The sequence below is a fragment of the Lissotriton helveticus genome, chromosome 4_2 (assembly GCF_964261635.1).
Source record: "Lissotriton helveticus chromosome 4_2, aLisHel1.1, whole genome shotgun sequence".
NCBI lineage: Eukaryota > Metazoa > Chordata > Amphibia > Caudata > Salamandridae > Lissotriton > Lissotriton helveticus.
Window position 1 is genome coordinate 149,811,038 of NC_136064.1, and position 144,179 is coordinate 149,955,216.

Here is a 144,179-nt window from a genome sequence, read left to right on the forward strand (position 1 = left end):
ACGGGCTTCTCGATGGTGGCGTCAAAGACCAAAGGTTTATTACTGCAGGGACACAGAAGTCACAGAAACTACACATGGGCAGTGTCTAGGAGCCTGTTCGATTTGTACAAAGAGGGTTGCTCCTTATATACTAAATATTGGGCTTCAGGCAAATTCTTTACATGTTACCACAGTTCTAAACATTCGTGTCTTAAACAATAAATATTTGGCGTTGCACAGGGATCGTCAACAGTATCTGATGTCAAAACATTACAAATGAGGGGTTCCCACTAGTCCATCATAATCCCATGTCAATTCTTCATTCAAGACCCGGACCGCCTCATCGTAAATTTCGTTACCTCCCCCTAATAAAGGCCCAGAAGGAAAGGAGCAGAGCCAGGTGCAGAAGATAGAAAGACAGGATAAGAAATGTTTGTGGGTCGTAAATGGGCACGGTTACCAGCTTCGGCCGCCTAATCATGATCAGGCCAACGAACACAAGAACCAGTATAGCAGGACTGGCCTCAGGCTGGGGAGGCAGTTCCTGCCGAGTCATGCTGCTACAGCGTTGCTGGCCTAAGGTGCACGTGTCACTAGCAAGGTGAATTGCCGGTTAAAGCCTACGTGTCCTTTAATGAAAAAGAAGTCATTGCGTGTCCATTGACTATGTGAGGGCAAGGAATACAAAATGGCTTCCGTGTTCTAAGATGGATGCCACGGGTAGAACAGAAATGTGTTTGTAACTGGAGTGCTCTTGCTCGTAGCATAGCGAAAACACCAGGATATACTGAATGGATCATTTGCGGTTCACTGATACCAAAATTATGTATTTACGACAATGTTACAAACACGAGTAAAATCGTCACGGAACCTCAGACCCTCCTTTTGCCCTTACATAGGCAATTACTCAGTCTATATCTGAGTCAGAGTCTAATTCTATGCTCATTAGGTTAGTGACATGTTGTTGTATCATCATCCTGTCTCGTGCCTTTTCTCCTAATGCAGGTGGTTTTCTGAAACAGGTTGCAGCACAGAGGCTACACAGAGCGGGACCACATTGGATAATAAGACAGCACGAGAACAGAAATACTAGGATGACACCAATGACCATCAGAACCTTCCATCCCCACGCTGATACCAGAGTCCAAAACCACTCCATGAAGGACCAGTTTCCCTTATCTACGTGTATAGAGTCGGAAATCTTATGTAGCTTAGAGATTGCTTCATAGACTGTTGGAGCATTATTTGGAATAAAGACACAGCAGCTCGATTGGATCATTCTGCATACCCCACCTCGATCTGCAAGTATTACGTCTAGAACCATACGGTTCTGCAACGTCATGAGACGATCCGCCTGAAGCTCAGCTGTTAAGTTACTCAGGGCACCAGCAGTTTCTGTAATAGTAGATTCAACTACCCGTGTTAGTTGACGAAGATTTCTACTATTGGCCATAGGCCCCCAAAACGGAAGAAAACCCTTGAAGAAGTCTCCAGCTTCTTGACCAGCGGTATCTTCCTTGCTGAAGACACCTCTTGCTACTCTGGTTTTGTGATAATCTGAAGAAGCAGTGTATGTCGGGGGTAACAATCGAGCAATATAACATGAACCTGAAAAGTCAGCAGGCAGCCATGTATATGCTCTGTCCTGACAGATGAAGTAGGTACCCCTAGCAGTCAGAAAGGCAGGGGAGGAGTTAGACGGAAATACGTAAGTCTCAACGCACTCACTCCTCCCTCGCTGAGCTCTCGGATTTCTCCCATTTCCTTGCAAACAGACCTGACCTCGGTGAGGCACGACCCAAACTGAAGTGGAGCTTTTACGCTTGCTTTCTCCCAAACTAAGGCGATACTCTGTAGAGTTCCAACTCAAATACACCAGTAATTCATCTCTAGGATAAGATGGAGTATTATTGACGTCTTTAATCATATCAATAATTCCCTGGACTAAAGCTTTGTTGGCTGAGTTGTATTTAGTGGACCGTGGTGGACGCGGAGGATAGGTCTCAAGGGCATATGAAAAAATGGTCTGAAAAGCCTGAAATGATCCATTATAGCTGAAAGGCAAGACTAGATAGGGAATGCCTTTATCCATAGTGTGAGGTATCAAGCCACACACCCAGCAGTCTGTAGTATTAACTATCAGTTGGTGTTGATGCAAGAGCTGTACAAATGTATTGTTAATAAATTCTGAGCGTCGAGCTTGTTCGTGTTCAGGAAATGAGTGAAAAGAATGCATAGAAGAAACCGTAGAAGTAGTAGGATCAAGGGAAGGTACTGTAGTTACTGGCATAAAAATCAAATGTACACCAAAGACGATTCCACCCACCAACGTTATTAAAACAATTAAAAATGTGACTGCACATTGCATTAGAAAGCATTTCCTGTGTAGTATTCTGTTCAGTCTATTTCTGCGAACATAAATTACATTTTCTCGTTGTAGCTCAGGAAGCTCCATCTTCTACGACCGTTCGCGACCACTGATGATGTGTACGTAGATGAAAATGCCTCTATCAGCCCTGGGAGTTCCCAGAACTAACAGAAAGATCGACCTTGTGTCGGACCCCCGCAGATTCAACTAGGCACACAGCCACGACCCTACGGCTACCCAGACGGCAAGGCAATTTTAAAACAAAAAGAAATAATACAAAGTATTAGCAAACTTCCTGGCTGGAGGCAATGTATAGCAAATTCAAATCTGAAAATAGGCAGTTTCCTGCTTTATTTGTCCATATTGCGAGAACGTAAGTTGTATCTCAGTTTTGCAGGAGCTGTCTGATCTGGAAACAATGTATTTTCAGCTAACGTTGCAATGTTCACGTTCGCAGATGGCAAATGTTCTTTTGGTGCAGAGGGCAAATGTTCATTGGGTGTGGATGGCAAATGTTCAGGGTTCAAAAGAGCAGTTTCAGGAGGAGAGTCAGAATTTGGTGAATCCGTGATCAGTTCTGCATCGCTAAAAAGGTATGAACCTGGGGACTTGTTCCGTTTCAGAGGCACCGATTCCTTTCTTTACCCAGTTGTCGTAAGGAAGTGGCAGAGGCACACGTTTAGCATGTGTCGTATGGATCCAATTTTTCCTTCCGGCCACACGAATAGCAGTTCTCGTTGCTAGCAGGACTTGGAATGGGCCAATGAATCTGGGCTGAAGATTTTTGGTTCTTGCAAAGTTTCTGATGACCACCTGATCACCCGGTTTCAGCTGATGGCCTGGACTCTCCGGTGGCTTTGGCAATGCATCGAAAACCTGTTGGTGAATAAGACTCAATTTAGCAGTCAAGTCGAAAAGGTAATCAATTAACATTGGGTATTCCAGCTGCTTAAATTCTTTCGGTCTAGGTAACCCCCAAACATTTGCAGGACGGCCAAAAACTATTTCGTAAGGACTAAGCCCTACTCTAGAATGTACAGTTGCTCTTGTTGATAGCAAAGCCAGAGGCAATGCGTCTGGCCAGGACAAACCCGTGGATGCTTGTATCTTAGCGAGTTTCAGTTTAAGGGTGCCATTGTAACCCTCGACTAAACCCGCGGACTGGGGATGATTCGCACTATGAAATTTCTGTCTAATCCCTAGGCCGGCACACACACTCTGCATAACTTTCCCTACGAACTCACTTCCGTTGTCTGACCATACAATCCGTGGCATTCCGTATCTGGGGAAGTATTCTTTAAGAAGAATTTTGGCAGTGGATAAGGCAGTATTGTCCTTCAGTGGGTATGCTTCGATCCATCTGGAGAAAGCACAAACTACCACTAGGACGTATTTCAGATTATTGCAACGATCCATGTGAATGAAGTCTAGCTGGATCACCTCAAAGGGGCAGGAAGGAGGAGCGAAGTGACCTGCAGGTGTGGGGATTCCCTTGCCAGGATTATGCATCAAGCATACCATACAATTTCTCACCACTCTCTCTGCACACTTACTAATCCCGTCATTCTTCCAGACCGGGGCCAACATTTTACAAATCCCTTTTGAACTGATGTGCGCTGTTCCATGTGCCATCGTTACTACTGCAAGCACATACGCATCAGGCAACATCCAACGCTGTTGTTCCGACAAGTCAATCCAACACCCACTCGAGTCCAATTTACCCGTGCTCTCTCTCCATGCAAGTTTTTCCTCCTCAGTCGCCTCTTTCTGAATTTCCTTCACGCTTTCCACTGTGTTCTCACACATTCCAGACTCAGAAATCCATCTTGCAGACGTTGCAACATACATTCTACTCATCATATTTCTAGCTGTCTGTTTTGCGATCTCATCAGCAAAAGCATTTCCACGACCAACATCATCCGTGATTGCTTTATGAGCACTGCATTTCACAATCGCAACTTCAGTCGGCAAGGTTAGAGATTCCAACAAGTCATTAACTAGCTGACCATGTTGAATCTTAGTCCCATGGGACGTAATGAAACCTCTTTCTTTCCACAAACGGCCAAAACTATGGGCCACGCCGAACGCGTACTGACTATCTGTGAACACATTCACTCTCTTTCCCTTAGCTAAAACGCACGCTCTTGTTAGCGCGATCAATTCTGCAGCCTGGGCAGAATTCTGACTCACTCTTGCAGTCTCCACAATCGTACTCAAAGTTGTTACTGCATAAGCAGCAGTCACATCACCATTCTCCAATTTGAAGCAAGACCCGTCAACATACAACGTGCCATCTGGTTCTGACAACGGAGTGTCTTTTAGGTCGATTCGTCCTTTTGTTTCTTCCTCAGTTCTGAAACAACAGTCGTGTGGTTCGGAATCACTCGACTCTTCGCTAGTCGGCAACAATGTTGCTGGATTCAATACATTGCATCTTTTGATCTGAATATGACTAGCTAACAGTGTCAGTTCATAACCTGATAATCTAGCACTGGTAAGGTGTTGCGTCTTGGTTCGGTTCATGAGTGTATCCACAGCATGAGGAACCATGACTACTAGCATGTTGTTCATTACTAAACCAGCAGATTGTCGAATGGAAGCTGCAGCTGCGGCTGTAGCTCTCAAGCAACTAGGCAACGCTCTAGCTACTGGATCTAATGTTGATGAAAAATACGCACAAGGGCGTTGTTTATCACCAAATTTCTGCGTCAAAACACTCAATGCACAACCTTCTCTCTCGTGGACGTAGAGCGTGAATGGCTTACTGTAGTCGGGTGTACCCAATACAGGTGCTGAACACAGTGCATTTCGTAACTCAGAAAAACTCTGCTGACATTCAGCAGACCATGGTACCGGACTCGGAACACCTTTCCCAGTCAAGGCTACCAATGGTTTTGCTAGAAGAGAAAAATTTGGGATCCATTGCCTACAATATGAGGTAATACCCAAAAAGGCACGTACTTCTCTCTGCGTGGTAGGAACGTTCATCTGTGTAATTGCTTTTATTCTCTCTGGGGTCAACTTCCTTCCCTCCTTTGACAAGAGATGACCTAGGTAGGTCACTTCTTGGCAGCAGTATTGCATTTTTGAAGGTGACACCTTGTGATTCAAATCTGACAAGTGATGCAATAAAGAAATCGTAGCTGTTTTGCAAGTTTCCTTGTCATCGGCAGCCACTAGAAGATCATCGACATACTGTACTAAAGCAGAACCACTAGGAAGTACGAAGGAATCTAACTGGCTTTTTAATGCTTGACTGTAAATGGATGGGCTTTCACAATAACCTTGTGGAGCGCGTTTAAATCTAAAACTTCGTCCTCCTAGAGAGAAACCGAAAATATCTCTGCTTTCCTCGGCTATCGGAATGCTGAAAAAGGCATTTTTCAAGTCGACAACCGAAAACCATGCTGCTGTAGCAGGAATCAACGTTAACAATGCAGTAATGTCTGGAACCACAGGAAACTGTGGGATCACAATTTTATTAACCTCTCTGAGATCAATTACGAACCTATATACTGGAGGCTTTGTAGGGTCAGTTCGTTTCAAAATAGGCAGTACAGGACTATTACAGACATTACCTCTAGTCTCTTCTACAACATCTTTCTTGATCAGGTCTTGTACTATCAGTAGGAGCGCATGCTCACCTTCACTAGAGATTCTGTATTGTGGAATTCGTGGAAGTTTGACATTTGCTTTCAAAGTTACTACATAGGGTGGAATTTCCAATGGACCTACATCATTAGGACCATTCGCCCAAAGAGTATCAGGGAGTGAACGCAGCTCTGGTGGGAGCGCATCCATCGACAAGTACATCGGGGAGATTATTCTTTTACCCAACGTAAGCTGTACTCCTGCTGGAGAACAGTACAATGTCGCGTACAGGCGTTTTAACAAGTCTAAACCAAGCAGATTTTCGTTACAACCTGTCGTCAAAATCAGGGGTGCTTTCAATTGACGGGGTCCAACAGAAATCAACAAAGGACCAGAAACAGGGTTATGAACAGGGGCGCCCGAAAAACCTACTGAAACGTTTGTTGAGCCAGACAAAGGTGCGCCAGGGAGTTTCGCATGAATGATAGAACTTTTTGCTGCACCAGTATCCAACAGAAACGGTTCGACTATACCTGATGTTGCTACTGCGACATAAGGACCACTCTGATCTACTGGAACTGATACTACTCCCTCTCTTTGTCCATGGCTGTCCTAGTATTCACCTTGCTGAACTTCCTCACTAGCTTCATAGTAGTCTTCGACATGATACTGTGGAGACCTATTCTGTTGGGCAGATTGTCCATTTCGCTGGTCGAAATAATTAGAGGGGCGATCACTCGTCTGCGGAGGCATAGCACCTCGCCCTCGACCTCTAGAGTTTTGCATAGAACTACCATGACCTCTCTGAGCTGCCGCAGCATTATTTTGCGTTCGAACTGGACATTCACTTTTGTAATGACCTTCCTTTTTGCAATAAGCACATTGATTCCATTGGTATTGTGGCCTTTGAAAATTATAATCCGTTCTTTGATATGACCCTTGCTGCATATTCGTCTGATTCATGCGAGGCGGATAAGCTTGCTGTAAAAGTACTTTAGTTTTTAAATCTTTCGTCTTTTTATCTGATTTTTCCTTTTCTTCTTTATCCCTATTTTCATAGTACTGAGCAGTCGCAAGTATTTGCGCAGTCGTAGAGACAGCCCACGCACTTTCAGAATTCTTTAATTTACCACTAAGTTCTGGCAACAGATTGTGCACAAATTTATCAACAAATAATCTCTGGCCTCCTTCTGTGCTCATATCCTGACCACTATGATCCACGAAAGTCTCCTCGAATCTTGTGAAAAAGTCGGAGACGCTTTCGTCTTTCTTTTGTTTGCACGCGGACAATTTGTCCCAGTTAACGCGTAATGCTGGCATCAAGGTTTTCATTAAATCGATTATTCTACCAGGCAAATTAGCAATTAAAGGTTCAGGTTGGAACCACCTATTTGTTGACCATCCGCTGCAATTATAGCTGCCCAGTCACCACCTAGGGCAACTGGATGATTCTCTTTACGAATTTTAGCCCAAATTGGTTGCGGTACTACATTACCAAATAGCAGATCTATGTCAGCAAGATTCAATACACAAGCGTCAACTGTTTGAGCCAACTCTTTGTAGTACCCTGCAGGATTTTTACGCGGATCTGGCAAGGCCTGTTTCACTGCTAATACTTCAGCTCGCTTCCATGGAATATGTATCCAGACTCTCTGGAATTGGGCCGGAGCGGCTGCAATACCAAGGTTTGCATTAGCTTGCACAGCTTCACGCCAAATTGGTGGAACCTCTCTCATTGGATATTGACGATTTCGTTTCGTACTACGTTTCTCTAATTCTCTCGGTGAACGAAGGGATGAGTCATTCCTATAACTTAGAATCAGTTCCATCGCTTCTTTTATATTTTGTCCAACTATCATACCTGCAGCAAACTCTTTCTGAACATTAATTAATTCTCCTAGATTTGATTCAGGGTCATCCTCTTCCAATTCCTCACGTAGAAGGAAACACATTTCATCGAACACATATCGTTGTGTCGGTTCGTTCCATTGCATAAATGTATCTAATACATTTTGTACATTATATCTTCCAACTTTCGAAACCCATCTAAGAGCAGTGGAATCTAATATTCCTTTTTCTTCAGTACTGGGAAGCTGACTACGTCTCTGCACAGAGTCAGAGGTAGGAGTCTTAATCAGAGTTTTATAGAAGGGAGATAGAATATTGGAGACAGAATCAGTGATTCTTCGACGAACAGAAAGCGGAGTCATAATATTAACAGAGGCAGTGAATAGAGTAGCAGTTGGAACAGATAGATCAGGAACAGTAGGGGTAGCAGGAAAAATAGCTTGTGAAGTAGCAGGTGTGAGCGACACAGGCATAGGTAAAGAAGCCGGCAACCCTAGAAGAGGGGTTGTCGAAGGAACATTAATATTGACCACAGGAGGTACAGGAACTTGATTCAGGGGAGCGGGAACAGGGACACCAGGTTGTCCAGCAACCGGTAATTGAACATTCGGTATAGGTGGAGCCGTAGCACCCTGTGCATACGGTGGGGGTGATCGTAACAAGTAAGACAACAGGGGATCCTTTTCAGGGTCCTCTACTATCTTAGCCGTACTCGATGGCAAAACAGGATAGCACTTGTCTATCGCTAAATTACGCTCTCTATCGGCCACCTCCATCGCTTTCTCAGACTCGTTGAGTTGCAGCTGTCTAGCAGACTGTTCTAAAGTCAACTCTTGCTCTTTCTGTTCTTTCTTCAACTTTTTAATTTCTCTCTGTTTAGATTCTTTTCGCCAATAACGGAAAGAATCAAACATTGCCGGCCGGGCTTTCTTCTTAAACAACCTTCTTTCTAGATTATCGAGAACTTCAGGTTCAAAACTACCATGTAGTGGCCAACTAAGGACACCATCTTTCTCTGTGTAGCGGATCCATACCTCGTTATAAGAGATAGGGCCCACACCAAATTTGCAATATAGATCATAAAGGGGAGTTCCAATCGGAGGAACCAAACACGAGTCCTCCAACTGGGAATCACTGTTGCAACTAAAACAAGACAACATACAATTTTTCCGACTTACCATTTTATAATCCGGAACACAAAACAAACAAGACACAAACAGAAAAGATGCGCACTCGAACCAAGAACTTAGGCCTACCAGAACTGACAAATGTATCGATACCTGAACTGAACAGAATGATTATCGTAACCAGAATAACCAGTGATAACCTTACAGAACTGAACTGAACTGAGAACTAAAAGGATTATCCAAATAGGAGCAACCCTTACAAAATAACCAACTAGCAACCACTAAATACTTAACTGAGGCACTGAAGACGTCACCAAGGAGAAACCCGTCACGTTTCGCCGTACTGAGGACTGCACCTCGGGTCCAAGACAGGGCGACGGTCAAGGCAACGGACCACTGCAGCCGTCTGAACGGGAACCCTCGTGGAAGAGAACGTCGGGGCCACTTTTGCGATATGCCGGGATCGATGAAGTGGGGCGCCTCCCTCTGAAATCTTCACACGAAGCTCCTCGAACTCTTCAGGCTTTTGGACCGGTACCGAATGACGTCGCCCCACGTTGGGCGCCAATTGGAGTTCTGGACTTTTTGGTTCCGTCCAGAGGTGTCAGGGATAACACCCGAAGACCCCGGAGTTCCACCTGTCTTGGTGCACAAACAAACAGAAACACGGGCTTCTCGATGGTGGCGTCAAAGACCAAAGGTTTATTACTGCAGGGACACAGAAGTCACAGAAACTACACATGGGCAGTGTCTAGGAGCCTGTTCGATTTGTACAAAGAGGGTTGCTCCTTATATACTAAATATTGGGCTTCAGGCAAATTCTTTACATGTTACCACAGTTCTAAACATTCGTGTCTTAAACAATAAATATTTGCCGTGGCACAGGGATCGTCAACAGTATCTGATGTCAAAACATTACAAATGAGGGGTTCCCACTAGTCCATCATAATCCCATGTCAATTCTTCATTCAAGACCCGGACCGCCTCATCGTAAATTTCGTTACCTCCCCCTAATAAAGGCCCAGAAGGAAAGGAGCAGAGCCAGGTGCAGAAGATAGAAAGACAGGATAAGAAATGTTTGTGGGTCGTAAATGGGCACGGTTACCAGCTTCGGCCGCCTAATCATGATCAGGCCAACGAACACAAGAACCAGTATAGCAGGACTGGCCTCAGGCTGGGGAGGCAGTTCCTGCCGAGTCATGCTGCTACAGCGTTGCTGGCCTAAGGTGCACGTGTCACTAGCAAGGTGAATTGCCGGTTAAAGCCTACGTGTCCTTTAATGAAAAAGAAGTCATTGCGTGTCCATTGACTATGTGAGGGCAAGGAATACAAAATGGCTTCCGTGTTCTAAGATGGATGCCACGGGTAGAACAGAAATGTGTTTGTAACTGGAGTGCTCTTGCTCGTAGCATAGCGAAAACACCAGGATATACTGAATGGATCATTTGCGGTTCACTGATACCAAAATTATGTATTTACGACAATGTTACAAACACGAGTAAAATCGTCACGGAACCTCAGGCAAGCGTAAGATATTGAAGCATTTGCATCCTGGAAGTGGTGCAGTGAAATCTTATAGATTTCACTGCGTCACTTCTACGACCTATTCTTGCATCGGTACTCCCCTCGGCATACATTATACCTGGTGCAGGTATAATGTAGCGCAGGGGTTTACAAAGTGACGCATCTACCTAGATGCGTCACTTTGTAAATATAGAAACAAGGCACATTTTTTACACTGCTCGAACGTCACAAAAAGTGACGCACCGGCGGCGTAAAAGTGAGGCACAGCCTCATAAATGAGGCCCTGGAGATTTTATGGCATATTGTAATTTATTCAGTACCCTGCTCTGAAGTCCCCTTTCATTTGTTGATATTTAGAAACTATCCCCCGCCCCTGACACATACACCACCACCTTGTACCGCAGACAACACCAATCTCGATTAGCAGAATGAAGGATTAATAGCCCAGGTAGTAGCATGGCTGGTGGTAAGGCTGGCCGGCACCGTTCTGTACTAGCATCTCACAGGATAGGACACGTCTGTATCTGGAAGTAGGGGTGCTGTATATATCTCTGATGCCCCCAGGTCAGAGGCCTACACACGGTGTCCTGACATGCAGGTTCGTGTGACAAAGGGCTGCTAGAAATTTTAGCATTGCTCTTTAAGTTTACTATTTCTTTCTGGTAATTTGTAATTTTCACAAGTTTGACATTGCTGAGCAGAGGAGGTCACATGTTCCAGGGATTTGCTAGTACATACAAATAAAGTAATGCTTGATGTCCAAAGCACGGCAGGTGACGTCATGGCCAGCCCCCTCCCTCCGAGGATGGTTCCAGCAGCCTCTCTGCACTGAACACATCCCTGACAAAGAGTGCAAGCTTCACCTCTGCTGGTCTGGGGGGGTCATGGACGCCCCACGCTTTGATGCCAGGCCTTAGGGTCTCACTCCAAGCCCAAGAGGGATTCATTCATAAGTAAAGTAAAGTAAAGTAAAGTCTACATTTGTAAAGCGCACAATCACCCGTAAGGGTCTCTAGGCGCTGGGGGGCCGTCGGGAAGATTAAGCGAGCTATTGCCCAGAGTCACATGGTGCTGGGCTGACCTGCCGCCGGAGCCGGGGATCGAACCGTGGTCCCCAGATTCCAGCGTCAGTCGCCCTGGCCGCGGCGCTACACCTCTTCCACGACCGCGGAGAGACAGCAGGGGGCAGATTTACAATAAGTGGCACATCACTGCATATCAGCAGGGATGCGGAAGTTATTGTGCGCCGTGGATCCGCCACCATGGATGCGCCGCGTTTACAATGCAGCGCACCAAGGGGCAAAAATGGAGAGATGCGTGACGCATCTGTGCCGTAAAGGCGGCGCATTGCTGGAGTCTCGTCGGAGCTCGTTGTAAATACCCCTCAGCATGTCGCATCTTTTGCGCCGCCGCTGTGTTACGAAAGTGATGCAACGGCGGTGTTAAAGAGACGCAATGGGCTTGTAAATCTGCCCCCATGAGTCCTTCTTCTGGGGAACCTGGCCTCCCTTCAGCTGGCATCTTCTCCTGTCGCCTCTTCTTTCTATCACTCTCAGAGGCCCTGGGATGCTTTCCTGAGAGATACCACCACTGCCTCTAGATGTTTAGTCCTAAGACCCTACTGGAAGTGGACACATTTCGCTGCCTCACACAGCCCAAGTTGTTTGTTTAGATTATTCCCTACACCTCGTGTGCTATAGGTATTTGTAGTGCTTACTACCACAGACGAAGTGCTTCATCCATTGGAGAGGGTTCACTTTCTACTCCACGGCAGGCCTGGGGTGGTGATTGAGCCCTGCTTGGTGGTCATTATTTGCGATGGTTTGTTTTAGTATTTTACACAATTTCGTGCATTATTTACTCATGGAATTTTTACAGAGAGGTATTTGGGCAATACTGAATTCAACTTCATGTTCAACTTTGTTTTGCTCTTAAAATGTCCAATTAAGCAACAATATTTGAAAACCTTGTGAGTATTTGAATAGCAAAATGTATCTGCACAGCCAGACCTACTGGCTTTACCGCAGAGTGGCATACCCCATCCAGAGTCATACACAGTGACAGTCTGTTTGGCTGTGCCTGTGGAGGGAGCAGACTGGTTGGGGTGTCCCCTGGGGGGTTTGAGCATTGGCCAGGCATGGCGGTGCAGGTGTGAGAGGACTTCAAACTGTAACAAACATACCCGATGAAGTTTGGTGTGCAGTTATTAACCCCCCATTGTAGAAATGTACCTTGGTAACATGCTGGATTTAAAATGGAGGCCATGGCTGTGCGTTGTGCCACCTGACTGCAGTAGGTTAGCAGTCGAGATGTTCGTTACCGAGCCATCCCTACTTTTGGAGGGAAAGCCTGGCACCCAGGGTGCTCTACTCCTCCCCATGAGCCAGTTAGAACTAGTTCTCTTTAGAATTCCAGAAGCTTCTGGCACTGCCTGGAAGGTGGGGTGAGGGGCGTATAAATAAGGGGGTTGTGCCACCATGTGCTGAGACAGAGCAGGGACACGAACGTGAGGGTACCTGCTACCAGGGGATACCGCCACTTGGGCCTGTGTTCTGGACTCTGCACCAATCTAGAACACCTCTACTGTCCTCAGGGCTAGTGGAGCCCCACTGCAGGAGTTCAGGCTGCTGGATAGGAGGAGGGCCATGCTGCAGTGGGGATGGTGAAAGCCTACCACCCTGTTTTGATGAATTCCCACTAACTGCTGACCTGGCCCAGTAGTGCCTGCTGCTCTGGTCCCTGGCCCCTGAGGAAGAAAGGAGTGCCAGCCTAGGTCCCTGACTGCTCCCTAGTGCCTGGAAGGGGGGAGCGCTGGACGTGTCTGTTAAGGAGCACCTTGGATTGGGCCCTCCAGGGGGTGAGGAGCGCTAGGAACTGAGGGCGAGGGAAGAAGAACGCTACCTCCTGCCCCAAGCTTGCCTACTGTCTAGCGCTTGGTGCGTGCAGCACTACACCTCAAGCACCAGAGAAGAGGAGCTGAGGCCTACCTGTTTAATCACTACTGGGAGGGACTGCTGTGCCCTGAGAACTGCTGCTGTCCTAAGCGCTGTGAGCGCTGTTGTGAACCCTGAGCGCTACATCCCCTGAAGCACCGCATACCTGCTTCACCGCTGCAGCCCGGGAGCCCAAGTAACTAGGTTGCCGCTATCACCGCTGTAGCCTGGTGCTTGATTGGGGAGGTCCCCGCTGTGAAGTGCATTGTTGCGGCGACCCCTGGAGCCAGGAGAGGGCCGCCGGGGTGAAGAGTGGGCAGCGCTAGGCCCTGAAGCCGCACTTGCGCCTAATTAAAAGTTGCGGTTGCCTACCCCGCACTGGTGCCAAAGCAAAACTCACTGCTGCGGCCCCTAGGGCCGTCTGAAGGAGCGCCGTGCCTGGGATCACCGCCGCTACCTCGGGGACACTGACCAGGGGAGTTCCGCTAGTGCCTGGTCCCTCGCAGCGGCCACCCGGAGACAGGAGAAGGCCACTGTGGCATTGTGGAGGCCCGCGCAGGGCCTGGCGAAGCCGGGAAGGGTGGCATCACGTAGCTGGGGTGCCGGGTACGTTACCTGCTGTGCCCCCAGCCCCGCCGCACACAGATTGGTTGCTTCTGACTCGCCCCCTGGGAGGTGCTCCCCGATTGGCAGCAGGCGCTGCATCTCCCGAGGATGGGCCCTGATTGGCCCTGAGGCCCAGGAACTGTCTGGAGCCTTGCGCAGCTGACGGAAGCCCCGGGTCCCAGTAGAAGGGCCCGCGTAAAGACCAGAGGAGGCCACATTGTGCACCCCCTCCCCAGTCTGTGTGTGGGCCCTAGCTGCAGGAGGGCAGGGTGAGATGGCTGGGGAGCCCCGCAGATCCAGCGGCTGACTGGAGGACACGGAGGGGGACCTCGAGGCACATTGTCGGTGCCTGCTCCCCTCCTACTGCACAGGACACCCAAGAGAGGAGCCCAGTGAGTGGGGGCTCAGCTGCAAGGTGGTTAGGGGCTGGAGTTTGGGCACAGGGTCGGTGCCCGCCCCCCTGTGACTTCGGTTCCGCTTGCCACCAAAGCTGCCGCTGCCAAGTGGGTATCTGCCCCCAGAATTGTGCCGGTAATTTATTGTGCTGTTTTATCCTCTGTTGTGCCCCTGCCCCTGCTGTAGCTTGCTTTGCCCCCTGCATTGTGCCCGTTATTGTCTCTTGGACCCTGTTTGTTTCTGCCCCCTGCATTGTGCCTGTGCTCTGTTTATTTATTTTTTCATCGTTGTGCCCCTGCTCGCCCTGCGCCCCCACCGCCGTCTCTATTGCTGACCCACCCCGCTCTCTGCCGCTGCTCCCCCGTGGCCCCACCCCCGTTCCCTCCAGCATCTACGTTCCCCTCCCCACTCGCCACCCCGCTTCCGCCTCCCAGCTGCTCCTCCCTCGCTCCGCCCCCTCCACTCTCCACTTATGGCAGAGTGGCAAACGCGCAGCGGGTGCGCCCCATGCACACCGAAGGTGCGCCAAAGGCAAGCCCGTCTACGCCAGACCCACTGGCCCCCGCCGAGGCCATCCCACCCGCCGGACGTACGATGCCGCCACCCTCACCGCACTCAATACCGGCCGACTCCCCGACTGCCACCGAGCCGCCCCAGGACAAACCCACGGACCCTTCACCTGCCAATCCTGCAAGTTCTGCTGCATCAGGACCTACACTGCACCCGCAGACGCCAAGCAGAGCACCAACTTCAACCACCTGAAGTGCATCCTGCTCAACACCCACTCCGTCCACAGACACGCCGTGGAACTATGGAACCTACTCGACACCACAACTCCAGACGTCTCCTTCCTCACGGAAACCTGGATGAACGCCTCATCAGCGCCCGACATCGCCATAGCCATCCCGGACGGATACAAGATCATCCGAAGGGACCGCTCCAACCAAATAGGAGGAGGCATCGCCATCGTTAACAAGAACACCATTCGCATCACGACCAGCTCCGACGACACCCTCACAGCCGCCGAACATCTTCACTTCCAGATATACACCGACCCCAAGACCACACTCAGAGGCACACTCATTTACAGACCCCCAGGACCCCGCACACAATTCAGCGAAGACATCGCTGACTTTGTCAGCCCACACGCTATCCCCTCCGATGACTATATCCTCCTAGGGGACCTCAACTTCCACCTGGAGAACAACAATGACAACAACACCACCACCCTGCTGGACAACCTCTCCAATCTCAGACTCAAACAACTGGTAAACACCCCCACCCACTATGCCAGACACACGCTTGACCCAATCTTCTCCTCCAGCAAGCACATCTCCTTCAACCACTCCACGGGACTCCACTGGACAGACCACAGATGCGTCCACTTCAGCTTCAAAAAGGCCACGACCCACCACCACCCGCAACAAGTTCCCCGCAGAAGTTGGAACAAGATTACCACCGACCAGATCACCTCATCACTGAACCAGAACCCTCCTGCCAGATCAACGGACCCCAATCAAGCAGCCAACAACCTCGCACAGTGGATCTCCAACTGCGCTGATGACCTCGCACCCCTGAAAAACAATGCCAGCAAGCCAGGAAGCAAAAAACCTCTTGGTTCAACGACGACCTCAAGATCTCCAAGAAGAACTGCCGCACCCTCGAGAAAGCCTGGCGAAAAAACCCGACCACAGACAACATGACCACCCTCAAGCACGCCACCCGCAAACACCACCAGCTGATTCGCACCACCAAGAAATCTGCATTCAAGGATCGACTAGACAACAATGCCCACAACAGCAAGGAACTCTTCAGCATCATCAAAGAGATCACCAACCCCAGAGCCGGCAACAACGACATCACTCCCTCACAAGAACTCTGCGACTCTCTCGCCTCGTTCTTCCACAGCAAGATCGCAGACATACACAACAGCTTCGGCGACCCGACCACACCCCCAACCACAGATCCGAAGCCCCCGACCACCACCCTCCGTGCCTGGACCCCGGTCAGCACCGAAGACACCATACGCACGATGAACACCATCCACTCCGGATCGCCAACCGACCCATGCCCCCTCCACATCTTCAACATGGCCGACTCCGTCATCGCACACCAACTCCGGGACATCATCAACTGCTCCTTCAACACCGCTACCTTCCCAGAAAGCTGGAAGCATGCAGAGCTCAGCGCCCTCCTGAAGAAACCGTCAGCAGACCCCACCGAACTCAAGAACTACCGCCCCATCTCGCTCCTCCCGTTCCCCGCCAAAGTCATCGAAAAGACCGTCAACAGTCAGCTTGCCGCCTTCCTCGAATCCAACGGTTCCCTAGACCCCTCACAGTCCGGCTTCCGAGCCAACCACAGCACCGAGACCGCCCTCATCGCAGCCACAGACGACATCCGGACCCTGCTCGACAACGGGGAAACAAAAGCCCTCATCCTCCTGGACCTCTCCGCAGCGTCCGACACTGTCTGCCACCGCACCCTAGTACAACGCCTTAGCAACATCGGAATACAAGATGAGGCATTGGAGTGGATCACCTCATTCCTCGCCGGAAGAACCCAGAGAGTCCGCCTCCCCCCGTTCAGATCAGAGGCCACCGAAGTCATCTGCGGCGTACCACAAGGTTCATCACTCAGCCCCACCCTCTTCAACGTCTACATGAGCCCCCTCGCAGCCATCGCGCGCCAACACAACCTCAATATCATATCCTACGCCGACGACACCCAGCTGATCCTCTCCCTCACCAGAGACCCTAACACCGCCAGAACCTGCCTACACGAAGGGATGAAAGACGTCGCCGAGTGGATGAAGGACAGCTGCCTAAAACTTAACTCAGACAAGACAGAAGTCCTCATCCTGGGATCATCCCCCTCTGCCTGGGACGACTCCTGGTGGCCTCCGGCCCTAGGCAGCTCACCCAAACCAACGGATCATGCACGCAACCTGGGCTTCATCTTTGACACCTCCCTCTCGATGACCAGACAAGTCAACGCCGCCTCATCATCATGTTTTAATATCCTACGCATGCTCCGAAAGATTTTTTGATGGATCCCCACCGAAACCAGGAAAACGGTCACCCAGGCACTCGTCACCAGCCCTGCTAGACTACGGAAACACCCTCTACACCGGAACCACAGCCAAACTGCAAAAAAGACTCCAACGCATTCAGAACGCCTCCGCATGACTCATCCTGGACATACCTCGACACAACCATATTTCCGGACACCTGAGAGACCTGCACTGGCTCCCCGTCAGCAAGAGAATCACGTTCCGTCTCCTCACCCACGCACACAAGGCCCTCCACGACCAAGGACCCAGCTACCTTAACAACCGCCTGACCTTCTACACCCCCACCCGCCAACTGCGATCATCCAACCAAGCCCTCTCCGCGATTCCCCGCATCCAAAAAGCCACCATGGGAGGAAGATCCTTCTCCTACCTGGCGGCCAAAACCTGGAATTCCATCCTCACCCACCTCCGTCGTACCCAGGACCACCTCTCCTTCAGGAAGAAACTCAAGACCTTGTTGTTCGATTAATAGCGGACCCCCCTCCCCCAAGCGCCTTGAGACCCTCTGGGTGAGTAGCGCTATATACACATTTCTGATTGGATTGGATTGGATTGGATTGGCATGTAGGGTCGAGACTTTCCCCATGCTGAAGGCCCCGGGAGAGGGGATTCCACTTCGCCAAAATTGACTGGGCTTTGCATCCCTGCCCCGCTGGACAGTGGGCAGTGGGAACGGATAGGGCCTACTATATACTCACTACTGGGAGTGTTTTAGGCCCTCCCACGGGTTATGTTAATGCTGGGTGCCTAGGTTGCTGCACCCCCTGCGCATGGTTGGTTGTGCCGATGCGGATGCTGAACCCGAATGTCCTGCCGAAGGTATAGGCCCCCATGTGATATATTTTAGGCGTACCTCCTGTTGCTAATGCTGTAGATGTCATTTATATTTGCCCAGTGTTACCGGCCTAATGAGTTCATGCATGATGTGCTTTCACGCCTAATGTTGTGGGCCTGAGGTTCTATCCCATACTCCCTTTATAATGACAGGTGCCCAGCTACCAAGGGGGTGAGCAGGGGTTATTTTAGGAGTGTATCCCCTTACTCTGACTATAGGCAAGGGTCCCTATTTGGTCAAAGGTACCTACCTTTGTCAACTAGAGACCCCTAAATCTTACAGTATTCAATATTACAGTTCTTTTAACTTTTTGTAGTTTGTTGTGACGTGTGGTATCCTCTCTTATATTCTGACTTGGTGTGGAATGTTGTGAGTCATGAGGAATGTGAGATGTCATTAGTGCAAGTGTTCTATACTTGTCAGGTGGAGTTCTTGCCTGCAAATGATGGCTGAGCTGGTTACATCCCAGCTCCTGATGAAGTTCCCATACTTGTTCCTTAATAAAGTACTTGATCCTGTACCTACCCGCTTCCTGGGTTTTCCTACAAGCATGCATCTGCACAACGCAACACACAGGACGCACATTCTCTGTCTGCCCAGCCTATCCCTAGGCAGAGGTTTGGACTCCTGTTTACTCCTGTGCAAATAGAAACCCGCACACCTCCACAACTTAGAATAGAACAAGTAACTGTTAACTATAAATATTGGTATACCTGCACTCATTACCAGCACATGTTCTCTATACCAAATTGTGCCTTTCCTCAATACAAAGTGCACAAATTTGAGCATACAAATTAGATTCACAATATAAATTGAATCAGATATATGTGTTTTCCCTTGGCATGCTTGATTCATATTACAAACAACAAAATATCTGCATGATATGTTCTAGTAGCAGATACAAATTCATTCAATATTAGTTGTGGCATTTATAATTAGAGAGTAAGGTGCACAGCTATACGAATGTGCTCCTCTTTTCAGGTGGAGACCCTCTCGTGTTCCCAAGCACCGTATTCTACATGAAAGGCCACATCCATCTTAAGAAGGAGTCGTCATCTGTGCTGCACATTCGTTTCTTTAAAAATCCTTGTACAGGTTGCTAAAGACGACAATCCTATAGAAAGGCAATCATTCATGATTTACATGCAAATGCTTTATTTATTCTTGCTGACGCTGGTTGTTTGCATTAGGTATTGCTTAGTATTCATATCCGGCCGCCAAAGGAGGATATAACACTTGGGAAAGAAGATACACCCAAGAAGTCCTGCAGCAGAAGACAAGATGGCAAAGATCTCCACGGCCACCAAATACTTCCCCTCTGTGCTCAGGTAAGCCGGAATGAATGAGATCCAGACGGCCAGAAACACGAGCATACTGAAGGTGAGGAACTTGGCCTCGTTAAAACTCTGGGGCAAATTACGGGCATGAAATGCAACCACAAAGCTTACAGTGGCCAACAAGCCCAGATATCCCAACATCAGATAGAAGAAGAGAACAGAGCCCTCGTCACACTGGATGATGGTGGTGTCTTGTATCTGTATCTTAACGGGGAACGGAGGATCAAGAAGCAGCCATACTGTGCAAGTTAGGACTGGAGGAAAAGAACACAAAAGGACCACTCCAACTGGCATTCTGGTCCCAAGCCACCTTGAAGAGTGGCTGGTGGGATCACGAGCATTGAACGCTATAATCACAGTGATGGTCTTGGCCAGAATGGTGGAAATGCTGATGGCAAATATGATTCCAAACATGTTTTGGCGGATCATGCAGGTGGCCCTAACGGGATGGCCAATGAAGGTGAAGGAAGAAAGGAAGCAGAGCATGAGGGTGATGAGAAGAACGTAGCTGAGCTCTCGATTGTTCGCCTTGATGATGGGTGTGTCTTGGTACCTCTTGAAGATGCAGAGAACAAACACATTGCCTGTAAGAAAGAAGCACGTCAAGCATGAAAGTGCGATCCCCAAAGGCTCCTCAAGGGACAGGAACTGCACAGTTGTTGAGTCACATTGCGTTTGTCCTTCGTTTGGCCAGTGGTCTTCAGGGCAAGGCCAGCAGTCAATGGCATCTGGAAGGGGAAAAGATTATTGGTTTCTGATTTGAATCTCTGAACAACTGAAATAATTATTGGTATCACCTCCATTTTGAATTTAGAAAACATGATTAGGAAAAAAGAGGCAACGAAAATAGAAATCCCATTAACATTTAAAGTACATATAATTTGATCTTTAGATCCAATTCTGGAAGAAATTTGGTTAGAAATTTGAGGAGAAGGTTGTTTCTGGTGGAATTAAGTATTGAATGAGGTGTACTCTAATTAAGTGAGTGTTAAATATGAACGTACGTGGGTCATTACGTGAGGTGTGTTCAAGTGGAGTTAAATGGGGGAGTAAAAGAGGTGACAGAGGAGATGGAGATAGGTGGGGATCTGGGGCCAGATGTAGGTAGAACTTATTTACCGATTCTTAATTACCGAATTTTACCGATTCGGTAATTAAGAATCGGTAAATAAGAAGGGGGGGTATGTAGGAACATCCAGATGTTCCATTTACCGAATCGGTAAATATCTGTATTTACCGATTCGGTAAATACCGACCGGTAATGCTCCATTCATTCCTATGGGCTTTGAAGCCCATAGGAATGAATGGAGCATTACCGGTCGGTATTTACCGAATCGGTAAATACCGATTTTGACAAGGGTGCAGGGGGTGTCACTTTGACACCCTCTAGCACCCCCAAAAAAGGTTCGGGGGCCAGGTGGCAGGCATACCTGCCCTAAGGGCAGGTCTGCCTGTCATATGTCACAGGTGTGCATGCACACATGTGCATGCACACCTGAATCGGTATTTTACCATCAAATTGAATTTGATGGTAAAATACAGATTCGGTAAGGGTTGTGGGACTCAGAAGAGTCCCACCTACATCTCAATTTTACAGATTCTGTAAAAATACCGGTCGGTAAATTTACCGACCGGTATATTTACTGAATCGGTAAAATTACCGAAATGCCCTGTTGCAATCCCCCTACATGTCGAAAGCCAAATACCGGTCGGTAACGGCCGAATTCGGCCGTTACCGACCGGTATTTGGCTACCTACATCTGGCCTCTGGTGTCTAGTGGAGGAAGCAGAAGGGATGTGGTACAGTGTAGGATTTAAGATACATCGACACACATGATTTCCACAGTGAAGAGCTCATCACTCCGCTTAAAGAGGTGTGCTCATGAAGATGAGGTTTGTTATTGTGATCAAAGGGGATTAGTGTGCACACTACCAGGTTGTATGTAGTTGTACAGTTGTGCCGTGCTCCAAGGCATCACTCACTGAACTGGAGTGTGGAACGTATCAATAAGGTTGCATCCCCCATGTAAGTGGGATATGTCCCCCGGGCACTGGTTGTTGAGTCCTTCAGAAAAAAGGTTTCTCAGATTGTTGTATAAAAGACGTTAAGTCCTTTATGTAAATATTTACATCCTTTAACGGAATTTTGCATCACAATTCATGTAGAAATATTGTAATTATTCAAACACTTCAATTCCCAGAATTCATTTCAATTGTTGAACTGTTTTACATGATCCCCATGCATTTCGGCATCATTGCCTTCATCTGGGGATAATCTGCAAACAGTAATACATGTATTTCAGGCATATATACATGAGGAAAAGTAGTGGGTGATTAACCTTCACCAAATATTATCCTGTGATTTGTAAATGAAATGGGTAGTTTTAATAAAAAAGCTCTTTGCTTCTCTCTGAATACGTCGGGCAGTGATGTTAATAAAGTTATGAGCTATGTGCTCAAACACGATGTTAAACTGAGTCTAAACAAGTCATATTGCTGATTATCTCAAATACATGTCTACGGTGTTTGGCACACTGAACAGAAAAAAGTTTAAAAGTTTAAAGAAGTTCAAACGATACGACACCCACTCAAGGTGTCAGTGCTATTTAGGCGGAATACATGCAACATGCACATTTAGTAAAAAGCTATTTAGTTAATACTGCTTACCGGGTGTTAGAAGTGAAAAATCACTGGGCGTCTTCCGAACGAAGTTTGCTCTATCGCGATGCATTCGAGTGCAGTGTTACTGACGCTCGGATGGTGGGCGGTTCTTATGGCGTGTAGGGGGTGCATTAGTGAACACAAAAAACGGTTTGTGTGAAGAAAGGGTCTGATAAAGATTCCAAAGGTGCACAATAAAAACAAAAACAAACATTGTATCCGGAGAAAAAGTGAAGGTGAATGTTACGCGTGTGATAAATGTATGATGCTCGAACTTTAAACGACCACAACTGCTAATGAAACCTCTGAGGAAAAAAATCTAAGAAATCGATCAACAGTAAACTACGGATCTAAAAAGATCTGAGAAAAATGATGATCTGAGGAAATGGAAATCCACATAGTCCCATTATAGTTTGTTGTTATTAAAGGTAACATAAATATTCCATACGATCATTCATGCCGAAGGGCCTCATGGAATTCAAAAGGGTAATCCAATCATTTTCATGGTGCAGCAAAAAATTATGATTGTCTCTACCCTCTAGCCTGTTGATGATTTCCAGTACACAATACTTTAATAGACTGATGTTATGTCCGGCTTCTAGGAAGTGTTGAGCAACTGTTGATTTAATTTGTTTTGTTCTAATATTAGATTTGTGCTCATTCAACCGTATTTTTATTTTCCTTTCGGTTTGTCCAATATAAACCTTTCCACAAGGGCACTTTACCAAATACACCACATTCGATGTGTCGCATGTTGCTGTTACCTTCATTTTGATTTTATATCCCTTCATGGAATTGGTGATGTAAGTTCCTTTAATGATGATGTTGCAATTATTACAATTCCAACAAGGAATTGTGCCTTGAATGAAGCTTCCGTTGGTGTTTGACTCGGGTATTTTAATCTTTCACCGATATTTTTGCTTCTGGTGTAAGTGAAGATTGGTTTGTGTTCAAAAATATGGTTGAAGTCCTGGTCCAGCCTGAATATTTGCCAGTGTTTCTTGATTATTCGTTTGTACGAAGCACTCATCGTGGAAAATTTAGAGACTATGGTGATGTGGTCCTTGATGTTTTTTTCTCTTAATTCTGAGAAGTTCCACTGTTTTTTTTGGGTTAGATACTATCTTCTTTACTCTTAGTAATTAGGAGTTTGGTAAGTGTTATTTGAGCGGTTGTGGGTGGAAACTTTGATAGTGAAGGGTATTGTTCCTGTCTGTGTCCTTCCTGTTTAGATCAGTTTCAAAGCCAGATGGTGTTTTGACGATTCTTACAACCAAAAACGTGATGGATTGTTGCTGTATTTCAAAGGTAAATTGTATCCGATTGTCAATTAGGTTGAGTTTGTATAATTGTTCTAATAAGATGGTAGTTGGACCTTTCCAGAGGATGAAGATATCTACTATAAATCGTAGATATAATTTTAGAAGAGATGTCCATGGATGTACTGTTAAGATGTTATCTTCTTCGAAGTGTTTCATGAAGATGTTGGCGTATGCCGGAGCGGTACAGTTTCCCATGGAAGTACCAGTTTTTAGTTGGAACCAATCCTCTTTCCACTTAAAATAACTATGAAGTAGAGTAAATTCCATGAGCTCCATGAGAAAAACCTTTAGATCTTGTTTGTAATCTGTGCGTAACAAAGCATATTCAACTGCTTCTATTCCTGATTGATGAGGGATGAATATGTAAAGTGAATTCACATCAACAGAACACAATAGGATTTCTTCTCCTTCTTGTTTTGTGAAAGTGACTTGATTGAGCTTGTTTAAAAAAGCAGTGGTGTCTTTGATTAATGATCTCATAGCCATAACACATGGTTATAGATGCTGATGTAGAAACTTTCCCACTGGTTCATGTAGGATTCCCTGAGTGGTGACTATCGGCCGGCACGGAGGAGTGTCCGTATTTTTGTGCATTTTTGGTACCATGAATAATGAATGACTCTTGGGATAAGGGTTTAATACGGATTTCTTTACCTTGTCGTTGATGACTCCTTTGCAAACGGCTCTTTTTGACACATATTTAGTGGAGTAGCTTTCTTCAAGTTGTCCTGTTGTAGTCTGCTAGAGGAGGTGTGTTCCAATAGACTTTATGGTTTATTGTAGAAGTCCCTATGTACTCCTATGTTTTCTAATGTAACAAGTATGGTATATTGAAGGAGACACCATTATGTTGTATGTTAAGTGTGGTTTCATGCTATGCCTCATCCAATGATATGTCAGTCAATGGTGTAGGTGGTGTTGTGTACTGGTTAAGGTTTGATTTACTGTAAGAGGTATAGAAACCATTAAGGCATCGTGCATGTGTGGGCTGGTCATTGATCCAATTGTATCTCTCCTACAATGTCCAAAGAACCATCTGCCTACCCTTCAACGACTATTTATGTTACACAAGGTATATAAGACACATAATATATGTTTTTTTTAACAAATCATTAAAAAGTTATAAATGTACCATTAATTATATTAATCTTTTTAAGATGCGAAGATCATTTTGTCTAGTTTGATGGAATATTATTTTGTGAAGGGTCAAATATCTTTGATCAATGAACCCTACTAGTGAAGGATAGTTCCAAGGATTTGATTGACTTCTCCAGCAATGCCCTTAAGTTATCAGAATTTTAGAATTTTTTTTTATATGTTTAATGTATAATTTCTATCTTTCTTCCTACTTCTTCAGTTTTCTTTTACATTGTAGAAAAAATGTCTTCTATTAATGACGGGGTCATCATTATAGCAGATCTAATCTAGGTTGGATATTGACTGAGCTGTGAATTAGTGGCATAGGTTAATGTTCTTGTTAATGTAGAACAGAGCTCAGTGAGTAATGACAATAGTGGAAAATGGAAATGGGATTTCAGCATTGCTTTGCGCACATAGCCTATTAAAGGAGAAAGATATTCTGGTGTTGCCCGGGCAATGCAACCTGGTGGATGAGGTACAAACAATACAACATGTGCTGGGTGTTGGCAAAATATGGATATAAATAGAAATCATGGTTTAAAAAGATGGGGATGCACAGATGATGAGTTGTGGTGAACTGATGAAATGTTAATGTTAATGAGATTTTTAGAGCGCACTGCTACCCTGAGGTGTCCTGGCGCTATGCACTACCTACTAAAGAAACTGTGGCAAACCCCGTGGGCAGGAGTCAGTTAACTGAAAAGCCAGGTTTTTAGTCCTTTCCGAAACGACAGCAAATCTGTTGAATTCCTTAAGGAAAAAGGAAGTCCGTCCCAAGCTTTAGCGGCGCAGTGCCGGAAGCTCCTACCGCCCCAATTATGTTTGTTGAAGCGGGGAAACGAGACTTGTTTAGCCTGCATGGAGCACAGGGCTCTTCCCGGGACATACCACTGAATAGATTGCTTAAGAAAGTCAGGGCCAAGACCATTAAGAGCCTTAAAGACTAGACACATGGCCTTAAACTGGATCCGGGATTTAACAGGGAGCCAGTGGAGGGCTTTAAGACCGGCCCTGACCGAAGCAAACTAGGGAGTCCCCAATAGCAGTCTGGCTGCCGCATTCTGCACAATCTAGAGCCTAGCCAACTGCCTTTTCTGGATGTTGATGAAGAGGCCGTTGCAATAGTCCAGATGTGATAGAATGAGCGCCGTGACAGCTATTTTCACACTTTCAGCTGGAAGAAGACATTGTATTTTGCGTAGAATACGCAAGATGAGAAAGCAGGAGGAGACAACCTTGCTGACCTGATCACAGTATGCCAGTTTATAGTCAACAATCACTCCAAGATTTTTCGCCCCGCCAACCAGCGTTGGAAGTGCACCCATTGAATCAGGCCACCAGTCAGAGGTCCACAGATGTGCTGTGTTCCCAAAGAGGATAACTACCGTTTTCCCTGCATTAAGTTTCAGGCAATTTGACGCCATCCAAGCAGCAATTGCCTGCATGCAGTTATGGCATTTTAAGCTGGTCTGTGCCTCATCGCCTTTTTGAATAGATAAGACAATTTGTGTATCATCGGCGTATGAGGTTAGCTGAAAGCCAAAAGACCTAATCAGAAGAGCCAGCGGGACAACATACACATTAAATAGGGTAGGGCTAAGCGAGGAGCCCTGTGGAACACCACAGGGAAGAGAGAAAGGCTTGGAGCTGTCATTACCAAGATCCACTGTTTGTATCCTGTTAGCCAAGAAAGATTCCAAAAGGTCCATGCTTTGCCACCGACTCCTACCGCCGATACCCGGTCCATCAAAACCTTATGAAGGACCGTATCAAATGCGGCCGAAAGGTCCAGCATGATGAGTATGGCCGCCCCACCTTGCTCAAGAGCCTCTCTGATTTCATCAGTAGATTTGATTAACGCCGTCTCGGTGCTGTGTTCCGGCCGAAAGCCAAACTGCGTGGAGTCTAACAGGGCATGGGACTGCATGAACCGACTGAGTTGACTATTCATGGCCTTCTCAATCATCTTACCAAGAAAGGGAAGATGAGAGGGCAGTGAAGAGACAGTGGAAGAGGTGACATCTAACTATTGTTTGACAAGTACCAAGCAACATTATTGAAAATAATCTGGGCCTGATTCACAAAGGGAAACTACAATTTTCAGTATCTTTACTCTTTTTAGTAATTTTACTACTTTTGTTACTCACAAGTTCTGAGCGTAAACTTACTAAAAAAGTGTAGGGTACATTTTTCAACATCGAGAGGGAGGCAACTACCTTACTCTTCTGTGGGTAAGTGAGGTCCCTTCTTAAACCCCTCTCTAACCTACTCTTACTCCTCCCTAATCCCATCCCTCTCAGTAGTAAATCAGCCACTTTTCCCTTCTATTTCCGTACGTCCCTCCCATTCACTCCTAAAATATACCTTTCTATGTGCAGACACTCTGAAGTGGGGGCGGATAACTCAATGTTCATTTAGTAATGTGTTCAGTAGTACATTTTGTGTGATTGCAAAATGTTTACAAAGTGCACTTTGAGAATCAGGCCCTTTACTTGTAAGTTGGAACTGAAGAAGGTGTGTATATGTATTGAGGCAGAGTATTTTATGTACATGGTTTAATGTCATAAAAAGGATATGGTTTAATCATCCTGACATCATAGGATTCATCTCTGCCAGTAATGCTTCATTCATTTACACCTTTCCCTGCTGACGCCCCTTGGGCATCCTTACAAGTGATTCTTATATGTAATTATCACAGGTGTCATCTCTTTTTCTGATGCAATTCGTTAAATACATGAACCTGTCAAAAGTATGAAGTTCCCCACTAGTCTTCCCGAACCTCCTCTCCGACCCTTCTAAAGTGGATTGCCAGTAGCGGCCACATCATGCTGCTGCTCCCAGCTGAGAGTGGCGAGGAGTTGCATTCTGCTTCTGGATATGTTTCTGGATCTCGGAATCTGACAATTAATCACTGAGATTCACTATCTCACATTGTACATTTCTTACCAACTTGAGCTCAAATCAAAACACCTGTGAGGAATTCCTTTTGGAATCTCTAAAATAGCCTTGTATTGTTCTGAGACTAGCCACGTTCTCAAGTGAGATACTTTAATCAGTTCATATATTTTATGATCCCTTTTTATATTTAGTATTCTTACTTCTGCTGCAGATTTATCAGTATCAGCCTAGAGTATGCACCGTGATTCCAAACTCCTAATCATTGTCTCTTACTTCCATGTTAGTGTCAGCTGTAAATGTGCTGCCTGTGTTGTTACAGCCGGTCCCAAAGAAGAAGTGTGTTGTACTTACATATGTTTGTTTGAAGTTCCACACGGAACCTTCTTGTGTTGTCATGGTATACTTTGCTGCCTGTTCTAAGTAGAGTCAGTTGGGGCCTCTCATCTGGACTGAGAGGAGCGGTGGCTCATTGTACCCACAAATAAAGGTTTGAAACCACACTACTGAGTCCTGTGGTGGAAATCTATCCGTTCGGATCACAACACTATTTTTGGCGACGACCAGGCGAGCCCCCGCAACATTACGCTATTTAATTGGCATCTTATATATACAGCAAAGAAGGTGAAACCTGTCTACAAATCACTTTGTAGAGAAGTGTGGCTCAATGGTTAGAGCTGCAGACCCTGATGCAGAGTTCTGGTTGGGACCAGGGTTGAATTCCCGCCTCGGCAGGTCTCGGGCTCAATTTCCTCGAACTTGATAATTCTCGCCTCGGTGCCTACTCTAACCAGGGGTCCCCCTCTGCAACTCTGGGCAATAGCTTGCTTAACTTCACAATGGCCCCCACAACGCTGAGGATGCCTGGCTTCACCAGGAGTGGGCTCCTCACAGGGAAAGCTCAGGAAGGGTTCCTCGGCGGTATTCGTACAAGTGGCGAGATGCCTACGGGTAGTTGTGCGCTATACAAGTGCGTAATCATTTCATTTTATCACTTCAAGAAAGATTATCAGCATCTGCAAGAAAACGCACTCCTACCTCCTCCAGCAGCTGTATGCTCCAAAAGAGAAGCTGACTTCTCCAGCGGCTGACTGACTTTCATCGAATTGGCATTTAATTGTGGTAAGGAGGTCAACGGGAGGGGCTGGTGTCTGTTTGCTCGCAAGAGTGTGTTTGCTTGCTGGGAAAATCATTCCTGTGTGGCTGTGTCCTTATCTGGAGCTTTACACCGTCACCTCTAGGCTAATTGGCGTTGATTGTCATTCCCTTGCGAGTTTCTTCCAGGATCAGAAGCGCATTTCCTGTAAGAAGGCGCAACTGAGTGGTACTTTGTCTGCAAATGCTTTGCCAATGACAGTTGCAGCGTTTTGATATTTCAGCTCACAGTTGTTTTGAATTGGTGGGGTATTCTGTCTTCCAATACGTTTTTTTAATAAATAATTTTATGGTGGGGTTTTCTTTTCTCCTTCCGGAAATGGAATGATGCATTTCTGTTGTTTTCTCCACTGTAATACACTGTTAATTAAGAACTCGTGTTTTAATACATTTTGTTTATTCTCTGCCCTGTGCTATGCTACCATCTAGTGGGCAAATTTCAGTTTTTTCACATTTTCAGTCCACTACTGTTTGTACTGCTTGTTTCTTATTCTACATAGAGTAAGATGTTTGATAAATGTAGTTTCATGCTCCATGTTAAAAGGGATACTTTGGATTAGCATTCATTGACTTGGCAGTTGTTAACTGTAAGTTACTGTTTTTCTAATATTAACTAAGTTTATTGCTAGTTATTTTATTTTCAATTATGCAATCTGTTAACCCTCCATCTCCATTTCTGGAGAACCCAGGTCCACCTCAGATACAATGGAAGCCATGGTTTGATGCATTTGAAATGTATATAGGGGCAATTGGTGCTTCACGATATACGGTGGAAAGGAACACATTTCTTCTAAATACTTTAGGGTTTGAAGGAAGTGAGGTCTTTAAACACCTTCCTGACATTGTGTTGGCGGAGGGAGAAGTAGTCGACGAATACCAAGAAGCAGTTAAGAAACTAGTGATCAAATTTGATGTACAACCCAGTTTAGTAGTTTTAAGGCACAACGTTTTTTAATCGTGCGCAACTTCAGAGTGAGAATGTTGAAACATATTTGCGTGCGCTGCGTAAACTGTGTGCAGAGTGCCAATTGGGGGAGTACCATGACCAATTAGTAAGAGATCAGTTCATTGCACACTGCTATTATATTAAAATCCAACTAAAGTTGCTTACTATGGATAACCCCAGTCTTGAAGAGACCATTAAAGTGGCGAAAAGTGTAGAATTGGGACAAAACTTGATTAAGGAGTTAAGGATTCGAAGGAATCAGTGAATGCCGTTGCTTCTACCAATGCTACTAACAGCACTGTACGAAAAGTCAAATCTAATGAGAAAGGCATGTTTTTAAAGAAAAAAAATTGTTACAGGTGTGGTTACCCTCCACATGGCGCAGACACCAGATTCTGTCCTGGTAAGAATGCCAAATGTCAAAAGTGTGGAAGGATTGGACAATTGGCCAAAGTCAATCTAGTTTAAACAAGGGTGAGAAAGTAAACTGAATAGTGAAGAATGAACAGTTGTGTGATAGTAACATTGTTCAAGATTTTCAAGACATAATTGTCACTGTCACAGATGATGGTATTGTTACTGGTGACCCCTCTGAATGCATTGATCCCTATGTTGATGTGTTGGTGGGCGATGTGTGTTTGAAGTTGTTGGTGCAAAAGAATACTTTTTCCCACAGATAGAGCACCTGTATCACATGAGAGACGCAAACTACACTTATAAGGCTATATTGAGGATGTGTTGGCGTTTAAAGGACAAAGGTTTCAGGGTCAAATCTACATTGCTGTTCACGGCTTGAACATCCTTGGGTGGTATCACCAAGGCCTTTCTGGCATGGTGCTGAAGCCTGGTACAAGTGAACAAGACTTAGATGTACAAGACATGCCCGAGTCCCTTTCTTTAGAACCCGAATTTCCAAAAGTGTTTTCTGACACACTTGGGAAAATTGCAGGTTTCAAGCATAGGATCAAAATTTTAAAAAAATGCTGTGCCTGTGATGCACAAGGTCAGGTCAGTCCCATTTAGTCTCAGGGGTGATCTCGAGCTGGAATTAGGCAGATTGGAGAAGTCTGGGATCATTGAGCCAGTGGAATCCAATTTATGGTTAAATCCATTGGTGGTCATACGAAACAGAATGGGTAGATCTGTTTGTGCATTGACCTGAGAAGCCTTAACAAAGAAATCTGGGTTGATGCCCATCCTTTACTCAAAATTGGTGATCTGTTGCAGGATGAATCACGTCATTATACTGCTTTCAATTCTCCTTTTGGATCCTTCCAATTTTGCAGAATGCCATTTGGTCTCGCGTCTGCGGCCTCGGTTTTACAAAGAGTCATGAAGTCAGTGCTATGAGATTTAAAGGGTGTTGTAATATTCCAAGATGATGTCCTCATTTTTGCAAAACATTTAGAGGAACATGATAAGACTTTGAGAACTGTGCTTGGCACTTTTGAGGAAAAAGGTATTGTTGTAAAAAAAATAAGTGTGCGTTTTGAAAAAGAGAGATAGAAATTCTCGGACATCTAGTTTCTGCGGATGGTGTGAGTCCCAGACCTGGTTTGGTAAGAGCGGTGGTTAAGTGCCCTTGTCCAAAAAATAAGGATGAGCTACATTCTTTTTTGGGATTGTGTAAGTTTTACTCACACTTTATTCCTGACTACGCTAGCAAGATGAAGGTAGTATCCAATATGTTGATGATGAATGTCTCATTTGTGTGGGATAGTAACTGTCAGGAAACTTTTGAGCTGGTCAAATCCGAAATGGTAAATACCAAAACACTCAGAGCATATGATCCGGCAGTTGCTTGTACCGTTACTGTTGACACTAGCAATTATGGTCTAGGGGCAGTGCTTACACAATATGCAGGTGTGAATGAGTTTACAATTAGCTATGCATCTAGAGTTCTGAGAGATGCTGAGCTGAACTCTGAATGTACATTTGGGGCAGGAAGCTTGTCATTGAAACTGATCATGAACCCCTGCTATACATATTGGGGGGAGAGCATCTCAGGTATACTACGCCTCATATTGCACGTTTAACCACCAAACTCCTGCAGTATGATTTTATGGTTAAGCATATTCCAGGAAAGCAGAATGTGAAGGCTGATAACTTGTCAAGACTTTCCTTAAGTGAAGATGACACTATAGATGTGGAGGTAGACAAGGAGGATTGTTTTATTGCTGTCGTGGATGCTGTTGAAAGCAAAGCTCGCAGTGAGATAGAATGGAAGGAGCGGTTGAGTCAAGATTCCTGTCTGGATAGAGTCAAAGATTACATTGTGAAAGGTTGGCCCAGGGAGAGGTGTGTGTCCCCGACTATTCAGCATTTTTGGAAAGTGGCTGTAGAATTGTCTATTGCGGACGTAGTAGTCATGAGAGATGGTAGATGCGTTCCACCCATGAATGTTCGGATTAAGTTGGTTGACTGTGCACATGATGGCCATCTGGGGGCACCATGGCTAAGAGGTGGGGCAAACAACATTATTGGTAGCCCTCCATGGACAAGAATATAGAGGAGAGGGTCAAGGAATGTGTTGTTTGTAGTGGCGCAGAAAAGGGGATGAAAGTTGTAACTCCTCCCCTTCAGCCCATCCCTTTTCCCATCAAGCCATGGCTTAAGGTGGGCATCGATATGGTTGGCCCTTTCAATTTTCTCCCTCACAACTTACGCTTTGCGTTTGATCTTATGGATTTCCATAGCAAGTGGCCTGAAGTTAAGTTCTGCTCCTCTCCCACAGCCGCTAATGCCATTCTTTTTCTCAAAGAGATTTTCATGAGGGAAGGATTCCCAGGGGCCCTTGTCTCTGAGAACGGGGTGCAGTTTGTCAATGAGGAAATGAGTGTGTTTTTGAGTGAATCTGGCGTGAAGCATCTTCAAAGCTCTGTTGGACACCCTCAAACTAACTGTTTAGTAGAGAAGATGAACAGAGTTGTAGTAGAATGATTCAAGTGGGCAAAGAGTCATTGTTATGATTTTCAAGGTGCGGTTAGATCCATGCTGTGGTTTTATCGCACTACACCACATTCACTTACTAAAGTGGTGCCTTTCATATCACTCAGAAGTAAAGTACCCACTTCTGGACTTTATCCTGCTTGGCTCTTAAGAACTGTTAGTGATAAAGTGTCATGTTGGGTTGACAATGATGCACTGGAAACTCAAGGTAAAACTGCACAAAAGAAGATGTCTGATAGGTACAATCAAAAGATGATGGTTAAGACAGTCCCTGTGTCTCCTGGGGACTGGGTTTGTATTAAAAGCACCCGTTTTGATAAAAAAAGGTAGTAGGTCCTTTGATGAACCAGTCTGTGTAGAGAAGGTTTGTGGGGGTGCTGTTATGGTTTGTAGCAGACATTGGTGGAACCTAGCAAAGGTTGTGAAAGTTCAATCTACAGGTGATAATTGCAACGGCACCAGAAGTGATGAGATTGCAGGGATTCTCCTTCTGGTCTAGCCGTTGTATCCTCAGATACTGTCTATTAAACCAATGCAACATGCCAAGTACCAAGGAAGTCTATTCTTGTTAAACGTATTCCTTGGAAATTACGCAGAAGTTGCAGTTGTGCCATTGATGGAGCGAGATAGAAAACAAAATTTTGTTTAAACTCGCAAAGTCACATTTCCATAACATGAATAATAATATGAATAATTCGTGATGTATCGTGTTAATACAACCTAGATTAAACTTTACACATGGGGGGACTAACATGTGTGCTCATAAACGTGCATAAATGTTGCATCTTTTTGTTCGTGCAAAATAATAAAATAATTTGTCGTTTTCGTTTTTGTCATTACTAACTGCTGCAAATCTAAAAGAGGCATGTGCTTATTTTGCTTTTCCTTGTCCATGTGATGTCATTTCCACTATTCTAGGTGCACATAAGTTTTATGGATTAATGAAGACTGGTAGATATAAACGCTGCTTTATTTGTTTGCATTTTGCTAGGTAACATTAGACTAATTGGGAGGGTTAATTAATTAGTAAACCTAGGGTGGATACAGAATCAACATTATTTCTTACATTAATACTTTTCTTGTTTTTGTTTATTACTAGAAAACATAAGTTGTCTACTTTTGGGCCTAGTTTGCTCGAGTATGCTAAAGCTGAATTTTACTTCTGCACAAGTCACGAGAAGCCCATTCTGAAAAAAGTGTTCGTCAAAGCTGCATTCAATAAGCAAATCTGACATGCTGTCAACATTTTGTCGGACGTGGCCAAGGTCGGAAGTCAGTGATAAAAGACAATTTTGTCAGCTCTAACTTGGCACCCGCGGAAATGAGATGAACACTGTGAGAACATTAATTTACAAATGTTGCAAACCAAGGAAGCTCTTGGTTGCATTCGGAAAAGACAATGGTCTTTAAGAAACGTGACCTAATGGAACTTTTGAAATATGGGTGACATGTCACTTGTCACTCTCAACCAATGGGACTTCGAGGATCTTTGAAAACTTTCCTTCGCTTAGTTTAGCTAGCATAGAAAGGTATAAAAAGTCATGCCCTTAGGGATGGGCTGGCTGCTGCTTTCTGACTTTCCGATGAGGGTGAAGTGCTGCTGGACTTTGCGTGGAGCACGTAAGAATCCTCAAAGAACTTTACTTTATTTTCCATTTATTTAGCTTAGCTAGGGACTTAGGCTTTAGAAATGCTAAACTGTTAAAATCTTACTTAAACTTTGAATTTCTTACTTAAAATGTGTTTTTCTCATGAAGCTTTTCAAACATGCTTACTTTAATGCTAATAAAATTACAATAATAAATTTACATTTTGAAATACCATAATTTAGTAAATAAAATCTTACTTTTGACAAACAAGCTGGTCTTGGTTATTCAGAAGTGCAGGTTACTATTAGCTAGATCCTATCGCCAATGGTGGTCGTTTAAATGGTTAGGATTTATTCTAATGACAATATTCCTTCCGCAGATGTATAAAATTGTATATAGTTTGTAAATAATGTGTATATAGTTTTAATCTGACCACCTGATTCAGTAGGCCCAAAATATGTCATGTTTATAAATGGGTCCATAAGTTAGTGTAGAATTTCGTTTATAGGTTATGAAGTTGGGTAGCGTTGTTTATGATATATTTTCTATAGGCCGCTGGATCAATTCTCTGGTAGCAGAAATTGATGGTTGCTAAGGGTAACCAAGGTAATATGTTGGTTGCTAAGGGTTACTAAAGTGTTATGGTATAGAAATAGGATCGATGTTTTAACACATGTTGAGTTTGTTTTTCGTGCTATCCGTAAGCTATACTGGTATAGATTGTGTGGCGAGAAATTAGTCACGCAAGTCATCTGTTCTGTTTGCAGTGATATCGTCGAGTATCACAAGAGGTACCGTCGTGTACCATAGTGTTGTCGCCGAGCAGCACAGTGTTAGGGCTAGGTGTGAATCTTGTAAAGTGAGGGTTTTCTAAGAAATTAGAGCAGCATGAGAATAGGGACAAAGCGCCTTCCATAAAACTCACTGTGATAAGAGTATTAGTTATATCCGAGCTTGAGTGAAGGGCAGAGTAGCGTCGGTGCATGATTATCTATAAACAGGTTAGAGTCCTGTAGGGGTACATGTTTTATATCTATAAACAGGTTAGAGTCCTGTACGGATAACGTCGTTATTTTGCTAACGGTGCATGATTTCTATAAACAGGTGAGAGTCCTGTACGGATTTCATGTGTGTTTGAAATTAGGGAATTTTCCGTGTGAAAGTGCGAATTTGATTTGTAATTTATGTTCAAGTGGAACTCTTAGAACTGTCACTTCGCGGTGCGTTCAGAGGAAAACGAGTTCATAATGTTACGTGTTAGAAGGGTGGGGTAAGAGTTACTCTACCGACGATTGAAAATTATCCTTAGTGTGAATAGCGCCGACTATTCCGAAGTGTGGATACTTGAATGTATGTAAACTATCCTAAATAGTGAAACGAACAGATGAGTCCTTATTGTCATTGTTAAAGATTTAATTTACACTGAAAAGTGTCCTTAAAATGGCGCCGTGAAAAGATTTTGTGAAGGAGGGGTAAGCGCTAGGAGTGAGAAGCGAGAAACCGCAGCTGCTGTATACGTCACAGAGCCGCGCTAGGATTGGGTGACCTACGTCACAAGCTATACTCTGATTAGCTCTTGAGTCTCTGACGACCTGTAAGCTGATTGGTCCTTCAGAAAAACTCCATTTTTATTCGTTGAGCAAGAAACTGACGTAGCTCAACTGTCATTGGCTTGTTGGTGTGTTTCGCGCACGGATTGGTTGCTTTGCGGAACATCCCGGAAATATTTTACGAACGATTTTACGAATTAAATTTAACTTTTAAAAATGAGTTATCATTTTAAACACGTCGAGAAAAAGCCAACATTATTTCAGAAACTTAAAAATTTATTTTCACCCGACAAGAAAATCGAAACGCGAGGTGGTAAATTACTTCATAAGTATAAAACGCCTGCAGCGTACATGGAAGGTGAATATGGATATCATACTGTTTTATGGTTTGATAGCTGGAAACGTTATACTAAGAACGACGGTATTTTAACTTGGCCTGATGATGGTTCATTTAATGTAAAAGTCTTGAGAAATTTACGAGAGAAAATGAACGCTCTTATTCCAAAACCGAGACCAACTCAATTCGAAGCTTTAGTTGAGTGGGAAGATGAGATGTATCAGTTACAAAGAGAAGCTAGTGGAATCAAAAGACCTACTAAAACTCCACCTTGGAGAAGAGAAACTCATGAAGACAGATTGCGAATGTGGAGGCAGGGAAACATGAGTGAAGGATTGTATTTAATTCAGGAAATGGTCATGGGTACTCCTGCTGGGAAATCTATAGAAAGCGAATCTGAAGATGCAGTTATGGAAGAAATATACACTACAGCTAGAAAGAATCAACCTTTGAGACCTCCTAGATCATGGTCTACTCCGGTGGTTTCTACTGAAACTTCACCGAGTGCACCTCCAATTAATGAAACTCCAAAACTTTATCCAAATAATTGTGAAATTATTGAAACTCCAAGAAGACCAGAATTTGATAATGTTCGAAATGAAGGTAGACATTTTGCAATGACTCCAAGAGCAAGGGAAGCTCCAAAAGACTATGCAAGGGAAACAAGAAACGTTGAGGCTGTTGATTCTGCTGAATATTTTAAATCTAAAGAAGAATTAATTAAACGTATGACAAAAAGCATGGAAGCTGTGACAGTTCCAGTAACGATTGGTCCTGTTCAGCCTGTATTTGACCAAAGAGAATCAAACAAAACAGGGTTAACTATTCCTTTAAATGCAGAAATTCAAAAAGCTGCTGAAAAATTTTACTCAGACATATCCGAAATAAACTCTTCGAGATCGAGAATGCCAGATTTAACCTTTAATGAGGATTTATCTCCAAAAACACCAATGGGTGCTATTTCAGATGTAGGGAGTCCTGAAGTTAGGGTGACTACTCCGAAACTTGATGTGGCTAAATTAAAAGCAAATATCGAAGAATTGAAAATTGGAACAATTGGTCCAGATAGTTTAAATTATTATCGAGATGATGAACTATTGTTCATTTGTAAAAGTATACAGTGGAAAACTAAAAATAAATATGATCAATTAGAAGATCTAGCAGCGGAACTTGAAATCGATGTGAGTAAACAAAAGAATTTTGCAAAACATTACAGACTAGACTTTTCAGAAAGTGACATTGAGAGTTTGAACTCAATGGGAAGAATAGTGCATATAAAAGATTTAATTGTTTATATCAAAAAGCTGGGAGAACTCAATAAATGGAGAGTAAAATGGACGAAAAAGAAGGAAGATGAAAAATTGGAAAAATTGTCAAAACGATTTCCAATGAGAGAGATTGCAGGTGGAGGATATGTTCATGTCCCTTGGTCAAGACAGGACATACTGCTATTTACAAATGATTTTCCAAAATTGAGGGAGAAACCGGTAGAGTGGTATAGACAAGTGGACAGATTTATCAAAGTGTCAAAAGTTCTGTGGATCGATTTAGATGGATTTTTCGACATTGTCGTACCATCAGATCTTTGGACAGAATGTAAAATATCAATAAGTTGGCCAAAAACAGAACCTGAACGAATCAAAGAAACAGGTGCCCCAAATCCTCTTGTAATGGATTTTTACGAAAAAGTTATAGTTTGGATGAAAAACAAAATTCCACCCAAAGAAGTTGATTGGGTTAAAATAGAAAGGACATATCAGGAAACAAAAGAATCAGTTCATTCCTTTTATGAGAGGTTACTGTTAATTTTTAAACAATACAGTGGCTATGAAAAATTAGATGAAAAGGACATGAGTCATTTTATCTATAGATTCGTTTATGGACTAAAACCTGAAATTGCAGACATGATCAGGAATAGCATTGTAGGATGGCAATCACTTTCTGTGGACGATATTCTGAGAAAAGCAAAGTATTGCAGCGATGAATTAGAGGTGAGACAAAAGAAGCTCAAGGAGAAAGCCATGTGGGCTCAGGTAAAAGTAGCTGAGCAACAAATTGCCAGCATGGGTAATAAGAACACAAATTTTGTTCAAACTGGAAATACGAACCAGATACAAGGAAAGCTTAAAGGTAATATTTTTCCAAGAAAATTTAGCCCAAAGATTGAGGAATTGAAACAAAGATTACCTTGTTTTAATTGTGGCGAAATTGGACATTGGAGAGACGAGTGTCCTAAACCTCCTAGAAACTTAAAGAATCCCTTATTAAATCCACAGATGCAGAATGGTGTTGACCTGCAGCAACAGCTACAGATGCAACAGGGGTTAAACAAGTTAAACATTCAGCGACAGCAACAGCAACAGGTGAATAACTGTCAGGATCAATTGCCACAACCACCATTTCCGAATTGTGGGGGAGTTCAAAAATATAATCCAAATGTGGGATTTCAGGGAAATGAACAAGTAATAAGACCGCAAAAACAGCAAAAGCAACAAAGGGTGCAAATGCAAAATGCTTCACAACAATTTTTGTTAACAGAAAGCCAAGACAGTGATTCTGATGATTATTGCTGACGGTGCCCGAGAGAGGAGGAAGAGTGTGTTGTTGGAGCCACTCTTGAGGTTGACCAGTCTGGTCCATTTGTAAACGGGAAAGTTAACGATGTAGACATCACTTTTCTAGTGGACACTGGTGCTACCCGTTCTACTGTTAGATCAGTGGAAATTGAAAACCTACCTCTCTCTGGGGATACCATCCAAGTTGTTGGAGTAAGCAATCAACAAATTAAAACTGATTTAACTGATCCAGTTCCAGTTGAAATTGGAAGTTATAGAGACAAACACAGATTTGTGGTTTGTAATAGTAGTCCAGTAAATTTATTAGGCAGAGATATTCTGTGTAAAATGAATTGCAGAATATATTGTTCTCCTGATGGAGTTGAGTTACAAACAATGGAGGAAGATGGTTTATATAGAATGACAATGATGATGATGGAAGCAGAAGAAACAAAATTGTTTCCTGCATTTGAAGAGAAAGATTTGTCTGAAGAGCTCAAAGAAACAGTGAAAACTGATATATGGGATTTTACTGGGAACGAGATGGGTCTGATGAAAAACGTAGATCCAGTAAAAATTACATTGAAACAGGGAATAGAATTTCCTAACATTCCACAGTATAAAATGAAAGCAGAAACAATTGAAGGTATTACACCTATAATTGAAAAATTAATCAAACAAGGTGTATTAAAAGAAATGGAAAGTAGTCCTTGTAATTCACCAATTATGGGAGTTAAAAAGTCAAATGGAGCATTTAGAATCGTACAAGATTTGAGAAAGGTTAATCAAATCGTTGTTCCATGTTGTCCTGTGGTTCCAAATCCAGCAGTAATTCTGTACCAGATTCCACATGATGCTGAATGGTACACTGTCATTGATCTTTGCAATGCATTCTTTACTGTTCCCTTACATCCAGACAGTTATGAAATCTTTGCTTTCAGATTCCAAGGTAAGACCCTCGGATGGTCAAGAATCCCACAGGGCTATACAGAAAGTCCTTCAATCTTTAATGAGTTGTTAAAAAGATCTTTGGAAAACTTGGATTTACCAGGTAGGTCTACGTTAGTGCAGTATATTGACGATTTGTTGATAGCTGCAAAGACAAGAGAAAATTGTGTGACAGACACAATAATACTGTTAAATCGCCTTGCAGAAGAGGGACATAAAGTGTCTCCAGCAAAATTACAATTTTGCAAACAAGAAGTAAAATATCTTGGTCACAGAATTGCAAAGGGAAAAAGACAAGTAACAATTGAGAGAATTAAAATGATTCAAGCAATGCAACCTCCAAGGACACAAAGACAGGTCAGAATGTTCTTAGGAATGGTTGGTTACTGTCGACAATGGATAAGTGGATTTTCAGTAATTGCAAAACCACTACAGAGACTGACAAAGTCTGATGTAAAAGATCCAATTATTCTCAATGAAATTGAGATGGAATCCTTTGAGAATTTGAAAAAGAGCTTATGCCAAGCTCCTGCTTTAGGTATGCCGAATTATGAGAAAGATTTTGAACTATATTGCAGCGAGAGAGAAGGATGTGCATTGTCAGTGTTAATTCAGAGACATGGGAATTTAAAGAAACCTATTGCATACTTCTCTGCAGTTCTTGATCCCATTGCAAAAGCATTACCAGGTTGCTTAAAAGCAGTTGCAGCTACAAGTGTTAGTCTTGAACAGAGTGAAGGAATCATCATGGGATTTCCTGTAAAAGTTTTTGTGCCTCATTCAGTTGAAATATTGCTGACAAGAGGTAAAACTCAGCATCTGACAAGCAGCAGATTGACAAAGTATGAGAAAATCATACTAGGAGCAGATAATGTTTCGATTTCAAGATGTTTAAATCTGAATCCTTCTACATTACTACCTGATTCTGAAATCATTGATAACATCGAAACAGAACATGAATGTTTAGATGTTATGGAATTCTGCACGAAACCAAGACATGATATCAAAGATAGACCTCTATCTGAATCAGATGTTGTCTCCTTTGTAGATGGCTCATGTTTGAGATCAGAAGGAGGTGTCTTGAAAGCCTCATACTCAGTCTGTACAGTTAAAGAAGTTGAAGAAGCATCATGTCTTGAAGGAGTTCGATCAGCACAAGTGGCTGAATTGATTGCTTTAATTCGTGCTTGTGAAGTATCAAAGGATATAAGAGTTACCATCATTACTGATAGTCAGTGTGGGTATGGAGTTGTACATGATTATGGACAACTCTGGTCTCAGCGAGGCTATATGACATCAGCAGGATCTCCAATTAAAAATGCAATTTTCATAAGGAGATTAATTGAAGCAATACAATTGCCGAAAGAAATCGCAATTGTCAAGTGTGCAGCGCACACTAAAGGAGTTGATTATATCTCAAAAGGCAATGCATTTGCAGATGAAACGGCAAAATACTGCGCAAGAAAAGGTTATTCATACAATCGGGAAAGGAGTAAAGAAACTGATTCAAATTCATTAATGCTAACAACAGTTGTAGAAACATGGAATGAGATTAGAGAATTACAAAATGAAGCAGATGATGAGGAAAAAGATCTGTGGTTAAGATCAGATTGTAGACCACGTGATGAAGATGGAGTGTGGGTTTACAAAGATGGCAGAGTGGTCTTACCAAATTGTTTAATTGCAGATATGGCCAGATTATATCATGGTCCAGCACATCTTGGAAGAGATTCTATGATTAGACTTTTCAGAGAAACTTGGTTCAATACTAAATTCAGAACAATTGCAGAATCTTTTTGTCAAAGGTGTTTATCATGCCAACAAATGAATCCAAACAGAAAGTCATTGGTGGGGACAGGAATAATTGGTCGAGAGGGTGGTCCTTTTACCAGGTTACAGATGGATTTCATTGAAATGCCCTTACACAATTGCTTAAAATACGTTCTTGTAATCGTTTGTTTATTTTCAAGATGGGTAGAAGCATTTCCTACAAGACATTGTGATTCAATTACAGTAGCAAAACTACTGCTCAGAGAAATTATCCCAAGGTACGGTTTTCCAGTCACTATTGAGAGTGATGGAGGAAGCCATTTTGATAACAAACTAATGAAATTAAATTGTGAAGCTTTGAGCATTGAGCAGAAAATACACTGTGCATACAGACCAGAGGCATCTGGGGTAGTTGAACAGATTAATGGAACAATTAAAAACAGAATTGGAAAAATGTGTCTTGAAACAGGTGTAAAGTGGACAGATGCTCTTCCACTTGTTTTGATGTCATTAAGAAGTACACCAGATAAAAAGACAGGTTTGAGTCCTCATGAAATTTTAATGGGAAGAGTTATGAGGCAAGCTTTTGTACCTGTAGGTAAACTGTTAAGCATAAATGACAGTGCTATTTTGGATTACTGTAAAAGGTTATCTGATATAGTGACTTCTGTGTCTAATCAGGTGGGAACTGAAGCACAATCAAATGAGAAAGTTTTGACACATGACCTGAGACCTGGTGACTGGGTCAGAACGAAAGTACATCGGAGAAGAAATTGTCTGGCTCCTAGATGGCAGAAGCCTAGGCAAATAATTTTGATAACTACTAATGCTGTAAAATGGAAAGGATTGAAACGTTGGATTCATCCTAGTCATACTATTCCAGTACCAACTCCTGAGAGTTCTGATGTTGAAAGTGATACTACAGATGATTCTGATTCTGAAGCAGAAGATGAAATAAATCCAGATCCTGAAGATCGACAAGAAGGTCGACATCTGGAACCTGTATCTGTGAATGAAAATTCAACAAGAAAAGACTTGGAAATTATTGAAATAGATTCTGAAGATGAAGAGAATCTGTTAAAAGGAAAGATAACTGAAGATTCAGTTATTTCTATTGAAGACAGAGAAGCGAAACAAAAAGAAGTTTCAGACCAGGAGAGTATCGAAAAGCAAAAAACAAGCTCTGAAGTAAGGAACAGAAATCCAAAATCTGGGAAGTTGGAGGTAATTGAAGAAGAAGAAGAAGACAAATTACCAAGTACCAGTATCGGAAATCAGAGAAGTGTTCCTGAAGGAGTAAAACTGCCGAATAGAGAAGTTCCTGAGTCAATTGAAATTTCAGACTACGAAACAGAAGAAAGTGACGTGGATGGTGCAAGTGAAAACAGAAAGAAAAGGGCTTGGAAGTCAGAATCAAATGCTTCTGAACCAAAGAAGAAATACGTGAGAAAAGCAGACTACTGGCCTAGTGGAAGATTGAGAGTAAGGTTGATCAAGAAACCTAAAGAGCAAGTTGAAGAAATCAGTAGTCAAAAGAGTCCTGGAAAGGAAGTGGGAGTTGGAAGGAAAATTGAAGTGATATCAAGAAAAGGAAAAAGAATAGTGAGACCAAACCAGAAATACAAGTCTCCTGAGTGGACTTATTTAGTAATTCCACCCGTTATTGACATTTATGGTAGTAGTGAAGAAGAAAACGAAATAGAGGAAATTAGTGACAATGATTGAAGTACAGAAATTTTAATTTGGCAAAAGGCTGAAGAAATTTTGTTAGTTGACATAAGGTCGAAGAAAAACTGTTTAGTTGAAGAAATCTTATGTATGACATAAGGTCGAAGAAAACTTGTTTAGGGTTTTAAAAATAAAATTATTTTAAAAGGGGGGTATAAATAGTTTAAGTCTTAGAAATTTTAAAATTAATTTTGTTTTTAATTTTGTGGCAAAACTAAAACTAACCAAAAATGCCTTATGTTAAGGAGAGCACTTCAAAGTGTTCTGTTTTTAAGAGATGCTGTAAGATGACTCTGGTGTGTCTGCTCATTTTAATTCTGCTCTGGTTAGTTTTAGCTGTGATCATCCCATTAGAGATGAATAGAGAATTACACAAAGTTAACATGACAAGCAAAGCTTTAGTTAGTCAAACTAAACATAGTGCATCTGCTAAAGTTATTGATCATCAACCTAACTTTCATCAAAATAAATCTATTAGTGATTTTTCAAGTAATACATTCACAAAGCTTTTGAGTGAATATGTCAAGGTAATGGATGCAAAAGACTGCTATGTCTGCGTCAAGTTACCTGCTTCTGTTTCTGAGGGAGTGACATACAATATGCTTCCTCTCACATATGGTGTAACATGTAGTGTGTTAACTAGCTTATTTTATCAAACTGGACGCTTAGAATATTACTATTCAGATTTTGACGAGATTTTTGCGAATATAAAGATTGATGGTGCTTTAAATAAGCACAAGAAAGCAAAACAAATGAGAGAATTTTTCCTTGTTACTAACGAACTTACTTACGAGTATGCTTACAAGAATAATCTAACCTGCAAATTGAGTGCTGAGGGAAAGAAATTTTTGAATATGGTTGAAGAGAGAAGAGCAATTTACAAAAGAAATGAATTAGTCAAGCAGACTAAGTCAAAATTCTGGCAAAAAGAGGATGAGAAATTAAATGGCAAAATGCTTGAAAATGTTGCAATTCACATAGATAAACCAATTAGTGGAAAGCTTTGTATTAGAAGAGATAATACACTTTTTGATAATTATTTTGTAGGTGCAAGTAACTGTGAAGATACTTATCAGATTTTGGGAGGTTGGGGATTCAAAGGTGGAAAAGATCCAATCTTCCCTGGGATTTATTTTGTTTGTGGTGACAAAGCCTACTACAACCTTCCAGACCATTGGTATGGAACTTGTTATGTGGGAATTGTTTTTCCTAAAGTGTTTCATGTTGATAGAGATTCAGAAGGATTGTTCAAAATTCATAATTATGTAAATAGAGTCAAAAGAGAAACTTTTACAGAAGTTCTGGGAGATATTTTTCAAGCAGTAATACCTTTTGTTGGTATAACCCTAAATGCAGGGAGAATTAGAAAATTGTCCACAATTGTTGACAGATTGTCAACAGACACAGCTGATGGATTCCAATTAGTGAATGTCGAAGTGGTTGCAATCAGATCTATGGTGATTCAAGATCGTCTTGCTTTAGACATACTCCTAGCAAAAGAGGGAGGAGTCTGTGGCATTTTACATGTACAACATTGTTGCACATATATACCTGATGAAAGTAAGAATATTGAGATGTACATTAAAAACATTACACAAATGCATTCTGAGATAATTCCTTTAGAAGAAGATGATTTTACAGGGAAACTTTCAAAAAGATTCCAAGCTATTAAAAATTGGTTTCATGATATTGGTAGTTCAATTCTTGGTAAGATTTTGGCACCTTTGATTATAATAGTATTCATTTTTATTTTGACAAAAAGAGGTTGTTTGTTGCATAAGAGAAAGAAGCAGTTGAAAGAAAAGAAAAGAATCTATAAACTTAGAAAAGAAGAAGAAAGGGAGATTGAATTACAGGAGTTACATAGAGAGCGTTATGCTAATTCCAAAGATTATGCAGAAACAGATTTTTAGGATTACTGATACAAATGAATTTGAATCAAATTCTCTGGAATCTAAATTACCAAAATTGTGGGTGTTGGTGTGGTGATTTGTTAATCACCAGATGAGGGAGTTGATGGAGCGAGATAGAAAACAAAATTTTGTTTAAACTCGCAAAGTCACATTTCCATAACATGAATAATAATATTAATAATTCGTGATGTATCGTGTTAATACAACCTAGATTAAACTTTACACATGGGGGGACTAACATGTGTGCTCATAAACGTGCAAAATGTTGCATCTTTTTGTTCGTGCAAAATAATAAAATAATTTGTCGTTTTCGTTTTTGTCATTACTAACTGCTGCAAATCTAAAAGAGGCATGTGCTTATTTTGCTTTTCCTTGTCCATGTGATGTCATTTCCACTATTCTAGGTGCACATAAGTTTTATGGATTAATGAAGACTGGTAGATATAAACGCTGCTTTATTTGTTTGCATTTTGCTAGGTAACATTAGACTAATTGGGAGGGTTAATTAATTAGTAAACCTAGGGTGGATACAGAATCAACATTATTTCTTACATTAATACTTTTCTTGTTTTTGTTTATTACTAGAAAACATAAGTTGTCTACTTTTGGGCCTAGTTTGCTCGAGTATGCTAAAGCTGAATTTTACTTCTGCACAAGTCACGAGAAGCCCATTCTGAAAAAAGTGTTCGTCAAAGCTGCATTCAATAAGCAAATCTGACATGCTGTCAACATTTTGTCGGACGTGGCCAAGGTCGGAAGTCAGTGATAAAAGACAATTTTGTCAGCTCTAACTTGGCACCCGCGGAAATGAGATGAACACTGTGAGAACATTAATTTACAAATGTTGCAAACCAAGGAAGCTCCTGGTTGCATTCGGAAAAGACAATGGTCTTTAAGAAACGTGACCTAATGGAACTTTTGAAATATGGGTGACATGTCACTTGTCACTCTCAACCAATGGGACTTCGAGGATCTTTGAAAACTTTCCTTCGCTTAGTTTAGCTAGCATAGAAAGGTATAAAAAGTCATGCCCTTAGGGATGGGCTGGCTGCTGCTTTCTGACTTTCCGATGAGGGTGAAGTGCTGCTGGACTTTGCGTGGAGCACGTAAGAATCCTCAAAGAACTTTACTTTATTTTCCATTTATTTAGCTTAGCTAGGGACTTAGGCTTTAGAAATGCTAAACTGTTAAAATCTTACTTAAACTTTGAATTTCTTACTTAAAATGTGTTTTTCTCATGAAGCTTTTCAAACATGCTTACTTTAATGCTAATAAAATTACAATAATAAATTTACATTTTGAAATACCATAATTTAGTAAATAAAATCTTACTTTTGACAAACAAGCTGGTCTTGGTTATTCAGAAGTGCAGGTTACTATTAGCTAGATCCTATCGCCAATGGTGGTCGTTTAAATGGTTAGGATTTATTCTAATGACAATATTTCTTCCGCAGATGTATAAAATTGTATATAGTTTGTAAATAATGTGTATATAGTTTTAATCTGACCACCTGATTCAGTAGGCCCAAAATATGTCATTTTTATAAATGGGTCCATAAGTTAGTGTAGAATTTCGTTTATAGGTTATGAAGTTGGATAGCGTTGTTTATGATATATTTTCTATAGGCCGCTGGATCACCATATTCTGCATAATGTTTATTTTGTTCTGATTGTAATATATAAATATCTCAGTTTATGGTTTTTTTTGTTTTCTTTTGGCTTTTCATTTTTGTTCATTTGTACACTTTTGTATTTAACCTCGCTTGTATTTCTGTAAAAAAAGAGGTAATATGTTGTACTTACATATGCTTCTTTGAAGTTCCACACGGAACCTTCTTGTGTTGTCATGGTGCACTTTGCTGCCTGTAGAGTCAGTTGGTGCCTCTCATCTGGACTGAGAGGAGCGGTGGCTCGTTGTACCAACGAATAAAGGCTTAAAACCACACTATGGAGTCCTGTGGTGAAAATCTATCCTTTTGGATCACAACAAAGTGATCTAGAAGAAGTTTTCCACAAAGAAGGGTTTGGGTCTTAGCACGCAATCATCGTAATAGGTGGGAGTGAATTCCCTTATAAAGCAGAATAAACAATGGTCAAACCAGGAATTGAAGAGACTCTCAAAGGGGGTGAATCTAGGGTCTCCTCAAAACATAGGGGCATATTACCAACCAATAGAGATGATTTTTGTCTCTAACTTGTTTAGAGACAAAAATTATCGCCGCAAATCGGCGATTTTTATCGCAGATAAACCTTGCTATTAGCAAGGTTTATCGCAAATGCGATAAAAAACGGCCGCAATGCATGAATATCGCTGAAAAGTCAGCGATATTCATGCATTATCGAGCAAATGCTCTTAGCCATGTTATCCACCTCCCATTGGATAACATGACTAAGAACTGCTCCTGGGCAAGTGTTAGCTTTTGGAGATATTCGCGCTTAGCGCGAATATCTCCAAAAGTTGGTAATAGGAGATAGCGATGTTAGCGACTGTTTTCAGTCGCTAACATCTTGGCACGCCCACTTTGCATGTCATTAGTGATAAATATCACTGACATGCAAAGCGGGGCCCAAGATGGTCGCTATCTCCTACTAGCGGTCGCTAACTGGTGTTAGCGACAGCTAGGTAATAGGGAGATAATTTTATCTCCGCTTTCTTGGCTTTTAAAGCCAAAAAAGCGGAGATAAAGCCCCTTGATAATATGCCCCATAATCTCTATCTGTGCTTTGGAGTTCTAGGAGCAGCGACCAACTGGAGGAATCTCAAAAAGTCAAGATTTCATCTGGGGCTCTGACGGATGGTAAAATATTTATTAGATCCTGGTCCATGAGAAGATCATGTGGAGCCAACAGAAAGAGGGAATAGCAGGAAATGAAGATGGAAAGAGAAAATGAATGAAAATCTTGATGACCAGAGATCCAGAACGTCATAAAACAGGAGGCTGCAGAATTGCTAATCAGCAATACCAACTCACAACCTGCTAAAGACTTTTGATGTCAGTCTTCACAGTAGCAAGAGGAAGAGAGACTAAGAGTGGGTTGCTAGAAGTGCAAGAATGAATGGGCAAATTGGTGATTAGAATTTCATTTATGACGGTATTGGCAAATGCCAGCTCACTTGTGGCCAGAAGAACCGGTAATACCTGTGTTTCATTTTTTGTTTTTCTCATTTTTATTGAAAACATTTTTTAATTACAAAGAGCACCCCTGCACCCGCCCAACACAAGAGGAAAACAATAAATAAATAAATATCTCCTCAAAACATAAATATAATTCATTTCTATAGTCAGTTCACATAATTTATGGAATCATGCCTTTGTAAAGCTAGAAAGAGTTAAAAAGAAAGACTACTCAATACAATAAATTAATTCAGACGCCTCTCCCCAAAGTATATTACAGGTTGAAACCAGCAGTCCTAAAATATAAAATCACTGTGACCACTCGTTTTATTACCAGGGGCCCTCCCCCTACACCTCCATTAACTAGTTCTTTGACCCTTCAGCAGGCATTGGTTCCATTCAAGGTTGTGTATGGCCCATATCAGGCACAGTAATTGCCAAAAAACAAGGAGCTTAAAATCAAGCCTGGCTGAGGCATTGCACAACCAAAATACCACCGAAACCATAAACAAAAATGAATGTACACATTTACGGGCCCCTATTTCCTGTATACTAAGTAAAATCAACCTGGGGGATAGGGATATTTTCAACTTAAGCTTCTTATTACAAACATCTGAAATTTCATCATGATCACAGCTAAAGTGGGACACCCAGTGAACATATGAATTCAATCTGTCCCATGAAGCTGTCATCTTTTGCACTGAGTCCACAAGATGGAGGGACTCTGAAAGAATAGGATTTGATGTAGACAATTTCTCCTCCCACTTCTTAGAATATTTATCTAGATCATCCTTCCTAAGTAAACAGTAGACAACCATATATTTTTCCAATTGGGCACAGCCTTTCACGTAATAACAAAACCACCAGATCCATTCTATAAAACCTGGAATTACTACACCCCTGATGAAGGTATTTAAGCAACTCCTTATGACCAGCATTATATTCCCTTCTAAGTTCTTCAAAGGAGACAATGCCGATATATGTGTAAAAGTCCTCGAACCTGGTAAGACCAAGCTCCTTCCATCGAGAGATACAGGTATCCTGAAAAAACTTTCAGGTAGTAATTAATATTCATACCAAGGTATTTAAAAATTCAGTCCACCAATGACCACATTTTTACACACCATAGACTAAAAATTTAAAACACATTGCACGGGCTTAAATCAAACTTTTTTTAAGTAGCTAAATTCAACTCGCCTCTGCAGACACCCCCGAGCCGCTTCTCCCAGAAGTACTTCAAGGGGAGAAGAAATACTTTCGCCAGCCCCCAGTACTTCATCTTTGTTTAGAAGTAAAATTAGGCTTTGTTGAAGTGTGGTGGGACAGTATTACACATTTAGTACTGCCTAACCACCCCTCTCTCAGGGGAATGTGAGAAATCTCATGGCTCTCCCAGTCTTGGCATAAGCCCACAAGAATCTTGTCATTATGCCCTGAGATATTTTAAACCATTGATTCTCAACATCTAAGGGCATGACTCAGACAAAATGAAGAACTCTTGGAAGAAATGTTCAAACATTTTGTATCAGCCTACCAGGGAGAGATGAAAATTATTTAGCCTACAAAAATCATTTTATACTTTTCTCTATTAAGGGGTCAGAAATCTTCCTGACTATTTTATCAACAGCTGCAGAGATACTGACCCCTAAGTAAACTGCACCATCCACCACCCAGGAGTCACTCAACAAAATGTTGCTAATAATAACAAAGTCTTCTCAGGGTTCAGCGAATTTCCCGAATTGATCTCTTTTAAAGCTGCCGTAGGGTCTGGTGTAATCACTGCCACATCATCAGCATATCTTTGTATCCCACCCATTAATATGAGTTGGAGGGATTACAGGATTATTATAAAATCTCAGAATATAGGGATCAATATAGAAGGAGAAAAGAAAAGAAGAGCATGGGAACCCCTGCCTTGTTACCCTTGAATAGTATTTGGATCCGTGTAACCACCCATTGCAACAACTCTACCCACCTGACCTTGATACCATGGACTAATTGCTTTAATAAATCCAGACCCAAGACCAACTCGATGCATAGCATCCGATAAGTATCAGAAGGAGACCCTTTCAAATGATTTTTTGAAGTCTAGTAAAATCAACCCCACCGGGTCATCAGCGGTGGCAGAAGCATCAAAGATATGTATCACACAACAGATATGGTCCGCCGTCCCTCTTCTGGGAATAAACCCATGCTGTCTAGAAGACAAGATTTTACTTATCAATCTAGGGTAGATTTTAGTATCCCCATTAATCATGGTGATGGGGCAAAAGGAAGCAAGTTCCTGTACAGGCTCTTTTTTGGGGGGGAAACCTTCAGTATTAGCCAGATACCATGATTTGTGGGCCGAGTAGCCTCACCATAAATTTGTGTGAAAATATCAATGAAGTATATCTTTAAAGTGGCAGAAAAAATCCAATAAAACTCGGACGGAATATTGTCAGTACCGACAGCTTTACCCAAAGAACGATTGGAGATATCAAGGAGGATTTCATCCCAAGAACAGGGGCACTCCAATGACTCATGGTCTTCCATATTAACAACTTTAGGTGAACTTTGTTCCCAAAATGTTTATACAAAATTGTCTTTCCAGATTGTATTTTAGGTAACCCTGGGCGTAGTCTGCGAAGTAGCGCTACGCAAAGCTACGCGAAGTGCACTTCGCACTACGCGAACTTCACATAGCACTACGCAAGCTGCATAGTAGCATGTTCGCACTGTGCAAGATGCGTTTTCAATGATTGCACAGTGCGGACAAGCATCCGGCACTGTGCAAGCATTGAAAACGGCATCTTGCACAGTGCGAGCTGTAATTTTCTGCTGCTCGAGTAGATTATTACTCGAGCAGCAGCTTTCTCAACGCGTACAGGTAGTTTCTCATTGAGAGCGGTCGCGAGCATGCACAACCACTCACAATGAGAAACCTGACCTCCCCGCGTTGAGAATCTCACCGGGATGTCATTTTGCTTGCTCGCGGCCGCGAACATAACGTTCAGGACCGCGAACAAGCAAAAAATGACCTCTGCACTACGCTACGCTGCACTACGCATGCTCGCACTTTGCTGCGTGCAGCTCGCGTAGTGCGAAGTTGCGCAAACTTGGCAAACTCCGCGAGCGTAGCGTAGTGCTTCGATCGGGGTTAATTTTAGGTATAAAGGTTTGTATAGAGCCTCTGATAAGTAACCTAGATATCCTCTAAATCCAAGACTAACTCAAGTACCGGGTCTTTCACTCCTTTAATTTCTTATTGTACCAGTTTTTGTCGGTTGTGAATAGCAAATAAAAGACCCATCCGCTCACTGAACTTATAAGATTTTTCTTTCAAAGCCATTTATCAGCTGACTTTTTTGTCATAATTTCCTATATTGCTGCTTTTACAACTGCCACCACCTGATGGGCCTCTTGAATATAGTCCCCCTCTATGGTTGCAGATACTAACTTAGGGGCATATTAACAACGGCCAGCAATAATTATCGCTAGCCGTGCTTAGCGATAATTATATTATAGCAGGCTATCTCCGGAATTTATCGCCTTGGTAGCGCGTGATTAACAACGCGTTACTCCAGGGCGATAATAATTCCAGAGACCTTTTGCAGGGAACATAAGCTGGTTTTCCAGCGATGCTCCCAGCAAAACGGTATACCTCTGAGTTTTTCATGGTCTCTATCTTGATCTTTCTTTAGCATAAAAGGAAAACGACAAATCCGCTGAACCTCAGAGTTCCAGCTCCATTGTGAGATCGCCTGGAATGCTTCTCTCAGAAGAGACACCATAAAAGATCAATTATCCTCAACCTCCAACTCTTCAGCAATACAGACAAATCATTGATTGTTCCTGCGTTGTCGGTTTTCAAAGTCTTCAAGTTTCCACATTACATCTATTATTTGCATATCTTCAGATTCCTGCTGGGACTTCAAAGACCCACATCAGTCTCAAAGACTTTGATGCATTCTTCAACCACTGAGATCCGATCAGTTATATCAAAACAAGTTTTTTTAACTTTCCTGATGGCACATTGTATTGTTTAGAAGCAAGGCTGGCACGGCAACCATTGTTCCAAACTTCTTCTTGAAGCTGTTTTATAGATTGAAGAATATGCTAAACTGAAGGTTTCCTCTGCTTTAGGGGAGCCAGTTGCAGTAGTATTCAGAGATGGACCTGTCAATAGTAAATTCAACCTGTTTTTTCTCTCAGGATACACCTGCTGGGTAGCTGAGTACTCCCATCTTAATGTACAGGCAACATTCTCCTCAGAATTCCAACAAAGGTTATCATGTGCTCCATGCTTCTTCCCCCATCTATGAGTTTGCAATCATTTAATATTAATAGCAGAGTCCCCAGGAGCACTGCTGATGTTATAATCTGAAAGTATATCCGCAACAGTACTGAGATAAGAGAGATCGGAGTCATCAGTCAAGGAAACATAATTTTCCCCTGTATTAGGGGGGACCCAGTGACAGCTTATAGCTCTCCTTTACCCTTTTCAGGCAGAGCTAAATCCAAATGTAGGGATTTCCACAGATCACTTAAGGGATTGTTAGAAAATCTCTCATATAGAGCTTACCTATTTCACACCACTATTTACGCCTTTTTTTTTGGCCCCAGGGGCCGTCCGGGACACCCGTTTTAGCTGCCCAATTACACCAGATCCCTGTGCCTCCAGGGTCTCATAATAGGTATGACCGGAGTATGTGAGATTGTCGACAGGGTGCAGCATGTTCAGTTAGTTTGTTTGTATGTCCCATGGTTGAAGTAACTGCACATTGTGAGCTCTCTTGCAGGAGCCTAACTCCAAGTCCTCCCAGTGCTCTTTACTCAACATTCCTCTTTTCTCATAAAATCACTACTCAGTTGTTTTGCCCTTCATCTAACCAATCTACTGACGGAAAGCATCAAAGTGCTGTGCCTTCTCAAGAGTGGCGAGAACACTGGGAGGTTCTGATGGGTGAGGATGGAACCTGACACCTGCTAATGACTTTTTTTTTATTTTTATTATTTATTATTATTATTTTTTTTTTTTGTATTTACACTGCCACAGTGAAAGTTCCAAGGGGAATGAGAGACAAGCAAACATACAGGTTGCACGGGCTCTCCAAGTCTCTCAGGACACTGGACTGCCTTGGCTGAAGGGTGATTTGCTTGACAAATTATGGTAATGCACAATTGTTGAGCAAAAACAGGTATTGAGTAATTTCTTTTTTTCTTGTGCTAACTGGATAATTGATCACCCTTTCAAAACAGTCCATGGGGAGATCACTGCCAAATGTGAAGCATGGTTCTATTTGCTGATTTAGCATAAGGTTCAGCCTTGCTCTAAAACATACTTGGGTCTTGTTGAATCCGGAGTTATTTATATTTACAAGGAAACTGTCTTAACAAATCCTTAGATGGCGTTTTGCTTATGGAGCATAAAGATGTCTTTTTCAAAATGAATCGGAGAGATAAGTGCTTCCAGGAGTGTACGCACGCTCAACATACTTGTATCCATTTATCTATCTGCTTCTCACAATATAATTACGATTCCCAAAACTCATGAACTGTCCTTTTGCGCCTTTTGTTTCAATGTTTCAAACTCTTGTGCTGTTCTTCTTGTGTCTGCCTTTAGGAAAGGAACTGGTTTACCTGAACACTGGTTGAGTTCTGATCATCAGGTGGTGGTTCCATGGTGAGTTATACTTGTCTTTTCTTTCCTCCCTTGTCTTTGTCTGTATGAAGACTTATTGAATCAATGGGGTAAACCCAATTAATCACAGGACCTGGGTAACAATGTATATATAGAAACAAGGTAGTCCCGGATACAACTCAAGACACAATTCATGTAACTCTTGTTGTTAATATAAACAAGTTCCAATTAAACAGAATAAATCTGTACCTGAGGAGATGTATGATTTGTAAATAACAATATTAATTTGCAATGAACCCAACACACATAAATCTGAAACCAAAGTTACTTAATATCACAAATTTATTTACATAATCCTAAAAATGATTGATCCAGAAAAGCTGCAAAAATGCAGGGAACAGGAAAAAGGAGGTAAAGGGGGCGCTCAAGTGAAGTGAAAAGAATTAAGCTCAATGGACAGAATTAAAATAATTCAGTACAACTCAAAAACCCAATTTTTCAGTAGAACAAACAAAGGCCTACCCACTCATTTGTATATACATCAATAGAAACAATAAGGGAATGGGACAAGGGAAAATTTGGGTGTAGGCCTTAGGTTAGGGGGATAGCTATCGACGTTTCGACCCAGGCGCATAAATGGGCGATTGCGGGGCCTCTGCTGCGGGTCTTCTTCAGGACAAGGGTGGGAAGGGCGGGGACTGGACCAATGGACCAAGGGTAAAGCAATATGGTCACGTCAACACAATTGGAACAGGCCACCAATTCTAGATGTATCAAGAAATCCGAGGGATGGGAGGATGTCTACTCAAGATGTAATCGGTATGTATCAACGCCTGGCACTACAGACGTCTCAGTGTAGGATCGATTCACTACAGATAATCGAGTTGAGAGCGGGGTGGAGGGAGGACGAACCCACATGAGGTATCAAAGTCGATTGTTATGGCAATCCTCGAACAATTGTTCTTTAGCAAAAGGGTAGAGGGGGGTTTCTTTAAGTTAAGGTTACTCCATACAGATGATTTCTTTTGATCAGGGATAGCGTAAATGGAGTTCTTCTCTTAGTCGACGTAAAACGTGAAGGAAAAATCCAACCGCGTTCTGCCAGTAAACCCGAGCCGCGTCTCAGCCGAGTTTGCAAAAAAAGGTAGTCAGCGTGAGGATGAGGAGTGCAGTTGGAAGAAGATCCGAGCTGTCAGTGGTTGCCGTGGGGGCCTGGAACACGCCAAGCTGGGCCGGTTGACAAGCAAGACAAAAGGAGTTGCTGCAATGAGAAGAGCTGGAGCTGCTGCGAGAAGGTGAGCAGGATTCGAAACAGGAGAAGTCTGAAGCTCCGGTGAGGGGGTTGGAGTGACGAGGCCATTGAACCAGAGCCTGGGGGGTTTAAATAGATAGTAGGTGCAAGTGCAGTGCCAACATTGCAATTAGATTGGGGCTGGCAGGAACCAATCAGGGAGTCATCAGTAATTACCAATCAGTGAGTCATCATCAGTTATCCGCAAGAAAAAAAATCAGTGAGTCATCATTAATTACCAGAAGGAAAATAATCAGCGAGTCATCAGCAATAAATAAGAACTTGTTCTTTTTTCGCAGGTCAAGAGCCATGGCAGTGGCAATTAAAGCACTAGTAAAAACACAGACCTACTTGCGTGCTATTAGAGAATTCCTACTCCAATTAATGTCTTAATAGGGGTGGGGACCACACCAGGGACATTGACAGGAACGAGAGATGGGACAGGACAACTGGGTCATGACAGATATCTTTATTTCTCATAATGTTGTCCTGCAATGTGCAGCACACATAGAAAGAAGAACAAGTCTCAGAGGATAGTTTTTGTGCAGGAAGGTGTTCCTTGCTGCACTAAAACAATCCGGACTGCAACACAGGCACCTTTGCTCCATGGTGCAAGGGTGTCTGCTTTTGGGCTGGGCAGTCACAAGTGCTCCCCCACAAGGAGATGACAGGAATGCACCATATAATGTTTAATTTGGCACATTATTGCCCTGTTACACAATGCGGTACAAAAGGGGGTGGTGATGGACGGAGCATCTGAATCAATCAAACACTCACACCCAGTCAAAAGATCTGGGTTTAATCCATCACCGTTCTTTAGCCCACTCTGCCACCCCAGTTCAGACATGGCCATATGCAAATCAGTCTGACCCTGTGCCTCATGGGCACAGTCCAGCCCGAACTGCCAAGCCATGCCTTTCCTGGACAGGAAACAAGCTTCCGAGGACCGGTTTCTGGCATTACAGCCATCTTCAGCCCGGCTTGCATGAATCCAGTGGCAAAGTGAGCAAGGGACTCACGTCTCAGCATACCCTACCACACTTATGGCGGCCAAAAGCAGTACAAAAGGGGGTGGTGATGGACGGAGCATCTGAACCTATCAAACACTCACACCCAGTCAAAAGATCTGGGTTTAATCCATCACCGTTCATTAGCCCACTCTGCCACCCCAGTTCAGACCTGGCCATATGCAAATCAGTCTGACCCTGTGCCTCATGGGAACAGTCCAGCCCGAACTGACAAACCATGCCTTCCCAGGTCCAGAAACAAGCTTCCGAGGACCGGTTTCTGGCATTACAGACGTCTTCAGCCCGGCATGCTTGAATCCAGTGGCAAAGTGAGCAAGGGACTCACGTCTGAGCATACCCTGCCACACTTATGGTGGCCAAAAGCGGTACAAAAGGGGGTGGCGATGGATGGAGCATCTGAACCAATCAAACACTCACACCCAGTCAAAAGATCTGGGTTTAATCCATCACCGTTCTTTAGCCCACTCTGCCACCCCAGTTCAGACATGGCCATATGCAAATCAGTCTGACCCTGTGCCTCATGGGAACAGTCCAGCCCGAACTGCCAAGCCACACCTTTCCTGGACCGGAAACAAGCTTCCGAGGACCGGTTTCTGGCATTACAGCCGTCTTCCGCCCGGCTTGCCTGAATCCAGTGGCAAAGTGAGCAAGGGACTCATGTCTGAGCATACCCTGCCACACTTATGGCGGCCAAAAGCGGTACAAAAGGGGGTGGTGATGGACGGAGCATCTGAACCAATCAAACACTCACACCCAGTCAAAAGATCTGGGTTTAATCCATCACTGTGCTTTAGCCCACTCTGTCACCCCAGTTCAGACATGGCCATATGCAAATCAGTCTGACCCTGTGCCTATTGGGAACAGTGCAGCCTGAACTGCCAAGCCATGCCTTCCCTGGACCGGAAACAAGCTTCCGAGGACCGGTTTCTGGCATTACACCATCTTCAGTCCGGCTTGCTTGAATCCAGTGGCAAAGTGAGCAAGGGACTCACGCCTGAGCATACCCTGCCACACTTATGGCGGCCAAAAGCGGTACAAAAGGGGGTGGTGATGGACGGAGCATCTGAACCAATCAAACACTCACACCCAGTCAAAAGATCTGGGTTTAATCCATCACCGTTCTTTAGCCCACTCTGCCACCCCAGTTCAGACATGGCCATATGCAAATCAGTTTGACCCTGTGCCTCATAGGAACAGTCCAGCCCGAACTGCCAAGCCATGCCTTCCCTGGACCGGAAACAAGCTTCCGAGGACCGGTTTCTGGCATTCCAGCCGTCTTCAGCCCGGCTTGCTTGATTCCAGTGGCAAAGTGAGCAAGGGACTCACGTCTGAGCATACCCTGCTACATTTCAGCCCGGATTGCTTGAATCCAGTGGCAAAGTGAGCAAGGGACTCAAGTCTGAGCATACCCTGCCACACTTATGGCGGCCAAAAGCGGTACAAAAGGGGGTGGTGATGGACGGAGCATCTGAACCAATCAAACACTCACACCCAGTCAAAAGATCTGGGTTTAATCCATCACCGTTCTTTAGCCCACTCTGCCACCCCAGTTCAGACATGGCTATATGCAAATCAGTTTGACCCTGTGCCTCATAGGAACAGTCCAGCCCGAACTGCCAAGCCATGCCTTCCCTGGACCGGAAACAAGCTTCCGAGGACCGGTTTCTGGCATTACAGACGTCTTCAGCCCGGCTTGCTTGAATCCAGTGGCAAAGTGATCAAGGGACTCACGTCTGAGCATACCCTTCCACACTTATGGTGCCCAAAAGCGGATTCAAGCAAGCCGGGCTGAAGATGGCTGTAATGCCAGAAACCGGTCCTTGGAAGCTTGTTTCCGGTCCAGGGAAGGCATGGCTTGGCAGTTCGGTATATAAAATAGATATAATATAGAAAATACATAGCATGGATCCGTCCTATATGGCCCTATATTGACATTTTGGTGTTCTGGGGGCTTTAATGTGAGGAAAATTTTGTTTTGTTAGCTAAATTTGATGTTTGTAGGGGATTCTGAGTAAGAAAACTTTAGATTCCTGTGGGTATCTGACTTTGAAACCTGTAAAAATTTGCTAGGATTTCCTAGGTGCCGGCTGAACTTTCAGTGGAAAAATGTGGTGTGTCCACTTTGCATTTTGGGCAATTTCCTGTCACGTGTGTGGCCCCATTTTTATCTGAAGACTTGGGTAAATGCTGTGAGGAGAGAAGTTTGTGGCTGCCTTCAGATTTCAGGGCTTTCGTTTAAAGAAATGTTAGGAAAAAATTTTTAAACAAATATTGAGGTTTGCAAGAGTTTCTTGGTAACAGAACCTGGTGAGAGCCAGTCAAGTCACCCAATACTGGATTCCCCTGGGTGTCTAGTTTTTAAAAATGTTTACATTTGCTGGGTTTCCCTAGGTGTTAGCTGACCCAGAACCTAAAATCCACAATTAGGCACATTGCAAGAAAATGGTCAGATTTCATTGGAAAAATGTGCTGTTTTCATGTTGCATTTTGGGCTGTTTCCTGTCACAGGCCCTAGGCCTACCCACACAAGCGGGGTACCATTTTCATCAGGAGACTTAAGGGAACACAGGGCTATTATCAATTGTTTTTCTATGCATTTATGCCTTCCAAATATAAGACAATGTGGAAGAAAGACGTCATTTTGAGTAAATGCTCTTTAATTCACATGCTAATATGGGTACCCACAAATTCAGAGATGTGCAAATAACGACTCCTTCTAAACTCTATACTTTGTTCCCATTTTGGAAATACATAGGTTTCCGTGATATCTTTTTTTCACTCTTTATATCTCACCAAAATAATTGCGGTGTACTTGGTACACATTGGAAAACCATTGCAAGGTGCATTTAGTTTTTGGCTCTGGGTACCTTGATTTCTTCGTGAACCGACACGGGCTCTACATCCCCACAACCAGAAGCATCCAGCGGACGCAAGGCCTGATTTAGGTTGTGGCGGACAAGTTACTTCATCACAATAGTGATGGAAATCTCATCTACCGACATATGAATCCCATCATTACCATGGGATTTATATTTCAGTAGACAGGATATCCGTCACACTCTAAAGCAGGCCCGTAGTCTTTTAATTCTACTAACAGTGAAAGCTGACCTAAACCTATGTACATTCATATAGGATTAAGATACAGCAGTATGCTCACCTGTCATATTAGATATTTCTCCAGCAGAGCAGGGAGTACAGTCAAAGCAGCAGTTAGGCTGGCCTGTCCTCGGAGACTGTCTGAAGCCCGGGAGGCAGCTCTCACTGCAGAAGGAACTGGGAAACTTTGATTAAAACAGAAACAGTCAGAGACAAAGGATGATGAATGAAAGACAACACACACAAACACGCTCACAACCAAGCACAAAGACGCATACACAGACACATTCACAACAAAGCACATGGACACATACACAGACACATTTGCATGCACATAGAACCACACTGTGGATGATGCCCCATAAGGATTTATGCTCTTAACAGGTACACATTGCATGAATTGCCTCTGAAAATCAGATAGATTGGACGCCCCTGCAATGGCTGTTGTAATGTGTTTTGGTGGGTTTTATTCAGCTCATCAGTAATAGACCTGCATCTTGGTGCTAATCAAACAAGCAGTGCATTTTCTGGCATTAATAGATTTTGTACCATTAACAAAATTGTCAATAGCTGTACATCTTTAAGCATTTACAACAAAAGGTGCAAACACTTAGCAGAGCTAAACGTGTGAATACCAACAACATTGAGGGAAATGCATGCCACATACTGTACACACATCTCCACAGACAGCTTTTGCACATGACTTCTCTCAAAGTGATGTCTCTCACCACTTTATGCATTTAAATAACTCTTTGAGTTATGCAAATATAATAATTTCATCCAAAATCAACATGCTACAGAGGTTTTGTTAGTAGTTTCATAGAGTGCTAACTTTGTTCCAAAGTGGGCAGCTCTTACCATTATGCCGGCAAGAGCATCTAAGACCCATTTCACCATTGGAGCACTTTCAGGACCCAAGAGCCTTTCATCCTCATCTCTGCTCTACATTAGTTTGGAGGCTTTAGCTGGTTATTAGAATGTTAGGACTCGCATATGATTCAATCTTCAAACTATTGCCAATGCTTATGTCAGACTGCATGAAGGAATCCCTCATAGATTGTTACCTGTGAGCTCCCTGTGCTCCAGAGCATTTCACCAGACTTCATCTTGATCTGATTCACATCGGGTGCAGTAGAGTCACAGGTCCCCACTTTCACCAGCTTCACAGCACCGTCAGGGGAGATCTGGATGTTCACAAAATCAAATACAGCCGGCACATCCCCATTCTGATCAAAGAATATATCCTCTCCAGAACTGGTGCTAAAGTGCACATTCCTCACATAGTGCAGCATCTGAAATGAGAAATCATAGGACTGTCGGGAAACATTCATGTAATCTGCAGCACAAAGATATTGTACCTAGGTTTGTTGCTCCCATCACATCCAGGGCTGCTCAGCACCTAATAGTAATGGTCAAAACCAAGCATAAGTGTGTGAATCTTTCCATACTCAGTACAAGCACCTGCAGTGTGACCGCACCAACTACAGCGGAACCCCCTAAATCCAAACCTAACCCTACCTTAACTCTAATTATATTACTAAATCTAACCCTACCTTAACCCTAATCATATTACTAAATCTAACCCTACCTTAACCCTAATTATACCTTAACCCTAATCATATTACTAAATCTAACCCTACCTTAACCCTAATTATACCTTAACCCTAATTATATTGCTAAACCTTACCCTACCGTAAACCTAAAGCATGTAAACTGTAAAATTGAATGATAAATTGAGTATTGTATGAATAAGAAAATACTTAATTGAATTTATATTAATCATACAATGAAGAATAAATTGCAGTAATGAATAAGAATTAAGCATGGGCATAAAATCCGTTCCGTTTGCGGAATTTGCGGATTTTCTGCAATTTCGCGCTCCGCAAATCTCGCGAAATTGCAGAAAAATATGCGAAATCGCATTCGGGAAGGATTTTCAAAAACTGAAGTACATGAAGCACTTACAGGGTTACAGCAAGTGCCCAAGTTGAAGCTAATTTCTTTGTAACCATTTACAAAATGGTTACAAAGAAATTAACTTCAACTTGGGCACCTGCAAAGAAATTAAATTCAACTTGGGCACCTGCTGTAACCCTGTAAGTGCTTCCTGAGGCGCCTCGTTGCCTACTTGCAACCATTCTCTGACCCTGCTCTGACCCTCGAAGCAGGGTCAGAGAATAGTTACAAGTATGGCACAATGCTCCAGGCTGTCACAAAATTTAAACCACAACAGGAAGCCCTTAATGATAAGGAAGCAGGTGCCGGACTTGAAGCTCAAATTCAGTAACGCATTAACCAGCCCCCGGTTGATCCTGGGCAGGTATGCTTTCTCCCCATAATCTACAGTGGTGAACCAGAGGGTGCTGTGATAAACCAGAAGGTGCAGTTGTGAACCAGAGGGTGCTGTGATGAACCAGAGGGTGACCGTGGTGAACCAGAGGGTGGCAGTGGTGAACCAGAGGGTGCTGTGATGAACCAGAGGGTGGCAGTGATGAACCAGAGGGTGACAGTGGTGAACCAGACGGTATCAGTGATGAACCAGACGGTGGCAGTGATGAACCAGAGGGTACTGTGATGAACCAGAGGGTGGCAGTGATGAACCAGAGGGTGACAGTGATGAACCAGTGGGTGTTACTGATGAGCCAGAGGGTGGCAGTGGTGATCCATAGGGTGGCAGTGATGAACCAGAGGGTGGCAGTAGTGAACCAGAGGGTGTCAATGGTGAACCGGAGGGTGGCAGTGGTGAACCAGAGGGTGCTGTGATGAACCAGATGTTGGCAGGGGTAAACCAGAGGGTAGAAGTGGTGAACCAGAGGGTGGCAGTGGTGAACCAGAGGGTGGCAGTGGTGAACCAGAGGGTGATGTGATGAACCAGAGGGTGGCAGTGGTGAACCAGAGGGTGGCAGAGATGAACCAGAGGGTGACAGTGATGATCCAGAGGGTGGCAGTGGTGAACCAGAGGGTGGCAGTGATGAACCAGAGGGTGACAGTGATGATCCAGAGGGTGGCAGTGGTGAACCAGAGGGTGGCAGTGGTGAACCAGAGGCTGGCAGTGATGAACTAGAGGGTGGCAGTGGTGAACCAGAGGGTGGCAGTGGTGAACCAGAGTGTGGGGCTGCTAAACTGGCCGGAAGCCCTTTGGGTGTGCGCCCCTGCTCTGCTGAGCTGCCATGGGGTTGTGAGCCAATGCGCTACTGAACTGCCTCGGGGCCCGGTGGGTGTGATCCCCCGTGCTGCTGAACTGCCCCGGAGCCCTCTCAGTGTGAAAATCATTTGTGCTCAATTGCCTTGGAGCCATCTGGGTGTGAGCACACATTGTGCTAAGTGTCCCCCAGCCCCCAGTACATATACCCGTACCGCACAGCACCATTATGCTCTTGCACCATGAAGTCTGGTGCCTGGATGCTCCTGATCCGTGTAGGTGGTACCACCGTCTGGTGCAGTCAAAATGTAAAGTCATAACTTGCTACACAGCACCAATAAACACATGTCCCCCCTGGCACCGGTATGCGCATGTAACAGGCGTGGAGCACCCGAACAATCAAATATCAGACATGATTTTATATCAAAATGTATACAGTTGATTTATTATACATATTGCAATATAAAATATACATGTTTCTATATACATCAACGTACATAAATGTGACTAAAATTCATAAAAGGTAAAGTGCCCCTACATATACAAAAATACCCCACTAATACGCAAATGAATATGCCCCAAATCTCCATACATTCATACAAACCGAACTCTACACTAGGTCTCCCGGACTGTAGCAGCTACTTCAAGCAGCGCTGTCTCTGTGCTGCACCCTGACCTAAAGCCTGATTGGGAGTCGTGGAGAAGTTTGTTGGACTCCAGGAATTCGGAAATTGTTTCTGCACTCCCTTCTTGAGGATCTTAGCTGGTGCCGGCAGGAGGGAGATGGGCCTAAAGTTTTTCAATTCTGCCAGGTCTGCATCCTCTTTCTTGAGGATGGGTTGAAAAATTACAGTTTTCCAGACAGAAGGATCGATGCCTGCTTTCAGAGATTAATTCCAAAGTAGGTTTAAATAGGGGTTGAGTAGTGGGGCCAATAGTTTTTAAAAACCTAGCTGGACAGGGATCAATTGGAGATCCAGATTTAGTTTTTTCCAACTGGGTGAGCGATGCCTCAAGGCTGAATGGTCTAAATTCCAACCTAGTACTTAGTAGGCGAGAAGAGGGCAAAGGTGTGGCTGGTGTTTCCCTCAGAGATTGAGGAGTAGATGGTTTGAATATTCTCTTGAAAGAAGTTATTGAGGCCTTCTCAGAGGGTGGCAGAGGGTACTATGTTTCTATTAATCATCTTAAAAACTTATTTGCAGAGTTATTCGAAGATTTAATTTGGTTTGCAACATAGTCCCTTATAGAGTGCTATTTCTATCTGTTTATCTGTTAGATTGTATTCGGAAAACAGAGACGTGCTGTTGATAAAACGCCACGGCAAATAGCCTGCACGCAAAGATTGCAGCATCCAGCTTAATAACATAATAGAACGTGATTGAGATATCCCATGTTGTAATATGGCCAAATCTTGTTCTAGTATGTCGCAGAAGATACAATGTTGTCTAAGGAATATATCCTGGAGGTTAATGTTGTTAACCCATTGTCTACCAGTGCTAGAGATTTTTCTAGATTAATACGGTCTATATCCCGTAATCCCTCTGCGGCCTCTTGTTGGGATATTTTCCTAAATTCCATTGTAGGCAGCATAAATATCACCATAAATGAAACATTTTTAACGTGGCTTCGTGGGATCTAGTAAAGACTCTGCGAGATCCACATCCTGTGACAGTAAGGATAAGTGTTATTTCACCTGTGTCAGTGTTGAGATTTTTAGCAAATCAAGGCACAACTTCCCAACACTGTAGGATGTCACTACCCCTGGATGTTCTCTCCGTACATAGCTTGGATCTGGTCTATGGATAGCGAACCCTTCGATCTTACCCATGAATCTCGCCTGACAACTATTGGTGTCTGTGGTCCAAATCAACCTTTTCCTCTATTTGGGGTCTGATCTATTGTATTGTATGGTGTCATCAATTGCACTCCCTTTCTGTGATGTTTTGTTACCCTTGGTGTGTGATGGAGTTGGCAGCAGAGGTGTGTTCAAGTCTTTTTTCTTGGCTAGTCCAAGGCTAGACGTCTGTTTCACTGTCTTGTTCAAAAACATGATCTGTTGAGGGATGACGCATGCTCTAAACAAAGCTACCATTCCCTGAAATTCCCATTCTCTAGTATCCATTACTGATTTCTAGGATTAGCAGATTTTTGCAAAAAGTGATGACCATAATGTTGAAAACAATACATTGTTTCAAAATCTGGTGTGCTTTCTAATGTTTTACTATTAGAAAATGCAGCAACTTTTTCAAAGTCAGACATGTTATTCACTGTTTCAAAGTCCCAATCATCTGAAAATGTACTTGAGGTAATGATATCACTCAACGATATTTTAAATAAATGAGTATCTTTTAAAAGTTTGTTCGCACCAAAGATACAAACTATACCATCCGGTATAGGTACTGCTGTAATGTTCACTGATGACAAGTCTCTTTGTTCTCGATGAGATGATTGATGTGGTTTTAAAATTAAATTCACCCAATGTACAAGTGGTGCTGCACTGCAGCAGCATGTTTTCAGGCTCTTTCTATGATCCAAAGCATGCCAGCACCATGGCACCACCCCCGCTACACCACCATCTCAGTGGTAAGATCGTAATGCAGTGGTCAGGATGCCACCGGCTTTGTGGCTTTCTCCCGACCGTCACAAATGCAGGCCAGGGCTCAGACAACCAAACTGCTAATCATGCCCTAAGACCCTTGAAAGTCTGAGAAATAAACTGTCTGAAATCAGGACATTATGGATAATTCAGGCTACATTTTAAACTAATCTTTATTCTGAAATTGGTAATTTTATAATAAGGATTGTTAGCTTACAGGAGATATTATAGTACACAGAGCTATGCATCTCATCTTCTCTTACCTGCCATGGTTTCAGATGTTCCACATCAGCACAGCTGCCGTTCAGGAATGGTCCCATCCCATGTGTGCATAACATCAGGTCCTGCAGAGACTGTGCCATGGCATGGACTGACAGGTAGGTGTGGTAAGTATAACTTATGTCAGACAATACAAACATTGATTCCAAGTCATTCAGCACCTCTGTGCCTGTGCACTGCAGCTTTTCAACCTCAAATTCCCTTGGCGCTGGTAATAAAGAACTGGCATTGCTCGTCCACTTGCAATCAAAGGCAATCTCCCAGAAGGAATGGATAAAAATGTCTTCAAGATACATAGAGGGATGAAGCCTCTCTAAGAATGTCTTGAACTTGGGCATCTCTGGGGAATGTAAGACCATTACCAGAGACCCGTTCAGTATTCTCAAGGAAGGCCTTGGAAAATAACCTGGAGTTATTGTTAGAGCAGTAGAGCAAATCCAGATTTTATCAATTACGTTCAAGTCATTCAGCTCCTGCAGAAGGGGTTTAAAGTCCATCTCAAAACAGTCACAGATGAGCACCCTGGCGCTCGATCTCTTTATTCTCTCAGCGATGCTCCTCATCTTTTCTTTGGTGTAGGTGTCAAGAATTTTCTCCCAGAATGACACACAGATTCCCATCATTTCTACATCTTCCCTCATTACCTTCATCGCCATGTAGTTGACGTCATAATCCGAGTAGACAATTCCAATCCAGGTCCAACCAAAGTGCTTCACTGCCATAGCAAGTGCCTTGGATTGTGGGCCCATTGGTGGGACTGTGCGTAGAAAGGATGGGAACTGCATCTTGTCACTCAGCACATCATGCTGTGCAGCGTAACTCACCTAAAGGGATACAACTATGTACATGTTACTACGCCTGAAGGGAAACACTCAATAACCACATTGCTTCTATACAGAGGGAGGCATCAGAATTACATACACAGGAAGTGAACTGAGGGTAATGGTTCTAATGTGTGAATAATCAAGACTCTGGGTACTCTATTATTCAGAGCTGAAGGCATTGGTGGCAAGTTTGTTGAAGGGGAAGATAGAGTGATGTTTCCCAATGTCGCATGCTGTGCTGTGCTCAGTGTCCTGCCACTGGGGTAATTTGCTTTATTATAACTATGAATGTGTGTGGTGAAGGTTTCCAGGGTCGAATGAAGAATCCTGGCTCAGTATAGTTGTCCAGTGCTGAAAGGATTGAGAAGGGAATTCCCTCATTTGGAGTTGGGAAGAGTTAGGAGTGCAGGAGAAGTGAATGTAAAGGTGAATAGACAGAGTAGTATCTCACAGGAGCCCACAAACTGCTGCAAGAATATCCATCATGTTACGGACAGTAATGATGATGAGTAAGTGAGTAAAAGAAGAGCACATTTCCAAACAGAGCACAATTCAAACTCCTCATCCACACTTTCTAGGGAGTGACTCAGCATACCTTAACAATTGCATCTGCTTTCACAAACCTTCCAGGTACATCCACTCATCCTGACTTCTACTTGAACACATCTCGCACATATGAAAAACCAGATCTGGTGAGCTAGCCTTCTCCTATATCCCTCTTAAAGCAAGATACCACCTGCCACTACACAGAAGAGCTTCCCTCTCACTTTTGGAATTCAAAAAACAGTGAAAGACCTGGCTTTACAAAAAGTCCCACCCGGGCATAGATTTGGGTAGGCTAACACCTGCTTAGTCCCATGATACCCATCTGTTATTGTGTAGTTCCCACTAATCCATAGTATATTTACGTTTGTTCGACAACATATACTCTGGGTGAGGTTCCTAGACTGATTCCGGTCACCCGCAGGATATGTTGACCTAGAGACCGGCTATCTCACAGTGCCACCATAAGCAACCCTAACCCAACCAGGGAGCAAATGGTTTCTGACAACCACTGAACATGACAACCCTGATCCCTCAGCGATCTTGAAACAGAACAGAACCTTTCGCTCAGTTACTTGTGCTTGCCCGGTCTCAGAGAAATATACCTAATATACAGTGGGATGTTTTTAATATATTTATTGAACCAACATTGATCTTCCATAGAATACATGTTCTAAGATATTCAAAAGAGAGAAGCAGATGAAAGTGATTATAAGCACAAAACACGTAAATAGAAGATATAGTTCTATCGGGATGCTAAAACAGTGTACACATACAGACGTATAACCAAGGCAGTAATCAGGTGTACTCCTAATATGCAAACCCTACTTTTAGTGTACATAGAGTTTGTGTAGATATAGAGCCAAGAATTTGCCCAAGGGTTGATCCAACCCCATTACCTGGTGGGAGAGAATGAAGGACCCGGTGTTGGTCACGAACTGGACACCCTTCTCGGGGATGTCTGACTACTGCATGGTGATATCTTACATGCAGGGACCCAGGGTGTCAGCAGAAGTGCCTTCTCTGCTAATCTAGCAGGATGCTCATGATTTATAATAGAAAGCAGCTTTCGGAAGTACGTGTAGATTAGTGATGTTATGGATATCTATATATCCCTGCCGCACCATGGATGAAAATAGAACAACATTTGTACTTAGTGTGTAAAGAGGTCTTGTACATGATGTTCGAGGCATCATGATAATGTTGTGCGGAGTTAGATGTGTAAACAAAATAGCCTCAGAGAAACAAATCCAACATTGTTCTGTACACAAAAATTGTGCAAAAGGTCACAGCAGAAATTTAATAGTGAAAAATAGGACAATGCAGGAAATGAAGAGATGTTCTACGTTGGCCTAGCCCGGGAACATAGCACCCACTCCTCATACTAAGGGTCAAAATATAAAAAGCCCTCTGAAAGCCAAAATGCCTTAACAAAATTGTCCTGAACAGGCTCAAAACTACTCATATTCATTAAAAAGCATTAAAGCTCATTATACTATTTAAAATTCCAAACACTCAGAAGGCCATGATGCAATAAAAAATGAGGTAAAAGCTGTTTAGCTCCAATTTGTTTGAAAAATAGGCCAAATGATTCCCACCACACAGAAAGATCAATTGGTTATGCTGTTGCCAAAAACTGCAGACCATCCCAGAGGCACACCTTATACCATTGTAAACCTCAACAAAATCCATTTCTAAATTAACCCTGTCAATTTTGCACAATCCCTCATCAGCGTTTTGTTGATACATTAACCACAACTGGTTGTATATTCCGTACAAGAATCACTTTTGATGTGAGTTTGGGGGGGGGGGGGGCAAATAAAAATCCCTGAGATCCATATCATCAGAAAGAAGTGACAAGTGTTCCTTCAGCTGAGAATGTGTTGAGGTTTTTAGCCAATTGAGGCCTCACTTCCCAACACTATATGATGTTACCGCCCCAGAATGATGTGATTGTACGTATCGTACATATCATGGTATCTAGCGTATCCTCTCCAAAGTCTGTTAGATGCTCCAAGTTCTCAAAGCATGGAAATGCGGTTATACAAGGAGTGTTCAAATCCTTCATTTTTTGCATGCCTAGACAGGAAGTTTGTTGCACTGTTTTAATTAGGAAAATGAGTGGATGTGGTCTCAGGCATGTTCTAACTACGGCTTTGTTTCACATACCTGTGTCAAGACCTGTTTGGCAACCTTTGTTTATAAAGGGAAAATGATGCCCAAAACAGGAATAGGCAGAAGGCGTCACCATAGGAACAAACTTTTGATGACCAAACTGTTTGTAAGGCAATGTATCATAACGTTACAGAAATCCAGTATGGCCGCAGCTGACACAACCCAAGAACTAGGTCAGCAGTCTAGTCTCTCTCGGCTCGCGACGAGCCAGCTGCATATCGCTGGAATTCTAGAAGCGAATGGTGCACTTCATCCCTCAGCTTGACGAAGACGGTTGTCTTCCTCTTTACGCAGGCTGTTATCTCTTGTATTTTTAATTCTAGCATCCAATTCCTAGTTTAATTGTTATCCGTTAGTTACCAGGTACGGAACTATTTTTGGTTCGAGTTATTTTTTACGCATGCACAACGTGGGACCTTTTGACACTTCACTTCTAGAACGACGGAGGACCTACAACTCAGAGTGAATAGAAAATTCTGCAAATTCAGTCAGCTGATGTGTTCCGGTTGTGGCGGTGGTAAGAGGTGCCTGTCACCGTTCAACTGCCCCAACAAATTCTACTTTTATTTGGTGATGCTTACTTCCTAAATTTGGTTATACAAGTATTTTAGAGACATTACGGCGAACTTCCAAATTCCCTCAAGACTCAATTCAGGTTATTTAATCAACGAGCAGTTCATCTGCACATAGATAAAGGTTAATGGGAGTATAGAAAACAATAGTAAAATTGCTTGGGTGAAGTTAGACTTGTTTCATGTTGTGTCTTCAATTACAGGTACAGAAGATACTCCATACCCAACATCTAATAACAGAGAGGAGCTATAGCCTGGGGGTTAATTGGTAAATGAAGTGTAATTATTCAAACTGCTAAAGAACAAGTGAAATTGAGTTGTATTTAATAAGGTGTATTCACTCACTACAGGTACAGCACATTACAGCAGTAGCAGGCTCGGCTGGTTCAACGGCATGCTCAGCTGGTTCAACGGTGTGCTCAGTGGAACCACCAACTTCAGGCTGTCTCTCTTTGTCTTCCACTTCCCCCCTATCAGTGCGCTGCCTAGAGAAATATTGTTTTTGGGTGCCGTGCTGGTGGTGGGGCGTTGGGAGCATCTTCGACTCCTGTGGTGCAGGTCTTGGCTTCTGACAGTTTTCTGACAACCTGCCAAAATGTTGTCCCCCCCAGACACATTTTGTGTCTATGGTGTCTTTCCAAAAGCCAAAGACCTGTAAAGGCAGTTGGAAAATAAAGGAAGCAGAGTATATCAGCTTGATTTTTGTTATCATCATTTTCATTGCAGGTGTAGGTGCGAGCCTATAAAAATAACAGGCTGGGACTGATTTGTTGAAACCAGAAAAATAAGCAATCTTTTGTGCAAATGTTTTTGAGCTACTCTTTGGCTGTGTTTGACAGTGTTCCCATTGAGTATAATTATACATAGCATGTGAAATACTAGCTTATTGTAAGAAGTAGTGACCATAATATTGATAACAAAACATATCTCCAAAACAAGATATCATCATTAGAAAATTCAGCTGATTGCTCTAGGTCTTCAAACAAATTATGCAGTTTCAATGTTCAATCAGCAGAGAAAGTACTAGAGGTGATGATCTTATTTAAAGAAAGGTTAAACAAATATAGAATTTTTAAAAGTTCAGTAGGACCAAACACATCATACGATACCCTGTCCCAAACTATTCCTTCTGGAACCGTAACTAATGTAATGGTAACCGGGGACAGGTCTTTTAGTTCACCATGTGATGATGCATGTGGGTTTAGAAACAAGTTCACAAGTTGTACTGCAGAGCTTTCTGGGAGATAGTGTCCATTCAGAAGTAGGAAAAAGACAGTTACCAAAACAATCCAGAGGACCATGAAAAGTAAACCAACTGTAATCCAGATGTAGCCATGATACAACAAAGTATGCTTTTTTCAGCCAAAGATAGAGAGCATGCATTCGTAGCTTGAAAGGAAGAGGCATTGGTGGCAGCTCTGGTTCACTTGAATCTGATGAGAAGTCTTCATAATGCACAAAGTAGCCAGATGCCATCTTGTCTATTCTTGGCATCTCAGCAGGTTTTATAGAACTGGAAGATTACTCTATATGTGGCATATTCACATAGAGGTTGTCAATTTTTTTTTTTTTATAGAGATTTCTGTACTTGTTGACTGTGCAGTAGTAGTTGTAACCAAAGGGAAGACATTCACTTCATTGTTGTTTACAGCTTCTCTTTGGAGAGGGGAATCTTCTGTAGTTATTAACACTTCATCTGAACTTCCTGAACGGAAGCAAGAGGAAAGCAGCAGCTACCCAGGAGCCCTTGCGGCCTACTTTTGATAATCAGTCCACATAGTGTGGTTTGATGAGATCAATAGAAACAAACCTTTTGTGTCTGTGATTGGCATGGGAAGGAATACGTATAGTTCTAATACCTACAAAAGCCAGGACAGGTACTAGTGCTCTGTAAGATGGTCCAAATTATTTATTGTCCACAATTTGTTCTCTGACCAGGTCCCCAATCTTTAGGACCCAAGCAAGTTTTGCCAGCACAATCTTTATTTCTCCAGTGGTGGTGCATTTTATTTGGATGTGTCTTTGTGAGGCCCGGAATTCATTGAGTTCTTGTAAAACAGCCAAACATTTATTGATGTCAAACGGTGTTTCTGCCATCACTGGGCTGACACTATCGAGGTCTGGAACCCACATTCTCACACTCAACAGAAGTTCATAAGGAGTACGACCACTCAAGCAATTTTCTTGACATGTTATTAAGTGCCCTATGGACCCCATACAGGTGATTGACTCAACTGCCACAAGCCTAATTCCCTTGCTGTTAAGGATTGCTTTAAGTCACAGTTTTTCCTCCCCCTACCAAATTTTCCTCTTAATGGTAGGGGTAGGAGTACCGCAAGGTCACACCCAAACTTCCTATGGCTTTTTTATGCCAGGCCCTGGTTAGAATGTAGTGTGCCATTTGCGCATGTCCGGATGAAGAATTGCATATCCATCAGCTGAGTGCTGTGGTCAAACCCGCAGGAATCTGGAGCATGAATCCACTGCTACCAAGATCTACTTGTAAGCCCTGTCTGAGTGTAAAGGGCTGCAGTGATCCAAATAAACAACCGGTAGAGGCTTCCCTGAGATCAATAGGTGTGTCTGAGGTAGATGTGCTATGGTTGAGCTGGCATATGTCACATTTGAGGACATAGTCCTTGATTGGTTTCACCAACAGCGAAGCTTCAGGAAGGAAATGTGGCAGTGACTCCTGTGTGTGTTGATCCCAGACCCTCATATGCAGCTAGTATCAAACCCAACCACAATCGGTGGTTGATATTACTCTATCCCACACTCCTGGAATCTGAGCATACAGAATATTCTATGCATCAAACTTGTAGGAGTACTTGAGTGGAAATCCTTTCCGCAGGCGGGTGTCAGTGCGAGCAGCATTGACAGCCATGGTCTCTGGGTATCCTGTGGCATGATCCCCCAGGACCAGGTTGAAACTGCTGCCAGTGGCTGTCAGGGGATCTATTGGACCTATAATTTCGACGCTCACCCTTTCAAAGAGGGTGCAAATTAAAGGCAAGGGATCTGGGGAGCAGTTAGCATCTGCCCTTTCTTCTCACTGGCTTGGCAGGTCAAGCAAATCCTATACAAAGTATCTGAGGAAATCTTCATCCAGGTCGACTAAATGTGGGCCACAAACCTAGCAATATTGTCTCCTGCCATTTATATTATGCAGCAAGATGTGTCTATTTTACAGCATGGACAGTCCTGCCCCAGCTGTCCTGCCAGGGTATTTCATGAGCCCACTCCTGTAGGAAAGCCCTGTAGCACTGGGGAAGAACCAGTGTCATGGTTGCCCGTGTAGAGGTTCCTTAGGCTCACTCACTCTAGAGGAGGTCATCCTCGCAATAGAAGCAGTGATTTCTAGAGGCATCACCAGCTGCCTGGGCTTTGGCCTGTTGACTCCTGCGCTCCAAGGTTGGGCACTCCTTCTGTGCTGTACATAACTCCTCCCTGGTGGGTCCCCCCTCTACTTGCTATCCAAGTTTAGGCAAGTCACCAAAAGAGGTTATGTCCTCTCCAGTGATCAAGAACAGCATCAGGGTCTCGACTAGCACTGACAACACGCTCAGCACCGCCGAACACATGCATTTCCAGATCCGCACAGACCCCAACTCCACCCTCAGAGGCACCCTCATTTACCGACCCCCCAGACCCCGCCCCCAGTTTAGCGACTCCATTGTCGACTTCATCAGCAGGCACGCCCAGACCTCCACCGACTACATCCTCCTCAGAGACCTGAACTTTCACCTTGAGAACAACAACGACAGCAACTCCACCACCCTGATTGACAACCTTGCCAACCTCGGACTGAGGCAACTCGTCACAACGTCCACCCACGGCACCGGTCACACGCTTGACCCAGTATTCTCCTCAAGCCTGCACGTCTCCGTCAGCCACACCACTGAACTCCTCTGGACCGACCACCACTGCATCCACTTCACCTTCCAGAAACCCACCACACACCACTGCACCCAACAGATCCCCCACCGCCGGTGGAGCAAAATCACCGAAGACCAACTGCATGCAAACCTCGCTCTCAGCCCACCCACTGAACCCTCCAACACCGACGTCGCTGCCCACAACCTCAGACGCTGGATCGAGGATTGCGCCAACACCCTCACCCTGCTGAAGAAACTCCCCCACAGAGACACCAGCAAGAGGGCCAGCTGGTTCACCCCAGAACTCCTAGATTCCAAGCAAGCCGGCTGGAAACTAGAGAAGAAATGGCACAGTGAACAAACTCCGGACAGCCACGCAGCACACAAGGACGCCGTCCGCAACCACCACCACCTCATCAGGGCTGCCAAGAAGACCTTCTTCAAAGACAGCCTCGACAACAAGGAGCTCTTCAACATCGTGAAAGTACTCTCAGCTCCACACCAACGACATCCCGCAGTCGCAAGCCCTGTGCGACTCCCTCGCCAACTTTTTCCACCGCAAGATAGCAGACATCCACAACAGCTTCAACACCCAGACAGCCCCAACAGACAGCAACACAAAAGGCCCTCCACACTCCATTGACCATGTCTCCTTGCTAATCTGGACCAGCGTGAGCATCGATGACACCATCAAGACCATGAGCACAATCCATTCCGGCTCTCTGTCAGACCCATTCCTGCACCACGTCTTCAACAAAGCAAGCAGCTCCATCACACCCCACCTACGCAACGTCATTAATCTCTCCCTTGAGACCGGGACATTCCCAGAGAGATGGAAACACGCCGAGATCAACGCCCTACTCAAAACACCCAAGGCAGACCCAAGAGACCTCTAGAACTTCCGACCCATCTCTCTGCTCCTCTTCCAGGCCACGGTCATTGGGAAAATCGTTAACAGACAGCTAACCCGATACCTCGAAGAGAACAGAATCCTGGACCCTTCCCAGTCCGGATTCCGCAGCAACCACAGCACTGAGACCGCCCTCATCGCCGCCACCGACGACATCAGGACCCTGCTAGACAACGGGGAGACTGCAGCACTCATCCTCTAAGACTTCTCTGCCGCCTTCGACACCGTCTGCCACCGCACACTAAGTGCACGTCTCCACGCCACAGGGATCCAAGACAAGGGTCTGGAATGGACCACCTCCTTCCTCTCCGGCAGAACTCAGAGCGTCTGCCTCCCCCCGTTCCGTTCCGAAGCCTCTGAGATCATCTGCGACGTACCCCAAGGATCCTCCCTCAGCCCAACACTGTTCAACATTTACATGGCCCCGCTCGCACACGTCGCCCGACAGCAAGACCTCAACATAATCTCCTACGCCAATGACAGTCAACTGATCCTCTCCCTCACCAAGGACCGCATCACTGCTAAACCCAACCTCCATGAAGGAATGAAGGCCGTCGTCGACTGCATGAAGATCAGCCGTCTAAAGCTGAACTCGGACAAGACGAAGGTCCTCATCCTCAGCTCTAACCTGTCAGCATGGGATGACTCCTGGTGGCCAACGGCACTGGGGGCATCCCCAACCCCCACCGAGCACGCACGCAACCTGGAAATCATCCTCGACTCAACGCTCTCAATGACCAAGCAAGTCAACGCCGTCTCTTCCTCATGCTTCAACACCCTCTGCATGCTCAGCAAGATCAACAGATGGATCCCGACAGATATAAGAAAGACAGTCATCCAGGCTCTCGTCAGCAGCAGACTCGACTACGGAAACGCCCTCAATGCGGGAGCCCCGACCAAGCTCATCAATCGACTACAAGACATCCGAAACACCTCGGCATGACTGATCCTCGATGTACCACAACACAGCCACATCACCCTCCACCTGAGAAACCTGCACTGGCACCCTGTCAGCAAGAGGATATCCTTCAAGCTCCTCATCCACGCATACAAGGCACTCCACAAGACCGGCCCATTCTACCTCAACAGACGGCTCTCCTTCTACACCCCCAACTGCCAGCTACCCTCCGCCGACCTCTCACTCGTCAGCGTCCTGTGCATCCGAAGAACTACCACCAGCAGGAGATCCTTCTCCCACCTCGCTGCCAAGACATGGAACACCCTCCCACTGAGCCTACGACAGACCCAAGACCTGCTGACCTTCAGGAGGATACTAAAGAGCTGGCTGTTCGATCAGTAGCGGCCCCCACCACCCCCCCAGCGCCTTGAGACCCTTGCGTGTATGTAGTGCACTTAACAAATGACTGCTTGATTGATTGATTGGGGCAACCTCCTCTGGTGCCCCATCCACCTGATCTGGGAGACATTCATGAGTTTGTTTCCCACAACCCTTGCCCTTCTCTTTTTTGGCAGCTGTATGGGCCATTTTTCCAGGCTCCAGACTTCTTTAACTCCCTTCCAGGGAAGCCATGGATCTGGTGGTTGCACACATCCACTCAGTCAACCCTAACATTACCAGTTGTGACCTGAAATCCCCTTCCTTCAGGGCTTTGTGCTCAAAATAATTCCCTAGCAAGCAATACACAGGTATGGGAGGGCTCAAGCAACTTTCAGAAGAGCTGGAACCCCCCACTCAAATGGACAAGAGTCACCGTGTAATGGCGCTCCCGGTTGTCTGCTACTACAACCTAGTGTAATGGATTGGGTATGATCTATTCTGAAGTCAGCTGGCTCCTTACCATAGTCATACTGTTTCCTGTATCCTTCAGAGCCTTAACTCCTTGCACATTGACGTTGACCCACTGCCTATACTTCACAATATTGTAAACTATGTGGGCTTTGGACACCAGGTCCCCATCACCAAGGGAAAGTAGGATATTCTCATTGACTCTGCCCCTCTGACTGAGACAGACTCCTCCACAAGCACTACATCAATCAACACCGGTGCCTTTCCTCCAGTTGGAATCGGCGCACTTTGTATCACGCTTCTAATGCCCATACCCATAACACTCACATCATTTTTTGTTCTGATTTTTATCAAGAACACTTTTTTATTTTGGTGACCAGATTGGGAATTGACCCTTTTCCTTGAAAACCACGTTGGGGGCCTTGAGAGAACTCCTTCTTTTCATCTCCCCCACCATCTTCTGATGGGAACCCTGACCATCCATTTTGGAGTGCCCTGCAGTGTCTTCTTGAACACTCTGGTGCGGACCCAGATGTCTGCCTCCTCAGCAAGCTTCCTGGGTCAGTCTGCTTGCTATCAGCCAGGTGGTGGTGCAGCTCTGGAAAACAAATATCAAGCCTGTGCTCCGTAAGAATTTGGTTGTACAGCCCAGAATCATCCTCAACCTTGCAGCCTTTCATCCAGCCCTTCAGTGCCTTGCTGGAATAATTTAGAAAGTCCACCCGGGTCTGTGTGGAAGCTTGTGGCTGCATCTGAACTTCTGCTTGTCTCTTCAGGAGTCGACCCAAATGTATTAACAAGTATGGCCTTCATGGGTGTGTACTGTGGCAGTCTTCCACCTCTATTTGCAGATGTGGGTCCCTCCCCACCAAGGGCATGTACCTCAACAGAAATCCTCAGGAATCTTTTGCACCCTTAGAGCCACTTCATAAGTTGAGAACCACTTGTCAGTGTCATCACCCACCACATAACTGGACACCAAATCATTTGGATAGCAGACCCTTCCTTATCCAGTGGACACTGTAGGTATGCTGCCACCAGTCCTGATAGAGTGAATCTGCTTGGCTCTTAAATCCAGCTCTCTGAGACTGAGCTCATGGGTCATTCTTCTTTCCTCCATGGCCAGTCTCTTCTCCTCTAAAAACTCGCCTTGCATCAGGTTTCTCTTTCTCCAGCCTCAATTTTGTGAGTTCAGTTTGAGCTTCCTCGCCTCTTTCCAGTCTTCCACCTCATCTACGGTCAGGCCCCTGGCAGTAACACTTCTCCCTGCACCATTCTGGTACTCTAGGGCATCCTGGTGAACTGCTGAGGTCGAGTTGGGCCCTACTGGCATCTCAGGATCCTGGGATGGGTCCTCCCATTCCTCCTCTGATTGTGCTCCCTCCTCCTCATTGTCCACCAACTCATCCCTCTCTGAGGTGGCCTGCCATCTTTGTACTCCCTCAAAGGCCTGAGGGTTACCTGGAGATCCATTTTGGTAGCCTTCTTGTCTGCTTTCAGTCCCTTCTGTTGTAGAGTTTCAGCAGCTCTTGCCTGCTGAGCATCTCAAAATTGCAGGCATCCATGGTGCAAAAAGAAAGATAGGGCACTTACATTAAGACAAGGGGAAAAAAGCCAATTTAAAAAACTGAAGAACAATTCAAAATCCCCTAAGGGTCTTAGAAGTGGAATAGTAGTGTACACAAAGTCACTATATAGCACGTCAAAATCACAAGTCCCATACTCACCACTGATCACCAGATATGGCCATTGGGTTTCTGGTTGACTGGGGTTAAGCCCTGGTCAAGCATTATTCACAATCATTTTCAGGAGAAGTCACAAACACACTCTAAGTTAATCTGTGCTCACTCTCTGGTAGCTTAGCACAGAATAGTCAAGATTAATTTAAGAGGCAATGTGCAAAGAATTTATGCAACACTTAAAACAGTAAAACAATCATAGTCAGGGGAAGTCGCAAACACACTGTAAATTAACCTGTGCTCTCTCTCTGGTAGCTTGGCACCGAGCAATCAGGCTTACATTTGCGTGGTTTTGAGTGGCTCCAAAAAGGCTTTGAGTGGATACAAAAATCTGGGGTAACGAAACGGTGTGCAAATTGCTACAGTTTGTTACTCTGCCCATGGGCTTGTGTGGGTTACACTTCCCCAAGAGAGGCGTAACGAGGAGAAATATATTTATTTCTCCTTGTTACTTCCTCGATCTATGTGTGCTGCATTCTGCCAATATGTCTCTACTAAGGTTGTGCCTGTCGGAGGTTACTGAGTGGATGAACCTCAGTTGCCTTAAGCTGAATGCTGGGAAAACTGAGGTCCTCATCCTAGGAAGGCAGTGTTCAATTACGTCCTCTACCTGTTACTTTGTCAATATAGGATATTATTGCTAGCCGCCACCGCCCAGCTGGGGCAAGAGGCTGTGGGCTAGTTACACTTGAACTATGAGCACATCTGTGAGCATAAGTGTATGCACCTAGGGAAGAGGATTACTGTCCCACTCAGTCTGGTATCTGTGTGCACAAAAGCCTGTCACATAAGAGACCCTCATGAGTTGGAGGCGACCTGTGAGGCTCTATGATGTGAGCGGGGTTAATAGACATATTTTGTTCTTTACTGAAAAGTGTTTTGTGCTGCACTGTAATGTACATCATGGGCGAAAGCCTCACCAAAGTTCAGCTTTGCAATAGTTAGGCCTAGATATGAGGTTGACACAGCAATTTCATGGTAAACAAGAATCTTGAATGCAGATATCACATTGATTTGATCATATATGTATTCCTTAGGGTACTTCAAACAAACAAACGTGATATGAGGAATGCTTGCAACAAGTTGAACCACTAGCAATTGCTTGGGGAGCATTCAAACTCCTCGTTCATTTACCCAACAAGCTACCTCAGTTTGGACCCAGCCATATGCGAAGCAGTATTGACCCTGCTGCAATTGGAACAGTCCAGCCAGAACTGCCATGCCGGTTCCTCCCTGAATCTGATCACAAGCAATCCAAGACCAGTTCCTCCCTGAGTCGGCTCTTCGGTTGAGTGTAGCTTAGTACTTAGTGTGTTATATCAAGCACACAAATGGTGATGGGAAGAATGCTTACGGTAAGTCTAACCCCTGGCTATCAATCGGGCAGCATTCCAATGGCTCATTAATTTGCCCGCTATGCTACCTCAGTGTAGGCTCAGTCATATGTAAATTAATCTTGACCCTGCTCTATTAGGAACAGTCCTGCAAGAACTGCGAGCCAGGCCCTCTCTGAACTGGAACACAAGCAACCCAAAACCAATTTGACCCTGGCTGGGCTATTTCAGTTGGATGTCGCTTGGTTCCAGTTGCACAGTGAGCACAGGACCCATGTCTTTATATACCCTTGCCAGGTCAGGAGCTGTCTGAACCACTCTATTGTACATTACAGACAAAAGCGTCACCCAAATATAGGTTTGCCAATGTTAGGCCTAGAGACGAGGATGATGCACCAATTTCCTGGTTATCGGGTATGCAGTGCGGAAATATTACAGTGTTTATCATATCTGCATTTTGCATTGTATTTTGAGGGGAAGATTTACAAGTCCTGTGAGCCACTTTTGCGCCACTGTTGGGTCACTTCTGTGACGCGGCGGCCTAAAGCTAGAGCCATGCTACGACGTATTTACAATGTGGCACATCTAGGGAGATGTGTCACGTTGTAAAGCCGTGTGCCACATGAAACCTGTGTCAGGTTTCATGTGGGAGTTCTGGCGCAGGAACGCCTCGGAAAAGTGCCTTAATTAATTCTACAAGATTTCACTCAGTCACCTTTTTCCGACGCTGCTGCGTCAAAACCTTGTGCCTGCTTGAAGCAGGCGTAAGGATGGACGCACCACGCTGTGTATGGGCAGGCCACGAGCATTGCTGGAGTTGGGTCATGCTTGCGACACGACTCCAGCAATGCGCCACCCTTCTGACGGGAGGTGCCTCACGGATCTGTTCATCCTTGCGTCATGATGCGCCGCATTGTAAATGCGGCGCATCCATGGTGGTGCAAGGGTAAACTTGTGTGACGCATCTTATCTGGCACATCTCTGCTGATTTGCAGGGTTGCACCAGTCATCATAAATTTGCCCCTAAGTTTTCCATGATTGTCCGACTCATCTCCTAAATGAGGTTCTGGTATTTACAACCCCTGTTAATGACTCTGCTGTCCAGCTGCTGGATCAAAGTGTCTCCTAGCTGTCCTAGAGTCTGCACTAAAGTCTGTAGACTGGACCGGTAGGTGGTTTTCTCCAGCTGACATACAGATATTTTGCAAGTGGCTAGGAATTCCTGGGACTTTGGGAATTTAAGATGGGGAAGTATTCTGCCTTGAAGACTGGAGGGTGCTGCTCCGGGGCCATCTTCTTCAGTGAAAAATGGACACCTATGCCATGAAACGAGAACTACAGAGCGATGCTCTGCATTGAGAGACACCACACAGATCCATGGCCTTCCCTCATTACCACAGAGCCATGCTCTTCAACAATAGCATGATCAATAGCTAAAACTAGGGCCCTGTGCTATGTAAGAAGAACAACAGATCCCTGTTCCTCAAAGGAGGGAAACTGACCACCAAACTCCAACTTCAGACTGGTTCTCTGTAGTGACAACCACAGACCCGTGCTCTATAAAGTGAGCTGGAGAAGTCATTACAAGATAAAATATAAAACAAAACAATAACAGATGCCATATTCCAGTCTAAAAATCCATACCTGCGGTATCCGGTAGACATCTAGCAAATTGGACATCGCTATGGAAACTGAAGATGCAATTCCTCCAACAAAACCAAAGGGAGTTGCCTGAGGCTGGCACTGGTAGTTAGGGACCAGCTCTTCTTTTCCAGCGAGCATTAGGAGAATCCCTTCCAAGGCTCTCGTCTCACTCATGCAGGAGTCTGAGATCCTTAGTGCAAGAGTCAGGTTTGGCAGAAGATCCGAGTTCTCATTTATCTCAGAAGCCGCAAACAGCATGACCAGGATGTCCCTGTAGTACCGGATCTGAAAACTAGCAAAGGGTTAAATTCATAATAAGCTGTGATACTGTGATATTATGGAAGTGATCAGCTGTAGTGATAACTAAAGTATCTAATGTTCATAGAACTATATTTGGGTAACAGTGAAGTACGGGGATGTTTTTCACTGAGGGGCTCTTAGTTATAAATAAATAGACAATAAGAGTGAAGCTTGAGCTGTCGATGATGTCAATTGAAACCTGAGGTTAAAAACATCTCTATAATTCACTTTTAAAACATCTGTAATTTTATATTATATAATAATCCACATTTGTAAAGCGCACAATCACCCCTAAGGGTCTCTAGGCGATGGGAGCCGTCGGGAAGATTAAGCAAGCTATTGCTCACAATTCACATGGTGCCGGGCTAATCTGCCGCTGGTGCCGGCAATTGAACCGTGATCCCCAGATTCCGGAGTCATTCACCCTAGCCGCGGTGCCACACCTCTTCCCTATATGGCTACCCCTGCTTTAAACAGCTGTGCAGAGGCAGAGGAGTAATGGGGAACCATACATTATATGGCCTCTCCTCAGCGCCAAGATGCTCCTTCCGGAGCGATCGTCGCGCTTTACAAGTGTCAATAAATATCAAATATCAAATATCTCCTCCCTGTCAAAAATGTAAAAATAAATACCTGTCCTCCTGCCACCAACCCCCAGCACATCTACGCTTCTCTTCTTTTTTTTCCAGGAGCTGTATTCCCTGGTTTCCAGCGCTGCTCGGACAAGCTCGGTGAGACCCTTACCAGAGCAACCTGAAACTATTTTATTATGAAGCAAAAGCAGCTAACAACATTTGGTAAGAACTGTTGCTAGGTCATAGCAGTACATTTCCAGATTGAGAATATGACATTCATGCCAGTGGCTTTTGATATGTCCACACAGATCCCAATGAAATTCAAGCGTCAACTTCAGTGTGACTCACATGCATGTGCCCAGGCAGTCATGGTTCCTAGAATTAAACTAACAAAAGAACAAAAGGAGAAATGTGTGAATTAGTAAAAATCATGTGGGCCCTCATCATGAGTGTAATGTCAATTCTGATGGGCCCAGTAATGAGAGTTAATGGGACAATTGACATTATGAGTTCAGTGGGAGAACCAATTGGAAATGGTGATTGGCCCGTACATTTCACAGGTTTCAAGGAGGCAAAGTCTGGAATACCAGTGAAGAAAATGTGAACATTTTCATAGTAGGTCTGATTTCTGCAGGGTATTCATCAAAACATATCATTTCCAGTATTTCCATCCACGGATTTGCTGGCATCCCAAGTAACAGTAATGTGTGGGTGGGGATATGAGGTTAACAGTTTCTGTCACAAGAGCACAATATCTAGAACAGATCCCAGGGGAAGAACCAAAGCAGGAGGCAGTGTTAAAATATTGAATTCTTTACGATTGCAGCCCAGCTAAAAAAAACACCATCATCTGTTTCCTTTATTTGACTGTAATGGTGACTCCCTGTTTGTACTGGAGGTACCAAAGAGATCCATCATCTCCTACATCCCTTAAATCCTCACTAAGAGTACCCAAAGAGATCCACCCTCTCCTCCATCCCTTGGATCCTTCCAAAGAGTACCCACAGAGATCCACCCTCTCCTCCATCCCTTGGATCCTTACTAAGAGTACCCAAAGAGATCCACCCTCTCCTCCATCCCTTGGATCCTCACTAAGAGTACCCAGAGAGATCCACCCTCTCCTCCATCCCTTGGATCCTCACTAAGAGTACCCAAAGAGATCCACCCTCTCCTCCATCCCTTGGATCCTTCCATAGAGTACCCAAAGAAATCCACCCTCTCCTCCATCCCTTGGATCCTTCCAAAGAGTACCCAAAGAGATCTACCCTCTCCTACAGCCCTTAGATCCTTACTAAGAGTACCCAAAGAGATCCACCCTCTCCTCCATCCCTTGGATCCTCACTAAGAGTACCCAGAGAGATCCACCCTCTCCTCCATCCCTTGGATCCTCACTAAGAGTACCCAAAGAGATCCACCCTCTCCTTCATCCCTTAAATCCTCACTAAGAGCCCCCTAAGAGATCCACCCTCTCCTCCATCCCTTGGATCCTTCCAAAGAGTACCCAAAGAGATCCACCCTCTCCTCCATCCCTTGGATCCTTACTAAGAGTACCCAAAGAGATCCACCCTCTCCTTCATCCCTTGGATCCTCACTAAGAGTACCCTAAGATATCCACCCTCTTCCATCCCTTGGATCCCTTCTAAGAGTACCCAAAGAGATCCACCCTGTCCTCCATCCCTTGGATCCCTTCTAAGAGTACCCAAAGAGATCCACCCTCTCCCCCATTCCTTGGATCATTCCAAAGAGTACCCTAAGATATCCACCCTCTTCCATCCCTTGGATCCCTTCTAAGAGTACCCAAAGAAATCCACCCTGTCCTCCATCTCTTGGATCCCTTCTAAGAGTACCCATAGAGATGAAATGAAATTAAATGAAATGAAATGAAATAAAGGAAATGAATGACATGAAATGAAATTTGATTTGTAAAGCGCATGGCTGCCCTAGAGCGTCCCAGCGCTACCTAACTGATAACAGAAAACTCTAAAGGATCTGGAATTTTTTAAGGGGTTTTAGAAAAGAGAAAAGTTTTAAGTGATTTTCGGAATTTAAGATAGGAAGATTCATTCCGGATATCCCCGGGGAGAGCGTTCCAGTTTTTTGCCGCATTTATAGAGAAGCGGCGGCCTCCTGTACGGGCCTTCCTCACTCTCGAGACTATGGCAAGATTATCCCCATCCGATCGGAGGACCCGGGCGGGTCTGTAGGGACGAATCAGGCTCCTCATAACCGGAGGACCTTTGCCTTGAAGTGTCTTATGAGCGATACAAGATGATTTAAAGGTGATTCGTTCATGGACTGGAAGCCAGTGGAGAGCTCTCAGCAATGGTTTGGCCGACGCTCTTCTTGGAGCCCCCAAAAGCAACCTAGCTGCAGCGTTCTGCACCCGCTGCAAGATATTGATCGTGGCTTTCGGTGCTGCCAGGAAAAGAGCATTGCTATAATCCAGTCTGGATAGGATTAATCCCTGGATTAATAGCTTCGTGGACTAAAAAGGCAGGAGGGGAGAACTTTCCGTACTGCCCGAAGCAAGCCGAAGCACCCCCCTGCGACTTTCTGGGCATGTGTCCTAAAAGTTAGTTCGGGTTCGAACCAGACCCCTAAGCTTTTAATTTTCTCCTTTGGCTGGGGCAACTCGCCAATGCATGGCGGCCAGAAAGCTTTGGGCAAAGATGTAAATTGATGGCCCAGGATCATGATCTCGGTTTTAGCTCCGTTCAATTTGAGCTTTGATCCTGTCATTCAGGAGTAAATTGCAGTTAGGCAAGCCGAAAGGTTATCTGAGCATCCCACTTGCTGCGTCAGCGAGACGACTAGTTGTGTGTCATCTGCGTAGGTGATGGATTTAATCCCAAAAGGGGCTACTACCTCCTCCAGCGGGGCCATGTAAGCATTAAACAGGGTAGGGCTCAAGGACGAGCCCTGGGGGACTCCACACTGGAGGGGAGTAGATTTAGACATGACGCCATTTTCCCAAATCCTGAAAGATCGTTTGTTCAAAAAGGATCCACCCTCTCCTCCATCCCTTGGATCCTTACTAAGAGTACCCAAAGAGATCCACTCTCTCCTCCATCTATTGGATCCTTACTAAGAGCCCCCAAAGAGATACATTCTCTCTTCTATCCCTTGGATCCTTACTAGGAGTTCTCAAAGAGAACCATCCTCTCCTCTGTCTCTCAAATCCTCACCAGGAGTACCCAAAGAGATCCATCTTCTCCTCCATGCCTTGAATCCTTGTAGGAGTGCCGAGAGAGATCCATCCTCTCTTCCATCACTGGAATACTCACTGGGAGTATCCATAGAGACCCACCCTCTCCTCCATCCCTTGGATCCTTACTAAGAGTACAATAAGAGATCCACCCTCTCCTCCATCCCTTGGATCCTTCCAAAGAGTACCCAAAGAGATCCACCCTCTCCTCCATCCCTTGGATCCTTACTAGGGGTGCCCAAAGAGATCCACCCTCTCCTCCATCCCTTGGATCCTCACTAAGAGTACCCAAAGAGATCCTCCCTCTCCTCCATCCCTTGGATCCTTCCAAGGAGTACCCAAAGAGATCCACCCTCTCCTCCATCCCTTGGATCCTTCCAAAGAGTACCCAAAGAGATCCACCCTCTCCTCCATCCCTTAGATCCTTACTAAGAGTACCCAAAGAGATCCACCCTCTCCTCCATCCCTTGGATCCTCACTAAGAGCCCCCTAATAGATCCACCCTCTCCTCCATCCCTTGGATTCTTACTAAGAGCCCCCTAAGAGATACATTATCTCCTCTATCTCTTGGATCCGTACTAAGAGTACCCAAAGATATCCAGCCTCTCCTCCATCCCCTAGATCCTCACTAAGAGTACCCAAAGAGATCCACCCTCTCCTCCATCCCTTGGAGCCTTCCAAAGAGTACCCAAAGAGATCCACCATCTTAAACATCTCTTGGAGCCTTCCAAAGAGTACCCAAAGAGATCCACCCTCACCTCCATCCCATGGATCCTTCCAAAGAGTACCACCCTGTCCTCCATCCCTTGGATCCCTTCTAAGAGTACCCAAAGAGATCCACCCTGTCTTCCATCCCTTGGATCCCTTCTAAGAGTACCCAAAGAGATCCACCCTGTCCTCCATCCCTTGGATCCCTTCTAAGAGTACCCAAAGAGATCCACCCTCTCCTCCATCCCTTGGATCCTTCCAAAGAGTACCCAACGAGATCCACCCTGTCCTCCATCCCTTGGATCCTTCAAAAGAGTACCCAAAGAGATCCATCCTCTCCTCCATCCCTAGGATCCTTACTAAGAGCCCCCTAAGAGATACATTCTCTCTTCTATCCCTTGGATCCTTACTAGGAGTGCTCAAAGAGATCCACCCTCTCCTCTCTCTTTCAAATCCTCACCAGGAGTACCCAAAGAGATCCATCTTCTCCTCCATGCCTTGAATCCTTGTAGGAGTGCCGAGAGAGATCCATCCTCTCTTCCATCACCGGAATACTCACTGGGAGTATGCATAGAGACCAACCCTCTCCTCCATCCTTTGGATCCTTACTAAGAGTACCCAAAGAGATCCACCCTCTCCTCCATCCCTTGGATCCTCACTAAGAGTACCCACATAGATCCACCCTCTCCTCCATCCATTGGATCCTCACTAAGAGCCCCCTAAGAGATCCACCCTCTCCTCCATCCATTAGATCCTCACTAAGAGTACCCAAAGAGATCCACCCTCTCCTCCATCCCTTGGATCCTTACTAGGGGTGCCCAAAGAGATCCACCCTCTCCTCCATCCCTTGGATCCTCACTAAGAGTACCAAAAGAGATCCACCCTCTCCTCCATCCCTTGGATCCTTACTAGGGGTGCCCAAAGAGATCCACCCTCTCCTCCATCCCTTGGATCCTTACTAGGGGTGCCCAAAGAGATCCACCCTCTCCTCCATCCCTTGGATCCTTACTAGGAGTACCCAAAGAGATCCACCCTCTCCTCCATCCCTTGGATCCTTACTAAGAGTACCTAAAGAGATCCACCCTCTCCTCCATCCCTTGGATCCTTACTAGGGGTGACCAAAGAGATCCACCCTCTCCTCCATCCCTTGGATCCTCACTAAGAGTACCCCAAGAGATCCACCCTCTCCTCCATCCCTTGGATCCTTACTAAGAGTACCCAAATAGATCCACCCTCTCCTCCATCCCTTGGATCCTTACTAAGAGTACCCAAAGAGATCCACCCTCTCCTCCATCCCTTGGATCCTTACTAGGGGTGACCAAAGAGATCCACCCTCTCCTCCATCCCTTGGATCCTCACTAAGAGTACCCCAAGAGATCCACCCTCTCCTCCATCCCTTGGATCCTTACTAAGAGTACCCAAAGAGATCCACCCTCTCCCCCATCCCTTGGATCCTTACTAGGGGAGACCAAAGAGATCCACCCTCTCCTCCATCCCTTGGATCCTCACTAAGAGTACCCCAAGAGATCCACCCTCTCCTCCATCCCTTGGATCCTCACTAAGAGTACCCAAAGAGATCCACCCTCTCCTCCATCCCTTGGATCCTCACTAAGAGTACCCCAAGAGATCCACCCTCTCCTCCATCCCTTGGATCCTCACTAAGAGTACCCAAAGAGATCCACCCTCTCCTCCATCCCTTAGATCCTTAGTAGGGGTGCCCAAAGAGATCCACCCTCTCCTCCATCCCTTAGATCCTTAGTAGGGGTGCCCAAAGAGATCCACCCTCTCCTCCATCCCTTGGATCCTCACTAAGAGTACCCAAAGAGATCCACCCTCTCCTCCATCCCTTAGATCCTTAGTAGGGGTGCCCAAAGAGATCCACCCTCTCCTCCATCCCTTAGATCCTTAGTAGGGGTGCCCAAAGAGATCCACCCTCTCCTCCATCCCTTAGATCCTTAGTAGGGGTGCCCAAAGAGATCCACCCTCTCCTCCATCCCTTGGATCCTTCCAAAGAGTACCCAAAGAGATCCACCCTCTCCTCCATCCCTTAGATCCTTACTAAGAGTACCCAAAGAGATCCACCCTCTCCTCCATCCCTTGGATCCTCACTAAGAGCCCCCTAATAGATCCACCCTCTCCTCCATCCCTTGGATTCTTACTAAGAGCCCCCTAAGAGATACATTATCTCCTCTATCTCTTGGATCCGTACTAAGAGTACCCAAAGATATCCAGCCTCTCCTCCATCCCCTAGATCCTCACTAAGAGTACCCAAAGAGATCCACCCTCTCCTCCATCCCTTGGAGCCTTCCAAAGAGTACCCAAAGAGATCCACCATCTTAAACATCTCTTGGAGCCTTCCAAAGAGTACCCAAAGAGATCCACCCTCACCTCCATCCCATGGATCCTTCCAAAGAGTACCACCCTGCCCTCCATCCCTTGGATCCCTTCTAAGAGTACCCAAAGAGATCCACCCTGTCTTCCATCCCTTGGATCCCTTCTAAGAGTACCCAAAGAGATCCACCCTGTCCTCCATCCCTTGGATCCCTTCTAAGAGTACCCAAAGAGATCCACCCTCTCCTCCATCCCTTGGATCCTTCCAAAGAGTACCCAACGAGATCCACCCTGTCCTCCATCCCTTGGATCCTTCAAAAGAGTACCCAAAGAGATCCATCCTCTCCTCCATCCCTAGGATCCTTACTAAGAGCCCCCTAAGAGATACATTCTCTCTTCTATCCCTTGGATCCTTACTAGGAGTGCTCAAAGAGATCCACCCTCTCCTCTCTCTTTCAAATCCTCACCAGGAGTACCCAAAGAGATCCATCTTCTCCTCCATGCCTTGAATCCTTGTAGGAGTGCCGAGAGAGATCCATCCTCTCTTCCATCACCGGAATACTCACTGGGAGTATGCATAGAGACCAACCCTCTCCTCCATCCTTTGGATCCTTACTAAGAGTACCCAAAGAGATCCACCCTCTCCTCCATCCCTTGGATCCTCACTAAGAGTACCCACATAGATCCACCCTCTCCTCCATCCATTGGATCCTCACTAAGAGCCCCCTAAGAGATCCACCCTCTCCTCCATCCATTAGATCCTCACTAAGAGTACCCAAAGAGATCCACCCTCTCCTCCATCCCTTGGATCCTTACTAGGGGTGCCCAAAGAGATCCACCCTCTCCTCCATCCCTTGGATCCTCACTAAGAGTACCAAAAGAGATCCACCCTCTCCTCCATCCCTTGGATCCTTACTAGGGGTGCCCAAAGAGATCCACCCTCTCCTCCATCCCTTGGATCCTTACTAGGGGTGCCCAAAGAGATCCACCCTCTCCTCCATCCCTTGGATCCTTACTAGGAGTACCCAAAGAGATCCACCCTCTCCTCCATCCCTTGGATCCTTACTAAGAGTACCTAAAGAGATCCACCCTCTCCTCCATCCCTTGGATCCTTACTAGGGGTGACCAAAGAGATCCACCCTCTCCTCCATCCCTTGGATCCTCACTAAGAGTACCCCAAGAGATCCACCCTCTCCTCCATCCCTTGGATCCTTACTAAGAGTACCCAAAGAGATCCACCCTCTCCTCCATCCCTTGGATCCTTACTAAGAGTACCCAAAGAGATCCACCCTCTCCTCCATCCCTTGGATCCTTACTAGGGGTGACCAAAGAGATCCACCCTCTCCTCCATCCCTTGGATCCTCACTAAGAGTACCCCAAGAGATCCACCCTCTCCTCCATCCCTTGGATCCTTACTAAGAGTACCCAAAGAGATCCACCCTCTCCTCCATCCCTTGGATCCTTACTAGGGGAGACCAAAGAGATCCACCCTCTCCTCCATCCCTTGGATCCTCACTAAGAGTACCCCAAGAGATCCACCCTCTCCTCCATCCCTTGGATCCTCACTAAGAGTACCCCAAGAGATCCACCATCTCCTCCATCCCTTAGATCCTTAGTAGGGGTGCCCAAAGAGAGCCCTCATCTCCTCTGATCCATCAATGTGCCGATCACACGCAGCAGTCTCTCAGAACCACTGCTCACAATATTCACCAGATCAAAATCTGTTTCGATCTAATTCAGTGGTGGTCTCAAGCCACTAACTGAAGTTCATCCCCACAAACTATTCCTCCTTGCCACCAACAGAAACAACAACCACTGACTCAAGTTCACTCTCGAACAAGAGCCAGGAGGATTTCATATCTCTGTTGGCAGAAAAACTACTGACGTTCAGGATCAGATTGACTAAATCCTTACACAACGCTGCAGCCAAAAATGTTGAGCTGCGTTGCCTGAGGAGAGAACAGGCGAGCGCCATATTTATATTTACATAGATATTTGCTGCCCTGTGCCACGCAGTCACCTCTGCCCCATGGTCCAAGTGCATCTTTTTGAGTCTAGCATAGGTTTTGTACTGGAAGGGTAGCTTTCAAGTGCAGAATATCATGCTTAGACTTACTTTAAAAACAATTCATACTTTGTATGTGCGCTGCACAGAGCAGCACACATGCAACGTTGGAAAATAAAAGTGAAATAAAAGCATTTCTGCTTGAAAGTGCCAATTTGAAATGGGAGCTATTTATTTTTCAATGCAAAATCCTCTCCTCTTTTGTTGGAGATAGAGGTTGGCAGCAAAACACATGGGCGGTTGCATGGGAACATCCACGCACCCCCCACTGAACGGCTCCTTTAGACATAAGTAATGCAAAGCAGCGCTATGAGCTGCTTACATTGCTTTGAAGGGAATTTCCAGCTTAGGTCTGGTTTTGCACTGGATATTTAAATTGTGCAAAAAAGATTTTCAATTGTTTTTAATCACTTTTGTGATGCAAATACGGCACAAATCTTAGAAAATGTAGCCCTCACTCATGACACAGAGTCCATGCCAAAGAACACATTACTAACAAAGCAATAACATCATAGAATCCGCTCAGCTACTTGAGAAAACTGAAACCATACCTACAGTCAACACCTTAATCCTGAAAATGAAAACTGAAACCATGCCTACAGTCAACACCTTAATCCTGAAAATGAAAACTGAAACCATGCCTACAGTCAACACCTTAATCCTGAAAATGAAAACTGAAACCATGCCTACAGTCAACACCTTAATCCTGAAAATGAAAACTGAAACCATGCCTACAGTCAACACCTTAATCCTGAAAATGAAAACTGAAACCATGCCTACAGTCAACACCTTAATCCTGAAAATGAAAACTGAAACCATGCCTACAGTCAACACCTTAATCCTGAAAATGAAAACTGAAACCATGCCTACAGTCAACACCTTAATCCTGAAAATGAAAACTGAAACCATGCCTACAGTCAACACCTTAATCCTGAAAATGAAAACTGAAACCATGCCTACAGTCAACACCTTAATCCTGAAAATGAAAACTGAAACCATACCTACAGTCAACACCTTAATCCTCTCGCAACTGGGTGGAGGCAGAGCTCTGCTCAACAACCTCCCCAACAATGCCCAGGTACCCCAATGTCAAACTGCAGGGCATCTAATGAAGAAATTGAATCACAATTCAAGTGATAATGTTGATATGCTATGGGATCGGCACAATCCTTATTTTTCTGAACTTTGAACATTGTTCTCCGCTCTCTTTGCCTGTAAGGTGGATGTTCCATTCTGGCGACAGTGTTCTTCAAATACCTGAAGGTTTGTTACTCATTACTGCTTTGCACCCGAGCTCTGAATGTGTCTTCATTAAACTCGGAGTCCCCTGGGGTTGAGGTCAGACAGTTAGGGTTTATTAGTGGAACAAAGGGCAGGAGCGGGGGCTGGAGCTATCATCAGAAGGGGGCTGGATACAAATAGAGTGTAATGTCTCTGCTTTCACTGTGACATACCTTCAAATTGGTGTCCTAAGTGCAAAGAGGAACAGTGTGCGCTATTATTGAAAAATGTGCTTACGTCAGGACAAACACAACTCTCGACTGCCCTGAGACTTCACTTTACTGAAAGACAGACTGGTCGATGAAGCAGTCGTTCCATCTTACACTGTGGAGGTGACACCCGCTCGCACTTCAAAGGGAGGAAGAAGATCACCCTGAAGTCTGGTGCGGTGTGTGACTGCACCTACAGGCAGGGGGATGTCTGGGGAGACATCGAGGGAATCCCCCTGTAGTGCAGTTCCTATATCCCTGATAGGCTCTGCGCATTGGAATGAAATACACTATATATTTGACATAGGACTGAGGTCAGTGTGTCTCTATCTAGTATATTAAACTTAATTGTGCCTAAAGACATCTGGGAGCCACTGGTTTCCTACCTGCTGGCTCAGGAGGACGATGACGCGGCCTCGGAACATCAGCGGGAGTAGGACTGATCAGGCTACCGGCCCTGGAGACTAAGAAGCGCTGGTTCCTGGCGCATGCATATACTGTGCTTCCGACCTGACTCATGACCCCTACTGACCACGCTACTAACATAGACATGACGCTTAACGCGAGCGGCTGCTATTCCACCATCCGATACGCATCATATCCCCACATTTCCTTCTACTAACACTTCCTGGGGACACAGCATAAGTCCACTACCCTATTTCTATGCAGGCCCATCCGATGCCACGACCACTACCACAATGCCATGTAGCAACCTATGATCTTTATTCCATGAGCAAGCGCATAGAACTGGAATCTCTTCCTCATTCAGACGTGTGTATAAGACCTTCTTTTTTATTGTTTATTGTTGCGGGTTGATAAGAATTGGGGTGGGGGGGGCGGGGGGGAAAAATGTAAAACCTGTTCTGCTGCTGCAAATCCTGCAATGTACATACTCCTCCTCCCCTTCTCCCTCCCCTCCCCCTTTCTCCTCCTTTTTTTCTGTTTTATTCCCCCCCCCCACTCCTACCCGCCCCTTTGCTTTCCTCTCCTTCTTTTCTACTCCCTTCCTCTTATTGTGCTCACCACCAGGCGCTCCCTTATCGATATGGTTTGTCGCCACCGGGCCTCCGGGATGCCGGTAACAAGGCTGTGTTTATCTTTGCTTGCTTTCGTTTCATATCACTATGGACATGACGCTGCCAGCCTCCGGGTTGTAGGCGAGCACAGCAGTGTACTTTCCTTATTATGCAATAAAGCAGTTTGAATACCAAAAAAAAAAAAAAAAAAAAAAAAAAAAACTTAATTGTGTGTGTGTGCCTGCTAGCTCAGAGGTCACTAGAAACATCTCGAATGAACAAGAAGGGATTAGTCTCTGACAACCGCATAAACATGACAACTTGCTAAAAACCTACCTGCTGCTGCTGCTCTGCTTGTTCTGAGGGCTGCCACCGCAACAGGATCATCGCCGGGGACTGACAGACTGCACTTCCCTGCACCCCCCGTGGCGGGCACGCCACCGACACAGTTTCTGAGCGCGAGGAGGCGCTCACAAGGCTTACAGGGCTCCCGCAGCGTGAGCGTGGCCGGGCCATGCCCGGGCAAATCCCGGGCCAAGCGCGGGCCCATCTGCGCCCTTCACAGACCGGAGACTGGACTGGGCCCCCCCGAGATCTACATCAAAGGAAGGTACTGTGGATGACTTCTTATTAAACATTATATTTTAATTATCCCTGCCAATAGTGGAGAGCGCGGGTTTAATACACCCCTGTTCATCGACAAAAAATAAAGAAGAGTAAATATGAGGGGAAGGGGAAAGGTGCGCAGCTAGCTGGGACTATCGCTGGGACTCTCGATCAATTTCTGATTAGACTCACCTCTGCACTTGAACATGAGATTGTGAGGGTGGAACGGCGACTATCACTGGAACCTTTAGTTAATAAAAAATCCTCATTAGGGGATATAGCCTCAGGTCTGTGGATCCAGTATTGATCTAGCGAGTGAACAGCCCCCGATGTAGTCCCTGAAATAGTCCCTGATCTAGCTGCAGGCCCGATACCCAGTGACGACGCTGCACCAGAGTTAGAGTCAATTGGTACTTTCCAAAAATCATCCACCAGGGCATCAAGACAGACTAAAACTAAAACTGCGAGCTCAGTAACAATTCCAGTAGTGAAGAGGAAGAGGGGGAGGGCCCGCAGAGACTTAATCCTGTAAAACTTGCTAAGCTGTCAAAAAAAGGGGGGGATGTTACAACAAAAAGGGCCTTAAATAACGCGGATATATTAAATATCGATACCCCCCAAACAGCTTGCCTACCCCAAGACGAAGCCTGATGGCAGAGGCTGGAAACTCTGATGTTCACCATGCTGAGTCCAATTATCTTGAGACTGGCCCATATTGAAGACAAATTAAACAGCCTTGAATCACAATCCAAATAAAATTTCCATATCATAGAGGCTCTAATCACCAAAAATAGGTATTTACCCCTGTTAAGTGAAAATGCACAGATCCCTGAAAGTATCGGCCAAGAGTTGAGCAAACCCATGCTTGCTGCAAATTCACCATCACCTAAAATGAAGAAGCCTGTACCCATAAGTTCGGCACTCTCTTTTGATACCAACCTAGCCAAGAACGTGGCCGAATCGAATATTTTAGTGGATACAACCAGAGAATTTGCCCAAGGCATAACAAGCCCAACTGGTGGTAACAATCTAATCAATATGGATGATATAAATAATCCATGAATGACCAATGATGGTATTGCACCTATGGGGCACAATATTGTTAAAACAAGGAAGTGCAGGTGTTAACATGACGATTGGAAGATCTGACCAAGGCATAAAACGGACTGGTATTCAGACCCTGACCCTGCATCTTCCACCTCCAGCCGCACCCTTGGTGGTGGTACTGGGAAATGTGCCATTACTGAGGGAGCGATACCAAAGGGGGGCCAAGTAGAAACCACAGCCCAATTAATGATTAAAGCAATGCACTGGGTGGACCAAAACCTGAGGGGTGGGAGTGTGGTACGGGCTATACAAGGCCATTTGATCATGGTTAGGAGAGTTACTTGGATAGGGCCCACAAGGAAGGAAAAGGGGGGAGACTGTGTGGTCCTACATTTTAACAATGGTATAATTATAAAAATTGTATTGGATATTCTGGTTACTGACCTTGAGAGAAATTCCAACCATATCATAGCGCTACCTTTGGGCTTCTTCTATAGGCCATTCCCCATACAACTATCAGGGACCATTCGACCCTGCTTGACGTTGGGGACACAGACCTGGCGGTTCCTAGAGGTCCACCCACGGTTTACAATCTAAGCTGTGAAAATAGATTTGCCCCCTATCCGATTTAGAAGCATGTGATTGACTACAGCCAGTACAATTGGATTATCCTGATAAAAGCTCAAGGCATCCCCCAATAGTCCCTCCCATCGGAGACAGTGAACAGGTAGTATTGTTAAATCCAAATGAGAGTAGAAGGACCATAACCCTTTCGGCCTTTACTGTAAGTGATTGCTCACTGCCACCTGCTAGATCACAGGGGTATCAAATCATGGGATCTAAAGCAGACGTTAGGAGTAAATTGGGACATGATCTAATACAGCATGATAAATATCAGCCAAATACACAGCAAAATCAGGTCTGTCTCAATCCCTTTTCCTATCAGTTAACATCTGGGGAGGCCGAAGTGATTGGGATGAATTTGGGAAACGCCCTTATTGTGGAGTGAACTGAATATCATTGTACTACAAACACTGTTATAAGAAATTACAATCACAAAACAAATGCAAGAAAGGCTACCTTAACAGATACTTGTGAAAGAGATAGTGATTACCTTGTTGACCCCCCGATAGGTGATCCTGAAACACGATTGAGTAACACCCTAAAAATTACGACATGAAATATAGCTGGCATAAAAAACAAGATCAATGATGCCAACTGGCAAAACACACTGGAGGGTATGGGGGTCGTTCTATTACAAGATACTTGGTGCCCTGAAACTTTTTGCCTAAATGGCGAAGAATTGGCTTGGTAGTTTGGTCTGCCCTGTTCCCATGATGCACTGGGCCAGGGACAGACTAATTTGCATATAGCCAGGTTCTGAGCTGGGATGGGGCAGTGAGATAAATAATGGTGATGGATCAAGCCCTGATCTTTGGACTGGGTAAGAGTGGTCTGCTTAATTCAGACACTCTGTTCATCACCACCCCCTTTTCTGTATCATAAATGGGTACCAAAGCATTTGCACAAGTGTAATACCATCCAGAAAGTTAAGGCAGAAGGGAGGTTTGGCAACTTTAATTCCAGTTGCCTCCCCTTTGGTCGTATGGAAAACCTTTACTGAATGACAATATTATCAGTTTTTTAAATTAATTTCTAACGAAAATCAGATCTTTGTTATCATACACTTTTATAATAACGTTTTTGACAATTCAAGGAGCACCGTAATTGATTCACTAGAAAGGGATTTAGATTGTTTTATGAAGGGAATTGTAGTGTTTTATGCTTTAATTTGGGCTTGGGATTTTAATTGCGTTACATGTGATATCGAAGCTGGCAAGCAATGCGGGTACTGTGACCATTCTGGCGAAAAGATTGCACATTTTAAACATGATAGATATGGGAAAGCCATCAATAACTTAATACACAAATATGATGTAATAATTTTAGAACCAATTACCTGAGATGGGGAAGAAAATCAGCATACCTTCGTGGGAACAAGATCATCCTCAAATATAGACCATGTTATAATATCATCTGATGGAAATGATTTTGCCAAGGAAGTCCTGATAAATATCAGTATGTTTAGTGACCATCATTCCTTAAGTCTGATATTGGAGGTCAACTTGTTAACAAAGCAAAGGGGTAAGAACGCAGACGCTGATATCGACACCCAAGGAAATAATGGTGTTTCTATAAAATGGACAGGTGTTAATCCATCCCTATTTATGGAAACCCTTAAAGGGAAAACACCAAAAGATCCTGAAATTTGTTTAGTTAGTTCCTCTACCCATACAATGGTTAATAATACCATTGCTAACATCACTAAAGTAATCTCAGGTGATTTAAAATCTAAAAGAAGGAAAAAACTGCGTAGTCCAACACAAAGATGGATTAACCATGAATGCACAAGGATAAATGGGGAACTGAAATTTGCGCTTAAACAAAATCCTAGAGATCCCCAAAAAATTTGTGCCGCCAGGAGAGACTAAAAAAAGTCACTGGAAATAAGAAAAAGGGAGATTTGTGATGAGGCTTGGGAAAGCCTAAACCGGGTGGCAGAGCTGAAAGACCCAGGCACTGTCTGGAATCAAAATACAACACAGTGTTCTTTGAATAAAGGCTACAAAAAGCGGACAGCCTATTTAAAAAAGTCGGAAACAAACACGAAACCTGAAATTAAAAAAATAAAATCATATGAAAAAAAGGTGTGCCACGGAAAGGTCGAGTTGGATAAACCACCCTGCGTTGTGTTATCTTCAAGAAAGTAGCCTTCTTCCAGGGAGAATGAGAAATTGAACAGGGCAATTTATTTTACAAAACCAGAGTGTGTGAATGAAGGGATACAAGAAGGAATGGAGCATGACTGTCATGTCAATGTCAGTGAGGCAAGTCATACTTCACTTAAAGTACAGGCCTTATACACAATGAAGGCTTCGGTTCCAGTCTCAGCCGTGACATTCAACATCATGTGATTCTGCACAAATTACTTAATCTACCCGTGCCTAAGAAAATGTATATTTCTATCTGTAACGCAACAGGTACTCAATATAAAGCGAGCTGATACCTTCAGGTCGAGTTCACGCTAAATAAAACTGCCAACAAAAAAAAATAACTAATTCTCACTGTCTTTAAAAAAAATATCAAAAAGAAAATGGTCTCCCCACGAGCCAAATAATAATGAAGAAAGGCCATGTGAATACAAGTGTAAATAAAAAGCGTTACCCAACGATGACACAGCACCACCCATATAGTAGTGAATGAACCGCACCTCACCGCAAACTGAAACATCTTTCATTTGGCTTTTCTGTATCACCTTTAGGAACTTTCTCAACCTTCCAAAAAAAGTCTCCTTATATATATTTAAAAGGAGAGAAATGGTCTTTATTGCGATCACCAGTGTAGTTGCTGCTATGGAACTCTAAAGGGACCTGCGGTACTGTACTTGTTCACTCCCGGCGACAGTGCAGACTCTACAGGGACCTCTGGGGACAGCCTGCAGTACTGCACCCTCTCAGCGCCAATACAGACTCTACAGGGATCTCTGGGGACCACCTGCGGTACTGCACCCTTTCCTGCTCCCTCAGGGACGTTTAGTAAGTTGTTACTCGGCCTTCCCTCACGGACTCCTTCTTTCGCACCTTGACTGTGTTCTTTTTAACACAAAGGGCGCCTGAAAAAGAAACGATCCTGCAGTTGTTTGATGCTGCCGATAATAAGAATCAATAGTCAACGCTATTTCAGAGTTCGCCTTTCATTAGTTCACCCACTTTGATCGCGCTAAAAGGAGGCAGCAGGGGGAGGGCTGAGAGGAGGGGACGAGTGAAAGCATTTCACTTGCGGGAGCGTGCAGCGCCAGGTGCGATAATTGCTTACATGAGGCGCTCCCACAAGTAAATTGCCACACGTGCACGCGTTGCCATTGAAGGCAATGTCACGCGTGCACGTATTTGGCTGAAAAGCCAAAGCGATCGCAAAAGGTAATTTTGCCTATGCAGCGTAGGCGAGACCTAAAAAGGGGACAGGGAAAAGGCAAATTGCTACTGCCCAATATATCTTCTTGATTCCTCTTCAAAGATCATGGGCCGAATTATGCTGGAAAGGATTGAATACTGGGCTTGTGAAAATGACATCTTAACAGAGACACAGTATGGTTTCAGAAGGGGTATTGGGATGTTGGAGCAATGTGTAAATCTAGACCTGTTAATTGGGAAGTACGCGTTAGCCAAAGAAGGTACACTCCACTTATGTTTTGTAGACTTGACTAGTGCCTTCAACTTAGTTATTCATCAAAAACTATGGCAAACATTAAGAGGGCTTGGTGCTCCGATAGAAATAATAATTTTTTTATCGCAAATTTACACCTACTTAACCTTAAGAGTACGGTACGGAAAATTAGAGGGGAAACATCCTTTACGACGCAACTTTTACCACGCAGTGCTTTTACAATGCAGGTTTTTCAACGCAAGTCATTACAACGAATTGCACTGGGGGGCGCTCTAGGACAGGTAATAGTTTCATTTACTATCCAACACCTTCCCTACTATCCACGGGGACTGGAGTTGGAATAGTAAATTAAACTATTCACTATCCAGCACCCCCCAACGCAAGTCGTTGTAACGACTTGCGTTGAAAAACCTGCATTGTAAAAGCATGCTTTGTAACAACGTACATCCAATTAGAGGAATGCACGCCTGACTTTGTAGTAAAGCGTGGTATCAGACAGGGATGCGTATTGACTCCCCTTTTATTTTCCTTGTTTATAAACAATGTGGACTTGTTTTTACAAGAATTGGATGTAGATGCCCCAAAAGTTGGAACATGCCCCACCCCCATGTTATTATATGCAGATGATGTCGTCCTAATGTCCAGAACTGCAAATAGCTTAATAGGCCTAATAGAACATTTCTCACAATACATGACTAACATAGACTCACAGCTGAACTTAAAAAAAAAATGTGTAGTGTCATGTGGAGGCAAGAGACAAAAGTGTAGACAGCATCATGTGGGTGCGGTTTTTATAAGCAGAGCTCCGACTTTTTCATATTTGTTGTTGCTATTTTGCAATAATGACACACGGAACTCACAAATTGAATTATGTAAAATGACATTTTTGAAAACGACTGAGGGAATCTTCAGGTTTGCTGCAAAACTTGGGAATAAACCCCTATGAGAAATCCTAAACCTGTATAGGAGTAAGTGTGTTCCAGCAGTTAATTACGGAGCCGCCATATGGGGGAGAGCAAACACGACAATCCTTCAAAATAACGAAAATAAGCTCCTAAAACACTATTGACAGTCCCTAGCGCAACTGCAAACATGATTGTACACAAAGAATTGTTTGTTCCATATTTAAGTATATAGCTGCCCTTACACTCTGGCATGACTTATGGACAAATAATAATAATAATAAAGAAGCTTCTATAGCGCCTGGTAACGCCTTCCCGGCATGTCCCCGCACTGTGGAGATATAGAGACCTTCCAGAAGTCAGGAGAGGACACCAAGGCTTGCTCAGCACTAAGAAGTGAACAAGTGGGTTTTGAGAAGGTTCCTGAACCTGGACTCAGAGCTTTCAAGCCTAAGATATTTAGGGAGCTTATTCCAAATTTGTGCGGCTAGGAATCTGAAGGAGTGGCCACCCATCCTAGCTTTCTAAAACCTAGGAATAACTAGCTGTCCTGTCCCTACTGATCTCAGCACTCTACCCGGCACATACCTAGTAACCAGATCGCCTAGGTAAGAGGGAGCCTTGTGCCAGAGAATCCGATGACAAATCAGCAGGGATTTGAACAGGATCCGTTTCTTAATAGGGAGCCAGTGAAGATCTGCCAGAAGAGGCTTAGAGGCCGCTCTTCTAGGTGATCTCATTACCAAACTAGCTGCAGCATTTTGTAAAACTTGTAGGCGTCCAAGATTCTTTTCAGACGCTCCCAAGTACAGCACATTCCCGTAATCCAGGCGGGACGTGATAAGTGCTTGTGTCAGCGCTTGCCTGGCCCCTAGTGGGAGCAGATCCAATGTTTTATTTAACATTTTTAGGACACCAAAGCATTTCCCTACCAGCCGCCGAATATGCGTTTCATATGAAAGTGTGGGGTCCATCCATATCCCTAAGTTCTTAGCCTCCTTACAGGGAGTGGGTGAGGTACCTAAGCATTGAGACCACCAGTTATCCGACCCGCTGAGTGTACTCCCGCCTACTACCATCACCTCGGTCTTTCCTCCATTTAACTTTAGGCAGTTTTTATTCATCCAGGAGGCGAGCTCCTGCATGCATGCCCTAAAGTTGGAGGCCTCGGCCGAGGGAGCCTGGGAGAGTGATATCACCAGTTGGGTGTCATCAGCGTAAGAAACCAACTCCACTCCAAATGCCTGTACCACCCCAGCCAGAGGGGCCATATACAGGTTAAACAGAGTGGGGCTCAGGGCAGAGCCCTGTGGCACCCCCTGCTCTAGAGCCACCTATACAGATTGAAAGGAGCCCCTCCGGACCTGGAAACTCCGGCCCGTCAGGAAGGATTTCAGCCAGCCCAAAGCTGGGCCCGACACACCTTCTTTGTTCAGACACTGGAGCAAGTTGAAATGTGCTACAGTGTATAACGCCGCACTGAGATCCAGCATGATCAGTGCCATGGTGTGCCCGGCGTCCACTCCTTGCCTGATTGTCTCCGTGGCTCTTAACAGGGCCGTTTCTGTGGAATACCCTGCCCGAAAACCCGATTGAGAGGGGTGCAGGAGATTCTCTCCCTCCAGATACGACATCAGCTGAGTGTTCATCACGTTCTCATCTACCTTAGCTGTATATGGCAGCAATGAGATAGGTCTAAGATTTTCTAGGACCTCGTGACTGATGTTAGTTTTTTTCCTAATAGGTAGGACTACCGCTCTCTTCCAGGCCCTAGGCAGGGTCTGGGATTCGAAGGAAGTCTCCAGGACATATCTGATATAAGGCTCCAGAACCGTCAGGCTCCCTATTAACACCTAGGGCGGAGCTGGATCTCTTGGGGACCCAGATTTAATGCTGAGGCAGATGTTTTTCAGCCCTTCTGGAGGGAGGAGCCGTAAACTGTTATAGACTCAGGCCCTCTTTACTGTCTCTCATCACTTCCTCAAAAACCAGACCACTCTCAGGGCAGCTCGAAAACGAAGTATAGATGTTCCTGACTTTCTGAGCAAAATAGTCCGCTACTCTATTGCACCCAGCTTTTGAGTCGTGTCCAGGCGCATTGGAGCTGGCCACCGTGGATATCTCCTTAAAAATTCTAAAGAGTTCCTTGGCGGAGTTCTCAGCCTCCCCAATTCTGTTATTGTAGTGAGAAGCCTTGGCCCTTCTCAGTAGCACCTGGTATTTCCTATGGGCTATTCTAAACTTTTCCTTTTCCTGCCTGCCCAGTCCCTTCCACCAACTTCTTTCTAATCTCTTGCATTCGGTCTTGGCTATCTGCAAGTTGGGGGTAAACCAAGGAGCTGACTTCTTAGATCTAATGTCCGGTCTCATCAACCGTGGGGGGGCCACCTCATTGAGAGCCTTCAGAATGCGCTCGAATAATTTTTCGTTAGCACTCTCACTATCAGTCCCTCCTGGAGGGCCTCCTTCCCTCTACTATGTCCGGGTCTGAGTTAGCTCCCAGCCAAGTCTCTGTCAGGAACAATACATCGAGTCTTTCGTCTGTCAATAGCTCCCAAATCTGGATACTATGCCCACCTAGGGACCTGCAGTTCAATAGACCACCCAGGAGCTTCTTATTGCCTGTACCACAGTCCGACTCTTTACATCCCCTAAAGGGGAAGTCTTTGCAGTTTCTCAGCTGCAAGGCCCCCATGGAGTGTTTACATTCCTTGGTTAACTGTGGACAAAGTTCAAGCAGTTCATCTCTGCCGTAATAAATGCGATCTTGATTAATTTGTGCAGGGATTTTGGCCCCAGGCCCCGGTCGGCCGCAGACGGGCGCAGGCGGGCTTGCCTTTGGCGCACGTTCGCGCACCGCCGGCGCGCCCGCTGCGTGCGTCCGCTGGGCAACCGCTGACCCACCCTCATTAAGTAGGGAGCGAAAAGGGGTAACTAGAGCGTTGACCTGTCTGCAGTGAGGCCGGAAGTGCTGGGCTCCTCCTCACCCTCCGCAGCAAACGCCCACAATGGACCCGGCGGAACGGGGCGGGAGTGCAGCAGGTAAGTGACCCCACCTGGCTCTCAACTCAGCCCCTATGATGTACAGTCACTCAAAGGCGTGAATTTACAATTTAAAATATAACACAGTGATTTGTTTAAAAGTGCTAGCAGTAATCGCTAACGCAGTGACATTACAAGCTGCAGTAATGGCCTAGCAGCCACGCTCTGGATTCAGCGCCAAACAATTATTGTTCACCACACAGCGTGCACAAGCGGATGGAGCCTGCCTCTGCCACCGGCAAGCTCGTCTCCACAAAGAAAGAAGCACAATTCTCCAAGGATCGAATTACAGATTGCCTAGCATTAGACCATGGTATGAAAATACCATGGCTGTGTCACATGTGTAAACTTATGATAAAATGTGAAATAAGCACAGATGACCCCATAAGCATATGAGAATATAGTAAAAGCGACCTGAAAACGAGATATATTACTGCCACAGAACATGATAAGGATAGGACGATTACGCAAAAACAGACAGTGGCAGCGTATTGTGAACATCCATACATGATGGGTACTCAGTTATATCTTATCCTGGTCCAGAATGTCCAGCACAGATTCTATCTGACCAGGCTAAGGAGGAGCACTTTACATTATATAACTGCTTTCCCAAGAACTGAGAAATGACACAGAACGCTGCCCCCTTGCCCATGTGACAGTAAAACTGCACAGTCTACTCTGCATTTTATTCTTTTTTGTCCTTTTTATATGGATATTCGAAGAACTGTATTGAAACCACTTTTTTTTAAATATGCTTTTTAATTATAAGGATGTGTTTTTTTTTATATGCAGCTTGGACACTATGAAAATTATTAGCTCGTAATCTGCTTCATACAACAATCAATTAGAAAAAGAAAAGATTATGCACTTTTGGATGCTCTGCTGTATGAAAAAGATGAGTAATACCATTCCTTAATCGATCCTTTTGCACTGATCGCACTTGCACTTTATAGTATGAACTAGTGGCAGATTGTATTTTATGAATTTTTGGAAATTGGTTTTGTTATTTTATTGTGTTATTTCCCCATGAAGCCCAAATTTGCACATATTTTATCATAATTAATTTCCGCCCCTGAATAATAGTCCGAACGTATGCTTTTTTAGATACATGTATGTTGGTATGCTTTTATGGTGTTTGCCTTGTTGTCACCGAATAAAGCAGTTTTGATTTGATTTGATTTGACAACTTTGTTTCCCTTAGTGTCGGAACAATATCTTCAGAGTCGTGGAAACAATAGATAACTATTTCAATCATGCATGCTTCATTTCTACAGAGTTGCAGAGAAATAGAGAGACAGGCGTTTCTCATGCAAGAGATATGAACTACTACAATCGTAAGACACAATGCAAAGTATAATGCATACAGCGTCAACAGTAATATAAAATAATACTGTAATAGAATGGTCTATTGCTATGACATATATGAGAATGCATACATAAATAACAGGCTAAAATACTCAGTGGTGCTTCTAAAATAATCCTACCCCAATGTACCTAACCTAGGTCTAGCACGAGGGAAGGAGTAGGTGCTGTTTTAGCTATAGTCTAGTTTAGTTTTGCCAAGAATTGCCAAAGGTTTCTCTAGGTTCTTAGAATGAGAGAGGTTGGTAGCTCTTTCCCGGGACTCGATTTCCCAACACCCCGCAAGGGGAGTCAGAAACACTGAAGCTGGATTCTCAGCAGGAGGATAACAGTGTCTAGTCAGTGCATCAACTTAGGATTTGGCTTCCTTCGGCACTTGCTCTAGCGAGCTGCGTCGTGCAAGTAGGTAGTCAAACTGCACTGAACCACACCGTGCATCGCCATAGCAAGTGAAGGCATATTTATACCTTGAAGGTGTTTAGGAATGCCAGTATTGACGTAAAAGTCCTGCCATATGAACGTCATGAATGAATCCCTAAGGAATAAATGTTCATGCATAATAAATGAGTTCTTAGAGGAATCAATATCCAAGTAAGGGAAAGTCCTAAAGGCTTAAGAGTCTGGTTTTCCAGGAACACGTTGTGACATAGATGAATGGATGGAAGTAGCCATGCCGTATTTGGGTAGCATGGGCTATGCCTAAATAAGGACTGTATTTCTATACATATATAAGGGCAATGTGAAATATACCTTTATAAGGGCATGAATCGGGAAATTCATACAAAATCTAAATTGATACGCAGCACCCCTTCCTCCTCCAGTGGCTTGCCCTCAAGGGGTATGTGTGCACCACTTTTTTGCCAGCTAGATATACACTGTAGTTCTGAAAATTCTGGACTCGAGAATTAAACTTCATCATAGCATGACGATTTTTATATCAAAAGACCGAGAATGGCTAGTACACTATGTACAAGCATTTTCGTCATATTCGAGTGACGATTTCACCTCGAAATTGTCATTTTCGTTCTGAACCCTTGGCTTCCATTTTGTGTATGGCAGCCATTTTGTGAGTTGCCCTCACATAGGCAGACGAATTAACCCAAATTCGATTCCAAAGGACACGTACACCTTAATTGACTTTTCTCTGACCTGGGAAAGCTGGAACCATTGCCCCAGGCCAAACCTGTTTGGTCAGTTCCTCTCCCAGTGGCCGAACGAGATAGCATCAAGGCACAACAGGCCATAAACCCTTTTCATCGCACACACACCCTGCCGAATCTTGCTCACACCTGTCCCTGCTCTTTTCTCTCTCACTTGCTTTATGATGGGGAGGTGCCCGTTTTTATTGGGGGTCCACCGATATCTGATGGAAATGTTGGGCCTTGCCGGGTAATTTGTTGTGGGCTGGACAAACTGAAATGTGGGCTTGTCATCATGACTCTGCTTTTCCTTTGTAGTGAAAATATGCGAATGGTATACTGTAAATCCAAGAATGTTTGCCTGAAGCACAATATTTTGTATAAAAAGAGAAGCCTGGCTTTTTAAGATTGAGTAGTCTCCTGAGATTATACATCCCGTGTTGTTGTACTTCTAGGACGCCTGTTACTTGGTTGCAGCCAATAAAATCGATCCTTGACTTCACCTAGAAGACTCTGAGTTTCTGTGGTCTGAATCAGGAAAGTACTCGAGGTCTTTGGGTGTGTACCCTGACACCACTGGGTTACCGGTTCGGTACCGGTTCTGAAAAACCCAGTACCTCAGTTGGCGCCCAACGTGGGGTGATACCAGCGGTACCGGTACAGCCAGAGGTTCGTGAGGAGCTTCGTGTGAAAATTTCTCGAGGAAGGTCGCCACTTCATCGACCCCTGCATGTCGACGTGGTCCGAAAGTCTTTGCTGCGAGGTTCCCCGCTTCCCGACGGCTACAAAGGACTGCTGCCCTGGCTATCGCCCTGATTTGGACCCTTGAAGTTTGGTAGAGCAAAACGATAAGACGAGTCTTCTGGTGACGTCATCGATATCTCAGTTAAGTATAAGTGGAGCGTCTCCAGTCCTTAGTTGGTTCTTAGTTTTGGGTATCCCTCGGGATCGCTTTGTTTGGAACTTGCAAGTGCCAAAGCCGAAGGACTCGTGTTTTCACGAGAAATATCGTAATCGATAATCCTTTGAAGTTTGGAGCTAGACTAGAGAGCGAAGATGCCTGGTCTTAGCAGACTTGGACATTTGATTTGTCTTGGTTGTAATAATAGGGATTCCCGATTGGAGGACTCGTGTCCGGTTCCTCCGATTGGAACTCCAACTTATGAACTGTATGTAAAACATGGAGTAGGCCCCATCACATACAATGAAGTGTGGATCAAATACACCAAAAAAGATGGTATTTTAAAATGGCCCCAATATGGTAGTTTTGACACGGAAATCTTAGATAATCTTGAAGTTAAACTTTTTAAGAAGAAAGCCCGGCTGGCAATGTTTGACTCTTTCCGCCTATGGCGTAAGGAAGCCAAACAGAAGGAAATTAAATTAGCGAAGAAAAATAAGAGAGAAAGGGGTATCTCGATAATGCAAGCTGCCATGCAGTTTAAAGACAATGAAGAAGAACAGATGAGTGAGCAGTTGCACATGCAACGTAAAATGGTAATAGATAAATGCTATCCAGTTTTGCCGCCTCTTCAGCAAGATACAGCAAAAGAGCTTGAAAAAGATCCGTTAATGGCGCATTTGTTAAGTTCGCCACCCCCCTATGCGCAGAATGCTACAGCACCTCCGCAACCTTTAGTTGCGCAACCTGTGGTTGTTATGCCTCCTGTTCCTCCACAGCACCCACCAGCTACTCTTCAGCTGGCTCCTGCTCCTCCGGTGCAGCCTTCTCAAGGGCCACCGGCTTTTACATCTGCTCTTCCTATACTTCCTACAACTTTGACTACTATATCGACTACCACTCCTGGTACTTCTCCTGACACTGCCTCTGCATCTGCCTCGTCTCACCCTTCTTTCCCTCTTGTCTTTTCATCGACTTCTCCTTCTGTTCGTCAGAGAGTGGCTAGTACTGTTACTAGTATTCTATATCCTTTCTTTGGAGCGGCAAGTCCGGCTCCTGTCTCTGAGTGTACACAGTTGCGTAGCCAACAGCCCGATTCTAGGGAGAAGGAAACGTTGAATTATTTGGCACATAGATGGATGACCGAACGGACAAAATATGGTCTAGAGTCTGTTATGGATGTCTTCCATCAGTGGGAAGCATCAAAACAGAGATACGTTTTTGAGAAAATGTGTGTTTTTCTGTGTGAAGATTTAGAGGAAAATGATTTGGACTCTAATCCGCCCGAGTTGAGCCATGTATGGTTCGAGTTTTCAAAAGGCGCAATTGTGGGTTCAGATGTTGAGAAAGCAGTTGCGAGGTTGTTGTCGTTAAGGACTAAAGGTGTTTCTCGTTCATTGTTTGAGTCAGATTCCTCTGCTAAGAAGAAGGGAAGACAATATCCCATGAGAGAAGTTCCTCCGGTATGGAAGGAAGAAGTAGCAGCTGGTCATAACAATAACCCCCAAGCCATACCAGCACACTTTCAGCGTGTGTGGGTACATGTTCCTTGGAAGCGAGCTGAAGTTTTGGCCCTTAAACAGACATTGCCTGATCCCCGTAAGAATCCTGCAGGGTACTACAAGGAATTGTCGCAGACTGCAGGTTCATGCATTATGAATTTAGCCGATATCGATATGTTATTTGGGAACGTTGTTCCACAGCCTTTATGGGGAAAGATTCGTCATGCAGATCATGAACAGGAATTAGATGACTCATGGGCTAATATTGCTGCTGCAGATGACCAACAAGTTGGTGGTACTAAACCCAAGCCTTTAGTAGCAGAACTTCCTGGTAAGATCATTGATTACATGAAAACGATAATGCCTGCGATGCGTGTAAATTGGGATAAGTTGTCTGCTTGTAAGCAGAAGAAAGATGAAACGGTGTCAGATTTCTTCACCAGGTTTGAGGAAACGTTTGTCGACCACAGTGGTCAAGATATGAGCACAGAAGGTGGTCAGCGATTGTTCGTCGATAAATTCGTGCACAATCTGCTTCCAGAGTTGTGTAAAAAGTTGAAAGATTCAGAGAGTTCTGGGCAGTTTCCTCTTCAGCACAGATATTGGCTACTGCACATTACTACGAAAATCGAGACAAAGATGAGAAAGAGCAGAAAAGAAAACTAAAGAGTTGAAAACAAAGGTTTTGTTACAGCAAGCGTATCCGCCACGTGGTGGTGGTGGCCAGAATAATGGTGGTCAGAGTAACTATCAGAATAATTATCAGCAGCCCCAACAGTATCAAAGGAACTTGCAAAGAGTCGAGTATACTCAACCACGTGTCCCTGTAGGTCCCAACCAGTGTTCGTATTGCAAGGAAGAGGGTCATTTTAAGTATAGTTGCCCTATTCTGTTACAGCGTGCAAATGGTGTGCCAAACACAAGAGGTAGAGGTGTTCAGCAAGCGCCTAGAGGTAGAGGACGTGGAAACGTCCTTCAGAATGCACGTCCCCTTCCACCTCAAAATTCTATGAATAGGTTCGATCAACAGAATAACGCATCTGGTAGGACAGCTCAGTACTATGCTGATGATTACTATGCAGAAGATGAGCATATGGAAGGTAATGATTGCTAGGACAGCCATAGACAAAGAGAGGGAGTTGTTTCAGTTCCAGTAGATCAGAGTGGACCATACGTTGAGGTGATTACATCAGGTGTGTCAGAGCCTTTTCTGTTGGATACTGGTGCTACAAAGAGTTCTATTATGCACTCCAAACTCCCTGGCGCACCTTTGTCTGGTGAAATGAATGTATCTGTAAGTTTTTATGGCGCCCCGGTTAGAAATCCGATTTCTGACCCTTTGTCTCTTTCTGTTGGTCCTTGTGAATTAGAAGCACCCCTTATTCTGACAACAGGTTCTGGTGAAAACTTGTTGGGATTGGATCTGTTAAAAAGATTGTATGCGACTTTGTACTGTTCTCCTTCGGGAGTACAACTTACACTGGGTTAGAAAGTGGTTTCTCCAATGTACTTGTCAAGGGATTAACTTCCAACAGAATTGTCGTTTCTTCCTGATATTCTTTGGGCTAAGGGTCCTAATGATGTGGGTCTCTTGGAAATACCACCATATGTTGTGACATTGAAAGCCAATGTAAGAATGCCACGAATTCCCCAATACAGAATCTCTAGTGAAGGTGAAAAAGCGTTGCTAGCGATCGTTTACGATCTGATTGAAAAAGATGTGATTGAAGAGACAAGAGGCAACGTTTGCAATAGCCCTGTTCTACCTGTTTTGAAACGAACTGATCCCTCTCAGCCACCTGTGTACAGATTTGTGATTGATCTGAGAGAGGTGAATAAAATAGTTGTGCCACAATTTCCAGTTGTTCCTGACATTACTGCCCTATTGACTATGATTCCAGCTTCTGCCACCTGGTTTTCGGTGATTGGCTTGAAGAATGCTTTCTTCAGCATCCCGATTGCTGAGGAGAGCAGGGATATTTTCGGCTTCAGTTTAGGAGGAAGAAGCTTCTGATTTAAACGCGCTCCCCAGGGCTACTGTGAAAGTCCATCAATATATAGTCAAGCTTTAAAGACACAGCTTGATACGATTGTTTTACCTGAAGGTGCTACTCTTGTACAGTACGTTGATGATTTGCTTGTTGCTGCAGATACTGAGGAAATATGTAAGAAAGCCACGTTGTCATTGTTGCGTCATCTGTGTGATTTGCATCACAAGGTGTCACTTTCCAAATTGCAATATTGTCGACAAGAAGTGACCTACTTAGGTCATGTCTTATCGAAGGCGGGAAGGAAACTGACCCCAGAAAGAATTCAGGCAATAGCAAAATTAAGTGTGCCAAGAACACAGAGAGAAGTGCGTGCTTTCTTGGGCATTACATCGTACTGTAGACAGTGGATTCCAAATTTTTCGTTATTAGCAAAACCCTTGGTGGCATTAACGTGTAAAGATACACCCAATCCGGTTCCTTGGTCTGAAGAGTGTCAGAAAAGTTTTTCTGAATTGCGCACAGCATTATGTTCGGCTCCTGTGTTGGGTACCCCCAACTACAGTAAGCCCTTTACATTGTATGTCCATGAGAAAGAAGGTTGTGCATTGTCCGTGTTGACACAGTTGTTTGGAGACAAGCAGCGTCCATGTGCATATTTTTCGTTGACTTTGGATCCGGTAGTTAAAGCATTGCCAAGTTGTTTAAGAGCAACAGCGGCAGCAGCTGTTTCTATTCGACAGTCTGCTGGTCTAGTGATGAATAACACGCTAGTTGTGATGGTTCCACATGCAGTGGACACGTTGTTTAACAGAACCAAGACCCAGCACCTAACTAGTGCTCGATTGTCAGGTTACGAGTTGACATTGTTAGCGAGTCGTTCACATAAGTAGGTTTAACACACTCAACCCAGCTACGTTGTTGCCGATTGTAGAGGAGTTAGATGCTTCTGAACAACATGATTGTTTTCTTAGAACAGAAGAAGAAACGGAAGGGAGAATAGACCTCCAGGACACTCCTCTTGCTGAATGTGATGGTACCTTATGGGTGGATGGTTCATGCTTCAAGCTTCCGAATGGTGACACGACTGCAGCATATGCTGTCACGACTCTGCATACAATTGTTGAAGCTGCACGTATTCCACATAATTCAGCTCAAGCAGCAGAGTTGATTTCACTTACAAGAGCATGTGTGTTGTCAAAAGGAATGAAAGTGACTATCTATACCGACAGTCAGTATGCATTTGGAGTGGCACACAGTTTTGGACGATTGTGGAAAGAACGTGGGTTCCTGACTTCGCATGGAGCTAAGATTCAGCATGGTCAGTTGGTGAATGAGCTTCTTGAATCACTGACCTTGCCTCTGCAAGTTGCGATTGTGAAATGTAGTGCTCACAAGAAGGTGACTGATGATGTTGGTCGTGAAAATGCATTTGCTGACGAAATCGCGAAAGAAACTGCAGGGAATGTGATGAGCCGAATGTATGTTGCAGGTCCTGCAAGATGGGTTGGTGATGTTGGAATGTGTGAAGAAACGATAGAGAGTGTAAAGTTTATTCAAGCTGAGGCTACAGAGAAAGAGTTGAACATGTGGAGAGAAAGTATGGGTAGAATGGATGCAAATGGTTGTTGGGTTGAATTGTCAGAGCATCAGAGATGGTTGCTACCCAATGCGTATGTGCTTGCAGTGGTTACAATGGCTCATGGAATGGCTCACATCAGCGTGAAAGGGATTTGCAAGTTGTTGGCTCCAGTATGACAAAATTCAGGAATTCCCAAGTGTGCAGAGAATGTGGTCAAGAATTGCATGGTGTGTCTGAAACACAATCCTGGTAGGGGAACCCCAACTCCAGCTGGTCATTTTGCACCTCCTACGTATCCGTTCGAGGTTTTGCAGCTAGATTTCATCCACATGGAGAGGTGCAACAACTTAAAATACGTACTCGTTGTTGTTTGTGCCTTCTCAAGATGGGTAGAAGCATATCCCCTAAAGGACAATACTGCCTTGTCCACAGCAAAAGCCCTTGTGAAAGAGTTCTTCCCCAGATTCGGAATGCCTAGAATGGTCTGGAGTGACAATGGGAGTGAATTTGTGGGTCGTGTGATGAAGAAAGTATGTGAAGGGCTAGGCATTCAACAGAAGTTTCACGCTGCAAATCACCCCCAATCAGCTGGACTAGTAGAATGTTACAATGGCATGCTTAAGTTAAAATTGGCCAAAATACAGCAAGCACAGGTCTTAAATGGCCTGATGCTCTACCCTTAGCACTCCTATCCACCAGAATGACTGTGCATTCGCGATTGGGACTTAGTCCTTATGAGATTGTCTTCGGCCGCCCGGCCAACCTATGGGGAGTGCCAAGGCCCACAAAGTTCAGTGAAATCGAACAATCTGTTATGCATGATAATCTGTACGAATTGACGGCTAAATTGCGTGTTTTGCATCAACAGTTCCATGACACCCTGCCTCCGGTCTCTGAAACTCCAGGTCACCCCATCGACCCTGGATCCTGGGTTCTCGTGCAGAACTTCCAGCGAACCAAGAACGACCAGCCCAGGTGGACCGGACCGCACCTCGTCCTTCTTTCCACAAGATCAGCTATTCGAGTGGAAGGGAAGAAGCACTGGATCCACGGGGTCCATTGTAAAAGGGTACCATTACCTCTGCCGTACGACCAGTGGGTCCAGAAGGGTGTCGCTGACTCAGAGACTGAAACCGTGCCACGTTTTCTGCCTTTCAGTGATGCACGTGTAAAAGGAACACTTACTGAACAAGAGAGTGATAAAATTTTGCAACCAGCTGTATCACCATCAGTTCAATTGGACACTACAGAACCTGAACTCCTTTTCCAAGATAATACAATACCAGGAAAACCACGGTATAATCTGAGGCCGAGAAATATGAACTAATAAAAGTGGTTTTTTTTCTTCCTCCAAGTACTATTTTTGAAAGCGCAGCTCTCCCATCTGAGAAACTTGCTTATTTTTGTTTTTTGAACCGCCATCCGAGTTCCGCTGCTAGGGCCGCGATTGCCCAAAGTCTTTGGGGTGCAGCTGACGACGTTAGGTCGACAGTTCTGGTTGGTCCAAGGGAGTTGCCCTAGACTGACAGAAGCATTCCTTAGCAGAAACAACCTCCCATCGCGGGCAGCACTTTAGAGAGGATGGAGTTTTTCGAGATGGAGAGACCTGCCAAAACAATGAACTTTAAAACCAGGATTTGTAAAATGATGACAAAGAAAAGCTTTTTAATATTGTGCATTTTCATGTTATTCAGTATGATAATGTTTTTAATAGGATATGTTTTATTCTCTTTTCAAGTGACATTTGCACCCACTACATCGCCCATACCTCCTCCTTCTACTGTTTCCCACACTCTTTTCAACCTCTTCCTGAACACGAATCAGCTAGGAGATTAGAGTTCATTAATAACTCCTTTGTTCAGCTTTTGCACCAGCACCAACTAGTAATAAACACGACTAACTGTTGGGTGTGTGGTCTTATGCCTCACACAACGGATAAAGGTATCCCTTTTCTGGTCCTGCCTTTCAGCCATAATGGTTCTGTGTGGGCATACAGAACAATGTTCATATATGCTCGTGAAGTCCACCCCCTAGGTTCTGCAAAAGACAATCCTAAGAATAGTGCTCTGGTTAAGGGTATAGTCGACATGATTAAGGAAGAGATTTCTTATGAAACTACCTCCGAAGATGAGACACTTGCATATATAGGAAGGAACGTGACCGGATATGGAGCTACTCTGAGTGAGAAACAGCAAGCTAAGAGATCGTCCCTGATTTGGATTGTACCCCATCAGGGTCACCTATGTCTGCAAGGTACTGGCAAGAATCCCAGAGCTCAGTTAGGGAAAAGTGTCTGTACTGAAACGTATGTTTTTGGGTACCAGACTTCCCCTGCGTTTTTAGCAGCTAATGGTACCTATTTCATCTGCCATGATAGAGCCTATACATGGTTGCCCCCTGACTTTTCGGGCTCATGTTTTGTTTCGTTCCTATTGCCTCCCACCTACACAGCAGCGGCAGACTACCACAAGACAAGGGTAGTTAGAGGTGTCTTGAGTAAAGAAGACACTGCAAGTCAAGAATTTGGGGACTTCGTAAAGGGTTTTCTGCCGTTCTGGGGACCCATGGTTAACAGCAGTTACATAAGGCAATTGACAAGGGTGGTTGAGTCCACCGTAATTGAAACTGCTGGTGCCCTTAGTAACTTGACTGCTGAGCTCCAGTCGGATCGTCTTATGACCATTCAGAACAGGGTCGCATTAGATGTCATACTTGCAGACCGAGGTGGGGTATGTAAATTGATCCAATCGAGTTGCTGTGTTTTCATTCCAGATAACGCTCCAACAGTGTACCAGGCCATCTCCAACCTACATAAGATTTCCGAATCTATTCATGTGGATAAAGGAGATTGGTCGTTAATGGGATGGTTCTGGGAACTAATATCCGGCTGAGGATGGAAAATTCTGATGGTCATTGGGATGGTCTTAGCCATTCTTTTCCTGTTCTGTCTGTGCGTGCAGTGTGCTCCTGCCATATGTGGCCTCTGTGCTACATCATGTGTAAGGAAACCTGTATCAAGAGACGAACTAAGTACTAGAATGATGTTACAGCAACATCTCAATGACTTTAGGAATATAGACCTGGACTCAGATTAGCATGAGATTAGGTTAAATTGCCTATGTAAGGGCAAAAGGAGGGTTTGTAGTTCTGAAAATTCTGGACTCGAGAATTAAACTTCATCATAGCATGACGATTTTTATATCAAAAGACCGAGAATGGCTAGTACACTATGTACAAGCATTTTCGTCATAATCGAGTGACGATTTCACCTCGAAATCGTCATTTTCGTTCTGAACTCTTGGCTTCCATTTTGTGTACGGCAGCCATTTTGTGAGTTGCCCTCACATAGGCAGACGAATTAACCCAAATTCGATTCCAAAGTACAAGTACACCTTAATTGACTTTTCTCTGACCTGGGCAAGCTGGAACCATTGCCCCAGGCCAAACCTGTTTGGTCAGTTCCTCTCCCAGTGGCCGAACGAGATAGCATCAAGGCACAACAGGCCATAAACCCTTTTCATCGCACACACACCCTGCCGAATCTTGCTCACACCTGTCCCTGCTCTTTTCTCTCTCACTTGCTTTATGATGGGGAGGTGCCCGTTTTTTTGGGGGGTCCACCGATATCTGATGGAAATGTTGGGCCTTGCCGGGTAATTTGTTGTGGGCTGGACAAACTGAAATGTGGGCTTGTCATCATGACTCTGCTTTTCCTTTGTAGTGAAAATATATCGAATGGTATACTGTAAATCCAAGAATGTTTGCCTGAAGCACAATATTTTGTATAAAAAGAGAAGCCTGGCTTTGTAAGATTGAGCAGTCTCCTGAGAATATCCATCCCGTGTTGTTGTACTTCTAGGACGCCTGTTACTTGGTTGCAGCCAATAAAATCGATCCTTGACTTCACCTAGAAGACTCTGAGTTTCTGTGGTCTGAATCAGGAAAGTACTCGAGGTCTTTGGGTGTGTACCCTGACACCACTGGGTTACCGATTCGGTACCGGTTCTGAAAAACCCAGTACCTCAACACACCAGTCAAATTGTTTCAGTGAAAAAGTGCCGTTGTAGACATGTGAATGCTTCGGTCAGGTCAAGTACTCACTGTTCTCGAACATCCTTCAGCACTTTAAAGGTCACACACAAATAACAATACTAATTATTTCTAAACTGTTAATTCGACTCAACTAACCTTTGTGATCAATTATACCTCTTGTTTGTTTTGTATTTTCTTTCTTTCTTGAATAATCTTACATGTGACATATACATATTACAAGTTCTATAGGATATCATGGAATTGTAATTGCTCAGACTGGATATACGTCACATTTGTGATGGAGTGACCCTGTCCGCCAAGATCAAAATCAGGCCCTTAAATTGGAACTTAATTGTTTTCTCCTATCAAACAATATTCTACCAATTAATTAATATATCTCCAATCTACAGGTCAAATATACTTGTTTAAATTAAGAGAATCATCTGTTAATTCATAGAGCTTAGTATTCTCACACTAGGATATGACTTGGGAGCTAACTCCTGGTTCATCAGATGTTGGAGTCTGCAAAGATAAAGCTAGGAAATCAGCCTGAGATAAGGTTGTGTGCCAGAAGGGAATGTAAGATACGAAGTTGCATATCCGTGGAGCATACGGACAAGATACTCTGCCCCAATTAATACAGGTATGGGGTCCTCCATAATATGTATTCTAGCCCACGGTAGTGAAATTGTTTGCCAACATCCTCCAGAAGGCACTAACTGACTGGGTGAATGATAAAAATTGTATTCCTTTTGAACAATCCAGATTTCACTCTGGGAGGTCACTGATAGATAATACCCTAATTTTTAATAATGTAAAAGAAAAATATCATGCCCATAAGAAAATTTACTGTTATAAAGCAATTATCAATTCTTCTAACTCTTTCAAAGGGATTGTTAATGCTACACTACATTCAACGTTATTAAACTTGCATAGTCCACCTATTTTGAATCAGTTGCATTCTAACACATCCTTAAGGGCCCCTTTTTCATTTTTATAATGAAAAAATTGCAAAATATCCACTTGGCCTAAAACAGAGATGGGCCATACTCCTTTTCTCATTTTCTTCATCTATATTTGTCAAGTCTTCACCAGTATTTAGATCACACTGATTCTTTTCCTACACGTTTGAGTGGGAGAAAGATCAGTTTAAAAATGTATGCTGATGACTAGCTTACAAAAAAAGTTTATCTTATATCAGAAGTATTTGGAAAATGTAAACTTATCTATAAGTATGGCAAAAGGTCAGATTATACTTGTTGGGTTGATAACCCACTTTAATCTCTTTAAGTGGATATTTGATTTGTTGCAACATCTGAACATTGTTGAAGAAAATACCTATCTTGAAGCAGAACATACTTGTCTTGGGGTATTAATTCACAGTATTAATCTTCCAAGGGTTTTACTGCGATTCACATGGCTAAAGCTGTAAATGTAGGAAATGGTCTACTGCTATTTATATATCCCTGGATTGACAGAAGGTTGATGCATTTTTTAAAGTCTATATTGGTAAGATTCCTTGTATTTGACTTTATGGTTTTGAATGTTTTAAAATTCTGATTTACAGATGTTGTCAGAGGTACAAAGTACCCTTTGGAAGCCCTTCTTGATGCTTGAAATAAGCTTTAATGTTAAAACTAGATACGGTGAGTGTTTTATACTAAGGATGTAGAAAGGCTATATATGGGTCCCTTGCTCACTTTGCCACTGGATTCAAGCTAACCTGGCTGATGAGGGTTGTTACCCCAATACTGGTCACAGGATGCTTGTTTCCGGTTCAGGAAGGACATGACTTGGCAGTTCGGGCTGGACTGTTCCCATGAGGCACTGGGTCAAGACTGATTTGCATATAGGTGTCTAAACTGGGGTGGCGAAGTGAGCAAAAGAACGATGATGGATTCAACTCAGATCTTTGACTAGTGGTGATTGTCTGAAAAATGTCAGTGCTCTGTCCATCATCTCCTTGTAATTGCTTGGTTTGCCCTAAGTTGGCAGGGTATGCTCAGACGTGAGTCCCTTGCTCACTTTCCCACTGGATTCAATCTAGCCCGGCTGATGAGGACTGTTATTCTGAAACCCAGCCCAGGATACTTGTTTCCTTTCCAGAGAAGTCATGGCTTGGCAGTTCGGGCTGGACTGTTGCAATGAGGCACAGGGTCAAGACTAATTTGCATATAGCTATGTCTGAACTGGGGTGGCAGAGTGAGCTAAAGAACGATGATGGATCCAACCCAGATCTGGGACTGAGGGAGAGTGTCTGAAAAATGTCCACCCTCCGTCCATCATCTACTTGTGTTTGCAAGGTTATATATCGAGCATAATAATTAGGAGCATCTGACTATCCTCAGCAGAAGTACCTTCTGTAATCTACTCTTTATCCTCCTGTATCTAATGCTGCAAATAATTTGACTCTTAAGCTTGATTTAATAAGTTACGATATTTGTAAGGATAGTTTTAAACAATGGATCAACAAATATATCAAAGCCCACAGCTGCATTTATTGTTTGAGTATCCAACAACTGGGGTCACTATGTACATTTTTTACAATTTGTTGCACACAGTTTAACTTTGAAACTAATTTATATATACATGTTTGTTGTGTTTATCGGAACTTTAAAACTGAACGTTTACTAATTCCTGCGTATTTATGATCTTGTATTTTCTAAATTTCAGGAAAAAATTCTACTTATTGCTCCTGCATAATGCAAGATTTAATTCATGTGTTATTGGAATGCACAGGTTTAGCAAGGACAGGTCAGCGATATACCACACAATGTTGCTGAAGCAGGGAATTCTAACACAGTCTGCTGCAATAGTTTTTTTTTCTATTGCTGGATAATACAAACTGCTGTTTGTATAAACTTTTTAATCTTCTTAAAATGTAATATTGATTTGTAATATTTTGAAAATAATGTTTTGATATTTGATGTTTAATATTTTATTGTAAATTGGTTGGAGCATTAAATAAATAAAAGTAAATACATATTCATGGTAAGAAATTGGGGGGCAGATTTCCAAGCCCCATGCACTGCCAGGACGTCACTTTTTGTGACACGCTGGCAGTGCATTTCTATGCCCCATATTTACAAGGACAGGAAAAGCCACCCTGGCTGGCTTTTCCTGTCCTTGTAAAAACGGCCCCTTTACAGACATCACTTTGCATGAAAGGGGCATTCCAATGGTGTTGCTGTGGGTGTTCCCACACATCACCCATGGAACACATTTCCAGATTTACGAGGATTCTTAAACATGGAAATGCATCAGTATGCTATGCCACCCTAGGGGTAACAAGGAGAAATGTTTTCATTTTTCCTTGTTCTTTTCCTCTTTCAGTGCGTGCCGTAGAATGCAGCACACATTGAAAGAGGAACAATGCCTGTAGTGACGTATCATTGGAAATATGTTGCCTTACTGTGCTCTGAAGGTGCTGCAGCGTGGCGCAGCCAAAGGGCATGCGGATCCACGCTGCAGCACCTTCTTGTAAATCTACCCCTGGGTTTCTTGTTTTTTTCTTGCAGAGTTTTATATAGCGCGAACTTGACCCGCAACCGAATCGGGTATCAGAGCGCTTTACATAGCACCTGTTACGTTACATGAGGACACACATTCATTTTTGTTAAGCACTGGGAGAGTTAAGTGATTTGCCCCGAATCACTGGATGTTCAGCGTCGTTACCGAGACTCAAACCCAGATCCCCAGGTCCGAGGTCGAAAGCCCTAGCCGTTAGGCCAACTCCTCTCAACTCTTGTATGGACCTTGTCCAAGCAGGAACTACCATCCTTGTCAGGGGAAATCAGAACCACAGACTATATTCACACGGTTTCGATGGCTATGTGTGCATTTCTCCACACAGTAGAGGAGATCATCAATATTCACCATACAGTGATGGTGCTACAGTGGTTCAGAAGTGACATTTCTGATGGCAATTCATTGGTGCTGAGTGCGATTCTCCAATCCTATTCCCGCAACAGCAGCAATGTGTGGTTTCTGATCGTGCAGCACATGATTGCATCAGTTCTGATGGAGCAAACACCTTAGGTCCACTTCCATGGGCTCAGGACTGGGATGGCACCTCTTAGCAGAGCAAACTCACAGGTATCGGAGCAGGATTGAAGGAAGTAGTTTATGCCCCTGGGACTTCAGATCAGGAGGTTAGCCAGCACGCCTCTGAGATCATTCTGGGTTCAAGTGATACAAGTCCAGCCCTTCTCATCCAGGCAGTAAAATAATTCCACCTTTAATAATTCCACATGTGTAAAGTGCAAATTAAACCCCACTAAGGGTGTCGAGGTGCTGGGGGGCCGTTGAGGAGCTTAAGTGAGTTATTGCGCAGAGTCACAAGGTCCTGAGCTGAGCTGCTACCGGTGCCGGGGATCAAACCGTGAACAGAAGGGCAACAGAGCAAGGCAGGACTCCAGCGCACGACAGTCCAGCAAAGAGGACAACCTTAAGCAGCACAGCAGTTCCTTTTCCTAGAAGAGTAGTCACAGGTCCAGAAGTGTACATGGTGTCAGAGGACCATTAATTATAGCAAGTTGTGCCTTAGAAGTGGAGGAGACATCAAAGGCTTTGATGTGCACAGAGGTCCTCTCTTCCTGACCTGGCTCCAGACTTATAACAGTGGGGTATGCGGCCCTCTGTGTGTGGACAGGACATAGCCTATTCAGGTGTAAGCATGATGCTGTGTCCGGCTTCTCCTTCTCATCTCCCAGGATCGCCCATCAAGCAACTCCTAAACTCCCTTTCTGTGGTAGTCTGGCGGGAATACACAAAGCCTGGCCTGGCCAACTTTCCAAATGTAACTGTTAAAAGGGTTAGACCCAAGATGGCTAGAAAGGGCCTCACAATATTCAACAACAGAATTTAACTAACCATCATATTTAAATTGCTGCTTTCAATTTTAACAGCCTCAGGCCATTCAATGAATCACATGGTCTGAAATATTTATTTACTATTCATTTACTTTTTTGTAGGATATATCTCATTCAATTTTTGTATCAGAGCACGGGAAAGACCTCATATTTCCCGGCATTCAAGATACATTTAAATTAGATAATTACAAAACAAACAAAAGCGACTCAATCCGATACACGGAAAACTATTAGAGCAACATAAATTACAGACATACTTGGACCAATCTTCTTATTAGAACAAACAGCAACCAATGAGCTGAATATACAAACAATTTCTTTATCGAGATATCGAAGCTGCTTAACCACAGGGCACAATATTGTTGGGCCTGGTAGGTGATAGACTTTATTCTATTCCATACATTGAGCAAGAATGTATGAATTAATTCTCCCTAGTGGCAAATGGTGCTGACGCGTTTCGAGCCCTAATATAGTTGTCGGGGATCTCTTCAGGGCCTGGACTGGAAATATTCAGTAATTCATTTCTAGCCTCTCCTGGATTTGATGTACAATTATACAAATATTAGTTGTACTTTTAGTACATGTTTATGTTTTTTTCTTTATCGTATAAAGACAGTGTCTTTATTCATGTCAGGGACTGTCCGGGACTAAGTGGGGAACACAGTGAGAGACTTGGGCAAGGACTGGGAACTGGGTAGAAAACGTCAACAGAAAGAGTACAGCGCTGCCCAGGTTAATATAGGGAGTCAGAGGAGAAAAAGGGATCCGAAGGGGAAGCCTGTACAAGTCAACAAGATGGGTAAGACTAAGAAAGGAAGGGCACTCACAAGGCAATTTAGCATTCAGACTAACTACACCCAGGACAGACGTGCAAGATATATATATAATACAACATTAACAATAAAGGGGGGTGTGGGATAAAGCACTCAGGAGCTCCACATGGTAAGACTGAAGCTCAGTGAGTTTCTCACCCACGGTTGCTGTTACAGACACTGACTGCAAATACCCACATGTAGGATATGCATACAAAGGCAGGGTCTGTGGAGCTTATACCTATGGTGATATTATAAATGTAACTCAAAGACAATACTCACAGTGAACAAGAAACACCACCTAGGTAATCAGCTTTGCCTATGGATCCTGGTGATCAAACAGGAACGCGCAAGGCAGTAACAGCAAGGGGGTAGAACTAAACACAAGCACAGTCAACTTGCACGCTTAGCAGATGGTGTATGCATTATTGGGTAAGCCTTATGTTCACAAACACTTTTGTAAAATTAGATAGTACTTAGTCATGGAATGTAGAGTTCAGCTGTGTTTACTTAATGTTCCCCCCACAGCCTTGATTCTCCATTTATACTGTTTTACGGCCATCCACCAGCCATTGACCACGAAGTAACTATTGCATTTCATTAGAGACTTTGTTTAGCTCTCGGGATACTGCGGAGCATGTTAATAGCCTTTCATTAGTATTTTTCAGCCGCATGCAATTTGGGTAGCATACTCTCGGTTAGCTGAACTTTTGACAAAAAGAGTCAAGGAGCTCTTTTACTTTTAATATCGACGGGTTACGGCACACACTTGTCTTTTAATCATTCACAATCCTACTTTATTTAAGTTCTGAGCATGTGAGATTCCTGGCACACCAGTACCACATTTTAATTTTAACGTCACCATCGCACATGGGAAGTAGGTCTCAACCTCTTGTCTTGATGCTATTTTTGCACAACTATGTCTCTCGTCACCATTTTTAGGTTGCCTAAAAGTTTCTATCTATACCCTGTGAGCAACATTAAGACCCCTGCTGCTTATCTGTATGAGCACAACATTAAGCAATATGCTGATTATAGTTTGAGTATTTTTGAAGATGTTTATTTTCACTATTGATGTTGTAGATCCCCTGAAGAAAGGCAGTTTTCACCCGAAATGCATTGGGAATTGGAAATACCACTCTCACCTGTTTTATTATGCCGAGAAAAACATGACATCCTAAATAAAGAAACTCCGCTAGGCATTGAATTGAATAAAAACAGATACTGAATATCATCTACGGTTGCAATGTTTCAGTGATGGACGAAGTATTTGTGTTTACGGAGCTGATTCTTGGACAACCGGTTTTAAGCAAGTCATTAATCACTAAAGCATTTTGGATTCTTTTTCCGTACACTTTGAATAAAGTGACACCCTAGTAGTGCACACTGAGTTCACGGACATGCTTCCAGGCATACCTAATTTACTGTAGTATTCAGGAGGCGGACAGAGCCCCCTACAGAGTGCACACTTAATTGTTCTAAAAGTGTTTTGAATAGATTACTACATTTAAACTAGAATACTATTGAGTGCACCTGTGCTGTTTCCTAATTTTTGTTTATCTAACTTTCCAAAAGTGGCATTTTCAGAGTTGCAATTTAAAATATGACTTTATCATGAGTTGTGATTTTAAATTAAGATTCCAGGGACACCAACCTTAGAGGTTTAATCTCTTCCCAATTGGAAATTACGCTTAAAATGAATTTAGGTGATCCCAATGTTATCCGTTGGGAGAGATAGGCCTTGCAGTAGTGAAACACTATTTTGGGAGTTTTTTCATTAACAAGACATATAACACTTAAAAGTACATATCCTGAGCCATGGTGCAAGGGCTACTTAATGAGTGCTGTAAGCCCTTGAGGTGCATTTAATTTACAGGTTCTGGGCAAAGGTCATGCAGCGGGTCAGGCTTCCCTCGCTCGCCGCCACCAGCGAGCTGCCCCTCTAGCCACGCCCACCTCCGCCAGGCCACGCCCACTTTACTTTATAGGGAGGAGCTGACTACTAGCTCAACACACCTGACTCTCCCCTGCCTTCCGCGGGAGCCTAGCTTAACGAAGCCCTGTGTTTTTAAACTTTTTGCGCTTACTTTGCCCTCATTTTTTAAAACTTACCTTTGTCCTCTTCAGGGACCTCTCTCTTGCCTCGTGGCCCCCCGTGCAGCCGAGGTTGATGCTGCAGCGGGTCAGGCTTCCCTCGCTCGCCGCCACCTGCGAGCCGCCCCTCTAGCCACACCCACCTCCGCCAGGCCACGCCCTGAACGCCACTACAAATCATGTGTCTCCCCCGTACGCGCAGCGGACGGGCGCAGCGGGCGGGCGCAGCGGGCGGCCATTTGCGCGCCGAAGGCGCGCCTAAGGCAAGCCCGTCTGCGCCCGTCCGCGACCGGCCGGGACCAGGGGCCACAGACCCTGCCCATCCATTGGTTTACTCATCCGCTCAACTTTCTGCACTTATGGTCCCCAGCCCACTTTCCCCTCCACTAGTGCAGCGTCTCGACACTTTTGGTGTTTTCGCGCCCCACCTTCCATGGTCCCCCTCCTCTTCACACAGCCTCACTTCTTCCCCTCCCGCCCCTCCAGTACCATCTTCACCCCCATCCTCCCCCTTTGCAGCCTCAGCCTGCCTGCTCAACACTCGTTCGGCAGTCAAGCATCAAATCGAGCTTTTTAATCTCTTAAGCTCGGATTCTCCTGACTATCTATTCCTCACCGAAACTTGGTTCTCTACAGATTCGCTTCCGGATCTCCTGGCCATTCTTCCCGACACCTATTATGCTCTTCGAGCGGACCGCCCGGCCGGAAAGGCCGGAGGTGGTGTGGCAATGATTCTTCGTTCCACCCTAAAATTCCAGCTTCTCGACCACCCACCCATACCCAATGTGGATTACCTTGTGGCTCGGTCCCTCAACCTCACTGATCCTCTTACTTTTGTTCTTATGTATCGCCCTCCCCTACCCATGCCTCAGTTTGTAGCTTCTTTGCAGGACCTTCTGCCCACCCTGGCGGTCAATAATTCGTCAGTTATCCTACTCGGAGATTTTAATTACTGGCCTGATGACCCTAAAGAAAATTCCTCATCTAAAGATTTTTCTGCCACTCTTCAGTCCTTAAATTTCATGTCTCACATCGCAGCCCCCACCCATGTCAAGGGCCACACTTTGGACCAAATTTGGTCATTGCGCCGCGAAGTTTCCCCTCAATCTATTTCTCCGTGTATTTGGTCGGATCATTTTACCATTTCCTTTAGTATTTTTTCTGCTTCTTCCGCTAAACCCCCCCTACCCAAGAACATGTTAGCCCGTAGCTGGAACCAGACGGACCTCACTCTTCTTTCGTCTTCCCTGACCTCCTCAGCGCCTGACTTGACGGATCTCTCTCTCGAATCTCAAGCTAATGCCATCAGTATTAGGCTCTCTTCCTCTTGTGATCAGGTCGCCCCTTTTAAGAAAGTCAAATCCGTCCGTCCTCATGACGCACATAGATGGTTCACGAGTGAGCTTAAAGACCTTAAACTCAATCTCAGGCGCTCGGAACGCCACTGAAGACGAAATTATTGCCCTCTGCTTCATGCTAAATACAAGCTTCTGCTCAACAGTTATAAGAAGGCAATCCTGTTGGCCAAAACAAATTATTTTACGGAGAAAGTTGCCCTCTCTGTAAATAAATCTCGCAAAATTTTTTCCCTTGTTCAGCAACTTGCCACCTCTGATCGCACGAGCACTAGTTCTGTCCCCACTCAATCCTTCTGTCTTACACTTAATGATTACTTTATCGACAAGATTGCCAACATTAAAGCTAACATCCCCGCAGTCTCTCAACCCTGTGCCACTCCCCCCCTTCCTCTGCCGTCTTCCTCTCTGGATCACTTTCCCTCTATCTCCATTGACAGATTCCTTCACTTGCTTTCTAAAGTCAAGTCCGGCTCTCCGGCCGACTGTGCTCCGGCCCGGATCCTAAAAACTCTTTTTACTAGCTGCCCTGTCCCCCCCTTACTTTGCTCAACACTTCGTTGGCTCTCGGTTCTGTCCCTGTTTCTTTTAAAACCGCTATGGTTCTCCCTATTATTAAAAAACCAGGCCTGGATCCTTCTCTCCCTACCAATTTCAGGCCTATCTCTCTCCTTCCTTACTTGGGGAAGATTTTGGAAAGTCACGTAACATCTTGCCTGTCCTCGTACATCGAGGAAAATTGCCTCTTGGCACCCCATCAGGCGGGCTTTCGTCCAGGCCACTCTACGGAGACTGTGATCACTACTGTTCTGGACGAACTCAAGGGGAAAGCGGACTCTAACCTTCCCCATGCCCTGGTGCTTCTCGACTTGTCGGCTGCGTTTGACATGGTCGACCATGCCATTCTTCTCGACCGTGTCAGCGCAGCCGGCATTAGGGGAGCAGCACTCTCCTGGCTAGCAGGCCCTTCCTTCAAGGCAGGTCACACGCCGTCCATCTTTCAGGCTTCTCCGCCCCCCCCCGCCCAGTTGTGTGCGGGGTCCCTCAAGGCTCTTCTCTTTCCCCCCTTCTTTTCAATCTCTATATCTATCCTCTTATTCTTTCTCTCCGCGAGCAGGGGGTCTCCGTGTACAATTACGCGGATGACCTCCAGCTCATCTTTGATCTCTCCACCTCTCCTGATTCCCCTCTTTTTCTCAGCTCCACTTTAGTCTTTATCTCGGAGTGGATGAGCATCAACCATCTTAAGCTGAACCCGGATAAGACGGAGCTCGTCCTCACGGGTGGTCCCTCCAATCCTTGGTCCCCGACTCATTGGCCCCCTTCCTTTGGCTCCCCCCCTACCGGTTTCCTCTGTTCGCACCTTGGGCATCAAGGTCAGCAATGACCTTACCATGCATGCCCAAGTTAGCTCCGTCGTTTCATCCTGTTTCCTATCCCTCCGACTCATTCGAAAAATATCCCGATACTTCTCCACGGACGCCCTCAAATCCATAGTCATGGCCCTTATCACCTCCCGCCTTGACTATGGGAATGGCCTTTACGAGGGCATACCGGCCTTCGAAACTCGACGGTTACAGGCCATTCAAAATCAGGCAGCCCGTCTTATTTTCCACCTTCCGAAATCCTTCCACATCACACCTATACTCAAGTCCCTTCATTGGCTCCCTGTGCACTTTAGATCTTTTTTTAAATTGGCCTGTTTAGCCTTCCGGGCTTATACCCACTCTGCCCCCCTTTTTATTACTTCCTTAATCACTCCCTACACCCCGGCTCGCACTCTTCGTTCTTCATCTCTCTCTCTTCTCCAAGTACCCCGCTTTCGTAAATCCCGAACAGGGGGTACCCGTTTTTCGGTTCTTGCCCCCCAGTACTGGAATAGTCTTCCTCTCTCTATTCGCTCTATTCCCACTTACCCCTCTTTTCGTAAAGCCCTGAAAACCTTCCTTTTTTCCCAGGCCTTCCCTTGTTAGCCCTCTTGGATGCTCTGTAGAGTCAGGTACTAGTTCTCAGCGCCAGGAAGCCGCTTGGCCACAGTGCGCTTTAATAAGTCCCTTTTTTCATTTCATGCACTTTACTAGGGGCTTATAAGTAAATTAAATATTCCTATTGGGGTGAGCTACTATTACCATGTTTAGGGGAGAGAGCAAAAACACTTTTGTAGTGGTTAGCAGTTGTACAGAGCACAGATTTATAAAGGTGGCAAAAACAAGACCTGATCAAGGGAGGGAGGCCATCAAAAAGTTGATGGAAAACCACCCTAAGGCTGTCAGGACTAACATTCATTATTACCAGTCTTATCATGATATTTTCTTCTGTTTTGGTACTTATGTTGTATAAGAGGTTAGTCTACAGTAAAGATATATATTATTAAACTAAATGTCTTGTGTGTTTGTGGCGCCTGTATGGGGTTGGTGTAGGAGTTTACAAACTGACTGTCTAGTCTCTGTCAGGATCGGTCATGCACCTCAATATGTGTTTAACCTTCTCTAGGATTCAGGGGTCTGGTTTATGGGACCGATGTCTGGGTTCTGGTCTGGGCCCGGGCTCCACACTGCTGGTGGGAACACCTTCCTGGTCTGGAGTTATGAGAACAATACAGCATTAAACCATAAAACTCTGTCAAGCATCAAGCTGAATCCTTGACCTTTCCCCTTTCCGGCTGCATTATATCATCATCAGGCTCGTAATCCACTTGGCATAGTCAGGTAAGGACTATGCCAATTTCTTCCATCTGGTATAGCAAGAAAATGGTATGATGAAAATAAGTTTCCCTATGGGCCTTAGTGATGGGATAATGCATTGTACTGACCATGGGCCACAGTGGTAGGATTGTGCGTTCCACTTGACCATGGGACTCAGTGATGGGATCATGAGTTCAGGCACCTGGATTCACTGAGCAGTAGAGGCAACAGGTTCAAGAGTAGGTTTTCGGATGAGGTGGGTCGCCTTCTCCATCTTCGGGAGAACAGATCCATTGGGAGGCCTGAAAGAGGCCTGTGATCTGTCAGCAGAAACCTGATAACTCATTCTAGGTTTAGACTTCTCCCTGGGAACACATCACCTCTCATGAGAGGGAAGAGGTCTCTGGACAAGTTAGAGATGGGTCATCATCTACATCTTTGAGGGATCAAATCGACCCAAAGGCCTGTCAGAGACTTATGATCTGTCAGAAACAACATGTGCACTCATTCCAGGTTAAGAGCGGTCCCTGGGATCCAATCACCTCTCGTGAGAGGGCAGAGGTCTACGGTATGAATAAAGATGGGTCACCTTCTACATCTTGGAGGGAGCGGATCCACTTATTCCAGGTTAAGCGTGGTCGCCGGGATCCAATTGTCTCTTGTGAGGGGGCTGGGGTCTATAGCATGAATAAGAGATGCCAAAAACACTGACAGTCGGGTCCTTACAAAAACCTTGTCTGACCAAGGTCTATCTGACATGAGCTTTGTAACTCCCTTACCACCTTACCCTTTTTATGGTTGGCGACACCCATGTTTTAATAAACATCCCACAAATTATTAAAAACTTCCTTTTCAGCAGGAAGGTGATAATGTATATTTCTGTTTCTCATCTGCTTTTAGTGTCCAATCCCCACCATTGGTAGAAAATTCACAAAACAATGTCACCACAGCATATAGGCAGGCTAAATACATTAGACATCTTACCTTTGACACGAGGCTGGAACAGGCCTTCCTCTGTAGTTGGTCTTTGTAAACATCACCCCAGAGTAAGCAGCCATTATACCTCCTAGGAGAACCTGCCCTGGTGTGGAGAGGGTTTCGATTCCTTGTGAGGGCAGCTTGCAGACTGATTCCATCAGTGGGATCAGGACAAAAAGGATCAGTGCCTCGATCACACACCGGTGAAGCTCCATTCAAAGAGACAGAGAGTGCAACAGGACGACAAGTCCTATTAAAGCTGCTGTGTAGGTCTTTGGACGGGAAAAGGAAGTGAGCAGCATTAGTCGTGCCGAGTAAGAGACGCTCTCACCGCATCACAAGTATCTTCAACACCTGCTCACAGTGACTCCGGGTCCCGTCAGACAATGGACCTATATGCCTTACAGTGACCATGACATGTACACCGGAGTAAATTACCAGAACTTCCTCCAGAGGGACTGTTTCCAGGTGTGTGTTTGTATCACAGCCACAGAAGCAACACACACTGCTGTTCACCATCAGCACAATACCCACAGTCTAAACCAGCCTTATAAAGAGACCCAAATGGCAGGGCACATCCTTTACCAGCTGAGCCCTTATTTCCCAGAGTGCACTCCTGATTTTAAGGTGTAATTACATTTTATACACAGAAGGAAAATGTCCACCTGTGTAATTATGAAAGAAGAAAAATAATTAGAGGGGACCTGAGACTTCATCCTCTGGGGGGGGGTGATGAAGCAGAAAACAATCTAACAAAAATATTAAAACAGATGATGGCTCATTTAGGTGTTCACCCCACCTCAGGGAGGTGAATGGATTATCCCCATCAGCCCAGCAATGGCTGACTCAGATGTGACTCGCCTGCCACCTTTAAAGTTGGAGACTGTGTTAGCAAACCTTGTTCACTGAAGCAATCCTCAAATCCCGGGAATGAATTGCTCTGAAATAACAATAAATGTTGCTGTTACAACAAGCCTTAGTGTCATGCTGGCCTTGTCCTTTTAGTGTGCCAAAGGAATTAGGAAGTTCTCTATCAATACATGGGGGACTTTGCTGCATATCGTTTCTGCAGGACAGAAGAGTCCGGTGGGAGCGGTGCTGCCCTGCTGAGAGGGTCTGGTAGTGTGGGCGTTGCAATGCTAAGAGAGACTGGTGGGAGGTATCTTACACTACGGAGAGGTTCTGATGGGAGGGGCGTTGCACTGTTTAGAGGGTCTGGTGGGAGCGGTGTTGTACTGAGTAGAGAATCTGGTGTGAGGGGTGTTGCAATGATCTGGTAGGAAGGGCGTTGGAATGCTGAGAGGGTCTGGTGAAGGTGTGTTGCAATGCTAAGAGGGTCTGGTGAGAAGGGTGTTGCAATGCTAAGAGGGTCTGGTGAGAAGGGTGTTGCAATGCTGAGAGGGTCTGATGGGAAGGTTGTTGTACTGCTGAGAGGGTCTGGTCAAAGTGGTATTGCACTAATGAGAGAGACCGGTGGGAGGGGTGTTGCACTGCTGAGCGGTACTGGTGGGAGTGGGGTTGCACTGTTTAGAGGGTCTGGTGGGAGAGGTGTTGTACTGAGTAGAGGGTCTGGTGGGAGGGGTGTTGCACTGCTGGGAGGGTCTGGTGCGAAGGGTGTTGCACCGCTGAGAGGGTTTGGTGGGAAGGGTGTTGCTCTGCTGAGAGGGTCTGGTGGGAAGGGTGTTTCACTGCTATGAGGGTCTGGTGGGAGGGGTGTTGCAATGCTGAGAGGGTCTGGTGGGAGGGATGTTACACTGCTGAGATGGTCTGGTTTGAGGGATATTTCACTGCTGAGAGGGTCTGGTGGGAAGGGTGCTGCCCTGCAAAGAGGGTCTGGTAGGAGGGGTGTTGCAATGCTAAAAGGGTCTGGTGGGAGGTGTCTTACACTACAGATAGGTTCTGGTGGGAGCGGTGTTGTACTGAGTAGAGAATCTGGTGTGAGGGGTGTTGCAATGATCTGGTAGGAAGGGCGTTGCAATGCTGAGAGGGTCTGGTGGGAGGTGTGTTGCAATGCTAAGAGGGTCTGGTGAGAAGGGTGTTGCACTGCTGAGAGGGTCTGATGGGAAGGTTGTTGCACTGCTGAGAGGGTCTGGTCAGAGTGGTATTGCACTAATGAGAGAGTCCGGTGGGAGGGGTGTTGCACTGCTGAGAGGGTCTGGTGGGAGGGGTGTTGCACTGCTGAGAGGGTCTGGTGGGAGGGGTGTTGCTCTGCTGAGAGGGTCTGGTGGGAAGGGTGTTTCACTGCTGAGAGGGTCTGTGAGAAGGTTGTTTCACTGCTGAGGGTCTGGTGGGAGGGGTGTTGCAATGCTGAGAGGGTCTGGTGGGAGGGGTGTTGCAATGCTGAGAGGGTCTGGTGTGAGGGATGTTGCACTGCTGAGAGGGTCTGGTGGGAGGGGTGTTACACTGCTGAGAGGGTCTGGTGGGAGGGGTGTTGCACTGCTGAGAGGGTCTGGTGGGAGGGGTGTTGCACTGCTGAGAGGGTCTGGTGGGAGGGGTGTTGCAATGCTGAGAGGGTCTGGTGGGAGGGGTGTTGCAATACAGAGAGGGTCTGGTGGGAAGGGTGTTACACTACTGAGAGGGTCTGGTGGGAGGAGTATTGTACTGCAAATAGGGTCAAGTGGGACTGGTATTGCAGTGCTGAGAGGGTCATTGGGGGTTTTGCAATGCTGAGAGGGTCTGGTGTAACAGGTGTTATAATGCTGAGAAAATCTGATGGGATGGGTGCTGCAACGCTGAGAGGGTTTGGTGGGAGGGGGGTTGCTATGGTGAGAGGGTATGGTGGGAGTGGAGTTGCTATGGTGAGAGGGTTTGGAGGGAGGGGAGTTGCTATGGTGAGAGGATTTGGTGGGAGAGGAGTTGCTATGGTGAGAGGGTTTGGGTGGCATTGTACCTATGGGAGGGTATGTTGGGGGCGTTGCATTGCTGAGAGCATTTCATGGGAGGGGTGTTGTACTGCTGTGATGAGTTAAAAAAAAATGGGGGGAGGTAGAGGGATATGCTAGGTTCTCCCTCCTGTTACAGTAGTACATACAAAAACATCCGGAATCACGGATAAAGAACCTAGCTGTGCAAAGGGATGCAAAGGATGCATTCAGCCGGGAGAGCAGAAATGGAAAATTCCAGTGGAACTCTCTAAGCCCCCTCGTAATGAACATGAGGCACATCGAAGACTTTTGAAAAATCACTATGGGACATTATTAAATGTCGCATGTATTTTTCAACTAATGCTTATTAAGCAGCATTCATAATCACTGTATATATTGCACATTTTGGAGTGATATTCACAGGGCTGGTCTCTGTGATCTCCTGAGGAAGAGCTTGGGGTAAGCTCGAAACATGTTGGCACTCTACCAGGTCTCCTGACTCATTGTAAATCAGATTGACCTAGAGACCACCCCACTTTTAATATATCAACTAGGAGCAAGAATAAAAGTAATTCGGCCCACTAGTTAAGTAGTTTTAATCACTCCACTCCATACACAGCACTGCACTACACGTAGATCCTCACTAAAGTGCTCCTACGTATCTCCGCAAGTCGCAGCATGCCTCAACCCGCAGCGGGTTGGGATGGCCCCTATGATGAAGCATGTCAATGTGGGGAAACCCTGGTGAGTGACGGGACTCAAGAATGGACATTTTTCCTTTCTGGATTACATCAACTACTTTTTTATGCCAATCTACTTATACAGCTAGGTTCTTTTTCCGTGAATCTGGATTTTTTTGTATGTAGTACTGCTGTGATGGTCTGGTGGGAGGGGTGTTGGAATGTTAAGATGGTTTAGTAGGGGTGATGCACTGCTGAAAGGGTCTGGCTGGGAGGTTTGTACTGCTGAGAGGGTCTGGTGGGAGGGGTGTTGTACTACAGAGAGGGTCTCATTGGAGCAGTGTTTCAATTATAACACGGTCTGGTGGGAAGTGATGTAGAGGGTCTATTGGGAGGGGTGTTGCACTGCCGAGAGGGTCCTGTGGGAGGGGTGTTAGATTACTGAGGGGCTATGGTAGGAGGAGTGTTGCAAGGCTGAGAGGTTCTGGTGGGGGTGCTGTAATGCTCAGAGAGTCTGATGGGATGGGTGTTGCACAGCTGAGAAGGTCTGGTGGGGGTGTTGCACTAATGAAAGCATCTCATGGGAGGACTGTTGCAACGCTGAGATGGTCTGGTGGAAGGGGGGTTACACTGCTGTGATGGTCTGTGGGTGTGGTTTTGGAATGCAGATAGGGTCTGGTATGAGGGGTGTTGCACTGTTGAGAGGGTCTGGTAGGTAGAGTGTTGCACTGCATGGAGGGTCTTGCAGGAGGGGTGTTGAACTGACGAGGAGGTATGATAGGAGGTGTTTAGCATTGCAGAGAAGGTCTGGTGAGAGGGCTGTTGGAATGCTAAGATGGCTTAGTAGGGGTGATGCACTGCTGAAAGGGTCTGGTTGGGAGTTTTGTACTGCTGAGAGGGTCTGGTGGGAGGGGTTGTGCACTGTAGAGAGTGTCTGGGGGAGGGGTAGTGTACTGCTGACAGGGTGTGGAGGGAGGGGGGGTGCACTCGAGAGAAGGTCTAATGGGAGGGGTGTTGCACTGCTAGGAGTGTTATATTGCATATAGGTACCCCAATATAGGCCGGGGTAACATCCTAACCTTTCACCTATATTCATCCCTACACTACATACATAATGGGCTGCTAGGACAGACCCTTTACCTAGTTACAGTGCTGCTTACGGAATGTGGGGTTTGTATATTATGCATGAGAATCCTTGGATTCTTGGGATATCAGCAGGACTACCATCTCCTGTATAATATTTATGTACAAAGTTAATTGCCGACTTCATCCTAAGTCCAACAAGTGGCACATCGATGTAGAACCCCCGGGGAGACCTATGGTTACATATACATCGCACCTTACTAAGATAGACAGAGGAGACTAAGACTTCCCTGCCGACACACACTGTTGTAAGAAGCTGAGGTTCCTGCATGCAGATACTCCAGCTTGCAGTGGTTTAACATCCCTTCTGGGGTGTCCAGCTTGAGCCCAAGATGGGGTTCCACAGTCTCTCACTTCAGGTAATGGGATTGACTTTATCCTAGAGGGATTCTTGGCTTAAAACGTACAAACATGATAGGTACACTTAGGTATATCTAGTTAGGGTAGTATTGTAGGAGTACACATTTGATTGTCATGTATTTTATACACTTGCCTGTATTCATTGTCATAGCAGGATGGTACAAATATACCATCCGTTTACTTTCTTAGTGCTTTTAATCATTTTTATCTGTTACTGTCTAGTGGTTGTTTCAGCACACCTATTGTACACTAGAATAACGATTGTTCAATAAATTCTTATTGAAAAACGTCCATAGCGTTTATTCTGTGTATTTCCCTCAGACTAAGTGAGCACAAGTGACTGAGTGAAAAAGTAGTACACTGTTTCCACGGTCCTGAGGTATCAGGGTTGTCATGTTCAATAGTTGCCAAGAACTATTCCCTCCCTGGTAAGAGGAGGTTCTAGTGGCACTTTGAGCTAGCTGGTATACAGGGCAACATATCAGGTGGGGGTGTCTGGAGCCCGTCTGGACACCACCCCCTCAGTGGTCTGGATCCTGTGTAGGTTTTATAAGAACTAGACAACAAGAGGTTCTGGTAGGAGGGGTGTTCCAACGCTGATGACGTCTGGTGAGAAGGGTATTACAATGCTGACAGAGTCTGATGGGCTTAGTATTACAATGCTGAGAGGGTTGGGTAGGGGGGCTTCAATGTTGAGAGGATCTGGTGGGGGTACTGTACTGCTGATAAGGTCTGGTGGGGCATTGCACTGCTGGGAGGATGCGCTGGGGGTGCTTCACTGCTGAGAGGGTCTTTTTGAAGGTCTGGTGGGGCATTGCAATGCTGAGAGGAGCAGGTGGGGAGTGTCCTACTGCTGAGAGGGTCTGGTGGGAGAGGTGTAGTATTGAGTAGAGGGTCTGGTGTGAGGGGTGTTGCACAGCTGAGAGGGTCTGGTGGGAGAGGTGTCGTATTGAGTAGAGGGTCTGGTGTGAGGGGTGTTGCACAGCTGAGAGGGTCTGGTGGGAGAGGTGTAGTATTGAGTAGAGGGTCTGGTGTGAGGGGTGTTGCACAGCTGAGAGGGTCTGGTGGGAGAGGTGTAGTACTGAGTAGAGGGTCTGGTGTGAGGGGTGTTGCACAGCTGGGAGGGTCTGGTGGGAGAGGTGTAGTATTGAGTAGAGGGTCTGGTGTGAGGGGTGTTGCACAGCTGAGAGGGTCTGGTGGGAGAGGTGTAGTACTGAGTAGAGGGTCTGGTGTGAGGGGTGTTGCACAGCTGAGAGGGTCTGGTGGGAGAGGTGTAGTACTGAGTAGAGGGTCTGTTGTGAGGGGTGTTGCACAGCTGAGAGGGTCTGGGGCATGGTCTGTTCAATTGGGAACTTCTTTGAGGCATAGACAGGCTCAGGTGGGTGCTGCTTTGGGGCACAGACTGGTGCAGGTGGGTGCTGATTTGGGGCACGGACTGGTGCAGGTGGGTGCTACTTAGGGGCACAGACTAGCACAGGTGGGTGCTGCTTTGGGGCACCAGTGATGTGTCTGCTCAGCATTATTTATTTTAGAGGCAGTGCTGGGAGAATGGTTGAGCCAGTCAGCCACAACACACACAAAGTGGGGCCTCTCAATGGTACAGTCAGAATGGCAACTAGAAGGAAGTCCAGAGAAAAAGTAAAAAATAGTGAGCAGATTTAAACTCCGTGAGTGTGCAAGAGCGCAACAGCTTGCAGCTACAGAGATGCAAAAGTAACTAAACCCTGCTAAAGGACTAAGTGCCAATTTGTTACTGCAGCCAGATGACAAACTATCTCCTGTCAAGCACAGTATCTTGTTAGGAGAAGCCTTTGTTATCAATGGAAGATGTTTTTACCAATGGAAACCTTTGTTACCAACTGAAGCCTTTGTTACCAATGGAAGCCTTTGTTACCAAATTAAGCCTTTGTTACCAATGGAAGCCTTTTGTTACCAAAGGGAGCCTTTTTACCAATGAAAAACCTTTGTTACCAAAGAGAGCCTTTGTTACCAATGGAAGATGTTTTTACTAATGGAAACCTTTGTTACCAACGGACGCCTTTTGTTACCAAAGGGACCCTTTGTTACCAATGGAAGCCTTTGTTACCAATGGAAGCCGTTTGTTACCAATGGAAGCCTTTGTTACCAAATGAAGCCTTTGTTACCAAATGAAGCCTTTGTTACCAATGGACGCCTTTGCTATCAATGGAAGCCTTTGTTACCAATGAAAACTCTTTGTTACCAAAGAGAGCCTTTGCTACCAATGGAAGCCTTTGTTATCAATGGAAGCCTTTGTTACCAATAGAAGCATTTGTTACCAATAGATGAACTTTTTACCAATGGAAGTCTTTGTTAGCAATGGAACCTTTTGTTACCAATGGGAGACTTTGTTAGCAATTGAACCTTTTGTTACCAATGGGAGACTTTGTTAGCAATTGAACCTTTTGTTACCAATGGAAGTCTTTGTTAGCAATGGAACCTTTTGTTACCAATGGAAGTCTTTGTTAGCAATGGAACCTTTTGTTACCAATGGGAGACTTTGTTAGCAATTGAGCTTTTGTTACCAATGGGAGGCTTTGTTAGCAATGGAAGCTTTTATTACCAACAAACCTGGTGCAGTCAGATTTCAGCTCTGAAATGTATGCAGTGTGGACCCACACACCTTTCAACACTGCTGGACACTAAACTCAGCCATTTTCAGAACCTTTGTGGCTCTAAGCTACCTTTCTGACATCCTGCCTCCATCCCAGAAACTAGCATTTCACCAATTGACATTTTCTACCACTCTCAAGCCACACTGGGTGGGCTCCGAGGTCCGGTCCACTGACCGCTCAGGCCTCTGTGCCCAAAGTCCATCAAAGAAGACATTGGTGCTGGATCTGACCTCTCAGGCCGCTGTCTAGGTGCAAGGTCTGGAGCGGGGGGGTCACCACAGAGACTGGAGAAGCGGCTGTTTTAGAAGGTGTGTCAGTAGGAGCTATAAAGCTGCTTAGAAATAACTTTCTTCCTGCTACAGCTGAAAGAAATAAATCAATAAACACGTAAATTCAGATTAGAGAAGCCTTTCTATCCCCTCCTTGGTGCTGTGTGATGTGGAGTCAGCCCAGTGCTGGGAGGAGTCAGTTAGTTGTGGTAAGAGTTAACTGGTAAATTAAATAGCTTCCTGCCCTCCCGCCTGATTTATTCCCTCTGACCCTCTTGTCTGAGCTCATCAATTCTCAATCTATCTATGAGTCCAACTTTAGGTTGATCTTTGTCTTTGGGCTCTGGGCCACCCACCAATCACCATTGGTTGTTTCATAAGGCATTCAGAAATGCTGGCTTGTTATTGGTGCATTTCGGTAAATGTCCCTCCTTTGTGTCCATTGCTCGCTTTCTGGTGATTTCACTCAGAGAACACCTTTTTTGTGCCATCGCACTGTGCATGGATTGATGGCCCCTCCTTCTGTGGGCGTTGCCTTCATGGTTCCTCCTGGCTGTCCAGGTTCCCATGCATTCATTTTCCTTTTTCCTCTGCTTGATTTACTTCACATTTCACATCTTCTACACGCATGCATGTATGGTGTAAATGATTGGTATGTACAGCTGCTTCTGTTGCTACAACACTGCCCTAGCAGGTTCTTTCCTTTCTGGCTTAACAGTACTTTGAATGAAATAAAAATGGCTAAAAATCCCCCGGTTGAATTGTTAATATGTTTTTGTCAGGTCTTTTCTGCCCACTGTTTCTAAGCAAAGCAGGCCTGCCCACACCTGTCGGAGGACTGCTCCCATCATGCCTTGTCCTCTCTCTACCTTCAGGCACTGTTTCATCACAGAAATAGAAAAGCAGGTTAGAGCGTGACACTAACCCTAATGGCTCTAACCTGCTTTTCTACTTCTTGTTTTAGGAGCAGATGAAAAGTGGGAGTGCTTTATAGCCAACGCCAGACTGGCCGTAGTGGGCACCGGGCATTTTCCCAGTGGGCCGGCAGGGTGGAAGCTGGTTTTGGACTGGTGGGGGCTGTTTTCGTTACAGGGGGTAGGTTTACAGTAACACTGCAATATCACCCCCATAACAAAAACAGCAGCAGTGCAGCAGCGCAGCAGTGCGGCAGCAGCAGTGTGGCAGCAGCAGTGCGGCAGCAGCAGTGCAGCAGCAGCAGTGCAGCAGCAGCAGTGCAGCAGCGCAGCAGTGCAGCAGAAGCAGTGCAGCAGCAGCAGTACGGCAGCAGTGCAGCAGCAGCAGTAGCAGTGCAGCAGCAGCAGTGCAGAAGCAGTAGCAGTGCAGCAGCAGTAGCAGTGCAGCAGCAGTAGCAGTGCAGCAGCAGCAGTGCAGAAGCAGTAGCAGTGCAGCAGCAGCAGTGCAGAAGCAGTAGCAGTGCAGCAGCAGTAGCAGTGCAGCAGCAGAGGTGCAACAGCATCAGTGCAGCAGCGCAGCAGTGCGGCAGCAGCAGTGCAGCAGCAGCAGCATTGCAGCAGCAGCAGTGCAGCAACAGCAGTGCAGCAACAGCAGTGCAGCAGCGCAGCAGTGCAGCAGCAGCAGCAGTGCAGCAGCAGCAGTGCAGCAGCAGTGCAGCAGCGCAGCAGCGCAGCAGAAGCAGTGAAGCAGCAGCAGCAGCAGTGCAGCAGCAGCATTAGCAGTGCAGCAGCAGCAGTGCGGCAGCAGCAGTGCAGCAGCAGCAGCGTAGCAACAGCAGCACAGCAGTGCAGCAAAAGCAGTGCAGCAGCAGCAGCAGTGCAGCAGCAGCAGCAGTGCAGCAGCAGTAGCAGTGCAGCAGCAGCAGCAGTAGCAGTGCAGCAGCAGAGGTGCAGCAGTAGCAGTGCATCAGCAGAGGTGCAGCAGCAGCAGCAGTGCAGCAGCAGCAGTGCAGCAACAGCAGTGCAGCAGCACAGCAGTGCCGCAGAAGCAGTGCAGCAGCAGCGGTATGGCAGCAGTGCAGCAGCAGCAGTGCAGCAGCAGTAGCAGTGCAGCAGAAGCAGTGCAGCAGCAGCAGTACAGCAGCAGTGCAGCAGCAGTGCAGCAACAGCACTGCAGCAACAGCAGTGCAGCAGCGCAGCAGTGCAGCAGAAGCAGTGCAGCAGCAGTATGGCAGCAGTGCAGCAGCAGTGCAGCAGCAATAGCAGTGCAGCAGAAGCAGAAGCAGTGCAGCAGCAGCAGTACGGCAGCAGTGCAACAGCAGCAGCAGCAGCAGTTCAGCAGCAGTAGCAGTGCAGCAGCAGTGCAGCAGCAGTGCAGCAGCAATAGCAGTGCAGCAGAAGCAGTGCAGCAGCAGCAGTATGGCAGCAGTGCAGCAGCATCAGCAGTTCAGCAGCAGTAGCAGTGCAGCAGCAGCAGCAGTGCAGCAGCAGTAGCAGTGCAGCAGCAGCAGTAGCAGTGCAGCAGCAGAGGTGCAGCAGTAGCAGTGCAGCAGCAGTAGCAGTGCAGCAGCAGCAGTGCAGCAACAGCAGAGCAGCAGAAGCAGTGCAGCAGCAGCAGTGCAGCAGCAGTGCAGCAGCAGCAGTGCAGCAGAAGTAGTGCAGCAGCAGCAGTACAGCAGCAGTGCAGCAGCAGTAGCAGCAGCAGCAGTGCAGCAGCAGTAGCAGTGCAGCAGCAGCAGTGCAGCAACAGCAGTGCTGCAGCAGCAGTGCAGCAGCAGCAGTGCAAAAGCAGCAGTGCAGCAACAGCAGTGCAGCAGCGCAGCAGTGCAGCAGAAGCAGTGCAGCAGCAGCAGCAGTACGCCAACAGTGCAGCAGCAGCAGTGCAGCAGCAGTAGCAGTGCAGCAGCAGCAGTAGCAGTGCAGCAGCAGAGGTGCAGCAGCATCAGTGCAGCAGAGCAGCAGTGTGGCAGCAGCCGTGCAGCAGCAGCATTAGCAGTGCAGCAGCAGCAGTGCGGCAGCAGCAGTGCAGCAGCAGCAGTGCAGCAGCAGTGCAGCAACAGCAGTGCAGCAGCAGCAGTGCAGCAGCAGCAGTGCAGGAGCAACAGTGCAGCAGCAAAAGTGCAGAAGCAGCAGTGCAGCAACAGCAGTGCAGCAGTGCAGTAGTGCAGCAGAAGCAGTGCAGCAGCAGCAGTATGCCAACAGTGCAGCAGCAGCAGTGCAGCAGCAGTAGCAGTGCAGCAGCAGCAGCATTAGCAGTGCAGCAGCAGAGGAGCAGCAGCATCAGTGCAGCAGCACAGCAGTGCAGCAGAAGCAGTGCAGCAGCAGCAGTACGGCAGCAGTGCAGCAGCAGCAGTGCAGCAGCAGTAGCAGTGCAGCAGAAGCAGTGCAGCAGTGCAGCAGCAGCAGTACAGCAGCAGTGCAGCAGCAGTAGCAGCAGCAGTGCAGCAGCAGTAGCAGTGCAGCAGCAGCAGTGCAGCAACAGCAGTGCAGCAGCAGCAGTGCAACAGCAGCAGTGCAGCAGCAGCAGTGCAGCAGCAGCAGTGCAGCAGCAGTGCAGCAGCAGCAGTGCAGAAGCAGCAGTTCAGCAACAGCAGCGCAGCAGCGCAGCAGTGCAGCAGAAGCAGTGCAGTAGCAGCAGTACGCGAACAGTGCAGCAGCAGCAGCAGAAGTGCAGCAGCAGTAGCAGTGCAGCAGCAGCAGTAGCAGTGCAGCAGCAGAGGTGCAGCAGCATCAGTGCAGCAGAGCAGCAGTGTGGCAGCAGTCGTGCAGCAGCAGCATTAGCAGTGCAGCAGCAGCAGTGTAGCAGCAGCAGTGCAGCAGCAGCAGTGCAGCAACAGCAGCGCAGCCATGCAGCAGAAGCAGTGCAGCAGCAGCAGCAGTGCAGCAGCAGCAGCAGTAGCAGTGCAGCAGCAGCAGTAGCAGTGCAGCAGCAGAGGTACAGCAGTAGCAGTGCATCAGCAGAGGTGCAGCAGCAGTAGCAGTGCAGCAGCAGTAGCAGTGCAGAAGCAGCAGTGCAGCAACAGCAGTGCAGCAGAAGCAGTGCAGCAGCAGCAGTACGGCATCAGTGCAGCAGCAGCAGTGCAGCAGCAGCAGCAGCACAGCAGCAGTGCAGCAGCAGCGCAGCAACAGCAGTGCAGCAACAGCAGCGCAGCCGTGCAGCAGAAGCAGTGCAGCAGCAGCAGCAGTGCAGCAGCAGCAGTGCAGCAGCAGTAGCAGTGCAGCAGCAGCAGCAGTAGCAGTGCAGCAGCAGAGGTGCAGCAGTAGCAGTGCATCAGGAGAGGTGCAGCAGCAGTAGCAGTGCAGCAGCTGTAGCAGTGCAGCAGCAGCAGTGCAGCAACAGCAGTGCAGCAGCACAGCAGTGCAGCAGCAGCAGTGCAGCAGCAGCAGTACAGCAGCAGTGCAGCAGCAGCAGTGCAGTAGCAGTGCAGCATAAGCAGTGCAGAAGAAGCAGTGCAGCAGTATGGCAGCAGTGCAGCAGCAGTGCAGCAGCAACAGCAGTGCAGCAGAAGCAGTGCAGCAGCAGCAGTACGGCAGCAGTGCAGCAGCAGCAGCAGTTCAGCAGCAGTAGCAGTGCAGCAGCAGTGCAGCAGCAGCAGCAGTGCAGCAGCAGCAGCAGTGCAGCAGCAGTACAGCAGCAGCAGTAGCAGTGCAGCAGCAGAGGAGCAGCAGTAGCAGTGCAGCAGCAGAGGTGCAGCAACAGCAGTGCAGCAACAGCAGTGCAGCAGTGCAGCAGTGCAGCAGAAGCAGCGCAGCAGCAGTACGGCAGCAGTGCAGCAACAGTGCAGCAGCAATAGCAGTGCAGCAGAAGCAGTGCAGCAGCAGTACGGCAGCAGTGCAGCAGCAGCAGTGCAGCAGCAGTAGCAGTGCAGCAGCAGCAGTGCAGCAGCAGCAGCAGTGCAGCAGCAGCAGTGCAGCTGCAGTAGCAGTGCAGCAGCAGTGCAGCAGCAGCAGTGCAGCAGCAGTAGCAGTGCAGCAGCAGAAGCAGTGCAGCAGCAGCAGTACGGCAGCAGTGCAGCAGCAGCGCAGCAGCAGTAGCAGTGCAGCAGCAGTGCAGCAGCAGTAGCAGTGCAGCAGCAGAGGTGCAGCAGCAGTAGCAGTGCAGCAGAAGCAGTGCAGCAGCAGTAGCAGCAGCAGTGCAGCAGCAGTAGCAGTGCAGCAGCAGCAGTGCAGCAACAGCAGTGAAGCAACAGCAGTGCAGCAGTGCAGCAGTGCAGCAGAAGCAGTGCAGCAGCAGTACGGCAGCAGTGCAGCAACAGTGCAGCAGCAATAGCAGTGCAGCAGAATCAGTGCAGCTGCAGCAGTACGGCAGCAGTGCAGCAGCAGCAGTGCAGCAGCAGTAGCAGTGCAGCAGCAGTGCAGCAGCAGCAGCAGTGCAGCAGCAGTAGCAGTGCAGCAGCAGCAGTGCAGAAACAGCAGTGCAGCAGCAGCAGTACGGCAGCAGTGCAGCAGCAGCAGCAGCAGTGCAGCAGCAGAGGCAGTGCAGCAGCAGCAGTAGCAGTGCAGCAGCAGAGGTGCAGCAGTAGCAGTGCAGCAGCAGCAGTGCAGCAGCAGCAGCAGTGCAACAGCAGCAGTGCAGCAGCAGAGGTGCAGCAGCAGCAGTGGAGCAGCAACAGTGCAGCAGCAGCAGTGCAGCAGCAGCAGTGCAGCAGCAGAGGCAGTGCAGCAGCAGCAGTAGCAGTGCAGCAGCAGAGGTGCAGCAGTAGCAGTGCAGCAGCAGAGGTGCAGCAGCAGTGCAGCAGCAGCAGTGCAGCAGCAGCAGTGCAGCAGCAGCAGTGCAGCAGCAGAGGCAGTGCAGCAGCAGTAGCATTGCAGCAGCAGAGGTGCAGCAGCATCAGTGCAGCAGAGCAGCAGTGTGGCAGCAGTCGTGCAGCAGCAGCATTAGCAGTGCAGCAGCAGCAGTGTAGCAGCAGCAGTGCAGCAGCAGCAGTGCAGCAACAGCAGCGCAGCCATGCAGCAGAAGCAGTGCAGCAGCAGCAGTGCAGCAGCAGAGGCAGTGCAGCAGCAGCAGTAGCAGTGCAGCAGCAGAGGTGCAGCAGTAGCAGTGCAGCAGCAGAGGTGCAGCAGCAGCAGTGCAGCAGCAGCGCAACAGCAGCAGTGCAGCAGCAGAGGTGCAGCAGCAGTGCAGCAGCAGCAGTGCAACAGCAGCAGTGCAGCAGCAGTGCAGCAGCAGCAGTGCCACAGCAGCAGTGTTGCCCACCCCCTACCACGAGGGCCGGTTTGAGTTGATTGGCTGGGCAGGTTTGCTTTCCCAGTCCGGCCGTGTTTACAGCATACTCCAGAAGCCCATCGGCAAAGGGTTCGACTTGAGATTTTTGTTTATTTCTAAGCTCTTTCATGCTTCTGGTCAGGCCTTTAGAGTCCCCTACTGACTGGATGAGGAGCAACGGACTCTCTCGGGTGCAAACACTGTACATATGAAGACCATGGTTTTTATTTTATAGAAAACCAGACTCATCAACTCCGACATGATAAACCCATAAGCTGAAAAAAGATGGTGCATGCAATGTTATTCTGCAACCACCACAAGTATTGCTGTTATTCCTTGTGGATTTTATATTCCTCAATACAAAATTCAACCCACACTTCACTGTCCCCTGATGGCGGTGTACCAGCCACTGTACTGTACTCCATCACACTGCGGAAAACACAGACAGCGTAGAACCGCACTGCGACAATTAGATACCAAACTGCACTATAGCCGATGCACAACATACAAACCCTATCATCTGTCTGTCGATCTGTTATCTATCTATCTTCCATTCGTTATCTATCTAAAATCTATCTATCAGGTTATAAATCAATCTGTCATCTATCTGTGTATCTATTAATCTTTTTGTCAATCTGTTATCTTTCTGTTATCGATCACCTATCTATAATCTATCTATCTGTTATCTTTCTAGCCACCCGTTCAGTCCCTCATCGAGCTTCTTGCTCCCTCTGTTCTCTTTTCATTTCATCCCTCTCGTAACGAAGTGGCATTTCCAGAGGGTGCAGTTTCCTGGAATCACATGTGTCCAGTTGGTATACATCGTCCAACCAATCACAACCCACCCTGATTTTCTCACTGCAGACGTTTGAGACCCTGCCACTCTCCACGCTTCTTTATATGATGTCTCCTATGTGTCCAACACTTGGTTTCGGTGTCTTTCCTTTCCCGGCTACTTACATGGATGAGTGACCCCACTGACACTGAGCATTATCCATGTTACATATCTCATGACTCCTTGTGTTTACCAGCGTGCATCACAATGCGCATGTTTTCAACTTCAATATGATATTTTTTGTTTAATCTGCATTTTTAGTGGCAGCGTAAGTAAGGAAGTTTACCATTCGATGACTAAGCAAGAGACACCACCAACACACCTGAAAAAATATCTGCTGTGTTCTGGATAATATGCTGCATGTCTAAACACTTATAAGGGCCAAAAGGCAAGACCTATTGTCTATTCCAATGCTTGTTGACTTTTGATTCACGGAATGTGTTGAGACATACTTTGAAGCAGGTGTACATGTGCAAAAGCAGAAAATTTGCATTTGCAAAATGTAAAAAAATAATGTAAATCCAGTACTTGTATAGCGCACGAATCACCCCCCAAGGGGTATCTCGGCGCTGGGGGCCTTTGGGTAGATTAAGCGAGCTATTGCCCAGAGTCGCATGGTGCTGGGCAGAACCCTGCTGCCGGAGCCAAGGATCGAACTATGATCCCCAGCGTCCAGCGTCAGTCGCCCGGGCCGCTTCGCCACACCTCTTCCCTCGAAATGTTGCTTATTGTAGATGCAAATTCAGGGAGACCATGGACAAAAAGGAGTGCAACCCCTCCACAAATCATTGTTAATGTAGATTAAACCATGAAATTGTAGTCAGTGTGTGTGGCCTGGCATGCATCGCGGTCCTCGTCTTACACGGTGGGGGCGAGGGGGAGGGAGGTGCTGCTTGGACCCAGCATGCACCGCAGCGGGGAGGAGGAGGAGGTGCTACGCGGACCCAGCATGCACCACGGTGGGGTGGAGGAGGAGGTGCTACGCGGACCCGGCATGCACCGCAGCGGGGAGGAGGAGGAGGTGCTGCGTGGACCCGGCATGCACCGCAGCGGGGAGGAGGAGGAGGTGCTGCGTGGACCCGGCATGCACCGCAGCGGGGAGGAGGAGGAGGTGCTGCGTGAACCCGGCATGCACCGCAGCGGGGAGGAGGAGGAGGTGCTGCGTGGACCAGGCATGCACCGCGGCGGGAAGGAGGAGGGAGGAGCTGCGTGGACCCGGCATGCACCGTAGTGGGGAGGAGGAGGAGGTGCTGCGTGGACCCGGCATGCACCGCAGCGGGGAGGAGGAGTAGGTGCTGCGTCGACCCGGCATGCACCGCAGCAGGGAGGGGGACGAAGTGCTGCGTGGACCCGGCATGCACCGCAGTGGGGAGGAGGAGGAGGTGCTGCGTGGACCCGGCATTCACCACAGCGGGGAGGAGGAGGAGGTGCTGCGTGGACCTGGAATGCACCGCAGCGGGAAGGAGGAGGAGGTGCTGCGTTGACCCGGCATGCACCGCGGCAGGGAGGAGTAGGAAGTGCTGCGTGGACCCGGCATGCACCGTGGCGGGGAGGAGGAGGAGGTGCTGTGTGGACCCGGCATGCACCGTGGTGAGGGGAGGGAGAGGGAGGTGCTGCATTGACCCGGCATGCACCGTGGCGGGGAGGAGGAGGAGGTGCTGTGTGGACCCGGCATGCACCGTGGTGAGGGGAGGGAGAGGGAGGTGCTGCATTGACCCGGCATGCACCGCGGCGGGGAGGAGGAGGGAGGTCTGCATTGACCGGGCATGCACCGCGGCGGGGAGGGGGAGGGAGGTGCTGCATGGAGCTGGCATGCACCGCGGCAGGGAGGGGGAGGGAGGCGCTGCAT

At 45.4% G+C, this 144,179-nt stretch overlaps 1 protein-coding gene across 1 annotated transcript; it reads right to left on the reverse strand.

Moving 5' to 3' along the window:
- Positions 1-19,276: 19,276 nt before the first annotated feature.
- Positions 19,277-88,233, reverse strand: LOC144752004 (extracellular calcium-sensing receptor-like). The gene is made up of 7 exons (XM_078639963.1): positions 88,199-88,233; positions 80,613-80,904; positions 65,234-66,073; positions 60,294-60,521; positions 60,088-60,171; positions 59,291-59,414; positions 19,277-20,345 (listed from the first exon to the last, which is right to left on the reverse strand). Exons 1-7 carry the CDS (start codon positions 88,231-88,233, stop codon positions 19,435-19,437), a joined length of 2,514 nt encoding a protein of 837 aa, XP_078496089.1. The 3' UTR covers positions 19,277-19,434.
- Between the last annotated feature and the right edge of the window lie 55,946 nt (positions 88,234-144,179).

Bases quoted from the DNA above. Each gene is read 5' to 3' on its own strand.
- LOC144752004 (XM_078639963.1), bottom strand. From the start codon at position 88,233: ATGGAGGAGAAGATGGATCTCTTTGGGTACTCCTG. The intron at 60,522-65,233 runs GTAAGAGAAGAT...TTCTCATTTCAG, and splicing joins AACATCTGAAACCATGGCAG to ATGCTGCACTATGTGAGGAA. The intron at 59,415-60,087 runs GTAAGAGCTGCC...TTTTAATCAAAG, and splicing joins ATGCTCTTGCCGGCATAATG to TTTCCCAGTTCCTTCTGCAG.